Source organism: Pseudochaenichthys georgianus, chromosome 20 (assembly GCF_902827115.2).
Source record: "Pseudochaenichthys georgianus chromosome 20, fPseGeo1.2, whole genome shotgun sequence".
NCBI lineage: Eukaryota > Metazoa > Chordata > Actinopteri > Perciformes > Channichthyidae > Pseudochaenichthys > Pseudochaenichthys georgianus.
In genome coordinates this window covers 17849269-17990523 of record NC_047522.1, presented here as the reverse complement: position 1 = coordinate 17990523, position 141255 = coordinate 17849269, and the positions used below count along the sequence as shown (strand labels likewise).

Genomic DNA, 141255 nt, shown 5'->3' with positions numbered 1-141255 from the left:
AAATACTTGTTACTTGACTCCCCTGTAAAAACAGTGTTAACTAGTAAGACTTTGTGATGAGCTAGTATAAGCTGTAGCTTCATATTAACAGCATAGCTTCAGGGCTCTGTTCTTGGTCCCCTCCTCTTCTCTTTGTACACAAACTCGCTCGGATCTGTCATTAGCCCGCATGGTTTGTCATACCACTGCTACGCTGACGATACCCAATTAATTCTGTCCTTTCCCCGTTCAGAGACCCAGGTCGTCGCATGCATCTCTGCTTGTCTAGCTGACATCTCTCAGTGGATGTCTGCTCACCACCTCAAGCTCAACCTTGACAAGACTGAACTGCTTTTCCTTACGGGAAAAGATTGTCCCACTCTTGACCTGACTATCAACATCGGCACCTCTGTTGTTTCCCGACTCAGACTGCAAGGAATCTGGGCGTGATCCTAGATAACAACCTGTCCTTCACTGCAAACATCTCTGCAACAACCCGCTGCTGCAGATACACTCTTTACAACATCAGGAGGATACGTCCCCTCCTGACCCAGAAAGCGACACAACTTCTGGTCCAGGCTCTCGTCACCTCACGCCTAGACTACTGCAACTCCCTCCTGGCTGGTCTACCTGCATGTGCCATCCGACCTCTGCAGCTCATCCAGAATGCAGCGGCTCGTCTGGTCTTCAACCTTCCAAAATGTTCCCACACCATGCCGCTCCTCCGCTCACTTCACTGGCTTCCGGTAACTGCTAGAATCCACTTCAAGACAATGGCCCTTCCTACATCCAGGACATGGTTAAACCGTACACCCCAGCACGTGCACTCCGCTCTGCATCAGCCAAACGGCTCGCTGCACCCGCACTGCGAGAGGGACCCAAGTTCCCTTCAGCAAAAACATGTGGGTTTGCTATCCTGGCTTCAAAATGGTGGAATGAGCTCCCCATTGAAATCAGGACAGCAGAAAACGTACACATCTTCCGGTGCAGACTGAAAACTCATCTCTTTCGACTCCACTTCGAGCGATAGAATTACTAACAAAGAATTACTAACAAAGCACTTATATACTAATAAAGGACTGGCTTATCTAAAGCCAGTTGAGTAGCACTTGAAATGTTTTTGGCTCTATGAAACCTGATGTACTTTATGATTCTGCTTTCTTCAAGTTTGTATCTTCTTGGTCGAATGCACTTATTGTAAGTCGCTTTGGATAAAAGCGTCAGCTAAATGTAATGTAATAATTGCAGGCACTTTGTGAAATTGTATATATTTTATACAAGGTAGAGGTTGCCTAAGCCAGGGGTTCCCAAACTTTGCCATGCCAAGGACCCCCATAGCATTATCCTCTGGCGGGGACCCCCCTGTTGCAATTTTTTTTTAAATGAACAACTGCCTCCCGATGGAGCATGCAGTGTGTTACCACTACATTTGGGGCCTTCTGCCTGATCAAAGCTGTCACTCCGCTTTCTTTGCCTGTCATAGCCCCACTTCCCCATCTGAACACACACCCACACAACGAGACCAGTCAAGTCCGTTTGAGATGATGTACTCATCTAAAACTTGGAAAATGTCTCTTCATGTGGTCCTACCTTCCAGTGCTTTGCAAAATAATATTTCCTCAACAAAGTTGTCTTCTGAAATAAATCTGATGTATGGAAGCAATTCTGCGACATTTGCTACATCCATGCTCTCATCCAGCTGCAGAGCGAAACATTCACTATCTCTCACTTGCTCCAAAAGCTGAGCAGATTTTCACTCGCAGTAGCGGCAGCTCGATTCTGATTGGCTTGTAGGGCGGTAGTGAGATTCAAAAACAAAAAATATGAAAAGATTGGCATCAAGGGACACATAGATTTTCTAGATATGCAGTTATTAATAACATTAAAAAAATCAAACTTAAAAAAAAAAAAAAACCTGTTTCCCTCAAACTTTGAGTCGGGGCCCCCACTTTGAAAAACACTGGCGCTAAGCCATTCTTTTTTTGTGTGTGTGGTTGTCCAAAAGATGAATAATAAGCTGCACAAATGTACATTTTGTCTGGATGATGGATTTCCTCCCTGTGGCAGTTTGATTTTGAGTTTTGTTTGATTTTGTTGTAGGACAAATCGGCATTCAAAAAATATTTCTCAGATATTATATTTTTCTCTGAGGGACTCGAGATTACTTATTGAGGAAATAATGACAGTGTGATGATACAGGGAAAGGCTTTTCACAGGGTAATATCACAGGTATGCAGTGAGTGTGTGAGAAGGTCAAATTCCTCACGCACACATTCCTAAATCCATCCTGTGTTCAGTTTCTCCTGACTAACTTAGTCTTGTTTTTTTTTCAGGATCCAGCTGGTATCTTTGAGCTGGTGGAGCTGGTTGGAAATGGCACCTATGGGCAAGTCTACAAGGTAAGACTTTAAAATATAAACGGCAACCTGTGTGTAAAGCTTCTTTCTATGGAAAATGTACAACACAAGCTACAGTTTACACACAAAATATGTAATTTTATGCTACAATGAATAAAGCAGTTTTAGGTGAAAAAAACATTGTTTCTCCCAGCCGCTCGGCTACCGCTAACGTTAGCGCTTCGTGTAGCAGCTAAAGGCTAACATTAGCATAGCCTTTTTCTTTATTCTGCAGATAAAACCTCTGAGCTTTTGATACAAATCCTCCTTTTGTATTCTCCACCTGTGAATGCTTTCTAACATCGAGCAATGCACTCTCAATGTCTGCAGCCTGTTTTGTTTTTTTAGCAATGCAGTGGCCCATTTTAAACACTGAGTGTTTAAAATGTGCTATGCTTTCTAGTTTTCCATTGTTAGTTTACTTTTGGACACAATATCACAGCAACATACACATATAAAATGCATTCTCCACCTACAACAAACCCAAGACTTGTTTGTGTGGGGTTTAAGTGTATAAAATCAAGAATTAATTCAAAATTAATGGATATTTCATGAATAGTATTATTTGTCGCCACTTCATTCTCTTCTCCTTCTCCTATGACTCCAACATGAGCTCCTATGACTCCAACATGAGCTCAAAGAAATGTAATTTCTGTCTAAAACTGAAGTTACTACTGACTTTCTCCTTTGTCGGGCAGCAGAAGAAGCCCACGCAGACTGTAACAACACTGTGTGTGTGTGTGTGTGTGTGTGTGTGTGTGTGTGTGTGTGTGTGTACTTTGAAAGCAATTAACATCACACATGTCTGCTGATACACTAGGACAGGGGTGCCCACACTTTTTTGGCTGGTGAGCTACTTTTGAAATGACCAGCTAACCGAGGTCTACCAACCAAAAATAAAATCCCAAATGGCAAGAGTTGCTGCATAACACGTTTTATTTATACATGGGATAACTACAATAGGGCTGCAACAAACGAATTTCATAATCGATTAATCTATCAATTAATGAAACGATTAATCGACTATTCGGACTATTACTGTATGCCTTGCACAATTTCTCAAACGCTCTTATTTAGCCATCAACTTTTAGATTCAGCTTGAGGTTGTTTTAGGCATGTGGAAACTAACAATAAAGATGAATACTTGATTCAAAAATACATATATTATTAAATTAACTTAACAAATTGTGAACAAAATTAACATCGCTTTTTATTTAAATAAAATAAATAATATATATTTCACATAAAAAGAAACAACAATGTTTTAACAAATCGTATTAAATAATCTGATGACAGAACTGTAAACAGAATAGCTGAAACTTTAACAAAATAAAGAGTAACTCTGTTACCTCTAATCATTAACCCATGTTTGTATCATTGAGTTAACTCTGTGTGTTGCTGCTAGCATATAACACCTGACGTGGAAACGTTCCTCGTGGATGGGGCTACAGAGCTACTAGAAAGACAGTCGAACCCGGTGCATTCCTCCGTCTGAATGTGGTGCGCTTTTGCTAAATGTTTAGACAAATTGCTCCGCCCTTACATGCTAAACACTCTTGGCAAGGAGCATTGTCCACCTCAAGACAGGTAACATTTAACCACACCTTGGAGCGCTTCTCTCCGCAATCCCCGCTGTGTGTTGCTGCATGTAGCAGCCGCGTGTGTGTAAACTGCCCCGCCCCCTCGCACACAGACAGGGGAGAGAGACATCTCGTCTGGATTGGAAAGATCGAAAATACACCGACCATAGACGCATTTGTTTGTCTTTTTGCATGTTAGAAACGAGTTGGCGACACTAAGACTGCGAGATAATGTTTGTGTAGCAATAAATAATACATGACCTTTCTCAACTCGCTACTCGGAGGGAAGTCGCTGTCATATGCTTTGTGAACACTCCGATAATGCCTCTCCACGTTACCTTTCTTTGGCAGAGCGACACTTGCTTTACAAATAAGGCAAATAACCTTTGAATGTGACATCACAACAAAATATTCTTCCTCCCATTCAGGGTGGAAGTGGTATGTCTTTAGCTTCTTGCTCGGTCCCGCACTCATTTTGTTGTTTGTCTGCTGGATGTTCAGTATTGATCTGCTGTCTCAACAAGGGGAAATGATTGATAGAACAAAATGTGGTTCGATCCCAGAGCATGGTGGGTAAATTAAGACCTAAAATAATAATAACACACAGACTGATATAAATATCACTTCATAAGAAACAGCCCCTTATTTTGCTGCAGGAGTGGCAGATCAATATGTATCAATAAGTACACTTTACAGCTTCAATACATTTAACATTTCTGTAACAGAGAATGTGCGTTCTGCTCTGCAGCAGTTAACATTTGTCTGGAGAAAACAACACCCATCATAATCCCCCTACCTACTGTATGACACTATCTCCAGACAAAAACACACATGCACCAGGAAGAATGAGAGGAATGCAATGTGAAATGGGCCAGAACGTTACCTGGTAACACAAAATATAAAACAAACAACCAGTGGAAAGGAGAGACACTGTAGGATTTGCAATGGGGGGGAACAGGTGCTCAAATTTATAATATATAAATAATATATACATCTACATTCAGTAGGGGTGTATAATAGTGATATACTTAAGTTTTGCGTTATTGTGTTGAATTTTAACCCATAATTATATCTGTGTGGTTCACTGTGTGTTTACGTTTTTTAACTAATTAATGACTGTTTTTAAATGCCTTTGTCTTAATGTCTTTCATTTTTGTAAAGCACCTTGAATTGCCTTGTGTTGAAAGGTGCTATATAAATAAACTTGCCTTGCCTTGCCTAAATGTGTTAACCTTAGGAATCTTGCAACACATTTTAATTCCTCCAGTCTTTAGTGTAAGACTGTCAGTTCTGTAAGAACATTACATCATGAAAAATACATTTTAGTGCAGTACATTTTAACGCCGCTGTTATCCAGACATAATTTCAGCTGGAAACCTGTCATCTTTTTTTATCACAATTATTTCATTTGACCTCATGTCTCTCATTTCTTCCTGGATTGTGAATTAGTGTTTACAAAGAGGAGTTTATCCAATTTGTTCTATTGATTGAATCATCACGAGAATGCTATAGTAAGTTTGAGGTAAAAAGTAAAAACACCATATATTATGTACAGTAAAACTAATTAAACTGTGTCTTTGGTTCAGTCAGTGCAAGATGCATAATGCAATTAAAATGTTTGTTAAAATGGCCACCATTTTTTGACATTGTGTGGTGGTAATGAAATAATTTATGCTTCTGTATGCTGGAATAATGTAGTCATTTTTAGGTTTATTTAGCATATTTATCTAGTTTTTATCTGTTAAACTCTAAATGTGTTCCTGTGCTGGAGGCATTTAGGCGTTGTTTTTATAAAGTGTAGATCAGGTTTCACTGCTGGCAGATGTTCTGAGTCAGAGCCTTTTGTTTACTTAGGTCCAATTTGACTTCATCATTACTTTTCCTACCAAACCTGATTTCATTCTTCAAATGAAGTTAGATTTTTAACACAAAACTGCACGATATTTATCGTAAATAGTTTATCCAATTTTCTTTTACGCCAGTTGTGTGTTCATGGTTTTCCGTATACATCAACAATTACCAATAAAAGTACATAATCTCTAAAGGCATAAACAGAGTGTGAATAAGATGATTGTCTTTTTTGATTTATGAAAAAAAGTATATCAACTGAATGCAATAATGTAATCACACAAAGTTTGGACTTCGGACAAATGTAACATTTATTAAGGCTACACTTTTTACTAAAACGTTTTTAGTCTGGCTCAATTCTCTGTTGCTTTATCATACAATTGCCTATTTCAAATATAAGTTGTATAGAAATAACGTGTGAAACTGTTATTTTGTGCGTTTTTTCCACAATTTTCACACTGGTATTTTACACAATATATTTGGAAGTTGCTTCCGCCTCAATGATATATCAAAGAAATTACCCAGTTTTCTATAATTCTTGATACAACTTTGACACATTTGGAATTTGTGAATTTTTCCATTCATCCCAAGTATATGCTTTAATATTTCTAAAAATGTTTAGATGTTATACTCACTACTAAATATGTTGCAGGTTGCAATCCCATCTTTAAGATATAGTGAATAACTGACTTAGCTTAGCTTGTATTTTTTTTCTCCAAGTCTCATCTAAACTCATGCAACTTTTGCAGATCTAAACACTTTTTTATTAAAAAGCTTAGTATTTTTCAATTTTAAGTGACTTTCTTGCCAATTTAAAAAATACATTTAACGTTGATGCTTATTTTGCGTCATTTTTCAACAAGGATAATTGTCCATCAATAACAAAGTCTAACTTCTTTTGTAAGATTGTACATAGATATTCCCAAAAATGCACATTTGACACATTTTACAAATATGCTGCAATATGCATTATTCTATTTGATATATAAAATAACTGACCATGGTTTATATTAACTTAAAACAAACAGTATGTTTCTTCTGTTTCGGTCCTAATGTGTAGAGCAGGGATGGGCAAATGGCGGCCCGCGGGCCGCATGCGGCCCCCACCTCCTCTTTTTGCGGCCCTAAGATTAATTTATAAACAACGTAATTAATAAAAAAAAATGTAAAAAAAATATTATTATTTTTTTAACTTGTAGTACTGATACCGTCCACTAGACTCCTAGTTACGTCGCGAGCTGCGTAGATGATTTCAAATACCGCGAAATAATCTGTGACGCATTTGTGTGTATTGTGTATTGCTCACAAGAAACACCGGCTGTTGTTATGCCTGCTGTGACGTTAAGTTGCCTCTTGTAATTATGCCATTACAAGCTTAAAAGTTGTTTTTATCATCTGAATTTGGCGAAACAAGTTTAATATTCTTAAAACCAAGACTTTGTTTATTTGAAATCAGATGAAAACAAACTGTCACGGACCCTGCCATGTTATCTATGATTACTACGCTTTTCATTCATAATTTCAGCGGGAGGGAGGGGGAGTGGTGCTGAGAAACAGCAGTCTGACAGGTGTCTGTGTTGACATTCCCCTTATTGTGGAATAAGGGGAATGCAGAGACTGGCTACAAGTGTTTTAGGTTCAAGTTAGACAACTAATGTCTGGGTTAGTGTTCATAACTTCATGTGTATGTCATCTAATGGTTAATCTCAATACACACACATTTTCCGTGCTTTCCAATAGTTTAAAATAGTTGTATTCCACTGTTTAATAACCTGTTCAATACAAACATGCCACTTGTAAAAATGAAATAATATTTCTGTGAACTGATATTTGTTTTGTGAGCTTATTAGAGGATGTTCCCATTTTTTAGGTTCTGTTCCCTTTGATTGTAAAATGTCAATGAAGATGTCAGACTTAGTATATTTGTTAATAATTACATACAACACATGGAATTTGTGTGTGAGTGTTCCAAGTGAATCTGCGGCCCCCTGGTGGCCAGTACATCAATGATGTGGCCCCCACCACCATCAAAGTTGCCCATCCCTGGTGTAGAGGCTTGTGTTCAGGTGAAGAATGCAAGGCTTGTCTGAACGGGACCTGGGGAGTGTTTTTACGCCTCGGGCCGCCTCCTAAGGAATACTCTGTTGTTTTCTTTCTCCTGCCCTCCTCATCCTAGCCTAACAAGAAGTATTCAGATCATTTACTTAAGTTATAGTACTACTTCACTGTAAAAATACTCTAGTACAGGGAAAGTCCTGCATTGCAATTTTTTCTCAAGTAATTCGAAAATTATAGTTTTATTAAACATAAAAGTACCCAATGCAGAAAAATCTAAACAAATCGGAAAAAAACTGAAATTATTCAAAATAAATTGGAAAATGAGTTCAGTTTTTATAGATTTCGATAAATGATCTCTATCTGATAGTTAATGAATTGTCAAAGCTGTTATTGTGTTGGCTAATTACATTTATAATAAAAAAATATATTTTACAAACTTTTGTTTTTCTGCAAAAGTCTTATTTTGGAAATTAACTAAATCTCTGAGTGAGTAGTGAATAAACTGAACTGGGATTATAAGGCAGTGATCAAATCCTTTACTAAAAGAGTAAAATGTGCGCTTAATACCTCAGTAAATGTTCTTATATCACCTGCCACCTCCCTCTGTTCTCGCTCTGTCACTATCTTTATCTCCCCCTCCCTCCCTCTCTCGCTGTGTGTGTTTCTGTGTGTGTGTGATTCTGGTTTTAATACTCTACCATCATCTTTCACACACCGGGGTGCGTGTCACCTTTGGGAGATTGTTTGTCCGGCCGTCGGTGTCGCAGGAAGAGAGATATAAAAACAAAGAGCCGTATCTCCTCCGCTCATCCCTGCTGTTTTATGGGATCCTCTTTTATTGCTTCGTGGCGGTGCATCGCTGTCCTTTTTCCTGCAGGAACAGAAACACTTAACCTCAGGTCCAAGAAAGCAGCGTTACTGAGTTATCTGGACTGAGAATCCCCCCAAATCTGCAGCATTGTGGAAAGACTTGGCCCTGTTTGTATCTAGATATATCAATAAGCTTAGGAAAGAGTAAATAGGTATATTCTATAGCTTGCTTTAGTAATGGCACAAGGTTTAAACACAAGATACATTTCCAGTTTTCTACATTGTTGCTAGCTTTGACTGGTGCTTTATTTATTATGTCATCTTGTTGCATCCTCTTCTTCCCCAAAATTGTCCCTATGAACATATCCTAATAATCGCAGAATAGTAGTTAATGGAAAAAAGGCATACATTTGCATTTTCTTTTCTATTTTCTCTGGAAATTCAAATGTGCGATGCATTTGAAAGGAAAAATGGTTATAGAAATGAGCCATAATTAATGTTTTTGTGCTTCGTGTCATCAATTTTGTCATTCTACATATTTTACTGGTGTAAGAGTATAACGGCAGATTAACAGACACCTGATGGGAGCTTTGGATCAACAGTCCCCTCACAATTATCCTCTTCCAGCAAACTGCTGCTGCTGCAACATGACTGACAAAGAGAGAGAGGGGGAAGAGAGAGAGAGGGAGAAGAGAGAGGGGGAAGAGAGAAGGAGTAATTGATATAAAACTGGAAAACACAAAGATGAGAGACAGACAGAAAGATGTAAAAAAGAGACTTTCCGTACTCTGAGTCGGCTTCAGCCTGTCAGAAACATTCAGTGTCTGATGTAACACTGAGAAACCTGTTTGTGAGTGACCCAGAGTGTGAAATATCATGGCTTCTAATCCTAACACACTTGCACAAAAACGCACAGTGGCACCACTTTGCTTCTTCCAACCCCCCTCACTAACAACCTGCCAGCCCTGTTGCTAGGTTACAATAATGAGTGTGTGTGTGATGGGGTGTCGGTGAGGTGGATACATTTCCACTTTCTTGCTTTAACAGCTGTGATAGTGACTGTAGTTTGGAGGAGGAGAAGTTAGACTCTGTGCAGAGGTTTCAGATATTTTATATTTCTCAAGTGAAATGTGCGATGTTTCAGTCTAAAAATCGTTCAAGTTGAACATTCTGCAAAAGTAAAACATAAATATAATCACTTTTATTTTATCAGCATATTTCTGACTATGCTCTTTTTCTTTGTGTCTTTCAGGGTCGTCATGTCAAAACAGGTCAGCTTGCTGCCATAAAAGTCATGGACGTCACAGGAGTAAGTAACACACACACACACACACACACACACACACACACACACACACACACACACACACACACACACACACACACACACACACATGCAAACACACACACACACAAACTTGTATTATATCCGTACATGCCCACACGTGCTTTGGCATTTTGTCCTCACTTAACTCTCCTTGAGGGTCTCCCTTTTTTCCAGGTTTCTAATATTATCAATTCAGTTACACATAATTTGTATAAGCATTGTGTGTGTGTGTGTGTGTGTGTGTGTGTGTGTGTGTGTGTGTGTGTGTGTGTGTGTGTGTGTGTGTGTGTGTGTGTGTGTGTGTGTGTGTGTGTGTGTGTGTGTGTGTGTGTGTGTGTGTGTGTGTGTGTGTGTGTGTGTGTGTGTGTGTGTGTGTGTGTGTGTGTGTGTGTGTGTGTGTGTGTGTGTGTGTGGGTGGGTGTGGTGTGTGTGTGTGTGTGTGGTGTGTGTGTGTGTTAGGATGAGGAGGAGGAGATTAAAGCGGAGATCAACATGTTAAAGAAGTACAGCCACCACAGGAACATCGCCACCTACTATGGAGCGTTCGTCAAGAAAAACCCTCCAGGGATGGATGACCAGCTTTGGGTACGTAGGTGCATGTGTCTGACAATTAAAAATAGCAATAAAAAACACAATTTTTCACTTGTTAGTAAACTACTGTAAATAAAAAAGAAATATTGATGAATAGATCAATCTTACACAAAAACAGGACAAAATGTTTAAAAAGATGACAACAAAGAGGCTTTTGTTTTGAAATCTGCAGAAACTATTATAATAATCTGCTAATTAACATTGTTGTTTTTGTAGCTTGTGATGGAGTTCTGTGGCGCTGGTTCAATTACGGATTTGATCAAAAACACCAAAGGGAACTCTTTGAAGGAAGAGTGGATTGCCTACGTCTGCAGAGAGATCCTCAGGGTGAGAACTGACATTTAAAATTATTTTTTTGTTGCTGTTATCTTAAAGTGGACCTATCATGCTATATTTGAAAAATATATCGTAGGGCCATACCTATATAAAACATGTCTCTGAAGTTTTTTTTTCAAAATACCAAACAGATCATGCATTTTAGCCATGCCTCATTTCGCTCAATTTGCTCTTTTCCAGCCCTGTTTTTGCAAGGGCTGATTCTGTGGCAAATTAGCTGCAGCTGACCACGCCCCTGCAGGAGAGGGGAGCGTGCTCTGAGATCAGCTGCTGGGCTCTCAGAAGAAAAGAGAGGCTCCGTCCTCCGTGTATTATTCTTATATTATTATTAGGGCTGTCAAGTTAACGCGTTAATAACGCGTTAACGCAAAAAAAACTCGCTAACGCCACTAATTATTTTAACGCGATTAACGCATGTGTCTTTTTTTCCTCGGCCGCCCCGTAGTTCAGAGCGCATCGAGTTTAAAAATACCATCTACAAGCTGATGCTGACAGCCCCGCTCCTGCTGCCCGCTTGCGGCAGACCACACTTCCACGCTCACCGGCAGGCACCGACTGGCCATCGGGAAGACCGGGAGGGTGTGTGTATGTGTGGCCCGAGCGAGAGAGAGACCTTACGTGTATTGTTGTTGTTAGCATCTGGTGCTAGCTAGCTGCGCTAACGGATATAAGGAGCTGTTTAAATGAAAACAGAGGAGCGACATTTTGCCGACAACTGCGCCGAGCACTTGACTTTATGCAGGAAGCCAGACAGTGGGACATTGTACGAGAAGTCAGCACACTCAGCACGGATAGTGCGCGTAACATGATTGCAGCTTCCAGGCAGCTCCCGTTGAGTTGCACATAGCTCCAACGAACACACACACACACACACACACACACACACACACACACACACACACACACACACACACACACACACACACACACACACACACACACACACACACACACACACTTACTTTGTATTGTATTATTGAATGAGAGAGTTTCCAGGTTGAATTGAGGCGAATATTTGTAATGTTCAGAGGTTGTTGTGTTTAATATTCATGAGAATATTTGTCATTGTTCAAATGATAATAAACATTAGCATAAAGCATATTTGTCCACTCATATGTTGATAAGAGTATTAAAAACTTGAAAAATATTCCTCTAAGGTGCATTTAGAACAGATCAAAAATGTGCGATTAATTTGCGATTAATTGCGATTAACTATGGACAATCATGCGATTAATCGCGATTAAATATTTTAATCGACTGACAGCCCTAATTATTATATAGATTCGTTATTCGTTTATTTTAAAGCTCAATAAATAACAAAGAAGACCTTTGACCGGCAGTTTTCTAATTTTGTTTGGAAGATTTAAACTTTAAACATGTTGACCGTCGAAAAAAAATCTAACTGAAACTCTGCCGCACGGTCCCCTCGTTCCTTGGAAGAGGCGGATAGGTGGGTGTTTTTCATCTGCTGGTGGACTACCGGACAGAATTACAGCAGCAGGAGCAAACGCTTGCCTTGGGGAGGGAGAAAAAGAGCCAGAGCGTCCACAGTGGAGAATGAACAGAAGGGCAACCATGGCAACCATGCGCTGGAAGTCTTCTTCGCTGCTTTTGTGGCAGACTACAGCGCCACTTACAGGCCTGACATATGTACTACAGCGTCTCCAGCGCTTTCGAAGCGGTCTCTCATTCCCCTGATAGGTGGAGAGTTGCCCATATAGGCGGAGCACCCCTTTTCTGACGTCAGAAAAATCTGTATCAGCTCCGTTGCAGCCCCGTTTTTAGAGATTTGGGTATGGAGGAAAAGCGAGAGGGTTGTGTTTTCTGACACTTGGTGAGTTCCCTGACACACTGGGGACACATATTCATGTATAAAAGACGTACAAAATTGCATTTTGCATGATAGGTCCCCTTTAAGAAGTAAATGTTTAGTGGATCTATTTTGGTTGGGAAATATTAAAATATTTTCTTTTGGTGAAAAAGAATTACAAAGAGCCCAAGATGCCCAACATCTTACCTTGCAACAATCGATGAAATAAAATAACTAGTGAACTTTAACTTCTATTTTGTTATAGAGACATTTGATTTTTATTGTTTTTAAATTAGATTAATCTGCTTCATAACTTGAATATGGCTACTTTCTTTAGCTCAAATTTAAAGAACATGAAGCACACAGTACGGTCAAACATGATGATTAAACTCTGTGTTCTTCTGATACAAGGAATTTATTAATTTGTGTTTCTGTCTCCAGGGTCTGACCCACCTCCACCAGCACAAGGTCATCCACAGAGATATCAAAGGACAGAATGTGCTACTGACAGAAAACGCAGAGGTTAAACTAGGTGAGAAGAGACACACCTACATACATACATACATACATACATACATACATACCTACCTACCTACCTAAACACACACACACACACACACACACACACACACACACACACACACACACACACACACACACACACACACACACACACACACACACACACACACACACACACACACACACACACACACACACACACACACACACACACACACACAGTTTGTGGTTCAAAAAAGGCACTTTAGCAATTCACACTGTTTCTGTGTGTCTGTGTGTTTGTAGTGGACTTTGGTGTAAGTGCTCAGCTGGATCGCACGGTGGGTCGGAGGAACACATTTATTGGAACGCCATACTGGATGGCGCCTGAGGTCATTGCCTGTGACGAGAACCCTGAGGCCACATATGACTTCAAGGTAAAATTGATTTGTTTCACGTTTACCACCTATAACATTAAAGTGATGTCCACGTAAACAAATCAGATTTTGTATATGTAGAATCTTTTGGATGTAATTAAAAAAAAAATGTATGGTTGGTGGAACTATTTTGGTGCCAAACAATTGAAATCATAAGGGAACCCAGGATTGTTCCCTTCCGTGTTGTGCTTATATTTTAAGGGAATGGCTTTTCTAGTTAAAATTGAAGGACCATTATTTGTTTTTTATTATTTTATCTTTTATTTATTTCATTCTGAAACGGAGCAACTGTAATAAAGACCAACCCCCCCCGAGTTAACAAATATTCTGATCCTGTCAATTAAAAACGGATAATATTAACAATAATATAATGTAATGTCATCAGTAAGATCCACACTAGCAGTGGTAGGTGGAGGATTTCTGTGTCTGTATTTGTATCACTTAACAGGAACACTGACCAGTGGATTTAAATGATGATGTATGAAGTGGGTAACAGGTTTTTAGGATGTGAAAGTTTTTAGTTTTCTCTCTCTCTCTCTGCAGAGTGATCTGTGGTCTCTCGGTATCACAGCTATAGAGATGGCGGAGGGAGCACCGCGTAAGTGTGAAACTCACCAAACTATTACCACAGAGCACACTGTGTCCTGTTGTTAAAAGTCTAAATCTACCTCTTTTTTTATCCTCTTCTTCCTCTCATTTCTTGTTCTTTTGTTTCCTGTTGTTTCCTGTCTTCTTTTCTCATCTCCTCATTTTTGTTTCCTTTGTTACCTTTTTTCTTCATGTCTTTTCTTTTTCCGTTTCCATTCATTTTATCCTTCCCTTTCCTCTCTTCTTGCCTAATTTGTATCTGTTCTTATGTCCTTTCCTGTCTTTCCTTTCCCTTTCCTCCTTTCATTTTCTCTTACCCTATTTTGTCTCCTATGCTGTCACTCTTCTCTGCTTTCCATCCTCCTGTCTCATCCCGTCTCCTGTCCTTTTGTCCTAATTCTTCCCCTTCATTTTCTTTCATTTTCTCGTCCTTTTTTTTTTTACTGACTCTTCTTCTCTTCCTCAGCTCTGTGCGACATGCATCCAATGAGAGCGCTCTTCCTCATCCCCCGAAATCCTGCCCCCAGACTCAAGTCTAAGAAGTGGTGAGTCACTAAAACACACACACACACACACACACACACACACACACACACACACACACACACACACACACACACACACACACACACACACACACACACACACACACACACACACACACACACACACACACACACACACACACATTGCACCTTCTATCAGTTGATTGAAAAACACATTTGATTTAATTGCCTGTACAAGTAAAATTACCTGCTAATCAAACATTTTATTCCATCCATGTATATGCTGTTAATTAATAATAATAATTAAAAAAAATGATTTGATATTTGATATAATCTCTGTGTGTTCAGGTCGAAGAAGTTCCAGTCCTTTATCGACAGCTGCCTGATAAAGAGCCACAGTCAGAGGCCAAGCACGGAGCAGCTGCTCAAACACCCGTTCATCCGAGAGCTGCCCAACGAGAGGCAGGTCCGCATCCAGCTGAAGGACCACATCGACCGCACCAAGAAGAGGAGGGGGGAGAGAGGTGAGGAGGCTGCACTCACCCCACTGTCTCACCCTCACTGCTGCTGCAGGACACGAGCATGCTAACCTGAACTGTGTGTTTTTCCTGCAGATGAGACAGAGTACGAGTACAGTGGGAGTGAAGAGGAGGATGAAGAGAGGGACGTCGGAGAGCCTAGGTACTAACATTAAGTAACACTACTCCTCAAAGTACTATTCATACCTCTTGTTCTACTACTATCAAGTTCTTTGGGTATGGGCTTTTTCTAATGAGGACAGAGAACAGAGAATATTTCATGCCATATAAAAAAAATTATTTCCGTGTTTAAAACTCAAATTAAAAATAAAACATAAATATTTTCAGAAATGATTAGTTATTACATTTAAAATCATTGCCAATTATTTATTAAAGAAATTATGAACATATGTTTAAATACATTATTAAATGCATTATTTTAAATATACTGATACTGAGAAAATCAATTTAACTAAACTGGTGGATTACATAACCCAAATATAAACAATATAAATATAACTTAAAACACTGTGGCACTGCGTAAAAAATGCCATATGAACCAATTAGCGCTGTCAAATATCACATACAAGCTAAATGCTCACCTACATAAGTCTAACTTGATCTTGTTTTTAAAATTATATAAATAAATAAAAAAAATGCTGAAATATTTGATTTGATTTTTAATAAAACTTTGCATTCAAATGTAATGGAACACTCCCTTCTCCTGCAGTTCCATCATCAACATCCCTGGCGAGTCCACACTGCGGCGGGACTTCCTGCGCCTGCAGCTCGCCAACAAGGAGCGCTCGGAGCTGATCCGGCGGCAGCAGCTGGAGCAGCAGCAGAACGAGGAGCACAAGCGTCAACTATTGGCCGAAAGGCAGAAACGCATCGAGGAGCAGAAGGAGCAGAGGCGGCGGCTGGAGGAGGTAACGTCCATTGGTGCTCTCCGTAGAAGAGATCCAACTTCCTATATATCTTTTGCAATAAAAGTCTTGTAGTGGTTTGAGATGAGAGAATCAGAAGACAATAATATTTATGTCTAACTGTTATATGAAACCAACATTACTTGGAGAGACACAACTTGAATGCCTCATAATAGTACAGTTCTACTGTACATAGTAACCTGCATGAGCATATATTATTGGTTTATGGTGACAACTCCATAATGTGCAAAAAAGGCCTCATTGCTCAAGGCAGAGGATGTTTTCACCATTGAAAAACATCTCAGTTTGATTATTAAATGACTCGTTTCCATGCAAAACCTCCACACCTGTGATGTTAGCACCTCAGTATATCCAAATGCCAGAGAAACACACCTGATATGCTCACAAAAACACAGACACACACTCACACACTCTTCTCCACCTGCAGCAACAGCGTAGGGAGCGGGACATGAGGAAGCAGCAGGAGCGTGAGCAGAGGAGGAGGTACGAGGAGATGGAGCAGCTCCGGAGAGAGGAGGAGAGGAGGCACTCAGAGAGAGAACAGGTGGGGACACAAACACACACACACACACACACACACACACACACACACACACACACACACACAGACCACACACACACATACACAGAGGTTACATCACAGGTGTCATCCGGAGAGGCGGGGCTTCTCAACTCTACTTCTCACTTTTACTTCAAATTCTTCTTTCTTTTCCTTTTTTTGTTTATACTTTTGTTTGTTTTTTAAAATAGAACAAGTGAGGACTGGGACAATACAGTCAAACCAGTGAATAAGAAAATACAAATAAAAAGACAGATACAGTGCTCAATGTATATAAAAGATGTCCAACAATAAAAATAAGACATTGTTAAGATCCTAGACGTTTATAGCAATCCTTTTTTTCCCAATATTTATTCCCCTTCTCCTTTTGGATTCGGAGAGTAACGTTATTTTATCCATTGAGTGGAGAAAGCTGATTAGGTTAACTATAAGAGCAATGGAGGCAGAGTTCCTCTTTTGTAAACATTCGTTTTTTTACTTTCATTAATAATAACCCGAAAAAGTTATTTATCTCTTTTATTGAGACCTTAAGGGAATTTTCCAAGGTACAATAAGGTCAAAGATAATCAGATTTAAGGGGTTCAATCTATGAGAATAAATGTCTCACTCCTTTCTAAATACTCTGGTTATTAAGAAGAAAAACCTTAGACCGGTGGTAACTTAATGTCTTTTGTACAAAACTTCCACTGTGTGATAACCTTAGTGTTTGCTTGGTTTTTGGTCTGTGTTACAAGCAGTCATTTATCCATTTATCAGTAGCTCATCGTCCATTAATAACTGTGTCAATGAGTTAAAACGCTGCATGTAGTGCCTTTTTCAAACCATCAAATTAACAAAGCAAACATTTAAAAACATATTTATATTAAATTATTACCATTACACAGATATATTCCATATGGTTAATATCTATAACTTCTCAGTCGATCAATATTTCTTTTAGTTTTGAAAACTATTGCCATTTATTGATTACCAAAACAAAATACCGTTTTGGGTAGAGTCAAGTTTTCTCAATCAATTTGAAAACGTATAGATCAACATTCGATCTTATAATTAAAGAGAACGAAATGGAGGAAGATTTCAAATGTTACAGTAAAAGAGGGGAAGCTTTTTTAAAGACTGCATGACTAATAATGAACTTCTCCTGCAGTACAACGCTCCCTTTACGCTCTACCTTTTCAGGCATAGTTTTCAGGATTTCATGCTGATCTTTAACCGTACGCATGTCTCTGCTCCACTAATTACACCCCCTGCTGCTTCTCTCTTTATCCCTAAATCCCTACTTTCACACCTACTCAATAAATCTACTTTCCTCCTCTTTCTTCTTCTTCTTCTTCTTCTTCTTCTTCTTCTTCTTCTTCTTCTTCTTCTTCTTCTTCTTCTTCTTCTTCTTCTTCTTCTTCTTCTTCTTCTTCTTCTTCTTCTTCTTCTTCTTCTTCTCCTCCTGTTTCCTTCTCTGCTGATGTCACTGGTTGCCTGGGCTCCGATTTGCTTCCTGTCTGCCCTGGTGCTCTCTGATTGGCTGCGTTACTCTCTGCTCACGGCTGCTGATTGGTTAGGAGTATATCCGTAGGCAGCTGGAGGAAGAACAGAGGCAGCTGGAGATCCTGCAGCAGCAGCTCCTGCAAGAGCAGGCCTTACTGCTGGTAACACACACACACACACACACACACACACACACACACACACACACACACACACACACACACACACACACACACACACACACACACACACACACACACACACACACAGCTGGGGACTTTTAAGCAGGACACAAACACTTTTTTTAAAATCACATTTTTGCAATACTGTTAACACACATAATGAAACATGTAAAAAACTAAAATAGTTGATATAGGTATCTGGACTTAGAAGAAGTGGTGAGTGCCGGCTCCATGTTTGTTATTTACACACAAAAACTCTAAAAGGCAGATACTCGATGAATACTGAGATGAGACAGAATCAAATGTCAACTCCAGAAAAAAAGTTAACAAACATCAAATCAATAAAAACACACAGCGGAGGGAGTGTTTGTCGATTGCTGGCTTTTGTGAAATGACACTTTATTCAGCTTCATTCTTCACGATGATGTTTGCATCCTTTTTCCATTACGGAAAACAAGACAGCAGGGACAGTGTGCCGTTAGTCAGCAGTGTAATAACAACTCAGAGCCTTTATGGCAGTCATTTTTATTACATACCCAGTCATTTTTATTGGTCTGCTATAAATTAAATGGAGCCTTCTGTCATACCACAGTCTAAACCGTTTTGTTTCAGAATGTTTCCCGCAGTAATGGATTTTGCCATGGCTTTATCAATTATTTAATATTTAAAGGTAGTTACGTTTCTGCACCACTGAACAAATGATTGAAGTTGTGACAGTTGCTCCATTTTAGAATGAATGATAATAAATACAAATGAAAATAAAAGTAAGAATTTACAATAAAAAGATACAATTAAATAATGATCAAACATGGACGTTAAAGTAAAAATGTCCAATTAATGATGAAATAAAATGAAGCATAAAAATCATTTAAATAAATATAAGAAGTTAAAGTAAAAACGTGCACAAGACTTTAGTCACTCTGATGTAATGATACATGAGACGGTGTCCTGATATCTTTGGACTAGATACTGTAATATTAACCTTTAAGGGAAATGTGAAAGACATTCTAACTAATGTTTCTCAGGCAGTATTTAAGACGTAGTGTTTTATTTAAGACTTCTGAATTTGAGAATCCAGAAACCCCCCTTTAACCTCATCACTCTCCTCTCCTGTGTTTGCTTTGCAGGAGTACAAGAGGAAGCAGATCGAGGAGCAGCGTCAGGCGGAGCGCCTGCAGAGGCAGCTGCAGCAGGAGCGAGCGTACCTGGTGTCTCTGCAGCAGCAGCAGGAACCCCCCCGGCCCCCCCAGGACAAGAAGCAGCTATACCACTACAAAGACCAGGCCCCCGGCACCAACGACAAGCCGGCCTGGGCTACGGAGGTAAAATGCATGGCCCACACTCTCTGCAGTTATTTTACACTCTGGAAGCTTTACAGTCCTCAAAACGAGAAGTTCTAGAATAAGGAGTCATCTTTCTTGATCCCCATGTAATCAGAATCAGTTTTACACATACATCAATTTACAATATATAGAGTTTTAAAGATATTGTGTACATTCTAATCTGAATATACAAGGAAATATTCATAGTCGATTCATCAGAATCTTAACATTTTTTTGATGTCCACCATGTTCTTTAAACGTGTAATAAAAATACTTATAAATATCGAAGTTTATTAGAAGAATCCCAAATGAGTAGTCAATATTGTAAGCAATATTCTTTTTGTTCAAAGAGTGAGACTGCATGTTGACAAATGTATAAAATAACCCTTTCATCTCTTGAAGGCTGACATCTAAATGTGTGTGCAGAGACACTCAGGTGAACCTTTGCAAACATAAGACAGTTTGCGTGTAGGAACAAATGCACCCATTACACAATAGACAATAAATTAAAAATACACGTAAGTGCAAACAGCTCAGCCCCAATGACAAAGTCTGTGGTAAAACATTCATTAACACTATACACACCATGATGATTGCTGGAGGCCTGCGGAGCTCCCTGCAGGTTAACACCGTTTGTTGATGTCTTCTCGTTTGAGTTTTATTTCCTCAAGGTTTCATTCCTGCAGAGGATCTCTTCTGTGGCGATCCTTGAAATGAACTCTTTCTGACTTAAATGTTTTAGGTGCAACAATGGGACAATCATTTCTGTGCTGTGCTGCTTTTCCCACTGTTTTTGTGATGTGAATGCAGAGTCTCATTCCCAAAACAATGTTCATTATTAACGAGTGAGGCTACAGGCCTTTGACCATCAATAGCTATACATCTGTGAATGGCATCATCCTCACATGAAGCGCAGAAAATATAAAAGTAGCATTTTATGGGAATTTTGGAATGAAGCTCTCATTTGTTACATATATACAAATCCTCTTGCAGCTACTTTCTAATTGGCTACTTTATACAAAACATTTCTTATTTGGCTGTAAATTCGTTTTGACTTTCAAGCCATCTAGATGGTTATGTTCCACTAAGAGAAAAATGCTGCTGTATGTTTTTATACAGTAGCAATATATATATATTTCAAGTTGCAATCTTTATTGAGCCATAAATTAAAGACACTTCTTGGGAAATGTACTTCCACTGTGCACTGGAAGCAATATATTTTCCACATTAAAGTCAAAACAATTTCTAACGATTTTAAAGATGACGTTCAAAATGTAATACATCGGTTAAAACACTGGCCAGGTTTTTAACATTTAACTTTAGTTTTAACTTCAAAGATGTAATTATATTTGTCACCTGACCTTTATTAAATTAATTAAAGTGTAATAATGATGTGCAGGTTTTAAATTAAGACATGCTGTCATCTGATATGAACCTCCAGTATGGCTGCCAGAGGGCGTGATGCACACCTGAGTCCACGCTGTGTTTCATTTGTCCTTTGCACCCACCTTGCCCTCCAGGTGATGCGTCGAGCTCAGAGCAACTCCCCTCGCATCCCCCCCAAGAAGTACCACTCCTTCAGGGAGACGCGGAACGTCGACATGAACGACCTCCTCCGCCTCCCCGGTTTCAAACCCCGCCGCCGCAGACCCCCCTCCTACCCCGCTCACAACAGTCCTTCTAGGGGGAACATGCACATGCCTCAGATCCGAGTCACCTGCATCCCAGTGCCGGGGGCTCTGGGGCAGAGCCCCCGCGGCAGCCCCGACCGGGGCCCAGAGTCCAGGGGCCGCAGCCCCGGGCGCAGGGTCAGTGGGAGGAAGAGCATACTTTATCTTCTCCTCTTTAATCCTGCACACTCTCCAGGCTGACTCACTAATCTAACCCCGCCCCCCGCTGCTGGAATAATTTCCTCTTTAATCACATTTTCATTTCTCTTACCAGGTGGATTCACATGTATTAACTCTGGGCTGGCTGCAGAAGTTATAACGAGGACTTTTTTAATTTCACACCCCTTCCTCTCACTGTTTCTCACAGGGATCTTGTGATTAATTTCCTCTTTGGCTGGTGCTTCTTAAATTATAACTCACACCTCTTGCATAATAGTACTGAATCATATTACACTTTTTGAAAGTTGTGTAAGAATCTAGATACAACTTTATTTGAACCACTTTCAAATATGTTTACACCCAGGAATCCATAAACTAATTTGCTGACACTTGCTTTACTTCTTCTCTTTTAATGAAGTGTCATGTTGCCTCCTTCACACTGTAACGTTTAATCTACTTTCTAAAAACTCACTCTACATTTTACAGGTTACTGACACCCTAACCCTGTACCGTTGGATGTTTTCTAACTTTTATTAATGGAATGTTTTAAAGTTGATGGCTGCTGTTTTGTTGCATGTTCTGGTGTGGTAGGATACTATATCGAAATACAAAAGCTCAAACTAACAGCTTAATCTAAATGTTTTTGTCATGACCCTGATTCTCTTCAATTCAATGTTTTAGGAGTCTTTTGCATGTTTTTATAAATCCAATGTTCAGATTTCTGGTCCGGAAATGATTGCAATGAAGCACATATTTAATAAAAAATATATAATCTTTAAAATAATTCTAAAAATAGTCCATAATAAGTTGGTCCATAAAAAAAAAAGAAAACCAAACTTGTTTCGGCGTGAAAGTGGCGTGTAACCTCTTAGTTTGATGAAAGTATCCCTATTACATGAGGAAATGAAATGTTGAATAATGGCCGTTCAGGGCTTCCTTAGATCTATTCTGGTTTTTATATCCCTATAAATCAAAGTCCCCTCCCCAGAGTATGCGCACACATTTAGGCCTGCCCTCTGGTTAACTGATGTAGGGCAGCTAAATCAGTCTTTCTCCCTCAGGACACACACACACACACACACACACACACACACACACACACACACACACACACACACACACACACACCACACATACACACACCAGGATTTCCCTCTAAGGTCCAGACACAATTTTCCCCTTTAAAAACAGATGACCAGCATTCAGAAAAAAAACTTCTCACTCACACTAGAGAATTATAATATATTATTATAAAGATTTCATTTCATTTTGTTTCATTTTTCACTGCTGCTAGAAAAATGATGATGGTAACAGATAATTTTGTATCAGTAGATCCTTTCATTTCTAATATGAAAAGTGTGTGGCAGTAAATTGAATGAATACAAATATTATTTAAAAAATCTTGGAACAGAGCAGAACAAAATAATGTATAGTTAAAATCTTAGGAAAACCAAATGTTATTTTCAAATAAGTTATTTTGTTTATTGAGTTATAAAGCGTGAGTTTAACCATGTACACACACCTCACTGCATGCTGTGAGTGACTGTGGTGTGTGTGTGTGTGTTTGTGTGTTAGGTGGAGGAGCATTATAAGATGAACAGACAGACTTCTCCTGCATTGCAGCATAAGGTCGCTAACCGGATCTCTGACCCATCACTGCCCCCCCGCTCCGAGTCCTTCAGCAGTGGAGGCATCCAGCAGGCCCGCACCCCCCCAATGCACCGCTCCGTAGAACCACAGGTGTGTGTGCATCTACACCTTTGTGTGTGTGTGTGTGTGTGTGTGTGTGTGTGTGTGTGTGTGTGTGTGTGTGTGTGTGTGTGTGTGTGTGTGTGTGTGTGTGTGTGTGTGTGTGTGTGTGTGTGTGTGTGTGTGTGTGTGTGTGTGTGTGTGTGTGTGTGTGTGTGTGACACTAACCTACATCCCACATCCCTCAGGGTGCCATCACTCTTAGAGTCAGGAGTGTGAGTTTTTAGATTGTGACCATAAAACGTATTGATTGCTTCCGGTTAGGTGTGAGTTGCACTTTAATGCAAACACGTTGTGATGAGGAAACACCTGAGTCTACATTTTTTTTAACTCAACCAGAGAGTGTCTGCTGTGGTGATTCAAAGCGCCGCAGCTCTACTTTATGCAGATGATGCAGCCCGGTTTTGATAGTAAAGCTTGTGAGATAAAAGAAGTAGGAATGTCCAGTTTGGATTTGTCAAATAAAATATTGTACTCTATTGCGCAGGGTTTGAAATGTTGGGCCTCTGGGAAGAGTTGTGGAAACTCTTTTTTTCAACTGTTTTAGCTTTTCTCTAGACTTTACTAGCAGAAATAATGGGAAAACAATGCAAGTATATATATATATATATAGAAGCACATATTATACCCACTAACAACTACATTTATGATTAAAAGCAATGGTTCACAGGTAGATCCTAGGATACTTGGATTTGAAAGTAATCATCATTGCCTAATAAGAAATACTTTTCTGGTGATTTTCTTCACAGTTGAGTAGCATTAAAGCTAAAGGCAGCTTTTTTCTAACTCCAGAAGTAATCCAGACACATACATATCTTGGACCTAAACTGTGACTTCTAGTTGGCATCTAGATGTTTTTTTCTCCAGCTGGAGGTCAGAAGCTTGCGTTTTAAAGAGTTGTTAGATGAAAAGTTGTGTAAACCTGGCTGTTGTGAAGGCACCCTGAGGCTTGTGTTTCTCACCTTCCTCTCCTTCTTTCTCATCTTTCTCTCCTCCTGCTGCATCTCGATCACATTGATCCTGCTCAAACCCTGCCTGGTTCCTGCGTGTGTGTGTGTGTGTGTGTGTGTGTGTGTGTGTGTGTGCGCGCGCGCGCACGTGTTTGTGCGTGCAGATGGCCCATTTGGTGCAGGTGAAGAGCCACGGTCTGTCCGGGTCCCAGTCCCTGTACGACCCCCACGGCGTGTCCTCATCCTCGGCGTCGCCCTCCCCCTCCCGGCCTCCCATGCCCCGGCAGAACTCCGACCCCACCTCTGACACCCCTACCCCCCTGCCCCTTTCCCGCCTGGCACCCCCCCTCGACAAGCTGGACCGTAGTTCATGGCTGCGGCAGGACGACGATGTGCCCCCCAAGGTCTCTGCATGCCCCACCCGAGTGTTGTCTGAGTGTGTGTGTGTTTACTTTAGCTTTGTCTTAATTTTCTCTTCTTTTCTTCCTTTTTCCTAAGTTTCTGTTGGGAGTCTCTCCTGATATTTGTATGTTTGTTATAACATATGAAACATGATCTTATGGCATTAACATCAAAGGCCACAATGAATAATCCATTGTTTTGAGCAGTACATCGTTTACAATACACATTTAACACAGACGTAGAAAGTCCAGGGGCCCCTAAAGAGGCATTTTTACTTTGATTTAAATCCTTTAAAATGAGCAGGACACTGATGTATGTGTTTGCTTTCAGGCATGTTCTAAATCAAACCCAACAGCACAGATGTTGTAATAAAAGTAGATACAAATTTGTGTTGTAGGTGTGTAATGGAAACAGATGGAGGTTCTTAATTAAGGTGTGTGTTGTGTATTCAGGTTCCTCAGAGGACGACCTCCATCTCTCCTGCTTTAGTCAGAAAACACTCTCCTGGAAACGGACCAGGCCTCGGCCCCCGGGCTGGAGCCCACCTTATACGGGCCAGGTACATGCATACACACACCAGACACACACACACACCATGTACACATCACTTCAGGGGACATTACATTGACTTACATGCATTTCCTGGAGACTTATCCTAACCTTAACCATAACCAACACATGCCTAACCCTAACCCTTAACCTTACCCTTACTCTAAACCTAACCAAGTCTTCACCCTAAAATGAATGATTCCCCTCATGGGGACCTCCATTTTGTCCCCATAAGGGAGGCGAGTCCCCACACATGACTGTGTAAACAGATTTAGGTCCCCACAAGTATAGTAATGCTAGGCCACACACACACACACACACACACACCAAAATACACGAGTAAAACAAAAAATATTTTATTTAGTTTATCTCCCACAATGACATGCATTTGAAGCTTGTTTCATCATGCCATACACGAAACATAAATAAACAGTGTAGCAAATCTTTAAGGCATGTTTTGAACTTGCATCAGGGACACTCACACAAACTCACACACATGATGATGTCGGATTTTTTTCTGTATGAATGAGACGCCACTGTGTTTGTGTTGCCTTAGCAACCCCGACTTGCGGAGGACGGACATTTCCCTGGATACGCCGCTGAAGAAGACAAGCAGTGGCAGCTCCTCCAGCTCCAGCACCCCGAGCTCCCATGGGGGGTCCAACGAGAGAGGTGCACACAAACACACACACACGTTTGTGCTAAGGTTTCCACTTCCACTCAAAAATCCTCAGTTTCCCAAAAAGTCTTCACTCATCGATAAATATCCTCAAATTTCTCAAACATTTCCCTACATTTAAAAATGTTTTCTCACTTGGTCTAAGTCTAAGTCTTCACCTTCCTCAAAAACAAATGTATTTCCAAAATGTCCACACTCCATAAAACAAGTTTTGGTTTCTAAAATGTACTACATTTTTTTATATTTTTTTTTTGTTCAGGTAACCAAGCAGTTAAGACTGAGGGCTCAAGTCTTTCTTCTTCCCATGAGAACAAAGAGGACGGCAGAGAGACACGACCCAGCCGGCCTGCAGTGAGTACACACACACTCAAACACACTCCAAACACACTCAAACACACACACTGAACTAACCACGTTGCTGTCCAGTTTCACTCTCTTCCTCTCATTCTTTCCTTCCTCGCTCCTCAGAGCTATAAGAGAGCTGTAGACGAGGTTAGTGACATTTCTCCTCCTTCACCCTGTCTCTGCCTCACCCCTCCTTCCACACCTCTCAGTGAAATCTATCTCTCCTCCCCTTGCACTCACCTGTCCCTTCTTTGGACTCTTGCACAGCTCTGCAATCCTACAGAAGTTGTATTTTATGACTCACATCTTGTTTTTCCATCCCGTTACAAAGCATAACAAAAAACATCAGTCGCTGTTGCCTAGGGCTGTTTTCAGATGGACTGTATATCTAAAATACCACAATATCATTCAACAAAAGTATAACCTTAAATCAATGAATATTTTTAAAGCCACTCTTGTTTATATATATATATACAAGTCGCGTACACAGACAGATGTGTTAATCACACAATATGGCATGTTGAATATGACACCTATCAGTGTGAACGCCTAAACCACTATGTTTCTCTCTCTGATTAAATTATGCTCTTTGTGTTTTACTCTTGTATCAGAAATGAACATGTCATTGATGATTTCCTGTAGGAGTCATGTCTGCATCTCACCCCTTCCTGTTCACACATATCTGCTCTCATATTTCATTTCCAGTCACACTTTTTCTCTTTCTCTTTCTCCCATTCTCTCTTTCATCAGGAGGAGTTGGTAAGATAAACCCCCTCTCTATTCCTACACCACACTTCCTGCCACTTTACAACCTTTTTGTTTGCGGCTGAGGCTGAATTAAAAAGCCCTGAACTTTGACATTTAAGCCTAAGCTTTTTAGCGCTATCCTTCTGCTCGCCGCCCATCCCACTATAACCTCTCACACTCATGTGGCTAAAATGTAAAATAATCTCACTAAAAGCTTGTGCCACAAATAGTAAAACTCCCGTTCACTCTTTTCTCACCTGCTTGTTTCTTCCAAGCTGCCTCATTCTGAGATGTTAGTAGTACTCCGGCTTCCACAAATATACCTTTTAATTTCTTCTGCTAGTCTATCAAAATTGGAGTAGAAACACAATTAGCTTGAAGTTGCATTTAGCTTAATACAAATGGAAACCTTGGGAGCTGTTTTAACATTTAAAATATATATTTTTTTTTTTCATGTTCTTTTATTTAATTTTTTTAGAGGCAGCTTATTACTTCACTGTATTCTACAAGATCATGTTTATTCATTTTATTCGGTTAATCTTTCGAATTTAGCTTTTAGTAGTCATAACATGTATTGATTATAGATATTGCCATGTCGTATAATGAATTAAGCATATTAATCCAAGGCCTTGAAAAATATTTGCACCAACTTTAGGTCGACATTCAATTTTTTTTTTTAAACACAGCTAGATTCTTTCAAGTATTCCTTTCTTATTTTTTGCACATTTAAAGTTTCTGATATTTTCTAACTACTTATTCTTCATTCAGCAATAAAGCTGCAACCAATAATTTTTGGGTAGATGCATAAGTTGTCTAAGCTAAATGTTCAAAACGCATCGTTATAAGAAGTATTAATATATTTTTTTAAATAAAATATCTTAATACTTCTACTACCATTTCTGCAGTCAGGAGAAATACATCTGGGATATTTAGATTTTTCTTTCACATTTTGTGTTTTTCCTGCAGGACCTGACGGCTCTGGCCAAAGAGTTGCGGGAGCTTCGTCAGGGCGAGGAGACGAGCCGCCCCCCAGTCAAAGTGACCGACTACTCCTCCTCCAGCGAAGACTCCCACAGCAGCGAGGATGAGGAGGGGGAGGGGGAGGGGGGGGCGAGTGATGGGACTGTGGCCGTCAGCGACATACCGCGGATCATGTGAGTGATCCTGTTAAATATCCTACAGGAAATGATCCCTCACTGCCCTTGCAAACACTAAGATATAGTGTCCACTTCATATGGTACAATGGAGTCCTATCATAGATCGTTAAAAACCCTATAGCACAAGACTAGTTTTACCTGGGGATCTGTAGTCATTTTATAATAATGATTAGGAGTTTCCTTTCCCGGTCGAGAATTATGGAAGTTCAGCTCTTTGTTTTGGTTTAATAACCCGGAACCTTTTTGAATTGTATGGTTCACCATCACTGCTCTGGTTGGTCGCATTTAGTAATTGTGTCAGAACAAATAATTCATACCATCCTAATTAGCATGTCTTAGCAAATGTAAATCGTTTGAAACTAATACGAGTAATAACAATCAAGGTCTTATTTTGTCACTTTTTAAGAATTTGTGGGAACACTGATGACAAAATAACTATACTGAGTAAAAATGCATTTATGTTTGACTTGTGTCTTTCAGGCCAAATGCGGGTCAAGCTATGAACGAGGCCTTCAGCATGTTGGGAGGTCACAATGATGACTCGTATGGAAACAGCTCACAGGACGGCACCCTGATGATGAGAGAGGTGAGACCACCTTTGACCTCTCTGACTTCACAATAATAATAACTGGACCCTCCCTTTATCCTCTTATGCTCTGTATACACATTGTGTCTTCTTCTGGCAGAGGTGCTGGCTTCACAGCGTTTTGATTTAGATGTTCTATTTGTGCTCCTATCTATTTGTTTGACATTCAGTGTCCTCCCAGCTAATCTGCTCAGAGAAATTCGCTTTGACTTCTTTGTTATGATGGTGCCAGCGCTTTCTGACCTGTGCAGGACTCTGGTTTCTGTTTGTTAAATATACAAAGGGGCTCTTTCTTCTGGATTCAGTGCCCACCCGCCCCCTTCTCTAAAACCAAACACAGCCGCACACAGCAGGTTTTCGCCCCTCCTTCACCTGAGCTGTCAATCAAAGCCTGGCTGCACCCATCTCTCTCTGCAGAAACACGGCAGACGGAGGCGGAGCTCCGCCGTCAGCAATGGTTTCTCCGGCAACGCCAATCTTCCCGATTTGGTGCAGCAAAGCCACTCTCCCCTTGTCTCCCCTGGAGACGCACCCGGGGCCCAAGTAGGTGTAGCTGCACCCCACTTTCGGCCCAGATAACCCCAACCCCCCCACCTGACCCCCACCCACACCTGAGACCAGCACCCTGCCACCTGTTCACCCTGTCACACCTCCAATTGCTCCTTATCAGGGGGAAATTAGCCATTGCCACCAATCAAACGCCAAGAAACATAACGCTTGATTTTTGGCTTTTTAATGCACATGTCATACATCTTTGCAAAATAGATTTTTTTACTATTTTATTTTACTATTCCTAGGTACAAGTATGATCTTTTTGGTATGTAATGTTTTTGGTTTATATGTTTGCACCAATTTGGTTAACATTTCAACACATGACACCTTCAAATTATTGCAAATGTTTGATCAAAACCCAAATCAATTCATAAAATCAATTTTAAATTATGTCTTTTAATTAAAAAGCATAACCCAATATATGTGCAGTTTTACTACTAAAACAATGAATAAGGCATACATCATTTCATCAATCAATATATTTCACCACAGTAATATTGCAGCTTCTTTTTGTATCTTAGAGCAACAAGACTTTTCGGAACCGAGGCTCTTTGCATGATGATTAAAAATGATGTGGCACCTTTAATTTCCTGCCCTGCTCCATTTCAATCGCTGGCTCCAGTGATTGGGAAAAAAATGATTTATTTCCTCCCCTGCTCGTGTTTGCTCTGCTCGTTTTTATCCCACTTTCTTCCTCCCTCTCTCAGTTTTCCAGATTCAGAAAACGTCCTCCACCCTGAGTACATGATGCATGTATCTTACACTAAAACTTGAACACTTAAATATAAGTGAAATTTGAATAAAGTGGTGCAGGAATGTGGTATTTCTGTAGGCAAACGCTGAAGTAACAATAAGCTCTGTGGCAGAGAAACGTTTATGTTATTACACATTCTGTTCAGCAGGATAATCTCCACATAACACCTTGCCATTTTTTAAGTTAATAGTTAACGTTATGCTATAAATGAACTACAGCATGGTCTCATGACTTCACGTCACCACCGCTAAGCTAAAGGCGGCTAATGTTCGGCGTGATGAGGTTTAGTCATCTCATTTAGACACTTCGCTCTTTTTTTTAATTCCCCAGTGGGATATTTACTGATGTACACTGAACAAAAATATAAACGCAACACTTTTGTTTTTGCTCCCATTTTTCATGAGATGAACTCAAAGATCTAAAACATTTTCTATATACACAAAATAACCATTTCTCTCAAATATTGTTCACAAATCTGAAAAAATCTGTGATAGTGAGCACTTCTCCTTTGCCGAGATAATCCATCCCACCTCACAGGTGTGGCATATCAAGATGCTGATTAGACTGCATGATTATTGCACAGGTGTGCCTTAGGCTGGCCACAATAAAAGGCCACTCTGAAACGTGCAGTTTTTCTTTATTGGGGGGGGTCCGAAAACCAGTCAGTATCTGGTGTGAGGGTTAGGGTTATGGTAATGTTGTGAATCGAGTGGCCTGTGTTCGTCGTCCATAACATACGCCTGCCCATACCATAACCCCACCACCACCATGGGCCACTCGATTCAAAACATTACCCTAACCCTAACCCTACCCCTCACACCAGATACTGACTGGTTTTCAGACCCCCCCAATAAAGCAAAACTGCACGTTTCAGAGTGGCCTTTTATTGTGGCCAGCCTAAGGCACACCTGTGCAATAATCATGCTGTCTAATCATCATCTTGATATGCCACACCTGTGAGGTGGGATGGATTATCTCGGCAAAGGAGAAGTGCTCACTATCACAGATTTTTTCAGATTTGTGAACAATATTTGAGATAAATGGTTATTTTGTGTCTATAGAAAATGTTTTAGATCTTTGAGTTCATCTCATGAAAAATGGGAGCAAAAACAAAAGTGTTGCGTTTATATTTTTGTTCAGTGTATTTTGCGTCGTAGAACAAACAGTTAAAATCTCTTTAGCTTGTATTAATCACAACCTTTTACCAGGAACATAAAATGCTAAGTCACTTTCAGGTTTAGGACTCATTCCTGCACCACTCTATTACGAAGGATGAGGCCAAAAAGGGTTTTCATTATCGTGACAAATGAGAGAAAGAAAAGAGAAAGTGAAATCTTTCGCTGAACCAACTCTTTCATTTCAACAGCTACCTGCTTCATTAGCTTTCCCCAAAACTAACAAACCATCTGACAAACATGTCATTTACTTGATTCTTTATTTGTGTAATGTGCAGTACGGGATGGGAAGCAGCGGAGGATCCAAGTCTTCCTTCACTCCGTTCGTAGATCCGAGGGTTTACGGGACCTCACCGACTGACGACGACGATAACACTTCTGCCTCATGTATGTATTAATCACAGTGGTAGTTGGTGAAAATCAAGATGATATAACAGGTATTTTACCGGGATATTTACCGGAAGAAAACCTACAGTCTGCTTCACAAAAATGATATTTATTGCTTTAATCTCTCAAAATGATAATGTGCTGTTTTGTTGTGTTGCAGCGCTTTTTTCTGACGAGCTTATGAAGCAGGAGCAGGAGCAGGCGCGGCTCAATGAGGCCCGAAAGATCTCCGTGGTCAATGTTAACCCGACCAACATCCGGCCGCACAGCGACACGCCCGAGATCCGCAAATACAAGAAACGCTTCAACTCTGAGATCCTCTGTGCAGCTCTTTGGGGTGAGACAGAGGAATCCTATTTATTTATGTATTCATTTGTATGTTTGTTTGTTTGTACATTCAATGCATTTAATACAGACATAAAACATTTGACTTTTTTTTGTGCAGGAGTGAATCTGCTGGTGGGGACGGAGAATGGCCTGATGTTGCTGGATCGAAGCGGTCAAGGGAAAGTTTATAATCTGATTAATCGACGGCGGTTTCAACAGATGGACGTCCTGGAGGGACTCAACGTCCTTGTCACCATCTCAGGTGGGAAATTAATATCATATATGATGATTCTGGGTTATTATTATTATTATTATTATTATCACAAACATTGAAATTCATCTAGAGATTCATGGGGAGTAAAAACCTTAAATCGAGAAATTATCCAAAGCTGCATTCGTAGTGAAGTAAAAAGTACGATATTAACCTGTGACATGTTAAAGTTAAGTTAAAGCCTTTTATTGTCATTATACACAGAGTATAACGAGATTCAGAGTGCAACTCTGTCCCGGTTTCCAAAAATACAAACAAATACATAACACTAAAAAACACGGCAATGTAGAGTAGAAATACTGAAGTACAGTACTTTTAACTGAAATATACAAACCTGAATATTAATTCTCTGAACTGATTTCCTTTCCATACCAGGGAAGAAGAACAAGCTGCGAGTTTATTACCTGTCCTGGCTAAGGAACAGGATATTACACAATGACCCTGAAGTGGAAAAGAAACAAGGCTGGATCACTGTCGGGGAGCTGGAGGGCTGCGTGCACTACAAAGTCGGTAAGAAAACACACCTTAATGTATATTGTGAGGACAGTTGTGTATGGATGGGATAATTGCAACTCAAGCATATTTTTTAATGATTTGTGTATATATGGTTCTGCATATCTGACTGTTTTAATGCTTTCTTTCTGCAGTGAAATATGAGAGGATTAAGTTTTTGGTGATTGCTCTGAAGAACGCAGTGGAGATCTACGCCTGGGCGCCTAAACCTTACCACAAGTTTATGGCCTTCAAGGTTAGATGTGGGGTTAAACAGTTGGATACAAGTGGTAAAATACCTCTAACAAGACTAAAGTTGACCCTGTATGTTTGAATACAATGTCAATGTTGGGCAACTGGTGGTTTACTTTTTAAACCTTTTCAAATTAACTTATATTTGTTTTCTCTATGTTTATTGTGTTTAATAAATGTTTTCCTCTGCAGTCGTTCACTGAGCTGCAGCACCGCCCTCAGCTGGTGGACCTGACGGTGGAGGAGGGTCAGAGGTTAAAGGTCATCTATGGCTCCAGTGTCGGCTTCCACGTCATCGATGTGGACTCTGGAAGCCCCTATGACATCTACATCCCCTCACATGTTAGTGTGTGTGTGTGTGTGTGTGTGTGTGTGTGTGTGTGTGTGTGTGTGTGTGTGTGTGTGTGTGTGTGTGTGTGTGTGTGTGTGTGTGTGTGTGTGTGTGTGTGTGTGTGTGTGTGTGTGTGTGTGTGTGTGTGTGTGTGTGTGTGTGTGTGTGTGTGTGTGTGTGTGTGTGTGTGTGTGTGTGTGTGTGTGTGTGTGTGTGTGTGTGTGTGTGTGTACACACACATATCTAGACATTAATTGCATTTGATTGAATGTTTAAATGAGTGGTTCCTTTCTGGTTAAGTGAACGGATAAAAGTGTGAATGAAAGGATGGCTGCCTTCATGATTGAATGAATGAGTGAGTCAATAGATGAATTAATGGATAGAACAAGGATTGATTGGATACAGGGATTGCTGCCATAATGAGTGAATTAATTAATTAGTGGGTGAATAAATAATTAGTGATGATGGATAAAAGAGTGAATGGACAACTTACTAAATGAGTGAGTGAATTAATCAATAAGTGAATAAACAAAATAATAATGGACAGGAGAGAGATTGAATTAATGGACAGCTGACTTGGTGAGTGAGTGAATGAATATGTGAATAAATAAAGTAGTGAATGGATAAATGAGGGATTGAATGAATGGACAGCTGACTTAGTGAGTGATTGAATGAATGTATACCTGCTTTAATGACTCAATGAATGAGTGATGTTGTGGGATAGTTGGTGTCCTCCTCTAACCTCGGTCTGGTTACAGTAAGATACGGATGGGGGGAGGGGGGGTAAGGGAGAAGTAAACCGTAACCACGGCGACCGCCTTACAAGAATCACGCTCATGTCTGTTTCCATGGCGATTGCGTGGCTGCATATGGAGCGGGAGCCTATATTGTTGCAGCAGTTTCTCCCCATTCAGGGAGGGGACAGTGGGGGGGTTAGTGATCACAGCGGATCCTAATCCCCTGCCCCCCCCCCCCCCAAACTCCTCACCCCCCCCTCCTCGCAGATTCAGGGTCAGGTGACCCCACACGCCATCGTGGTGCTGCCCAAGACGGACGGCATGGAGATGCTGCTGTGCTACGAGGACGAGGGCGTCTACGTCAACACCTACGGACGCATCACCAAAGACGTGGTGCTGCAGTGGGGCGAGATGCCCACATCCGTCGGTACGTCAACCAATCAGCTCGTTTCTCCCTCAACCCCACTGACCTCTGACCTCTATGATCGGATCATCCTTTCACCCTCACTTCTACTATCTCCTCTTCCTCCTCCGTTCAAAGCAACACTCCTCTCTCTCCTCCTGCCTTCTGCTTTCCGCTAAAACAAGAAGATTGTAGTGTCACCTGTTTCATATCAAAGGGATACAACAGGCTTTTGGAAGGTTTAATAACTTTATTTGTTTACATGATGAGAACAAACAGTAGGAGCTAAAATCATCCATGTGAAACTGATGGTTCTGTTGCTTCATAATAAAATGTTCACAAAATATCAGTAGCTGACACATGAAGCACATACAAATATCAGTGGCTGACACATGAAGCACATACAAATATCAGTAGCTGACACATGAAGCACATACAAATATCAGTAGCTGACACATGAAGCACATACAAATATCAGTAGCTGACACATGAAGCACATACAAATATCAGTACTTTAGTATTTTAAAATTCAGACATTAAAATATGTGGGTTTTTTGTTGTTGTTGCACTAACATAAGACTGCATATAATCCAGATATTTAAGCAATTAAATGGAGAGGTCAAGCTGACCCTCTCGCAACAAAACAAAGTTAAGCTCACATAAATTGTAAAAATACAACTAAATATATTACAACCAGTAGCATACAAAATTGGCAAAAAAGCTTAACCATAGGTGGATAGAAATACACCAAAAAGGGGTGAAATAAGTGAAGAAGAATAAATAAATGTCATTAGTATCATGACATTTATAAATTCATGCAATATCAAATAGAAAAAAATAGTTATGTGTCACATCAGGATAATAAAACAAATCAAACCAGAGGTCTGGTGTCAATGTTGTCATTGCTTTACAGGTGAGTTTACCAAAAAATAACAACCCAAAAACTGATTGTATCTCTTTAATGTCGAGTGTTGGAAGTCCATTGACTGCATGAGCACACACACTTTTCCTTTAAACACTACTTTTTTAAATACCTGTTTTTCTAATGTGGGGAGAAATGATTGTGTGTTGTTGGTCTGTTCTCTTGTTCTGTATTAAATATTTCCAAAAAATCTTACATTCATCCCTGATTGCATGAGCTCCAAAAACAAGATATTTCTGTAATTCAGCAGAACCAATACATCTATTATTTGTACACACTCAGTCACACTTTGTCAAAACACATGGAGAGGAAACTCAAGCACATCAGGGATGGATCTTGGATTTTATGATCTGAGTCAAATCTTCAGTGTTTTCCCATTCAGCCTTTCTCAGTGTACAATATCCTGAATGATGATGATATTTGACTGTTGGCTCTGTATGTGGACATCATCTCTTGTTAACATGTTTGTGTGTATTTAATGTTAAACCAGAGTTTCTCACAGCCAAGTCCGGCCTCAGCCCCCTCCTCCCTTCAAAGACAATCATAAATACTGAATCGTCGTAACGTTTTCACTCGACAACGGCAAACAACTTTATTGCAAGAGGGGGAAAAAACCTTCCACTGGATGTTATCTCTGTGACAGAGGAAGGTGCTCATCATTGCCAGCTGGACCTTCTCTGCTGATGCTTTTCCATCACTTTGTAGCGCACACTTAAGTCGTTCGACCAGATTATTAGCATTTCACCTCCACCGAGTTTCTAATCTCATTGGCTCGAAACCTTCCCACTGTAATGTTTTATAGTAGAGCAGTTGTAAAAAAAGCTGAATTTGTCACTAATGCTGCAAATCTCAGACATCCTACATCAGTCAATGGTGCTCCAATAACTCATATATATCAACATCAGAGCTTTCTATCGTTTTAAATCGGTCAGAAACTGCTGCAATAATCTCCTCCCAGAGGTGAGGCGGAGGATGTGTGACTGGCTTGGATGTGAGACTGGTGCTGAGTCTTCTCCTGTCCAATCCCCCTCTGTGTGTTTGTGTTTGTGCGTGCGCATGTGTGTATGCGTGTGTGTGTCCTTGCAGCCTACATCCACTCCAACCAGATCATGGGCTGGGGAGAGAAGGCCATTGAGATCCGCTCCGTGGAGACGGGACACCTCGATGGAGTTTTCATGCACAAGCGAGCTCAGCGACTGAAGTTCCTATCGGAGAGGAACGACAAGGTGAGTCCTAAAAACACCTGCACGACCCGAAAAACATTTACAACTACCAGAGAAAACAGGCTCAACGTTATATATATATATGATATATTTGATCGTATCATACTGAGATTCTGTGTCTAGGCTAATAAAATAGAACCATTTAACGGATGGTACTTAAAATGAAGTGCTTTTTGAGCCGTCCTGTGGTTAAGACGGGTAATGTTTTTCTGTTTTTCTTTCAAGTAGGACTGAAACTGCAAGATTATTTCCGTTTTCAATTATTTTGTCAATAACTTTTTCTTGATTCATCAGTTAATGGTCTATAAGAATTTCAGAAAATAATTAGAAATAGGTGATTTGTCAGTCCAAAACCCAAAGGTGTATTTGTTTAATATGATATAGAAACAGAACAAAACAAGAAATCTAAAATTGCCCTTATGTTATTATAAAGGTGCTAATTTGCTAAAATGTTCTGATTCATTTTTCAAGACTTTTACAAAAGGAACTTTGGAAATCTCTTTGTATAACTCCATACATCAGAGGAACACTGTAAACAGCCATAAAGAAATGTTTTTTTGTTTTGTTTATTTTTCTAATCAATATTTAAGTAAATAAGCTGCATCATACTGTATTATTACCTCTCCTCCCTGCAGGTTTTCTTCGCCTCGGTGCGCTCTGGAGGAAGCAGCCAAGTCTTCTTCATGACCCTCAACAGAAGCTCCATGATGAATTGGTAACCTTCAACAACACGAGCCTCCTCTTCTTCACTCTGAACATCAGCCGACATCAGGAGGACAGTGTGTGTGTGTGTGTGTTTGTGTGTATGTGTGTGTGTACAATGTGTGTCTGGAGGAAATCAACGAGCTGCTGAAGGGACGAAATTGCAACTGGAGTAAACTCGCAGTAAAAACAGCATCCAACCTCTAGGTGGCGATGCAGGTCACTCCACACACTGACAGCGGCCTTCGCTGTGGACGTTTCCTCTCGAGGGTTTTTATTCCAGACTTTAAAGGACGATGACATCACGCCGAGTAGCCTTTGACTTCCTGGAGCAAATCTCTGTGTAGCACATTAATGATTCCTGACAGGGTGTTCACACTGCGAGCATGATTTCTTGCTTGTTGGTGAAGATGCAGGTGGGCTGAATTCAATCATACAGCTTTTACAGGGCTGGGTCATAGTAAGAAAAAAATCCTACTTTCTAAGGTAAACAGAAGAAGAAAACTTTCAAAATGACCAAAATAGCAGATGCAGCTGGTTTAAAAGTCACCAAAATCACTTTGCAGTACATCCGCACTAGGCTGGCTAAGGTTGTCCAAACTAAATTGTGTTTTCATCTCCAAAATAAATGTGTAAAAATCCATAAACTCTCACCAAATGTTGAGCTGTGGACAAGCAAGAATGAGTCGTTGGAAGACAACCTCAATCTGCCATTAGGGCTGCACCAAATATTAAGAAAATACAATAAACTTGTTGAATATATCACAAAAGATATTACTCACGATTGATAAACCGATATTAAAAATAACTGTCTTGTACATCTAAAATATTGACGGACAAATAAAAACATGTTTTGTCTCCCCTGAATATTGAGTGCTATCATTCATCATTTATCTGACATGCTTAAAACGGATAGGAATCAGGTATTTGGCAGATATAGAAGACTTCATTAGACTCATCTAACCTTTAAAAGACATTTGCCTTTCCCTAATTTGTGTTATATGACAAATAATCTTTACAACAACTTAAAAATGCTGATGTAAACACTCATTATTTCCCAGCTTTTTCCATCTAAGTGTGGATGTACGCTGAATCAGCCTTTTTATCATCATAAGACCAAATATTGAATTCAGATTTTATAGTATATGATGAAAAGTGATTACTGATCTTCATGGATGTTTTCTAGACTCACATCTTGTAGCAAAACCTCAAAGGGTGTTCTCTTCGCGCTGTCAGATGTTTTATGATAAAGCACATCACAATCCATAAAACCGGGAGAAGTGGAGCTATGTTTTTCCCCTGATCATTGCTCTCTGTCTGTAGGAAATGAAAGGACTTTATGATGGTGTTGCTCACAGTGTGAACACTCACTTTGAGTGCTGCTGCTGAAACACCTTCTGTCTCTTCCCCTTTATAAGAAAAATAATTACAAAAAAGCAGTGGAAAATGGGGGATTTTATACTTGTTGTTGAGGATGCACGGCTTCTTTGTCCTGGTGTATATCTGGCAGGGGAAGGAAGGTTGTAGATATTGTATTATTGCTGCAACAGCAACACAATAACTTCACATCATTTCTCACAAAAGGGACTTGGCGTAGAGTAGTTGCCAACTTCTGGAAGTTTTTTGTTTCTTCTTCCACCTTTTGTTCTGTCCCTGCTGTTTTGTGTACACTGTGTAAATACTCACTTTGATGTTAAGAACAGTTTTTGCAAAAGCAGGTGAGAATACACAAGAAAGAAAACAAGAAAGTTTCGCTTTTATTTCATACCTCTGTCAAATCTGTCCCATCAAGAGTGGACTTACACAAAAGATTTGTTTGGGTTGACACCTCAAGTTGACTCTTTTTCTGCGTAGTTCATCACTGTTTATTAAGTTGTGCATTTTGCATGGTGACAAACATATTTTACCTGTCGTTATTATAAATTGTAAGTTTAAGGCAATACACACTGTCAAAGCTGGACGCTGAGAGACAAACTTTCTACACTGAGCTGTACATTCAACGTTTTGAAACTTAGCTTTGTCTCTGTGCTTTTATCTCATGAGAAACAGTCAGATAAATCAAGATTGCAGACTGGATTATTATACATTTACCATCAAATGTATACTTTTTGTTGATGCTCACACTTAGAGCAGCTTATAAAGAGCGAGCAGGGCGGGCTCAGCATCACTTTTGAGGACATTTTCTACTTTTTACCCTTTGATGATTGTCTCTGTAAACGCTGATGTTTGTGGGATTGTGATCAGGCTGCGAGAGAGGAAAGATGTTCACCTTTTACTTGATATTTCTTTTGATTGTTCATTGATCTTAAAGGATGTTACAAGTTTTCCATGTGCAGGATGTTAGCATTAATCAGCCTGTGAATAAAGGTCAGGGTCCGTGTGAGAGACCATAGATAAAAAGATATATATATACTGTAAGAATTTTTGTTAAGGATGATATCTTACTGATCATTTTAGAGGAAGACAAAAAATAATAATGTTCACTAATGAAAGCTTAGTTGTCTTTCTACAGAATAGAAAACATAGCTATAAGAATTTCTAAAAAGAAAAAAATACAATGTTTTTATTGTGGTATTATTTGTATTTGTATTTCAATTTTTGTACGTATCAGGACTGAACGTATGTACGGCTGTCAGCCTGTGTGTGTGTGTGTGTGTGTGTGTGTGTGTGTGTGTGTGTGTGTGTGTGTGTGTGTGTGTGTGTGTGTGTGTGTGTGTGTGTGTGTGTGTGTGTGTGTGTGTGTGTGTGTGTGTGTGTGTGTGTGTGTGTGTGTGTGTGTGTGTGTGTGTGTGTGTGTGTGTGTGTGTAGATGAGCGTGTGTGTGTGTGTGTATGTGTAGATGAGCATGTGAGTGTACGTTTTCACCTTGTCTGAATCACTGGAATCAGTCAAAAAGACGACCTCAGTCTGGTAACACACATCTGTGATGTTGAAAAATCTACAATAAATGTCCTCTCCTTGTACAGCTACAACACCTGCTCCACTCTCTTTCTTTTTCAATTCATTTATAGACACATTTGTTGAGAAAGACATGTGCTACTAGCATGAAGTTGAACAAAGGGCCCTGGCAAAATTGTGTTTGCAGGTCCTTTTTTTGAATGTCATAACCAAATCCTCCAAAAAACATTAACGTTATATTTTACCCAATGTGATGATTCACCTCTTAAAGGACTTTGGATTCTTTCAATACCATACAATCTACATTTAACAAAGTGTTAAGTGTGCACTATTAATTACTTAGGACTGATGCATAGGCTGAAGAAAATAAATCTGCTCAAAGATTTGTGCTTGACCTCAGTGCCGAACCGAGTTCATCAACCGAAATACTTAATTAGATATTAATAAAGTAGCTTGAGTTAAAGCTGTACTTGCAGTTCTGTGGGGCTACACTTACGCTCACAGTGCTTTGATAATACACCTGTTGTGATTTTGCAATTCCAATATGATTCACAATCAATATTATGATTGAAAAATGCTTTATATTAGTCATTATGGTGTGATCTGTTCCAAACACAGATTATTAAATATTTAGAATAACGTGTAGGCTGAGACATCGATGCAGCACCACAATACTTATATCAGAATAGTTCAAGCACATATTTTTGGCTGTAACAAATAATAACAACAATGTTATTATTGCAAAAACCCATACGATTTGTATTTGTGTTTTGATGAATTGTGCATCCCTACAAAGAAAGGCCATGACTGAAAAGGTTCTGTCATTAGTTTTGTAAGACACGCCTTTTGCACCCTTGAAAAATAAAAAACAGTAGATGATGCCCCGTACTGTATTGTATGTAGGTTGCCAGGTTGGATTTCCTTCGACCTGGCATCCCTTTCTGCCAGGCTGCCACCGGAAAGCATACACCCCTCTCCCTCGCCTTCTACGGTACGGGTGCTGCAGTAAAGTTGGCCGCGCTTGCGCACTTTCGGTCCTCTTTTTCTAGGAAGGTAAGTGTGGCATGGCGCGTGTTTCTGCCTTTGGGGGGATACACGGGCGGCATAACGGTTTTTTAATTGAAGGAATAACGGGTTCGGAGACGCTGAAGTACCAATGTAATTGTTTGAGAAGCTGGCGATGTAGTTATTTGATGTCCCGGTAGATTGTCGGTCGCAGTCCGGGGTGTGGGTGTCCGTGCTCCAGCTAACGTTAACAGATTGAATCAAAGGGACATGAGGCCTTCGGCTGCGCTCTTCGTAGAAGACGCTTGTCATTCTCCACGCTAATGTCTACCTTTTTCCTAGTAGGGAAAATCAGAATCAGATGGCTATTTATCACCTTATGTTTCAATAAAATGTCGGGAACTAAAACACAACTGTCCGCATATCCGCTGCTTCCGACGGGGCGTCAATCTTTGCTTTATTTGGACGCAGCTGAATGGATAGCTAGCATGTTAGCATCCCATTAGCTGACAGCCGGAAAACGGTATTTGCTATTTGTGAAGCAGAAGCGCAAGTCAGTCGGTAAAAATACACCTCGACAGCAAAAAAATTGCCTAACCAGGCTTTGTTAATTTTGTAGATTGTGTTAAACCGAAATATACAATAATATTTGCAAATGGTGGCGTGTGGTGTTATTGTTAGTTGGCTTTTAAACGTTATTAGGCGCTGTTGCACTTGTTAACTCCAGGCCGTCTAACCTGCTTTACGCCAGCTCGTCTGTTAATGTCAGATTACTCAAATAACTCTCCCAATTCCCCTTTGGGAGACAGTGTTATTATTTTAAAACCACTGTGACTCATTGAGCTGATAGGCTGATGTTGTTGTGAAGTTCTGTATTGTCTGCTTACAAAAGTGCTAACGTGAGTATTTAAAGTGGCGAAGCCGCCTGGCCTCGTGTTGATGCGGGCTGTCATCCAAGTGTTTGTGTAGCTGTATTTTTAGTTGGACTTTTTTTGTTCAGAGTGGATTTAATTGAATCTTCGTAAAACATTGAGTGCTACTTTTGCCAAGATCTCGCGATATCTATTTACATGGCGGTGCTCGACCCGCCCAGTGGGACCTATGAGTGGGACCCTAGTAAAGTCAGAAACAGGGCAATTCATTTGTATTTACCCCAAAATAATTTACCCGAATTCAAACGAGGAACATCTTTTCGTTTGAGTATTTAGTGCAAAAACAGTCAGAATGCCTTAAAAAAATTTATGACACAATTATTCCCGTTTACAGAAGGCGGGTCTGGATTTGTGCTTTTACTCACATTTTTTATATATTATAACAAGTGAACCTTTCATTATGTCAGCTGTCATGTAAACAATTCAACTCTTTACACCCGATTTGGTATACGCTTCCAGGATAAATCCTGTCATTGCTATATTTCTGAGTTTGAATATTTTCTGATAGGCAGTGTGGTGATTTTTCTGTACGTATCTCTTACAGCACCGCTGACCCATCACCATGTCAGATCCCGATCTTGACTTCACAACTGGCGAGTCTGGCGCCTCCGCCACCTTCCCTATGCAGTGCTCTGCTCTGCGTAAGAACGGGTATGTGGTGCTGAAGGGACGCCCCTGCAAAATTGTCGAGATGTCCACCTCCAAGACCGGCAAGCACGGACATGCCAAGGTAAACTGATCCTTAAAGTATGGTAATGTAGCCCCTCAAAATGATGGCAGTAGTTTGGTATAAAAAACTCAAGCAGTTTCAAATAAGGGTTTGGCAGAGACCCGAGGCTCGGCATGGGCCTTCGGGCCTCTCACATTTCAGACCAGTCTGATCGAGCTGTGAGAAGTGTGGCTTTAGTTATGCAGTCTCCTTATCTTTTCCTTTTTATAAATACCAAGGTGCCCCTGCATGTACTTTGCCCTCCTGTGGGACTTGGGAGTTCACACTAAATGGAACATTTAAATAATTGCTGTACATATTCAAAGTTGCCATCACTTAATTGGGGATTAAAACTTGACACTGTTTATTGGTGCTTTTTGTTTTGAAATCAACAATGGAAAATGCTTCTGACCTTCTTTGGGTCTAGTCCTTGTCGTGTTATATTTCGCGCTATACTAAAGACATTCAATTTTGGCGTAATTTTTCCACATATGGTGCATTTGTATTTCTTTGTGCTTTCCTAAGCGTCATGTTTTGTCTTATAAAGCTAACACTGACAGGTCTCTGAAATATTTGACCTCACTTTGTAATAAACAATTACTTCCATAGGTTAACATGGTTGGTATCGACATCTTCACCAACAAGAAGCATGAAGATATGTGCCCATCCACCCACAACATGGATGTTCCCTCCATCAAGAGGATAGACTACCAGGTACTCAGGCAGTACATTTTTGCCGCCGAATATGAATATAGGTATATTTTTTTTCTTGTTGATACTATGTATGTTTAAGTAATTTTAAATATTGTTGATAGAACATTTTCCCTAACTCTAATATTGGCATTGGAAATTCCATCGTCCAATATGAACAAAAGGATTATGTAAATGCCACCGATGTTCCAAAAAAAAGACTATTATTCATGTAGCATAATCGAGAAGAATACTTTTGTTGTAAAACCTGACAATAATCACTCTTGCGCTACCATCTGAATTTATAGGACTAGACTTGTGTGCAACACCGGACAGAGTTTGTGTAATTTGCGGTTTGGTCGTCTCCTTTCCAGCTGATTAACATCAACGAAGGCTTCATGACCTTGATGAGCGACAGCGGGGATATCAGGGAGGACCTGCGTGTCCCTGAGAGCGAAATCGGCAAGGAAATCGAGACTAAGTTTGAAGCTGGTGATGAATTCATGGTAAGTCTCAAAGCTCTTGCAATAATTCACTGTGGCGAAAGGTCCCTTGTATACAGCCACCATGTTTTATCAGGTCGCACATGAGATTATTGTTTAAAGGCAGAATGCGACCACAGCAAGCTGCTGCAACAAAATCAGTTTGGTTGTTTTCTATTGAAAAATTGTTAGTAAAGCAGCCTTTTGAGTTCAACTTGTCATACCCTTTTTATTTATTCCTGTAGCTATTTTTAAAAGTGCTGCAATGGACATACTGAGCAGGATTTATATACAAAGAGAAAAGAGCCAGAATTATGATGCATTCAAACTCTATTAGGTAAAAATGTATATTGGGCAGAGTTCAATTATAATGTCATGTGTTTAAATGTAATGTTGTAAGATATAGTTTTTGGCTAGAAACCGGCTACCTTTTCAATATAACTATATATGGTGTGAACTAAGCCTACTGGGAACAAAGAACAAGGGGTTTTATTTTTTATTAATGCAAATGGTCATTCAAATTTTCTGAAGAAATGTTTTTATCCTTTCAGGAAAGGACAAATGCCACTGTCGTGGCTTCTTAATTAATAAATGCAGCTCTGTAATGAGCTGTGAGACCTCTCTGCACGAAGATGTTAAATTACTCTTGAGGGTCACAAGATACTCTTTGGTTCTGATGCAAGTCCTGGGTGGTATGCATTTTGAATTTTATCATCGTGAAGATGCCTGACACCTGAAACTGATGACGATATGGCAAATTCTCGGCATTGCTTGTCATAAATAGCATCTCATGAAGAAGCAGAAATCTGTCTGCCATGTGTTCTTATTCTTATCATGTTGACATGAATGCAGACAGGATTGTTGTCACTCCAGTGGAAAGTGTGAAGATCGAGCTGCGTCTGTAAAGTTTCAGATGATTGACTTAAACATGTTGTGTGCTCTGTGCAGGTCACTGTCATTTCTGCCATGGGGGAGGAATGTGCTGTCGCTACCAAGGTCCTGACCAGCAAATAGACTACAGACTTTGCTGCCCAGGCAACAAGCACCACCTACAACCAGTCTCTTGCATTCTCATTGGTTCTGTCACCAAAGCGTCGGCCTTCACAGACAACCTCAATCATTCTGTTATGATTTCTCTCCTCAATGCTTGATTTGATCTCCCCTTCTCCTTTCTCCTTTCCATTGCTGTTGGGAAGTTCCACTGCAGCTCGCTGCGTGGTCAGCCTGATCACTGAGGTTTTGTTTGGTAACTTTATATAAAACGACTTCAAAAATGATGATCAGTTGCTCATTCCTGCTTATTTTTGCTTTCAAGGTGTTTGTTTCGCCACTCACATTCCTGAATGTTTAAATAACAACGGGATTCAGCTTGTGTATGATTATTGAAGATGGCCTTTTAGAGGGGAGGGGATAGTTTTGAGTTGTTAAAGCAGTGGGAGGGAGGGTAGCCCCTTGTAGATGCTAAATTCGGGTTTAGGCCATCCCTTTAGCAGCCATCCTGCTTTCCAGCATGACCTCAGCTCTGGTTCCTGTGTGGATTGGGCCCAACCAAAGTCCTTTTCTCTCCTAAACGCTGGGATTGGTGATGGCAAGCACTTATGAGCACTTGAGGTCCACCTCAGCATGTCAAAGCTCTCAAAACCAAGAAAAGAGAAGTGTTTTTTTTCTCCCCAAGAACAGGAACAAACCAGTGATTTACCGTTGTGATGCCAGTCTCTTGTCTGCTTAAAAGTTGGAGGGGCGCTCACACCTCGTACACCGGGGCCCCGGCCACCCCCAATACAAAAGGAGTGTTATATTTAGTTTTGAGAGGCATGAGTGTGTAGCGTTGTGGGCCTCCGTCATGTGTGAAGCGGTTTGCAGTGAGGCGTGTTTCTTTTTGATGGACTCGATCGGGTTGGGCAGGGTGGTAGAGCTGCAAACCTTTTGTTCACTCGAGGCCCTTGTCACCTGACTGGAGATGGCAAAAATAAAACGATGAAACAAATGGACAAAAACTGCAAACTATTGTCTGGTTTTCTGTCTCATATCCCTTTCATGTAATTGTAAGTATTTAAATTGTAAAACTGTTAATAAATATAGAAAGTGGTGGACTAAGTGCTCAAATTCTAGCAAAGATAGTTAAATACATAAAAGTTGGACATTTTGTAGCTTATGTCCTTTTAAGTCCTGTCACTGTCATATTATGTTCCTATGCAACAATCATGGTACAATTCACAATATTTATAAAATATTTCTAAGAACAAAAAAAGGCTTGAATTCATCTTTAACCTTTTTCTTTTTTTTAATCTTTCTTTTTCTGGCTAATTATGTTTAGAAATAGGAATGTATGGAGATAGTCTCTAATGTGTACAAAATAAACATGCAAAAACTAACAATGGAAAAGCAACCAGACAAGATGATAATCAATACACAAGGCTTTCCATGTGTATATTACATTGTTTACATATCACAATATTCTTGCATTTGAGGATGTATAATCCAAAAAAGTTGAAGCACTCCCGCCTTTTAAAATGTATTTGAATTATTTTAAATTAATTTATCTAATCTTTTATAAACCCCAATTGTGTAAAAAGGCATAAAGCTTAACAAATATAATAAGCTACAATCAATGGGAGCTTTACGCACAAACACTTGTTTTGTTTGAGTTTGCATTAAAAAGTTCGTTAGAAAAAGGCAATTAAACCTGTTTGATTATAAACTTGAATGAAACTTCTGACTAGAAAAAACAATTCCATGATATGCACTCTATGGGTAATCATGGTTATTTTTCTTGTGTGCTGGAGTATCTTTTGTTGTGTATGCATTGGAAGTCATGGCTGCAGAGAAAAGGCATACCCTGCAGTGGCACCACGATGGAAAGAAGGATGCATGATCCGACCAGTTATGGTTTGTTTGACTCATCGCCGTAGGCATGTTATTTTTCGCCCTCTGCATGCTTGTTAATTCCATACAAATACAGCTGAAAGAAAAGGGCTGGTCTGAGAGTTCCGGGGCATTGTGGGTTAAAAACAGGTAGTGAATGATTTAACAGGCTCAGCTGGTTCATTATCAGGGTGTGTTTTTGAATGTCTTTAACCGTTGACCTGAATTTATCGCACAGACAGTTGCTGTACATCAGGCATAACCTCAAATCTATAGTGATTTGAAGACACAATTATGTGACATTTAAATGCAACTGTCAATGTTGGAGGTTAATTAAAATTAAACATGACATGACGAAACAATGACAGTTAGTTAAAAGATTATGTGAGGCTATCAGGCACGTCATGACTTGCTAATCGAGGCGTTTCCCCTTTTCCCAACTGTGCGTGTGAAAATGTGTATTTCTGCAGCGAAACTGGGGTGACTCAGAGCAGAGAATCTATCTAGAATTGTATCTATAGATACGGTGCTGGGGTGGCCATACTTGGTAAGGGCGTTCCTCGCTACGCTATCTACGTCACCTTTACGTCATGTCCGGTTCCCTCTTTTTCATCCTGTCTCTCAACATGGCGCCGGTAAGTCTTGGCTGTTGGTGCTGAACTTGCTTTTTAATGATGTATTCTTTGCATTTTCCCACTTATTCTGATCATAATATATTGAAACACAGTACAGCGTTAAGACTACACCCATTTTATAAACAGTCAGTTGTTATATAGTGAAGGAATCCAATGAACTAGCATTAGCTAGCATTAGCTCGTAGTAATCTTGACGTTTTCTGACACGTGTTCCATTCAATAGTCAGTGACAGGAAGGCAGTCTCCATAGAATAAATTATGCTTTATTTAATAGCCGGGGTTTTAGAACACTTTACTGGCGTTTGTTCAGTATATATGTAGTATAGGGTTCATTAGTCAGTTCGGCATAACCTTCATATTTGCAATGTTTCTCATAGATACAAACAGTAGAAATTAAAGTTATCAAGAGTTTTATAATCTCATATTTCCATAATAAATTACATTTTCTGTATAATGGGCTGATTGCTTGAAATCATTAATTATGTTTTTAGAAGTTGTGTTTTTTTTTTAGATATGGATTTATCCAGGCAAAAAAAATCCATCGACAGATTCCAAAGGGACTTCTGCTTGTTAAAAATAACCAAGAAAGAATGAATTTGTCTGCAAATACCTTTTTATATGGCTTACTGAGTTATATTTTTTAATGTTTTATATATTAACAGTAGCTATTTAAATAAAAATAATTTTATTTGAGATTAAAAAGTTTGCTAGCTAGACTATAAATGAGCATTTAATTACGAAATACTGAAATGAGAAAATTAGAGATTATAGGAGGATTACAAATATATATCAGTCCGATATTTGCTGCTGCTAACACATTACGTTTCTTAATGTTGCTGCTTTTTTTATTTACTTCTCACAGCTCAAACAGAAGAGACCTACTGCTGGCAGGAAGACCAAAAAGGGAGCTTCATGGAAGTTCACCTTGGACCTGACCCACCCTGTGGAGGATGGGATCCTGGACTCTGCAAACTTTGTAAGTCCAACCGCACTTTCTACACTCTTTAACAGAACATTCCTCTTGCATATTATTGATACAATGAGATCATAAAAGTGTTAGTAGAGTGATGTTTGCACGCAGTTAACAATGTGTCTGGACTAGGGCTGCCTTCCCTAGCGCCGCATATACTAGGGTTCTCTTCCCTAGTGCGTCAATGTGTTCTATCCAACAGGAAATCTTCCTTAAAGAGAGGATAAAGGTCAACGGAAAGACGGGGAACCTGGGCAACACAGTGCAGGTCGGCCGCATGAAGAACAAGATCAACGTCACGTCTGAGAAGCAGTTCTCCAAAAGGTGAGATGAGGTGTAATTAGGCTTGTTTTACTTAACAGAATAAGTTGCCTTCATTTAAAAAGTCTTAAAATGACCTTTTAAAATAAGCTGTAATTGGTTTTCAAATATCTTGAATAGATATGATAAAAGCCTTAAAAATCTGTTGCATTAATAAATCACAAGATGTTTGATAGTTTTTTTATTATGACTCGTACCAAATGCATCTCACATTGGTATATATATTTTTCTATATCTTCTAACTTTTTCACTGGACCAAAAAGATCCCATTTTAAGTCAGTTAACATTTGGCAATATTTTTAAATTGGTTTAACATTTTTTTCTGACTGCCTTTTTAAAAATGAAATCTAACTTTCCTAAAGCTGTAGTAACCCTGTTGCATGTGTACACAGTTTTACCATTAATGAGACTTTTAATTGTATTCCAGTACTAATTGACCCATCCTCTTCCCCACCAGGTATCTTAAGTACCTGACAAAGAAGTACCTGAAGAAGAACAACCTCCGTGATTGGCTGAGAGTCGTGGCATCCGATAAAGAGACGTACGAACTGCGCTACTTCCAGATCAGTCAGGACGACGAGGAGGAGTCAGAGGCAGACGAGTAAATGATTCTGTCAGGAGAATAAACGTGGAAAAATAACTGTTATTGTCCTGTTTTTATTTTTCAAATATTCTCTTCTCTACAAACCATAATGCATTACAGGTTTTTTGAAAGTCATTTTATTTTTGCATGTACATTTTTGCTTAACTCTGAGCAGTTTTATCCAACCTTTAGCATATTAATAAGGGTAGACTTGGATAAATGTCTCCTGTGAAACTGATGCACCACCATGTACCTGAAAATGGTCATGTAGCAGTTCACTCAATGCACACTAGGTGATGCTGCAGATACTTTTGTATACACCTTCATACCCAGAAATAAGAGACTGCTGCAGGCGCAGTTGGTGTATTAAAGTACCAATAAAGTCATGTTAAGACAAGATAAACGCTAGAATCATTGACTAAAAGCTGACTGTTCTTTGTTTGACAATCTCAATATCCATTATACAAATAAGAGCATCTGAATCTCACATTTGAGGTTGCTACTCCAAAACAAAAAAGGAGTGGATTAAACTAAAACTAAATATTTCAACATTTTTTCTGGGTTTGACAAGTTTGTAGTTGTTCCAATTTAATTTTACAATACAATTATGGATAAGTATCTTGTAATATCACTGAAATCCTAAGTATGTTTTGTAATAACAAAAGGCTACTGAAAAAACATTGGTCTTCCTCTGCATCTTCCTCCATCTCCGCACGTCCCTTTATGAATTGCGTCAGTCTGCAAAAGAAAACCTTTACTCCCTTAAACAGAAAAGGATCTTTTTGCTATATGTGTGTGTGAGTGTCTGGATTCACTCAAAGTAGCTCATCTGTTGTGTATAAAGCACGCAGCCTCAGGAATGCTTCCACCTTCAGCTGCTGGCGTCTCAAATATTCATATCAAGAGTTTCAGTTATTGGATTTGATATCATGCAGACGCTCAACAGTTTGCAGTTATACTCATACATTTTAAAATGTGCACATAATATAGGATTTAATGATGGGGAAATATTAAAAAAATACAATGGAGAGTTGCAGCCAAAACATTTTTGGCAACTGAATTGTATTTCAAATTATTAAAACTAAATTAAACTTAAAGTCAGGTTGCTATATATTTCGAGCTCAGGTTGAGATGGCTTCAGGGTTTTCTCCTAAGAACCCTCCTATAAAGCTGTGTGTGTGTGTGTGTGTGGACAATATCTGGTGTCGGGTTTCTTCTTTTTAACTCCATGTTACCATGTCTGCAGGTGAAATCTGACCCTGAGCATCGGATTACCAGCAGACCAAAATACATCCACAAAACGTTCAGTGTGCACATTTAATTTGGTATACAGTTTGGAAAATGTGGATGCTCTTTTGATATGTTAGACTGACAGGAGAATGACTGCAGCAGCAGCAGCAGTGTTCAAACGTGAGATTGTTTTGAAACATGTTGCACAGGCAAAGTGTGAAATACATTTCCACTTCCTTTAGATATACTGGAGTGGGCAAAAGAGATGACATTGCTGTTGAAAAGAGACTTTAACATATAAAATAACAACTTCATGAGAATAAAACTTTTAATTAACAACCAATACATAACAGTAGCAACACATCAAGACAGTTATTTAACCAAAGTAATGGTTAAATAGTCTCTCACCGTCTCTCACATAAGGATGTGTATTAGATTCAATAGGGTAATACTATTTATAGTATTATATATAAAACAATATGGAAATAAAAGTTCTGCAACAAAATAATTGCAATAAAACATATTTAATTGAATAGGAAAACCTCAATTTGTTTTATTTAAAGAATAACAACGTTTAAAAACTACAGATGTAAGATATTCCAAAAATATTTGTATCACACTGCACTTACTTCCGGATTGCCCCTACTAATACATACTATTCTATTAATGGTGTACTATAATATTGCCGTCATTGTATTCCTGTGAATAAACCATCACATGAGAGAAGGGTTTCTCCATGACAACTGAACTGAACAAACTCCACCATGCACGGATGAAGACATGGTTGAAAGCCCCAGAAGAAAAGCAAGTAAGTGGACTCTTGAGTTTTGTTTTATTAGCTGGATAATACGATTACAATTAAACTAAAAGCAACTCGTGCAGGATGTAAGATAACTTTTCATTACACACACACACACACCTGTTCAGTTCTCAGCTGTGCATACAAACAAAAAGTGAAGAAACACCATTTATGGCAGCTGCAGCACAAAGTTAACTCGCACAGCAGCTACACTAACCTCCCTCCTATGAATGAATGATGACACACAAACACACACACTGTCTCATTCAGGTGTTGAATAATGTATCACATGGTGTCAGGTCTGAAGGATTAACGCTGTCTTCTCATTTCCTACAGGTCTGCAGAGGAAGTGGACTCAAACCATTTTTCCAGAAAAACACACAAACAGTGAGTATTATCTTTCTGCACAGGTGGGCATCTTTAATCTGCATTTATGAATGTCTTTTTAACATTTCTATGCCACTGTCTGTGCTTTTATTTCTGTCTTAACCCATCCATGTTGATCGTGTGTTAAATTCAGTTTAGGTGTACATTTCAGATTAGTAGAAGTTTTTTCTGGTGTGTTTCAGTTCAGTTTCTGCTTCTTTAGTTCTTTAGTTTTCCATTGTGAAAGCAGATCCTTGGTGTTCATGAATGTTTCAGAGAGGGAGTCTCGCTCTGGTGAGTGATGAGAGCGGCTGATGCTATCCCAATCCCATCATTAGATATAGCTAAAGTTTAACAATCATTGCATTTTTATTAATTGAGATTTTCTCAATGCATTGGTGTTCTAAAAGAAAACAGGAGAGAAAAAAAATAAGTATTTGATCCCTTGCAGATTTGGTAAGTTTTCCCACTTACAAAGAAATTAGCAGTCTATCTTTTTTATGGTAGGTTTATTTTAACAGCGAGAGGAAGAATATCAAAAAGAAAATCCAGAAATTGACATTATATAAAAGATAAAAATGTATTTGCATTTAACTATGGGAAATAAGTATTTGATCCCCTTGTCTTGTACATGTCTTGTACTTGGTGGAGAAACCCTTGTTGGACAGCACAGAGGTCAGATGCTTCTTGTTGGTCACCAGGTTTGTGAACATCTCAGGAAGGATTGTGGTCCACTCCTCTCCGAAGATCCTCTCCAAATCCTTCAGGTTTTGAGGCTGATGCTTGGCATCTCGAAGCTCCAGCTCCCTCCACAGATTTTTCTTTCTTAATTTATTAATGTCTGGAGGCTGGTTGGGCCACTCCATCACCTAAATTACATTACATTACATTGCATTTAGCTGACGCTTTTATACAAAGCGACTTACAATAAGTGCGTTCGACCAACAAAATACAAACGTGAAGAAAACAGAATCATATCAGGTTTCATAGAGCAAAAACATTTCAAGTGCTACTCAACTGGCTTTAGGTAAGCCAGTCCTTTATTAGTATATAAGTGCTTTGTTAATAATTCTATCGCTCGAAGTGGAGTCGAAAGAGATGAGCTTTCAGTCTGCGCCGGAAGATGTGTAAGCCTTCTGCTGTCCTGATGTCAATGGGGAGCTCATTCCCAATTTTGGAGCCAGGATAGCAAACCCACGTGTTTTTGCTGATGGGAACTTGGGTCCCCCTCGCAGTGCGGGTGCAGCGAGCTGTTTGGCTGATGCAGAGCGGAGTGCACGTGCTGGGGTGTACGGTTTAACCATGTCCTGGATCTAGGAAGGGCCAGATCCATTCGCAGCATGGTACGCAAGTACCATTGTCTTGAAGTGGATTCTAGCAGTTACTGGAAGCCAGTGGAGGGAGCGGAGGAGCGGAGTGGTGTGGGAGAATTTAGGAAGGTTGAAGACCAGACGAGCAGCTGCATTCTGGATGAGCTGCAGACGTCGGATGGCACATGCAGGTAGACCAGCCAGGAGGGAGTTGCAGTAGTCTAGGCGTGAGATGACGAGAGCCTGGAGCAGAACCTGCGTCGCTTTCTGGGTCAGCTGGGGACGTATACTCCTAATGTTGTAAAGAGTGTATCTGCAGCAGCGGGTTGTAGCAGCTATGTTTGCAGTGAAGGACAGTTTGTTATCTAGGGTCACACCCAGATTCCTTGCAGTCTGAGTCGGGAAACAATAGAGGTGCCGATGTTGATAGTCAGGTCAAGAGTGGGACAATCTTTTCCCGGAAGGAAAAGCAGTTCAGTCTTGTCAAGGTTGAGCTTGAGGTGGTGAGCAGACATCCACTGAGAGATGTCTGCTAGACAAGCAGAGAAGCGTGCGACGACCTGGGTCTCTGAACGGGGAAAGGACAGAATTAATTGGGTGTCGTCAGCGTATCAGTGGTATGAAAAACCATGTGTGCTAATGACAGATCTGAGCGAGTTTGTGTACAGGGAGAAGAGGAGGGGACCAAGAACAGAGCCCTGAGGGACCCCTGTAGTTAATTGACAAGGGTCGGACTCCGACCCTCTCCAAGTAACCCTGTAGGTGCGGTCTTTGAGGTATGAGGTGAGGAGGGAAAGTGCAGAGCCTGAAACTCTAAGTTCTTGGAGAGTGCGAAGGAGGATCTGATGGTTCACCGTGTCGAATGCAGCAGACAGGTCCAAAAGGATGATGACAGAGGAGAGGGAGGCTGCTTTAGCCGTGTGCAGTTCCTCAGTGACAGCAAGGAGAGCAGTTTCTGTGGAGTGACCTGCCTTGAAACCAGACTGGTGCGGATCCAGAAGGTTGTTCTGATGGAGATAACAGGAGAGTTGTTTAAAGACAGCACGTTCAAGTGTTTTAGACAGGAACGGGAGGAGAGAGACAGGCCTGTAGTTTATAACATCAGACGGGTTGAGAGAGGGTTTCTTTAGGAGAGGGTTTACTCTTGCCTCCTTGAAACTGTTTGGAAAGTGGCCAGAAGTTAGAGAAGTGTTGATGAAATGGGTGAGAAACGGTAGAATATCAGGAGCGATAGTCTGAAGGAGGTCTGAGGGGATAGGGTCCAGAGGACAGGTGGTAGGGCGGGCAGAGGTAATTGTTTGTTTGTAGCCTTTATTTAACCAGGTGAAGCCCCTTGAGATCAAAAGATCTCTTTTTCAAGGGTGACCTGCAGGACATTAGTTACACATGTAACATAAAAACAACAGAACAACAATAAGGATGACATACAACATAATGTACAGGGTACAGTTTACAAAACTCTATTTAATGAGGGTAAGAACCTCACTTGGAGAGAGAGGGGAAAAGGAGGTCAGTGTGTGGGTGAAAGGGGGGTCTGGTGACCCAGCGGTGAGTAAACGTGAGTCAGAAAAAGAAGAGCGAATATCATCAACCTTTTTTTCAAAGTGGTTAACAAAGTCGCTTGACAGAAGGGAGGAGGGGGAAGGGGCTTTGGGGGGGTCCAAGAGGGTGGAGAAGATGGAAAATAGTTTTTTAGGATTGGAATAGGAAGATTGGATCTTATCTTGAAAGAAAGTGCTTTTTGCCTGAGAGATCGAAGCAGAGAAAGAAAAGAGGAGAGGAGAGCATGATAGGTTAGGAGGTTGTTATGGTGTTTGGATTTCCACCGTTTCCGCTCTGCTGCCCGAAGGATGGTTCTATTAGCACGCAGTGCATCATTTAGCCAGGGAGTAGGAGGGGACTGACGAGCCTGCCGAGATGTGAGAGGACAGAGAGAGTCCAGAGAGGATGAGAGAGTAGAGAGGAGAGTTTCTGCAGCAGAGTTTGGAGGCAGGAGTTGGAACGAGTCAGAGGAAGGGAGGGCTGAGAGCACCGATGAGGCAAAGGTAGAGGGGGAGAGGGAACGGAGGTTGCGGCGGACAGGTGCAGAATTAGAAGAGATTAGTTCGTTATGTTTGGAAAGGGGTAGAGAGAATGAAATGAAGAAGTGATCGGATGTGTGGAGTGGGTTTACAGAGAGGTTAGAAGTAGTGCAGTTCCTTGAGAATATGAGATCAAGGACATTGCCAGCTTTATGAGTTGGTGGGGATGGAGACAGTGAGAAAGCAAAGGCGGTTAAAAGAGATGTTAGTTCAGATATCTTCCCTGTCTGGAGGTTGAAGTCTCCGAGAAGTACAGCGGGAGGGCCAGTTTCAGGGATGTGTGAGAGGAGATTATCTAATTCCTCCAAGAAGTCCCCCAAGGCGCCTGGTGGACGGTAGAGAACAACAATGGTTAATTGTATAGGATGGGTTACTGTGACGGCATGGAATTCAAAGGTGGAAGGAGTGAAGTTAGGTAGCTTGAAGAGGAAAAAGCTCCATTTGGGAGAGAGCAGGAGACCAGTGCCACCTCCTCTGCCAGTGGGTCTGGGTGTATGGGAGAAGGAATATGCTGTGGAGAGAGCTGCTGGGGTGGATGTGTTGGATGGAGTAATCCAGGTCTCAGTGAGAGCAAGGAAATCCAGACTGCAGGGAAGTGTAGCCAGAGATGAAGTCAGCCTTAGGAACAGCTGACTGGCAGTTCCACAGGCCACATGAAACTAGATGTTGGATCTCAGTGGAGCATGTGGGATAGACGAGAGCAGGCCGGTTATATCGATTAGGAGATACACGGGGATAATTGAGTGATAATTGCGAGAAGACACATAAACAGGAATGGAGAAAATACACATGATTATAGCATGAGGGGGCAAAAAAACAAAATAAAACACCAGCGATACTTAGCTCAATCAAAGTAGGATTTGCCTCCCTCGTGACTCCCGCAGGACTCTAAATCTGCTTCTTCTTTAGCCACTCCTTTGTTGCCTTGGCCGTATGTTCAGGTTTATTTTCCTGCTGGAAGACCCCTCCAGGAACCATGTTCAGTGTGCTGGCTCGATGTTGGTTTCATCTGACTGCATCACCTTCTCCCAAGCCTTCTCTGAATCATTCAGATGTTTATTGTCAAACTTCAGACGGTTCGTACATGAGCCTTCTTGAGCGGGGGGGGCCTTGTGGGAGCTGCAGGATTTTGTCCATTATGGTGTAGTGTGTTACCAATAGTTTTCTTGGTGACAGTGGTCCCAGCTGCCTTGAGATCATTAACAAGTTCCTCCTGTGTAGTTGAATGTTTTGATCCACAGCATACGAGATGAATTAAAAGGGAAAAGGGACGGACAATTAGGTAGGATAGTAAGGGAATTGCTTGTTTATCGTTGTCGTTCATACTATTACTAAATCATTTGAATTGTTATTTTAACAGCGTCCATATCCCCCGTTTGGATGTGTTGCTCTTAAAGAAGAAGAAAGTGGGGACCCTGATGAGGAGACTCACAATGGGAGAGAAAGTATGATAGAGGGTGTGCCAAAGAAAAGGTAGAAGGAGCCACAAAGAAGATTAAACAGTAGAATCGAGTGAGGTGAGAATCGAGTGAGGTGAGAATCAGGTGCGGTGATGGCGGCGTGGCTGGGCCGCCTCTCTCTGGGCGACGCCTGGTTCAACATGTACTCCCGCCTGCTGAGGACCAAGCCGATGGGCTCCATGGCTCACGGCTCTGACGACCTCACCGAGCTCGGGGAGGGCTCGGGGATCGGGCTGGCTAAGGTCCTGACCACCGTGGACCTGGTGTCCCTCGGGGTGGGCAGCTGTGTCGGCACTGGGATGTACGTGGTCGCCGGGCTGGTAGCCAAGGCGATGGCCGGGCCCGGGGTCATCCTGTCGTTTATTATAGCGGCGATGGCCTCCATACTGTCAGGTGAGAATACATTGATGAGTCTCTTCCTCACAGTTCCAAAAACAAACGTAGTCCCACAGAGATTCGCCAAGTCTGAATTGAATCAGTAGAATCTGGTATCTAATCTAAGTTTAAAAGTTGTTTATTCTCATTGAGCATATTCGTCCTCAGGTGTGTGCTACGCAGAGTTTGGGGTCCGAGTCCCGAAGACCACGGGCTCGGCCTACACCTACAGCTACGTGACGGTCGGGGAGTTTGTGGCGTTTTTCATTGGCTGGAACTTAATCCTGGAGTATCTGATCGGCACGGCGGCGGGGGCGTCGGCTCTCAGCAGCATGTTCGACTCTCTGGCCAATCACACCATCAGTAACTACATGATAACACACCTGGGCACGCTCCGAGGACTCGGTCAGTACCAGTAGTAGCTTTTCTCTGGGCTCGAAAAAGAAATCAGACCTTTTTTGTGTAGCCATAAATTGTAAAAATCCTTATCAAAAGGTTAGTCCTGCACTAAAGATTTGACTTTTAAAAGTACAAAAGTATTGGCATCAACATGACCTTAAGGTAACAAAAGTAAAAGTACTTATGTGTTATGTGCCATTTTGGAATTATATTTAGGAAACTATTGGATTATGAATATTGATGCAATATTGGGTTCTTTTACCTTAATCAGAATACTTCATTTATTCTGGGGGGAATTTGGAGTAGAATGACAGTTAATACAAAACTACATTTTTTTTTAATAAAGGATCTACTTTCTGTTTGGTGTGTTGCTAAGGTCCCATGGGACTTTGGTGCCCCATGTGAGGCTCTGTTGTTCTGTAAAAAAATATGAACCTAGTCCATGACTTTGGTTAATGCCAGTGCAAAGTAAGAAACTGATTCAAACACCAAAAACTGTGCAAAAGGTATCTTAGTTACAACAGTTGTTGTCTTTATACAAACACCAACTTATTTCTCTTCATATCGATGTAATATGTTATTGTAAATACTGCTGTGTGTGTTCCTCAGGTAAGGGTGAGGACACGTACCCCGACCTGCTGGCCCTGTTTATCGCGCTCTTGGTCACCGTTATCATCGCTCTGGGTGTGCGTAATTCGGTGGGCTTCAACAACGTTCTGAACGTGGTCAACCTGGTGGTCTGGGTCTTCATGATCATCGCCGGACTCTTCTTCCTTTCAGCTAAAAACTGGGAGAGCGGAAACTTCCTGCCCTACGGCTGGTCAGGGGTGAGATACAATTGTGTAATGTATAATAGGTGTAGTGAAAAGAAAAAATGTAAAGTACAAATACCTCAAGTTGCCCTTTTTGGTATAAGTACTTCCACTCAAATAAAGGATCTGAAAGCGTATTCCTTAAATCCCATTCAAGATCCACAAAGTTCAGTTAATCTCTTATGGCTGATCAGGTGATGCAAGGTGCAGCGACATGTTTCTACGCCTTCATCGGATTCGACATCATTGCGACAACCGGAGAGGAGGCGAAAGACCCGAACACCTCGATCCCGTACGCCATCACCGCCTCGCTGGTCTCCTGCCTCACCGCATACGTGTCGGTCAGTATGCCATACAAGAAGAACACTAAATATCACTTTTATACTTGCTACAACATTAAAATCTGAAGTGAATTGAGTGCAAAGAGTTGATTTGACTAACTCCATTACTATTGACCTTTTTGACCTTTGCATGGGTAGAGCGGGACACACAGTCAAAATAGATGTTCTCGCATATATTGACCTCCTTCTGAACAGGTGAGTGTGATCCTGACGCTCATGGTTCCCTACGAGCTGATCGACAGCTCCGCTCCTCTCATGGAGATGTTTGCGGTGCACGGCTTCCTGTGGGGGAAGTACATCGTGGCGGTGGGCTCCATCGCCGGGCTCACGGTCTCTCTGCTGGGCTCTCTGTTCCCCATGCCAAGGGTCATCTACGCAATGTCCCAGGACGGCCTGCTGTTCAGGTGAGGCGGCAGCAAACTCTGTGTTCCCGGTGTGAGGGAACAGAAGGTGATGACATTGCGTTCGCCCTGCTTGGTCGTGCAAAGATGCTTTAGACATGCACAAATAACCTACTGATTTTAAATGGCTTTTTATTGTTTGCAAAAAAGGAGATCTTAAAAGTCTACACTTGTGCATGCTTTTCCACGCCCGTGCTACAATGCTTTGTTAACTTATAAACTAGCTAACTGTGTAATAATGTGTGTTTAGGTGCTTGTCTCATGTGTCTGTGCTCACACACACTCCGGTGGTGGCGTGCGTGGTGTCAGGGAGCCTCGCTGCGGTCCTCGCTCTGCTGGTGAGCCTGCGGGATCTGATCGAGATGATGTCCATCGGCACGCTGCTGGCCTACACTCTTGTGAGCGTGTGTGTGCTGTTGCTACGATACCAGCCAGACGAAAACACCGACACACACCAGTTCACCTCCGAGGACGACCTGAACAACGCAGAGGTCCCGACGAAAGACGACCACATGCTGATCGGAGACGGCGACGGGGCAGCTTCCTACCACACGGGAGGGACTGAAGGAGAGGGGGACGACTCTGATTTCCACACAGGCCGCGCCTCCCTGCTGAAAAGGATTCTGGGAGGTCACTACTACATCTTGAGACTGCGGTTGGGGATTCCCAGTGCGTCTGCAAGGCCCACCCCCGCCACGGGCCGTACAGTCACCCGCTGCACCCTCCTCTTCTTCATCACCTCCTTCCTCCTCTGGTCAACCGTCATATTCGGCGTTGAGCAGGGAGCCGGTGCTGCGGCGGTGTTTTCGGGCCTCATGGCTACACTGATGGCAGGGTCCTTGGTGAAGCTTTTAATAGTGATCATACAGCAGCCGGAGAGCGGGATGAAGCTGCCCTACATGGCGCCATGTGTGCCCTTCGTCCCCGCGGCGGCCATTTTGGCCAACAGCTACCTCATGCTAAAACTGTCTCCGCTCACCTGGGCTAGGTTCACCATCTGGTGCTTCATAGGTGAGAGAAAACAAGGCCAAATCCTCATGCCATATCTCTTTATATTTAAATCTGACATTATTTGATGGATGATGAAAGTATTCATCTTTAAATTTGCAGTTATTTGACAGACGATTGAGTAATTTATGTTTACCCGTCCTCAGGTCTGCTGATCTACGGATGTTACGGGGTGTGGCACAGCACTCTGGAGCTAAACGCCCGTGAGCAGCAGGCTCACGCCAGTTCCTACCAGCGCTACGATGACAACCTGGACGCCTTCTCTCCTGAGGAAATCCTCCCCCCCCAGGACCAGGAAGAGAGGCCCTACCAGGGCTGGTCCGCCCCCGAGGAGAGAGGGAACATCCAACAGGAGGACCAGGATGGAGAGCAGGAGCAGTATGAGGGGGATGGGGACGGATACCAGTCCAGCAGAGGAAAGACCAATCATGGCTTTAAGGAAGAGGACTGAGAACCCTGTGGTATCACTTTAAACTTTGAAAGTGCCGTCCACATGAGACACTGTTACTTTAATATTTTCTCTTCAGCTCAAAACCTGGTTTGGATAAGAGGATCAGAGGATACAAGGGAAACCTCCCATCACAGATGTTTCTTTGCAACGGCTGCAGTTAATTCTTATTTTTTCACAATTTTGTCCCACAAACGTCTATCCCGTTTCTTTCCTTAGTTTGCATGTTTGTGTGAGACTCAGTGGTGTTGCGGTGGTGTTGCAATTCAAAACTTCCCTGTAAGAGAAGCACAAGTGCTTTTTAACAGAACTACTTTAACCCAAGTTGCTCTTTTATTTTTTAGAAGCATTTTTGCTGAAGATAAGAATAATTTGTATGCAATTCAGTCTGGAAACATCTCATCACTCACATACATTGTTTTCAAGACCCAAGTTTAAAGAAAATAACTTGGTTTGGCTTTGTAGAGCTCCTTATATTCTCAGATATTTAAGCAGAACTGTTTCTAAAATCATTAGCAGCAAGTTAAGGAAAATATGGCCGCCATTCTCAAGCCTTCCTCTTCTCTTACCCCTTGTCTTGGTGAATTTTGATTCACCCAGAAAAACCCATTTAGGTCTGTCCTAGCAGTAAAAGAGTTACTATCACCAAAATAAATCGTTGACCATCAATCTAAAAAAAATAATTGTATGAATAACCCAAATTGCATTTCGTGAAGTCAAGGATTTTATTCATGATTTTCTTGTTTAAATGGCATCTCCGAACATATTTGCAGCGGCTTTCTGAAGCCTCAAAAAGTAACTTTTGTGTTCGTTTTGTGTTAGAGTGCTGAGTGAATGGTTTTAAAATTGAAAGAGTGTTTGCTTTATAACGTGCACTTCAAACTGATATTTGGGTTAATGTGTCTAAATGAGTTATGAGGAATAAATGTCTCATTTTGAGTGAAGTTATTTATTCAAAACTTTTATTGGGTGTAGCACCAGCCAACAATCTTACACTAGAGTTGATACATATTGATTATGCTGTTAAGATCAAGAAGCTAAAATTCAAATAAAGGTTATACAGTTCTTGGTACATGAATTAAAGGAGAACATGTAACAACAAATGAATTAAATTCTTTATACTTCAGGTGATATTTTCAAAATGTATTCATGCTATTTAAAGTATAAAAATCATTATGAAAGTCACAGATTCTTAAAATGTTAAACTTAAAAAAAATACCTTATCATTCAATGAAACTGCATTCTCAATGACACGAGAAAGGGGTCCTTTTTGCAAAAGATTGACCTATCAATCACAATGTAGCCCCGTCCTAAAGCATACTTTGCTTTGTCATCTATTTCACTCTGAATGTGTCCAACATGTACTACATTAACATCTTGCTGTATTGAAGAAGACTTAAAACTAAAGATTGAGACCATACATTTATCAGGAAGATCTTTACTTATGTAATAAATCAAGTCAGTAGTAGGGTCATTTTTTCATAGACTTCTGTACAATCAACCAGTGGATATTAGAGAGAACGCAGATCAGGACACTGTTGCATTGCGGCTTGAAACGTAAAATGAAATGTAATTCTGGAGAAAATACCTCTCTCTTGTAATGTCAGTGACAATGCAGTTTCATTAAATGGGAATGTAATAAAAAAGAAATTCAACCGATGAAAACATTCGCCAGTTAAACTTTTCCAAAAATTCTACCATAGACAACACATTTACCAATGACAAAAATGTGACAGATAACATTAAAAACAACATTTTTGGCTGACATTATTGGCTGATAAAACTTTAAAATCTGCGTATAGAATACAACAATTTGACCAATGTGATTATTTGTGCCCCAAAAGAAGTTTGGAAATAAACCCTGACATGCACACATATCAAATCTAAGTGTAAGAAAAGAAGATGCAGTCTTATGCTGATCAATTTTAGTGATCACACTCGTGCACTCTTGGCGTGGTTGGCGGGGGGGTCCAGCGGCGTGGCGGTGCCCCTCTGACGGGAGTAGTAGAAGCTGTTGTCGCGGCCGGGGGTCCCGGGGTCAGTGCCCTGGCAGCACAGGATGGTGATGCCCCCCAGGAGGCAGAGACCGGAGCCCACCCAGCCGGCATACAGAGCGAACCCGAACGACATCAAATGCTCCTCCTGGTGAGAGCCGATCGGGAACCACACCGTGGAGATGATGCCACACAAAGCTGGAAAAAAATGGTACGTTTATAAAGATAGAAGTGGATAGATTACAATTTATTTGGCCTAAAGAATGGAGGAGTTTCAGAGAGTTTCTTTTCCATGTGGTTGTAACAAAGTGTGTGTCTTTTCCCACAGGAAGTAGATGAACCCGGTCAGGATGAAGCCGTCTGACAGACCCTCTGCCTCCTTCCTCCTGCAACAGCTGGGAAACACCTGAATGCTGCATACCCTAACAAATTGTCCTCTTAAATCACTGTCTCCAAAAACCACTCCTACTGTATATTCCTACATTCCTCTAAAACAAAACTTTGTCCACTAGAATCGAAACTCTCGGTCCTTGAAATATTGACTGTCTTCTTAAATCAATACACCCAAAAGCCATAACTATATTCCTGTAAAACTCCATATACTGTCCTCTAAAATTGATGGTTTCCTAAACCAAAACTAATTTCTCTTGAAGACTGAAACTGTCCTCTAATAATCAAAATCAGTTTACTAAATGGTAAACTGTCTCCTTTAAACACAAATAAAGAGGTTTATCAACTAGTCAATTAACCAATTAACCAACAACTTATATATTCCAAGTGTGTGTGCATGCATGCGTGTGCGTGTGTGTGTGTGTGTGCGTGTGCGTGCGTGCGTGCGTGCGTGCGTGCTCTTACCCATGAGGATAAAGAGGACCCCCCCCACGCGGGCTCGCAGCTGCTTGACGGCGAAGTTGTCATTCTGCAGCCGGACGCAGGGCATGGACATGAGCACGAGCAGCATCGCGGGGAGGCCGAGCAGACATGCGCAGATCATCAGGGCACGAGACGTCTGCACGTAAGCTGAGAGAGAGAGGGGGGGGGGGGGGGGGGTGTTATGCACAAACTCGTAAAAAGATTGAATGAGGTTTAGAGAGTAACAGATTACATGTAACGGGATTGTGTAATCAGGATGCAAATAAAAGGTATTGATCCCTTAACGGTGCCTTTCAGCTGTATTTATCCAAAAGAGCCCACATCTAATTTAAAGAACCATTTACAGTTTAATACTTGGAGAATTATTGTAATTTAAAACTTGGGATAGCTAGGATTCTTTCATTCTTTTTCTTTTTAAATTGTATTATTATGCTATTTTTCTGATCTGATTTGTAAACAAAAATACTGTATGATTGAAATGTATGGTATTTATTTTATTTTCTCTTTATTTGCACTGTATTTTAAATTGATCATTTTTGGTATGGTAATCCATAAGTAACAGAAAGTAATCAGGTTACATTTCGATAAGATTAGGTTAATGACTTCATTTTTCTCACAGGTTAGTAAGGTAACGGAATACACCGACCCACAATTTAATTACAAAGATAAGGTAATAGTGATGTATACCGGGCAGGCTGAGCATCTGGCTGAGCGCCTGGCAGTGGTACAGCGCCGGGGAGATCGTGCACTCCGCCCACAGTCCCCGGGTACCGAGCTCGTCCATGCGGATGCAGGTAGCCAGGGCGTACTCGCAGGTCCGGACCCAGTCGTTGGTGGCCGTGGCGACGATGACCCCCACCCAGCCCGCACAGCTGGCCGCGCTGCCGGTCACCAGCCTGCACATGTGTGCCATGGAGCTACCGTGCGTAATTAGGCGCCGATTAGACACACTAAATCTTAAAAATCCGTATTCTTTTCAACAAATTTGTGTTTTAAATATAGTTTTTTCTCTCTCCTTGCAGATATATACTTTTAAAAGTCTAGTTTATTTTACAAAAGACTCAAAAACTCGACTCAAAACGTAGAAGTAAAAAGTACAATTTGTATCTTTTCTCTACTCTGCTCATAAAAAGATTAAACGTTCCCCAATATTGCTCCAAAAAAATGCAATTGATTTATCCAAATGAAAATGTAATTTCTTGAAAAAATAAGTATTTTAGATCAGAAACTTAAGAAGAAAATAATCCTGCTATGTCCCGTTAATGTGCCTGAGGCTGATCCGCAGAAAAATGCCTAATAAGAGTTATTATAGGGTGTGGTGAAATGCCTACCCTCACTCCACACTTTAAGCCAATCAGAGCTCATGTGAGATCCTAACCTAAACCAGATATGGAAAGATAGAAAAACAAAAACCTGAATTCATCAGAAGAGCAGACAGACCTGGAATATTTGGTACATATTTGAGGTTTTTGGATCTCCGGAAGGAACTTTGTGACATGAATTCATATTAGTTTATTTAACAAAGTACAGATTTCTCTTCATATATCACTTACCTGTCTCACTGTGGCCCTCTGTTGGTGTAAAACATCTTTCTTTCTATTCAAACAATAAGATAAAACAATCGTTTTGATTAATTATTCATTTATTAAATAATTTCAGGCATGATACCATAAAAATGTGATGATTAAAGACACCAGCCTCTACCCTGATAGTGACTTTTTTTTAATCCACAGACATGTTTTTGTCCAGAATATAGTGATATAAAACATTAAACTTTCATGAATCACTTACAAAGTCTACGTGTTATTATTATTATTATTATTTTTACACACACCGGTTATGTTAGCTACTGAATAGATTTGTCGTTGACGTCACATTCTAAAAAAACTAAATAGACAAATTTTATATATTAAATGTTCAAAATCCTTCATGAAATAGCTTCAAATTTACACTCTCCAGCGGCATGTAAAATATACACAAAGTTAGAAAAGTCTCTCGTGCTACAGCCCCAGAACGGATTGAATTTCTTCCGGACTTTTTTTCTGTTCCCTAAGGCCACACCTTGATTTATAATCTCATAAATTACCGTGAATCTCTTTTTGTGACTTTGTTCTGTCATCCTTGGTGTCAGCTTTTCATAAAAACTCTCCTTTCTCTTCACATTTAACTTCCTCCATTGCTTGATTTGTTGTCTGTTTTAGTCTCTCATTGGTTTTTCAGTGTGTTGATGTGAGCGCAGATCTTGAGTGCTGGTCCAAGTTTGATGTTCATGCTGGTCATCAGATGGTCCTCAGTGAGCAGCAGCAGAGCTTGGCCATCGATCTCCTGCAGCCGGAACGCCTCGGCCACGTCGCTGCAGCCTGAAACACGGAGAAAAAGATGAGATCGGTCATATTTAAAAACACATTTCCATCCTCAAACAGCTTATTCTGAACAAGGTGTTGATGTGTCTCTAAGCAAAACATTAATTGAAATCACATTTATTGCCCTATTATCTCTGGAAATTGCGCATATTCTTCATTGATTATACTGTACATTTCTTCAAATCCCCTGGTCAATCTACTTGCTTTTAGAGCTATGTTAATTGAAATGTAATTAATATTTTCAGCTCTCGAGGTGTTGGTGCTGCAGCCTGAAACACAAATAAATAAGCTGTAGCTTTCATTTTAAAACAGATATACTTTTTACAGTTTTGTAACACTGTGAAAATCTTAAAGCGTAAAGCACTGCATCTAACGATTATTTTCATTGTTGATTATTTTCTCAATCAGTTTGTGTTTCTTTAAGCCAAAAATTACGCCAGATATGTTCGGGTTATTGAAATTGTTTTGAAATGACCTAAACCTTCTCGATAAACTCTTCTATGTTTCTGAGCAGATACTTTAACACTTTTCACTCTTCAGATTTTCTTCCAGATGTTTCACAGTGGAGGATGAAAATATGCTGCCTCAGCCTGCGGTTGATTTCAGTATTTTGCGAAACACTTAATTGGATGAAGAACATGTCATCTGCTCATGATTAACGAGTGTAAATCAGACTGAATGACAGTGGAGTCATTTTATACTGTTTTATTTTGTGCAAATCAAACTGCCTTTTTCCCTTGAGGTCGCAGAGACAATTATTAAGAAGAATTGTTTGTTCTATAAACTTAAAAAATCCCGGTCACCCCAGAAAAAGGATCATACTTAGAGTTTGTCATGTTTAGACCGATTGTTACTCATGATGTACACTGAAAAAATATATAAATGCAACACTTTTGTTTTTGCTCCCATTTTTCATGAGATGAACTCAAAGATCTAAAACATTTTCTATATACACAAAATAACCATTTCTCTCAAATATTGTTCACAAATCTGAAAAAATCTGTGATAGTGAGCACTTCTCCTTTGCCGAGATAATCCATCCCACCTCACAGGTGTGGCATATCAAGATGCTGATTAGACAGCATGATTATTGCACAGGTGTGCCTTAGGCTGGCCACAATAAAAGGCCACTCTGAAACGTGCAGTTTTGCTTTATTGGGGGGGTCCGAAAACCAGTCAGTATCTGGTGTGACCACCATTTGCCTCACACAGTGCAACACATCTCCTTCGCATAGAGTTGATCAGGTTGTTGATTGTGGCCTGTGGAATGTTGGTCCACTCCTCTTCAATGGCTGCGAAGTTGCTGGATATTGGCAGGAACTGGAACACGCTGTCGTATACGCCGATCCAGAGCATCCCAAACATGCTCAATGGGTGACATGTCCGGTGAGTATGCTGGCCATGCAAGAACTGGGATGTTTTCAGCCTCCAGGAATTGTGTACAGATCCTTGCAACATGGGGCCGTGCATTATCATGCTGCAACATGAGGTGATGGTCGTGGATGAATGGCACAACAATGGGCCTCAGGATCTCGTCATGGTATCTCTGTGCATTCACAATGCCATCAATAAAATGCACCTGTGTTCGTCGTCCATAACATATGCTTGCCCATACCATAACCCCACCACCACCATGGGCCACTCGATTCACAACATTGACATCAGAAAACCGCTCACCCACACGACGCCACACACGCTGTCTGCCATCTGCCCTGAACAGATTCATCCGTGAAGAGAACACCTCTCCAACGTGCCAGACGCCATCGAATGTGAGCATTTGCCCACTCAAGTCGGTTACGACGACGAACCGGAGTCAGGTCGAGACCCCGATGAGGACGACGAGCATGCAGATGAGCTTCCCTGAGACGGTTTCTAACAGTTTGTGCAGAAATTCTTTGGTTATGCAAACCGATTGTTGCAGCAGCTCTCCGAGTGGCTGGTCTCAGGCGATCTTGGAGGTGAACATGCTAGATGTGGAGGTCCTGGGCTGGTGTGGTTACACGTGGTCTGCGGTTGTGAGGCCGGTTGGATGTATTGCCAAAGTCTCTGAAACGCCTTTGGAGACGGGTTATGGTAGAGAAATGAACATTCAATTCACAGGCAACAGCTCTGGTGGACATTCCTGCTGTCAGCATACCAATTGCACGCTCCCTCAAAACTTGCGACATCTGTGGCATTGTGCTGTGTGATAAAACTGAACATTTCAGAGTGGCCTTTTATTGTGGCCAGCCTAATGCACACCTGTGCAATAATCATGCTGTCTAATCAGCATCTTGATATGCCACACCTGTGAGGTGGGATGGATTATCTCGGCAAAGGAGAAGTGCTCACTATCACAGATTTTTTCAGATTTGTGAACAATATTTGAGAGAAATGGTTATTTTGTGTATATAGAAAATGTTTTAGATCTTTGAGTTCATCTCATGAAAAATGGGAGCAAAAACAAAAGTGTTGCATTTATATTTTTGTTCAGTGTAATTACATTTACAATTATAATTGTCTGATGTAAAGCCTTTATTTGAAGTGTACCTGGCAGTGTGTGTATGAAGGCGGTGACCTCCTCCACGCTCCACTGGGTGGGGCGGGGTCTGAAGGTGCTCGTTGGTTTGGGGGTGGGCGTGGTCAGCGGGGGGGCGGATGCCCTCCTCGCTCTCCTCGCCGCCCGCCGCTCCATCCTGGCCGTCATGGCGACAGCAGGATCTTCTTCCCCCTCATCATCTTCCTCTTCCTCTCCCCCTCCCTCCATTTCCTCCTCTTCTTCCCCCTCCTCCTCCTCCTCCTCCTCCTCCTCCTCTTCCTCCTCCTCATCTTCTTCTGCCTCCGTCGCCTTCTCCTTCCCCTCCTTCTCTCGCCGCCCGGCGCTCCACAGATCACGAGGCTGCAGAAGAATTGTGAGTTAATCTGTTATTATTTTAATACTTAAAGATCTTGCTAAAATGTAATTAAGTACATTTACTCAAGTAATGCTCTTTGATCCATGTGCTTTACTTGAGGTTTTCCTTCTCATGCCATTTGTTATACTTCTACTTCCTTTGAGAGGTAAATATTGTACTTTTACTTATCTGACAGCTCAAGTTACTTCAAATATTTTAGATTCATTCTACAAAAAATACTAAGAGTTTTTAAATGTGATGTTTTCTTACAAATGAATCTTGAGTAATGCACCTTATTTCAAATTAAAGTACTTGACATCCTTAGTAAAACAAATACAAAACATTTAAATACAAAAAAAGTAAAATATTAAGTTGTGTGATAAATTAAATGTCACAAAAGATAATATAAGAGAGACAGCCTGTCCAATCAGTAGACAACAAAACAATTGGCAACTATTTTATTAACTGTTTGGTCATTTTTCTAAATTGATGTTGTTGATTTTTCTTTTACTTATTTTAAAATATTTAAAAATATTTTTGATGTTTTGTCCTGAATAATACTTTGGATACGTTCTCTATACTTTATTTTTACTTATTATAATAATGTACTTTAATGACTTTCACTTAAAAGTGATTGTTTTCATGGTATTACTAATACTTTAACTGAAACATCTGAATATTTATTTCACCGCTGCAAAAAGTACAGAAGTATTAATGGCTAACTCAAAAGTAAAATAACTCAATCTTAAACCAAATAGTTTCAAAAGAGCCCTCAGAACTACAAATCCCATAAGACATTGAGGCTCTTTAATAACACCTGTGTGAGCACTTAGGTGTATTTTGGTGAAAACATTGAGGACTGAGAAGAGGATTATTACAGTTGAATATAAGACATGTGAGCAGCAGCAAAACGTGCTCAACATTAGGCTACATGCTATATGCTAGCATGTTGGTTAACAACCATAGTTCATAGTTCATTGCTAGCTCACAAGCTAAATGTTACTATGCTAACATGCTTGAGTTGTTTTGTAGTTTTGTGGTCTGCATCTTGTTGTGTTTTGTTAATCTGAATTACTTCTTTGAATAATGTTGAGATGATGACTTTTATCATTCTGGCGTAGTTATTTTTAATATTGACAACAGTTCTGGGATTTGTATCTTTTTATATTTGGGTTCTCTTTTTATTCCCCAAATATTTATCTGTCTTGTTAATATTATACTTTATTTTTCTCAAAGTTAGGAGTGAAGTCTCACTCTGGCAGCTCTGATTATTCTTTTTTATAAATGAACATATTTTACAGATTAATTGAACTAATACAAACTTTGCCACCTGAATAATCATCTCTTCATTTTATTTAAATTGTATTAAGTGTTCTTATTTTTCTTTAATTTGAGGACTGAAATAGATTATTTAGGGGGGCGCTAGATTATTTACAAGATAATGTCCTAAGAGTATAAGCAACCTATTTATTGAAAATATATAATCTTTTGAAAATCAATTCTGGTATTTTGCTGCACCCTAGTTCACTTATATGAGGTAAACTCGTAGTAATTTGTGTAGTAAGTGTTATTTTAAACTGGTGGTGAGTTCAGGGTCCCTACCAGTCTCAGTAAAAGAGGCTTCCCCGGGACGGACTCGGCCCTGTTCAGAGCGGGTCGGGGCCTTTCAGACCGGCTCCCTGCGCTCAGAGCCCGCAGACGCTTCGTCAGACGCACGTTAAACCTGAGGCAGAAATACAAATAGTTTTAATTCACACACACTGCATGTAACACCTGTGTGTGTTCTGCACCGACCACACACACCACATCCTGCCAGCGCAGCAACATCCCTGAACACACAGCTGCAGCTCAGAGACAGAGGTCACAGGCTGCATTAGCTACTCTCTCTTTGTGTTTCTGATTCTCACCCTCGTGCACAGGAAGTGGAGCAGAAGCGTTTGGACCGCATGAAGTTGTGTGCGTGGCCTCGCTTCCCGCAGAACTGGCAGTGCAGCACCGTCCTGTCCCTTTGTACCGGACCTGTGTGTGAGACAGAGTGTTTTATTTCAGAGGATTTAAGGCTGCACATGTCTTAAATATTCAGCAAAGAAGAATATGGAAGAAGAAAGACCACCTTATTTTTACTTTAGGTTAAAAAGAAGCCACAAATTCTCACTTCTGAGAATGTTTTGAAAATGTCCAATATAACTAAAATACTCTTATCAAGTGTTATTTTTTACATATCACATAAAAAGATTAATGGTCGACTATTTTTATTTCAAAGACATTAAATCTGCAGACAACAATTAATATTTAGTAGAAAGAGGATCAACTACTTTTTTTAACTTTAACAAACAGGGGTTTCATGTTATTGCTCCTTATATGTGCAGGGAGGGTTTCAGATCTTTTTTTATCACTGTGAGTTGTCTGTTTGAAATATTATTGTTGTTTAGGTGGATAATTCAAATAAGCCTGGTGGGGTTTCTGCCTCTTCCTGCAGTCTATTAGATTTATTATGTGTATTTAAAAATGTGCAAATAAACTAGATCTTCACATAAGGACTTACTCTTGTCGGGGTCCTCTGCGTCTCCCCCCACCTCCCCCTCTGACTCGATGCAGTGCTCAGCTGGTTTCTCTGTGTCCATCACAGGAAGTGCTGCGCTGCCGTTGGTCCCGTTCACTTCCTGTGGCGTGGAGACCCGCGCGGGAACCAGCAGGGACGAGCGGTTCACCTGCAGGAACAGAAAGGTGCTCAAACACACGCTAATGTGCAAGGTACACACTGTTTGTAATCCATTGTATATCATTCTGAAATGGGCAATTTTGCATAGTAAGGTCTTGTTCATTGGTAACTTTAGGTATATTTTGATGCCAATACATTTGCACTCAATTTTGAATACATTTTCTATTCACAGTGTGTGTGTATTTGTGCATACTGGAAAAGGTTGCAGGCCCTCCTGGATGACGAAGCCCTCCACCAGGTGAGTCAGCACCTGTCTCCCCTCAGGCCACGCCCCCTGTTCCCAGGGGCTACTCAGCGATTGGTCCAAGTTCTCCGACTCGTCTCCTGATTGGCCGAGGGGCTCCGTCTCCGTTTCTGGCGGCTGCGACTCGCCGTTTGATTTTACAACTTTTTCTGTCTCGGGCTGTGATTGGCTGAGGTCAGTAGGGAGGGCAGGCTGAGGGGGAAGGAGGGGAGGATGGGGTTCTCCAGAGGGGGAGATGAAGGGTGAGGACGGGGGAGACTGGGAGGAGAGGCTGGATAACGCTGGGAGAAGAACAAACAAATGTCAGAGTCAATAAGTTGTTAAATAAATTAATAAATAGTTCATCTTCAAAAGAACAAAAAAAACAAAAACATTTCGATCCAACTTTTTCCAATTATTTAACTGTCTTATTTTGTCAATCCAAAACAGGAAGATATGTAGTATATGACGCTTTGAATGACACAAAAAGACACTCAGTATAGCATTAGTAGGAACTCGGCCATCCTGTAAATACAAATTATAGTTTTTTTGGGGTGAAGCGTGCTCTGAGGTTTACAGATGGAGGTACCTGATTGGTTGTCAGACTGAGTGGACATGTCCTCACTGAAGTCCTCCTGACCGCCCGGCTGCAGAGACTCTGGAGCTGGACCCAGGACTGGTTTCTGTTCCTCGTCTTCAACAGGGTCAGTATCTAAGTTCTGGTCCTGATGGAGACTCTCAGACTGGTCCATGGCGCTCTCTCCTTCCTCCTCCATCTTTTTCCCCGCCTTCTGTCCATCACTTTGGCCTTCCTCTGTCACTTCCATGTGCTCTTCCACTCTGACTGTTTCCTCTTCCTCTTTCTTCTGACCAACGATGCTTTCTTCCCTCTCAGGAGGGAGCTTCTGTTTCTCTTTCCCTCTTTGGTCGTCTTTCTCCCCCCTCAGCTCCTCTCTGTCTCCCTCTCTCCCTCTTCCTCCTTCTCTCTGCTCATCTTCCTCCCTCCCCTCTCCTCTCCGGAGCAGAGTTTGTGTTTGAGGAGGGGAAGCCGGACTCAGGAGGGATGGAGGCGAGCTGTTTTTTGGCAACGAGGCGATCAGAGGACGAGGAAGAGGAAGGACGTGCTCGCCGTTCAACGTCCTCTTTGAATGGCTGGGCTTCTCCTGCAACTCCACAGTAGGAGGGGCTAACGCAGCGGGGGGGTACGTGCAAGGCTTGGTCTGGCGTCCCGAGGAGAGGGCGATGATCTGCAGCTGCCTCGCCGCAGACGGCGTGCGCTCAAAGTGAGAGGAAGCAGACGTGGTCCCGGGTAAGGAATTGTGCTGTGATTGGCTGAGCAGAGTCTGGGTTAACGGACAGCTCTTCAGTGCAGACAGTGGTGAGCGAGTGGGGGGGGCCTGGCAGACGGGGGCTGCAGCAATGGGTTGAAGGGTCGAGGTTTGACGAGAGGACACCACTCGGTGTCCGTTTGGAGAGTGGAGCCGGGGGCGCAGCGGAACGGCTCGCACGGGAGAGTACAGAGCTGAAGAATAAACAAAGAGAAAACATTAAAAAGAGAAACAAATACATTATATTCACAAGGCAAGTGCATACCAGAACAAAACTAACATTGCATATGGCTTATTGGTGAAATAAAGAGCTAACGGGAGTAAAAAGTATTAAGATAATTATGTAAACATACATATAATAAAATTGCACGTACATTTTTTTATCTATCCCTGACAGATAGAGATGTGAGAGAATTAGGAATTGATAAACAGTTGAAACACTGTTTTATTTGTTTTTACTCATAGGGACCTGAAGAGGGTCCCGTTATCTTTGCTAGAAATGAAAACATTTATTTTGCAGAATTTCTCTTTTTCAGATTGGTAGAGCAGAGAAATGATGTTATGATATTATGATGGAATGCACTAGTTTTACCAATGTAATCATAATGTAATAATTGACAGGTTAATGTAAATGCAGAGTTTTTTTCACTTTTAGTGTCTTTCTCTGCTGATGTTTAATATTTCCTCAGTAAATATAAATGAATATGTTATTCCTGAGATCCTCCTCTACTCTCACACCCAGGGTTATACTTAGTTGTCCTGCAGAGACGTACTTGGCGGGGGGACGGAGAGGTGACGGCTCGGCGTGTTGGGGGTCTCTGTGCTGCAAGACTGTGGTCGGGGCCTTAGGGGGGGGAAGATGGGAGCGTGAGGGCGAGAGAGGGGAGGCGGGGCGGAGCAGGGTGTCTTCAGGCGGAGTGAGGGAGGGATGGTGAGGACCCCGGGGGGAGGAGGCCTGAGGGTGAGACTCTGGAGCTACAGAGGGAAAGACAGAATAAAAAAACATCAGATCCCAAACACATCGTTTGACTTTCTGCTTTAATTTATCGTTAGTTTTAATCATTAGCATGTTTGGCTAACAGTAGAAAACCAGCGTTCCTTCTAACAACAGTAGTGTTTGGTCCTTGAGCTTAATGGGTAAAAATGTTTATTTACACTTATAACAATTTATAATTTACTGTTTAGAGACAACACAGTTGCTGGCTAGATACAACAAGATCCTTTGACTGAAATCTAACACCCAATGTTGTAAATATTATAAAGGAAGGTAAATGAGTAACTGTAATGTGTGCTACAGAATAGAAAAGCTTTACAGTCAGGCAACAAGGTCTAGCAGAGCTTAGCAAACAGAGGATACAAAATCGTACATGCACAAAGGTGAGATTTGCTCGGCTGCTCACCTGAGCGGAGGCGGGGTTAGAGTAAAGAGGGGAGGAGGAGGCGGGGGAGGAGGAGGAGGAAGAAGAAGAGGAGAGTGCAGGTCGCATAGCAGACGTAAGAATCAGCTGCACGAAAGAAACAAGAGAGTAAACAAGGGAGGAAATAGAAAAGAGGAGAGCAGGAATTAAAGCAGAGTCTAGAAGAATAAATATGGCGCTGTAGAAGAATAAACATGGGTGTGGGTCTCTACAAAAGCCATTTTAATTGAGCAGAAATGCTTTTTTTCATATCCGGATAGCAGAAATACCCCGCATAAAATTAGTTTGAAATGTAACATGAAATAAACTGTAGGAACCATGTTAATGTGAGATAGAAAACTGGGGAAATCACTACATATTTGAGAGTCTGAAAAAAGCCATTTCTGCATGACAATTACCTTAATAATGAATCTTTCTGAATCTGAATGCATTATCTCTATCTCCTACTATATCATACTGGGAGTCAAGTGTGTGTGTGTGTGTGTGTGTGTGTGTGTGTGTGTGTGTGTGTGTGTGTGTGTGTGTGTGTGTGTGTGTGTGTGTGTGTGTGTGTGTGTGTGTGTGTGTGTGTGTGTGTGTGTGTGTGTGTGTGTGTGTGTGCGTGCGTGCGTGCGCGCATGCGTGCGTCTATGTTTACCATCTGAGCTCTGAGCAGCACCTGGTCTTGTCCGCACCCTTTAAGACCTTTCCCCAGGAGCAGGGTCTGCTGGGATACCCTTTGCCGCACTGGGGAGGCGCTCTGATTGGCTCGTACAAGACCAGGTGTGCCCGCAGGGTGAACTTGTGATACCTGGAACAAAGGGAGGAGGGGGGAGGAGAGGGGAGAGAAAGAGCTTTGGAGTGAGAAGGTCTTGTTATATTTCCTAAAGCAAGATAGTTGTGTGTGTGTGTGTGTGTGTGTGTGTGTGTGTGTGTGTGTGTGTGTGTGTGTATAAAGGGTGGAAACCAAATGTAAAAGGATGTTTTAAGAAATGCAAAACTGACAACTTCAGCATTTTTGTTTGCAAAAAGTCGCTCTGTGTCATCTAAATTTGATTTCCACACTTATTAGTTAATATAATGGCAAAGTCCTTGCTGCCCTCGCCTTCCACGCACCTAAGATTGCATCTAAGCAAAGCAGGGCGGTTATATTTCCATAAACATTTTCATTACTTTCCTTTGCAGGGTATACATTTTGGAGGGTAGCAACTGGATTTATAACTTTTAATGTGTTACAAATGCAACATAACCAAATTAAAGATGTCGTGCCATGTTTTATTCACCAATATATTTATCCTCCACTTTTCTGCCTTTCATCAGGATTTAAGGGTCCTAATATGTGACTTGTCAATCACCATAAATGCAAGTATTCAAAAGAATCATCCTTTTAAATTTGTTAAACAAATTGCAACTTGACTAAGAGGCATTTTAGCCAAACGATCTTCCATTATATTTGTAGCCAACCAACATATTCTGCTTTCTTTCCTTCATCAGGAATTTAGCCTCCTACTAAAGAGTTCCCAAGTTGGTCATGTGACTATAGAAAAACATCAGCCTAAATATTATATTTTTTTGAAATTGTTGAGAAATAAAATCCTAGTTGAAACAAGAGAAATATAAAGGACAATAAAACACGATATTACAACTTTTTCTAAATGCTAATAATAATAAATGTTGGATAATATGGAGGTGTGTGTGTGTGTGTTACCTGTCTTCCAGGTGGACTGGCTGGTGTGTGAAAGGGTGTGATGGGTGTGGAGATGGGGGTGGGCCTTGTGTTCCCGTTGGTGAGGCTGGTGGAGGTCTTGGTTAAGAGGGTGGTGGAGGTAGAAGAAGAAGAAGAAGAAGAAGAAGAAGAAGAAGAGAGGAGGGAGGAGCTGGCTACAACAGGAGAGGAGAGGATGGTGGGAGATGTTTTGGAGGGGAGGATGGGGCGGGAGTAGGTGCGGAGGGCCGGTGTGGCGGTGGAGGTGAGTTTAGGAGGAGCAGGGATGAGGAGGTGGGGAGATGGAGGAGGAGCAGCCGCCCCCGCCGCCGCCGCCGCCTTCGGTATGTGTGCTGCAGAGACAGAGGGAGCAGGGGTGAGAGGGGGAGGAGGGGAGGAGGTGGTGGGAGTCACCGTGGGTGCAGAGGAGTCGAGGAGCATGGGGTTGGGGGTGAGGCGAGGGGGGGTGGGGGTCATAGGGGTGGAGGTGTCTGGCGTGGTCCCATTGGTGGACTCTCCGTATTCAGATTGGCTCCCACGAACCAGCTCCCTGTCCATCATTCAACACTCTGCAATACACACAGACACACACACACACACACACACACACACACACACACACACACACACACACACACACACACACACACACACACACACACACACACACACACACAAATATTACTCTATGTAAAAGTAATGGCCAAAATATTTCTATCCATTTCCTAATTAATTAATCAGCTAACTGCTTCAACTTTAGATTAATAATAGTTATAATTTATAATTTGTATATATTCTATAGTAGTATACAATTTATAATATAATAATAGTGATATAGATAATTACAAACAAAAACAATACAATCCAAAAGCAGAAACAATAAGTCATTTAATAAAAAGAAAAAAGGAGGTCAATATGTACAACTCGTATAAAAACCTTTTAAAATGTAATTGTCTTTCATAACTAATAAAAAAAGAAATTGTTATCATAATTATATCATCATATATATTAATACAATTACAATACTATTTATAATAATAATAATAATAATAATAATAACAAAGTCATAATGTAAATGTATACTAATATTAGCAAGTTTATATTTCCCTTTATAAAAACTAACAACAACAATCAAACTGGAAGAAAACGAGTTGTAAATTACAGACACGGGAGTTTTGGTACCCAGGTCCAGGGTCCCAGTGAAGCTCCAGGAGGCCCCCCTGCAGAATGAGGAGCCCCCTACTGTCACTACAGTGTACAATTAGGATGACTACAAGTGAAAGGGGGTGCGAAGTTGAATCAAAAGGGGGCTTCTGAAGTAAATGTGAGCTCAGTATGCAGCTTGATCTCGGCTAACAGCATCCCGCAGGCAGGTGCCTCTCAGCGGGCAGATGCAGACATCTGGCCCGCAGCCTGCTCACTCCCGCGGCCTGCAGAGTCACTTTATCCCGCAGAAAACACACGGAGAGTCACAGTTCACGGTGACAGATAGGCCAGAGAGCATACATGTGACTATCAAAAAAATAAAGATGGAGACAGGCCTTCACAGTGGAGAAGTCTCACGATAAAAACATTTGGGGAAATTGTCATGCGTAAAGCGCCTCGGTCACCTACCGCTGAAAATCGGCTTCGTCCTGCAGCTTATTCCCGGTGCTGTCCCCCCGAAAGTGCCCGCATGTTTATAAAGTCTGTTGCTGTTATCTGATGGGAAGCTCTTTGCTTTAGCAAGGGACGACAGGCTGAGAATGGGCGTGTGTGAGCAGCCTCACTTCCTCGTCTGACAGCAAAGTGCGCGTCACCCTCCGCCAGACAATACTCCCCCAGCCTCACCTCTGATTATCCACCCCGAGCCCCTGCAGAGAGGCAGAAAACACCAAGTTGCACTGCAAGCGAGGCCCGTTTATCATGTGCATGGGCTTGTGTGTGTGTGTGTGTGTGTGTGTGTGTGTGTGTGTGTGTGTGTGTGTGTGTGTGTGTGTGTGTGTGTGTGTGTGTGTGTGTGTGTGTGTGTGTGTGTGTGCGTGTGTGTCGCACTTTGATTAGGATTGCATCGGCTTCTCCCGCGGAGCAGTCCGTAAATTTAGCATCCAGAGGCGGTTGTGGAGCCCGCCGTTCTCCGGTAAACCACCACAGTCACACCTGCCGGGTCTGTGGTGGGAATGAGCCCGGCCTGGGGCCACCGTGTAGCGGCTGCGAAGGGCCTGTTTAGTCCGCTGCTGGAGAAATGCAATGCAAGGCAGATTTCACAAGGAGGCAGCGGCGAGACAGCACCACTCAGAGCTCAGGAGGACCAGAGCCTCAGAAACACCCTGCTGCAGGATATAGCCTATTCAGCCTACTTTCGCATGCACTGGAAGGGGAAACAATATAAAAATCATGCAATAATCGAATAGGCTACTGCGCAAAACAAAATGCATACTCAAACTAAATACAGTATACACACTGTTAAATTATTTTGCAGTCCCATATATTGCCTAATGTGTGGAGGTTTGTTTGGACCATGCACAAATCAATCACAAATCAAATGTGTTTCCCTATAGAGAGCTGTACGAATTGGGAACGAACCAATGTCATTCATAAACTCAAATTATCTTAAATGTATATACTTGCTGGATTCACTACAGCACAATTAGTGTAAAGAAAGAGTAAAAGCAATGAAAAAGGACATTACATATTAATCATGCAATGATGCATTACTGCACAAAACAAAAGACAACCTTTAATCAAAAATAATTATATGTATGATTGATACCATTATTTGTTTAGTTATATACATTGCCAACAATTTCTAATCAGTGTCATATAAAGTGAAATATAACTAATATTACGGTTTTATAATTTTCATTAATTGTATGTAATGGTAATTTATTCCGTTTGTACTGAAACAAAAAGAAAGAAAATACAAAGGCAATATATATATTTATTCATACGTTCTGCATTGTGTCATGTGATAATGTGCTCCTGTGACCTGTGTAGTGTCGCGCGCCAGGTATACTGATGTCCACAGACAGGACACTGACAAGAAAAACTGATTTAATACTGACGTCACTCGCTTTAATCTGCATTTACATCAACCTACACACATAGGCAGGAATACACAGGAAACCAGGCGCCAAGGCTTTCAAAATAAAACGCAGACTTGCAACTGGAGTGTTTTCAGCTAAAAGTTAAAAAGTAACAGAAAATAGGGCTGCACTACATTTTGTATGGTTGCTTTAACAATCTGCCTCTGTTTATGTGGCATGTCTACATTAAAAAGCCAGAACCATGGATGAAGTTGGCCATATTTGCTTTAGAATGAATTATTTAACACATTTTTGCTCATTCTTCTCTTTTTTATGCATCTAAAGCAAATGTTTTGATATCCGTGCTGGACTTCTGATATCTTAAACATATATTTACACTATTTTATTTGATCTTTTATTGGACATTTTACCGTAACCTTTAATGTTTGTTTAACTATCTTTATTTAATTTTTTGGAGGATGGGATAAATGAAGTAGGCTATTCTGATTCTGATGAGTACTACTTTGATGATCTGATTTAAGGATAATATTTGGATATAAATAGCAACTAAAACCAAAAGTACAGAAAATATATCTTTTGCCATACATCACTAACATTTATACTTTTATTTTTTTGTCATTTCTTTTTCATATTTGCTACATGGTTCGTTCTTTTATTTTGAAAGTGTGCACCAGAACTCTTACCTTGATCTCCCTGACTTCACACTTCAGTTGCTAGGGTGCAACAACAACCATAGCAACCGAACACCTGAGAGTTTAAAATGTAGGTTTTTGTGACTTTAATCGAAGAGATGGTATTTTAAAGATGCCGGTTGTATTACCTTGACATGAAAATGCAATCTATAAAAGTTATCAAGTCAAAACAAGTGGAGGCGACGAGTAAAAAACCAGAGAAGAGCAAAGCGGGGAAAGTACGCGCGTCGAGCTGCCAAAGGTGCCCGCAGAGGGAAAAGGGTGAGGGGGGCACCGTGGTGAGGGGACCTGCCCGCAAACCGAGCTGTGAGAGGAGGGGCAGATCCAGCTCCACCGCCCCCAGAACAGCAACAAAGTGGCCCAGAACTGACCCGGATTACCGGAGGAGGGGCAGCTCTGTTGACCCAAAATGCCGGGAGCTGATCGAGCAGCAGGGGGTCAGAGCCGAGAGCAAACATGTCAGTCACAGGTGAGCAGAGGAAAAAGACCTATTCAGATCCAAAACTCTGAAAATACCATGTGACGTGTCTGCTTTGGAAATTTGAATGCATAATGAAAAGACACATTTATTTTGTATTGGAAGCATCCCTTCAAAAAAAATCTGGACATAATGGGGGACTGCTTCGATTATTCATTGCACCAGTAATTATCTTTCAATCAGCTCATTGATAAATTGAGTAAACTGCTCTTGAATATATTGTAGGACAGAATAATTTACTACAAATCTTATTTTCTAAACTCTTTTTCAGAAGAAACAACATTTTGGAGGGTCCTGACCTCCAGTGATTTTGAGTGACTGCCAGTTAAATAAATAAAAAGGACTAGAACTTAGCTTTGTGATGCAAGAAACATATAAACATAATTATTGAAGTTTCAATTAGGAATTGTATTAATTAAAGACTTATTTCCAAACAATGTATCTCAAAAATAACTACCTATTTGACATGCTAATTACTTAGATTGAAAGCTTGCTTTTACATCAACAGCCACGTTTTTATTTTATATTTTAGTATAGATTCAGAAATGGGCTTCACATTATAGAATTCAGTATTTAGCAACGAAGAAAAAAGAGAACGGTCAGAAAATCTAGGCATAAGTATTATTTCTCTTTCTGATCTGTTTCAGTTTCAGTAACAAAGCTTTCACGGTCATCCCCCCGAACCCCAATAAGAGAAGAGAGATCCAGAGAAGTGAGTCTTTATGTTTAGGCGCTAAATCAGATTTATAAACTCTGTTTTATTGTCAGGTAAATATTAACGTGTGCTGTGATTGGTTGATCAGAGGCAGAGGCGGAGCTCGCCGCTTTGGAGGAGCTGAGGCTGAGCAGAGCAATGGCGTTTGTCTCCATCAGCCCCAGCACTGTGGGTGAGAGAAACGGATACATCTTATAATTAATAGGATTCATATGTTTATTTTTAGACTTTAATATTAATGTACAGGTGTGTGGAGAGTGGAAGAAGTAGCAATACCATGATCTGAAAAGACAGCATGTAAAGTAAATAAGTCCTGCATTAAAGTGTTCTTAAGTACAGATCAGCAAAATGTACGAATAGTAATAGTATACTCATTATGCAGATTAAAGTAAAACAAAAGTAAAAGTTCAAAAGTCCCAATTAAGAATCATACATTTTACAATATTATGATCTTTGATGCATTCATGTGTTCAGGTGGCTGTATGAGTCTGGAGGAAGTACGCTTGAAGCAGCAGCAGGAAATGATGCAAGCCAAGAGGAAGCACAAGCCGGTCAGATATTCTATAACTATTTACATTATTTTATTTGTTTTGGTATTATGTTTTTTAATAACACTCTAAAACACTCATTATTAACATACATTTTTAAACAATGCTACAATGACAAGAAAGATTCACATAAGTTATGTAATGATTACATCTTTAACTTTTTTCATGCTTTTAAAACAAGGTTAGCAAACTTTAAACACATCAAATGTACTCATTAATCTGTTTTTTATTTATGTACATAAGAATATTTGTTGGTACCTTCATCTGCAGTAATATATCATATTTAGTTTGTTGATAATATTTTGTAAGAATAATCTGAATCTGTGGAGTAACTATAATGCAGTAATGTATTCATATCCCCCTCTGAAATGTAGTAGAGTAGAAGTATAAAGTAAGCAAATGTATTCAGTTACTTACATTATGTAGTAGTAGTGATATTAGTGTAATTTAGTTCACACTAATAAACCTAGATAGTTAATAATGAGTATTTGCTTTGTTGTTTTTACAGATGATGAAGCAGCTGATGGAGCAAACAACCGTCCTGAAATCCTAAACTTAAGGTGTTGGATACAACAGATACAAATTAAACATTGAAATATAAATGTTAATTACAAAAGTATAGAATAACATCACCAATTTTTTGTACATGCATCGTACTACATATTTTGTATACAGTTGTTTAGTATGTCATGTGTTGTGTATTTTGTATATTAAAGGTATGTTATATACGAATCATACAGATGTAATAGTTTTAAAAGAAGCATAAATTCACACTTTTATTGTCTCAATTTACCCCATGACTATATCTTATTTTGCATTTTTCACAGCATGGCCATACACATTTGTTTGTTATTAATCATAAAGTAGTTATTGTATTTAATTATATAGTAAATGCATTGTTCTAAAATGAACCATTCCACAAACTTAGTACTTAAATAAGCATTCTAAGTACTATTACTATTGGTATTTATCAACTGTGTGCGTGCGTGTGTGTGTGTGTCATCCTTTTATTAACCAGCAGAGGGTGTTTGCTTCCTGTTTCAGAGGCAGTGAGGGGGTTTCCACATTACAGTATAATACTGAATATTTTATCAAAAATATAACTGACTTTAGTTTTTTTGTAACATATTGTTCCCTAAAGGAATAAGCTATTGTACAGGGATTATCCATACTATAATCACAATAGGCTTCAACATGTCATAGCAGTTAGATAAGGTCACTAAATCTCTTTGTTTTTATTGGGATGATGTTACATTTGCAAAATTTGCAATAACACATACTCATGCACAGATTAAAAAACATGGAGTTTGTCTCATGCATACATAATTAAAATGTCATATTAGGTGACCGAAACATTCAGTGAGCATGCGCAGGAGATATTGCAATATTTGTAGTTGAAGCAGCTGTAATTGTTTTGTGCAGCCAATGATTGTAGTCCAATACAGACGCCATTCTGTGACGCTGGTGTTGCGTTCAGGGAGCACTTATAAACTCCAACTTTTTATATCGAGCGTCTTATGAAAATATGAACACAAGTATGTAAATTATAATTTCAACAGTAGCTCCCGTTGCAACATTTTATTTTATAAGTTATTGGCAACTAAATATTTTATAATTATTAACCTGAAGCCATAAAATGGTTTTTTAAAAAGCACATTTTAAACGCAGCAGAAGGTATTATACAATTATTTGTTGTGTATATTATACAAAAAAAATGGTGGATCTTCAGGGAAAGACATACGCCTAATTAAAAGTACACATTTGTAACACTTTGTTTAGGATTTTTAAAACATATCAGGTTCGGATTAATATCTTAATTTGTATTCATACACATAAAATAATATATTTAATTTGTTTGTGAATCAGAGCTAAATCTGGATTTGGGTTATTGACAAGAAAGTTTTCACATGCCACGATTTGTCCTGGTATTGTGGTGCATTATAACAAACCCAAATGAAATAAAAAAAGATCAGTAGAAAAAACTGCCTTAATTCAAGAACCATTAAACGGAAAGTAAAATGTTTTCCAAGAAAAGGAAATATATTATAAAGTACATCTACTACACTACTGTATATTAAGTATACATGTTTTCCCATGAGGGGCACAATTGTTCATTCCTTTTTTAATAATAGCGACACAGCAACATTCAAAACTAGCTTTATATGTAGGTCTTCTACATTAAAAAGAGAAATACTCTTACTCTATAAAACATAAAACACAAGGCATTTTCTATTTGTTAGTTTTAATATCTCAATATTTTTTTTATTGTGATACAACATATACGTTTACCATGAAGTACTTATTATATATTATTTAATAATTATTGCACATTTTTATCTCAAAATTATTTGAAGCTGTAATGAAGCTTGAAACAAATAGAGTGTTCTTTTTAAAACCACTGCTCCCATTATATACTATCATTCTACATTGTAGACATGTATACATTCACACACTTTTTTATTTGCACTTTTTTTGTGGTTTTACATTTTACTTGTATACATTTATATATATATATATATATATATATATATATTGTTGTTATTGCTGCTTTTCATTTTTCTATTAGTATGATTATTTAGCAAATAGAGTTAATTCTGCAGAATGAGTACTTTTACTTTTGAGATTTTAAGATGATGCTAGTACTTGTGTGCTTTGACTATATATTATTTATGCAGCATTTACACACACACACACACACACACACACACACACACACACACACACACACAGTATTTCTACACTGTGTTTTTTCTACAGAATACTTATTCCACGGATCTGTAAAACATTTTCATTAACCCTGTTTATAACTGCACTTTTTAGTGTAACGGCCATGTTTCCGACTGTACGTGAATGCAGCATGATTCGGTGGCTGCTGAGCTGATCTTTGTGCGAACGAAGCAGAGCGGTCGCAGATAGCAACTGGCAGCAAACACATACAGAGACGGCGGAGGAGACAGCTTTTATCCCCGAAAAAACACACCTACAACGAAAATACAGTGACAGCGACTGCCTTAAAATGGTAAGAAGCCTCTTCAGGGAACGTAAGCCGGTGGCGCTATTTTTTTAATGACAATCAATTTAGCCAGGAGCTAGCTGGCTAATGCTAACTGTTTTCCTGACTCATTATTGAGCAGCCCGTGAAGCTAGGCTGCCATTTTACACCAACAACACAGGCAGATGGTCTTTCCTGACTACTGCGGTTTGCTCGGTAAAGGCCGAATGTATCTTCACTAAAGCCCCAACACTACACATGTGTCTAAACGAATCAAAAATGTGGTTAAAATTGAGATTGTATTTTAATTTAAAGCAGCACCAGGCAACCAAGCTAACGTCACCTACAAGCTAACTGGCTAATCGAGCCTGAGAAGCTAATGATAGTTAGCAGTATTGCGTAGCAATGTTTGTCTCCATTCGCAGCTCAGCGTTGGATAATCTCAACACACATTTAGAGAAGCAGTCGGTGTAAACCTTTATTGTTTTTTAATAGATGGTTACACAGTCATAATTTAGCTAAAGCTGCTACATTTCGTGATTTAAAGCGAGCAGATCGGCCCTCTTGAGGGAAGGGTAGTGATTTTGAACATGACACTGGGCTCACACACTCCTCGACTACCTGGAAAATACCTGGTCTGTGCCACTTCTAGGCCTGGAGATGTGAGGTTAATTAGAAGGGGAGAAAAGACACGTTTTTGATAAGACGCTGCATGATCAGGACCCCACTGCTGGTAAATACATGTTGGTTTCTGGCCATCTCTTTCTCTCTCATGTATAAAGGAGATAAAACACACATTTGGCAAACCTGGTTGTTAAATCTCTGTTCACATCAGTTACTTTTTTTGTTTGGGAAGTTTGTAAATACTTAACATTGTCATGGGAAGTCTACAATGAGTGAATCAAGTAATGTATGTCTTTTGTTGTTTTATAAGCCAGTTTTCAAGAATATTTTCCGTTTGACAGAGATGGAGTATTTCATACACTAGTACTGCAAGAAAGTTAGTAAATAAATATCTAATATATTCATACCAACATTGGCTAATATAAATGCTTTTATGGAAGATATACTGCCACACTTTAAGGAACACCTGAAAGAGCCATGTTTATTAAAATAGTTATTTCTACATCTGGAGATGTTAGAAAACAACCCTTGGATTTTGGTTTCTCTTTAATATTATAAGACTCTTGGGTTACTTATTGGCTATTTTCTTTATAGTTGGGAGTATTTCCCCCAATTTTAAGGACAAAGCAAACACTCACAGTTACCATGTGTTTGTTAACAATGTGATGGAGCCTTATTGTTTATCTTTGATTGTTTATGCATTTGTAGAGCTTTTAAAAACCTAAAGCTGGTCAATAATGTATTCTACACTTGTCCAGATGGTATAAGACATTTACATTTGCCATGTTCTTTTGAGTTGTAAGAAGTTAAAATCAGATTTTCCAGTAGTGTTGATATAAAGATATACATTTATAGAATAGGCTTAGTACAGACAAAGTCAGACTCAGAAATGCATAGTTAGGTTAGAGGATTAAAAGAAACATACTAATTGTATTATGTTTCAATGTGACTGTTATGAAAATGATTCTAGACCCTTGTGATATTGCCTACTCAAGCTGATGTAGCCTAATATTGATGTTGATAGATCCACCCATTTCTAGAGTTATACTGGACATTTAAAGAAAACTTGTGCAAGAAAACATTACATATTTTTCTCACTTGTCTTAACTGAAAGTAAACCTTCAGTGTGGAATTTGAATATTTTGTATTGGGTCAAAACATGAATCTTATTGATATTGTTACATGGGAAAAATCCAGCTTGGTACGTGTTTTATATTGAGCGATGAGGCTTAATTGTACATGTGTGGACACGTCTTCTCCCCTCAGAATCCACTGTTTGAGTGGGAGGATCTGTGTGTTTTTACAGCCCATAGGGTCGGTGTTTGTTGGTATTTACAGTAATGAAGACATCAGCTGTAGGGTGATCATTTTGCATATATACTATGAAAAACAGCTGCAAACTTGTCTATTCTTGCATACATGGATATTCATAGGCTTTTGCACATCTGCTCTATCATATCTTGTGAAATATTTCCTTTTTAAGGAGAGGCGTGAATATTCAGTCAATCTTTTATAGCATATAATAACCCAAAATACAGAATGCAATGCTAGTTGTTTTTGTTCTGGAAAGTTTAATTAATGTTGGTGCATACAAAGATTTATTGTCTTGCAACTTTGAAAAGATTGGTGCATTTTCATATTTAATGTGGTGGAGAAATATACTTTACCTTGAGATTTATTCTACAAAGAGCACATGTTGCAACCATTCAGCCTTTTGCAAGAGCTCACTCGACACATATCAAGTTTAGTAGTCGGATCCTTTCTTTGATGAACATAATGTATGACTGAAAAGGTTCTGCAATAGTGTTGAAATGGCTAGAGCTCTTTCTGAGCAGGACTATTCACTTGTTTATATAGAGATCAAAACATGAGGCTTTGCTCCTGAATTGTGAGATCTTCTGCTTCTTTCTGACTTTATTGTGAATTTATAGTGATTCAAAGAACTTTCACTGTTATCTGATATTTTAAAGACCAAACCATTAGCCGATCTATAGTTGCAGCCCTAATTATGTTGACTTGGCTTGCTCCATTCTGTAAACATTCTAAAAACAAAAATATGTTCAAATGAATATGATTTATGACTCAAGATTCACATTTCTTCTTAAAACTAACTAAAAATAAACAGAATAGTTGGAAATATTTTTTCCGACATTGTTCAGTGCTAACCCTTAATTGTTTTCCTAATTTAGATACATCTATTTAAGTATAAAGGAGAAAAATAAGTGTTGTATTGCTTCTCCTGCAGTACAATCAGTCTGCTTCTGAAGATTTAATGTCCTTTCAGCGATGATAAAGCCACCTCTTTTACCTGGCCTGACCCCCCCACTCTGTCCTCTGTGAAGTGACAGCGCTGAGGGCACTGATTGTAAAGTCAATCTAAAGGGCTGTGAGTATCTGCTGCTCTTCTGAATGCTGAGCAACACAAATCAAAAGCTGCTTATATTAAAGAAATGTCCTCTCGTGTTGCATCACCCGGCTCATGATCGGTTTGCTGACACTCTCTCACACCTGACCTTACAAGCTAAAGAAGGGCTCCTCGCTGTGATTGTTACACTTGGACGTTTTTAGTTTGGCTCACCCAAACCCAGATTTAAAGAAAGGAGATTTAGCTTTGTTATTGTTTGTGTTTTTAAATGTAGGGTATGAAGTTGTTGAGTCTGCTCTTGCTCGCTCTCTCTCACCATCGAGTTATTTTTACTGGTTATTTGTTTTTGGTGGTGTGTAAACAGTTACAGTTTAACGTGCTTTCGCCTTCATACAATGTAAGATATGCAAGCATTTTGACAGTGAAAGTGGTGTCCTCAGGGTGTGTGAGTCACACTTTTTAATGAACTTAATATTTAGTTTAATATCTTGTGGGAGCAGCTTGTTGCCACTATGGAAATGCCAATAACAGGTCCACTTTAAGTGAGCCTTAGCAATTGATGATGGTAAGTATCGTTGGTTGCCGCCTTCATTTTTCTGTATAAGTTCAAGTTGATTCATTCATATGGCTTGCTCTATCCGACCAACAGTCTTAAAGCACAAAAATGTAATATAGTATATATGACAAGAAAAAGCATCACGTCAGAGTGTGTAATGTGTAGAAACAGAATAGTTTTGAATTTGCCTAAATTGTTTCAGCTCTGACTCTTAATCGTTGTAGACTGACGGAGAACATAGATGTTGTATTGCTTCTCCTGGCCAAGTGACTCTGTCATACAAACGGACCATCTAGTCTGTCAACAACACTTGTTGGCAGACGCTTACAGGCCATTTGTTCCCTAAAAAGAACATGTTCCCCGAAACCAGACCTGACCTTTGCTGCTTTCTGCCCCTTGTGGAGCGGGAACGGACCAACTATGACACGGGGATTCCTGTTTCACAACAAACTTTTCTAGCAAGCTGTACTCGATGGCTGATTACAGGTCAGATCCTGAAGCAGGACATGTATATAATACCTTCTGCTGTGGGAATTTGAAATCGGATCCAAGTGCTGCTGTGAAGGGCACCTTTCCTCTGTGAATACGGAGCACAGAAAAACCAGCGCTCCACCCCTGTAGCAGTACGAGGTATACTAACTCGGTATTGTCTGCCCTAGTTACCATAGCAACTGCCAGAGCGCCTCAGGTAGATGGGGTTGCCTTTTTCTGAGTTTGGTGAGGATCTGATGAATGAGGCTGAAACAAGTTGGAAGTCTGGGCCCTGCACCTGTCACCATCCAAGTAGAGATGCACCAATTGCAATTGATGATGACCGGTTTTTCCTAAATTGGAATCTGCTGATTCTGATTTCGGCTTATTACGAGTTGTCTAATGAATTGGCGTATAACAATGTAATGTCCTCGGCATTACATTGTTATATATGTGCTGGAGACCGAGGCTGGGCGTGGAGAGGAGGACAGATTTAGGTGACTGATGAAGGCCCCATGATGTGCCTGGAGCTTACTGCTGTGTCATGGCTTTGCCTCGGCCTCACTGCCTCCCTTTATCATCCTGCCCATAGTGTACAGAACATGAACTGCAGAATGTGAATGAAAATATTTGACTGGGTAAACTGAAAGATGAAATGGGAACATATTTGTATTGTTGAAACAAAATGTTCCCAAAAATACTAGCCAACTATGTTTATCATGCAATTCATTTAGTGTCCAACAATGTCAAACGTTAACTCATTGCATATTTTTCAGTTATGATACTTATTTATATACTTACTTATTTATTGTTTCAGTAACATACTTAAAGTGGGGTAGGTAAGTTTGAGAAACCGGCTCGAGATACACTTTTTGTTATATTCCATGGAATGCTCTTAACATACCGATAGCAATGAATATCTTAAGTGCTTTGACAAAAAATCCATTAAAAAATGTCATCTGTAGAAGCCGTAGTACTATAAAAAGCACGACCAATCATTTTACCCGGGCCGGCTAAAATAACTGGATGGCCTACCTGCCTGTCAGCCTTCCATCTGTGCACAAACTTATCTCGTGCCCTCATTGGTCATGTGCGCGTTCGTGTGTGTTGGAGGATGGGCTCTGTAAGGAAGTGGCAGATTTGTTCCGGCTGTGTATTTTCAAATTCTAGCGCACTCGAGCTGGTTTCTCTAAAATTACCTACCCCACCTTTAACATCTTATAGTCACCTAACATCTGTTTTCATATTGAGGTTAAATAGTGAAAATAATCTGCTATGTTCTGCTTTGAATTTGGGGAAGAACACGGGTATGATAGAAAGACCAGAAATGAAGCTGTCAAGTTCTTCCTTATTTAAAATATTTCCATTTTGAACTGTTTGTGAGACAAACAAACAACTTGAATATGTCCCTTAAGGCAGGGGTTCCCAACCTTTATTGCCAAGGACCGGCAGATACATTAAAAAAAAAGTCGCGGTCCGGTTGTCAATTTGAACTGATTTTAATATTTACTCACCACCAGCAGGTAGCAACAGAGGCTAATTGTATGTAAAATCCTGAACAAATACTAGAACAATATGCATCCAAAACATATTAACAACGTTTAGAAAAGAAAAAAGTGTCATTTTTCGGAAAACCAAAAAACCGACGTTATTCAGTTTTTAAACCAACACGGAAAACAGATAAATCAACGTTTTGGTTTTGTTTACGATTTACAGATAATCCAGTGAATGCTGGGAAAACGAGGAGAAGGCGCATTATGAAGGAGATGTCCGGTCGCCAGGGTGTGTCTGTGTGTCTGTGACACTGGCATTTGTTTTCAGAAGATATTATGTTGGTGTCGTTCGTGCACGTCCGACAGCATTTAGCACTACATCGAGATTAAGATTAAACTAATTTATTTTGGGAACACCCGCATATAGGCTACTATGGAGTTAGCCAGATGTGTGTAAATTACTGTTCATGGTCATTTGAAAACAAATGCCGGTGTCGGACAGACACAAACACACAGAGCTGAGCAGAGTACACACACACACACACACACACACACACACACACACACACACACACACACACACACACACACACACACACACACACACACACACACACACACACCATGCGCCTTGGTGACTGGACATCTCCTTCATAAAACTAATAAAAGGGGGAGTAATCGAGCAGTTTGATGTGTATAGAGATGTGTGTGTGGTTGACACGTAGCAGCCTGCAGTCACTCTTAAACTGTTCTGATGAAGGTTAACACAGCGAAGGCGGTGCGTAAAAAGGCACCGCTCTCGGCGCTGCACTTCTCAGAGGTGGAGTATACATCCCGCTGCCTCCTGATGCTGCAGCCATTTCATGAAGTGAAGGAGGTTTTCCTTCTATAAAACAGCTATGGCAGCAGATACCGTGAGAGTCCCGGGCACGAATTCATAGATCAAGGCAGACTGGTTTACAGACTCTCCTGTTTTGCCAATCCGGTGCTTAAACAAATAGCTCTACACCCCTGTCCGACATGTCCTTAAAATGAAGTCTGAGTTTGAAATATATCTCAAATAATGTGTGCACTGCCATTTCCCCACATAAACATAACGGTCTGCAATTAAATGGTTGTCTCCTGTGCGTTCCTCTTCCTACTTGGCGCACCGGTAACTTTCTCGTGCGCTCGAGAGGCTGAGACCTGAGCCGCCGAATCCCTCGGAACATCATAAAAGCCATTTTCAACGGTTTTCTGGTGAAAGATTAACTAGGCTACTGGATGAAATAATATGACTGGTATAGGTGCAAAAATTAAACACTTTTTAAAAAAAACATTATGATAAATATTTTTATATATTTAGAATTCTGCAAATATTACGATAAACTCACAGCTATTTCGCGGCCCGGCAATAACACTTTCGCGTGTTGGGAACCCCTGCCTTAAGGCTTCAGGACATTTTGATGGTCCTTTCTTTCCATGTTATGGTCCATAAGAGATTGTTATTGAAAAGGCAGCCCTATTAAAATAATATTATTACATATTCTGTTAAGTAACTAATATAAATAAATATTGTAAATATATATATATATTCATCACAAACCCAGATTTGCTGACTCACTGAAGACCCTAACTTCAGTGTTTTGTCTTCCCATGTCCTTATAAGCAGCTGCAGATTTGTAGCTGCTGTCACTGAAGCTGCTCAGACGTCATGAGTTCACTCGGTGTCCGGCGTCAACAGGGACAGGAAGTAAACAGAGCCGGTCACTCAGCTTCCTCCCTGCCACTGACAGATTTCTGCACACGTCCGGAGACGGGCAGCGCTGCATGCCTGCTCTCTCTAAATATCTAAATATAGCAGTGCTGCCTACATGCACGCAGCCCTTTCTACACATGCGCACTCCCTTTGGTCGCTGATTCTGTTAGGCACTGTTGTAGAGAAACCTATTTTTTTAAACAACTTTTTTTTTTTTTAAGCCTCCAGTAGCGTAACATGCCATGTCATAACTCATATCAATAGTTTTATCAGTAATCTATCTTTCTGGTTTCTTTTTATTTTGCAGAGCTATCAAAACAATCAGCTTCCTCAAATGAAAGGCATCAGATGTCATTGTTATCATGCAAACTCTGGGGTTCATTTACCATCTCCTCTTGTCCTGGCTGTCGGGATGAAATTACAGCTTCAGGTCTGACAATTAGCCTTAATGATGCTGCCTCCTTGGACTTTCATTAGTGCCACTGTTAAACCAGCTGCTGCTACTCTTGTGATAGTAATGCAGGCATGGCCTGACCTAATATTCATTATGAGTAGGGGTAAAAGTTGATTCACAAATGCAAAAGATCTATTCTTGTACGTCAAGTTCTGAAAGAGGCTTTTGGACTAATGCTTAAACATTTTTGGCTTCTCGTGTCCAATAAGGAACCTTGTAGATGAGGGTGTCTTGGCACTGGAGTGGACTGGTGGAGGAAATGAGAAGTGGACTAATCCGTTATTAGCTGAGTTACGTCAGGGTCTGGTCAGAACCGTGTGTGAAGGGATCAGCGCCAGGTGTCAGCAGATGACCTTACAACTAACCTGTAACAGTACTGAGGAAACTGAGGATTCTTAAAAGATGGTTGCTTCTGGGATTTGAAATGAATCCTTATAGTTGCCAGCCTTCTTATCCTTTTTTATTTAGCCTCTTTACTGGCAATGGAGTGGTGCAGGAATGAGTCCTCTTCCCCGTAAATGAGTCGGCATTTCTTCCTGTCCCTCGCCTGGAAGTCAATGGTTTTTTGAACAGGTTTTTGGTTACAAGCCAGGAAAGAGAAAAAAAGACAGACTGGAGAGATTTTAAGTTTTAAAAAATACCTCAGTAAATACCACACTGACGAGTTTAGAAATGGCGGTTGTGAACAAATGTCTGAATGAGACGACTAAACGTCATAACGCCGAACATTAACCGCCTTCAGCTTAGCAGTGGTGACGTGAAGTGTTTCGACCGTCTGTAGAGTGCTTTTATGTGTAGATTATCAGGCTGAACAAAAAGTATCATAAAGGTGTGTTAGCAACAGATCTTATTTTCTGCAATAGTCCCTTGGCTTTTTGTAAAGGAAACCAGGGAGATGCTACCTTCTGCTTCAGTTTACAAAAATACGTCATCACTGCACCACTCTATAACACATCATAATCTCCTTTTTTTTTTTCTTTGCTTCAGGTCATCTGGTGAGGATTGCCCAAGCTTTTAGGTGGAGGAGTGGCAGACAGCGCCACCCAGGCGTGCAGAGTGGGACTGCATCCCGCCCCACAAAACGTCATCCAGCTTCCCGAAGCGCTGCCGCCCGATGGACCGCGCACTCTGAGAGCAGAGCGAGAGCCAGGACAGACACCAAGCAAGGAGCGGAGCGGGGGGAGAGGACAGGGAGGGCATTGTTCGCTAAGGAGAGCACACGGGCTCCACGATGTCGTCGAACAGGACCCAAAACCCCCACGGACTGAAACAGATAGGCCTGGACCAGATATGGGACGACCTGCGGGCGGGCATCCAGCAGGTTTACACACGGCAAAGCATGGCCAAGTCGCGCTACATGGAACTCTACACGTATCCTGCTGTGAGGATTATAGATTTCAATGTTGGATGATGGTAAATCCATCAAGTGCTCAAAGGAAAATAAATAAATTAGGGCTTGTAATTGGAAATGATGACCATGATTCAGGGGTTACAATAAGGTGATGTATTGCGATTTTGAGGGAAACTGTCACACTATAATGAACATATGCATAAAAGTACATGAAAAGAATTGCGATCCAACATCTAACAACTCGGATATAAATGATTATGAATACTGTTGATTAAAAATCAATACACTGTTTATAGTATCCCTAAAACATAATATCCCGTTACTAAAGGTTATCGAAATGTTCTTACACACATTCAATTAATTAGCGGCATTTTCGAAGCAATATTCACAGATTTTAACTTTCGGGATTTTTTTTTTTTTTTTGGATCTCAGAAAAAAGCAAGGATTTGAAAATATATATTTCAGCTGAAAACTGTTTTATACATTTTTTTGTCAAACTGATTGAGAAAAATTAACTGAACCGCATATATGTCTAATCTTTAATTACAAATAGAATATGGAGGGATGAAACCCTCTTTAATGGTCACATATGCAGAATACACAGTGAAATGTGTTCTCTGCATTTAACCCATCCTAGTACCAGGAGTCTAGTACTATTAGAGCAGTGGACAGCTATTGTACAGCGCCCAGGGCAGGAGGTGAACTGGGACCTCTCAAAGTAGCAGTCCACACTCCATATTTAGGTCTGGTCGGGGACTTGAACCGGCGACCCTACGGCTCACAGTCCAAGCCCCTACTGACTGAGCCACTGAATCATACATATCCTTAGTGATGACCATACTTACTCACTAGTTTATTTCCCTCATAGTTTATGAGCGTCCAACAGTGACACAAAAATTCACCAGTTTTGTTCAGTATCCACCCTGGCTGTGTGGCAAAGTGTATTTCATGGCAATGGCTTTCTTCCTTCTTCCTTCTGAAACTAAAACCTGCCCTAGTAATGAGTTTCTAAAAAAGAACCCCTCAGTCCTGAAAACAAGAAACAATACTTTGATTCATAATATCTACTTAATAACTGTTCACAAATTGTTGGTCAAAGGAAGTATTTATTCTAAATGTATTTGTTGTTATTTTCGAAAGGTGTGCACACTGTTCAAGTATTTCTGTAATGTACACAAAGAGAAGACACATTTTGTTGTATGACAAACTGCTCTTCTTGTTACGCACAGTTCCAGAACAGCAGGATGGGATCATTTCCCTGAAGTATGAAATGCACACATCTATCAAATAAATATAGATAAGTGTAATAATCTGTAATCACTCCTATCAGCAGAAGTAATGGGAATGATTTAAACTTTATACGAGCTACAATCTTCGAATGACATATTTGACTTTTCAAAGCTTTTTGGCCCATGTCTACATCACTGGTTAGCAATGACGGCAACCTTTGTTATAATATTAGAGTGAAGCAATAATCTTTTATGAGTTAGAGAATGCATAAACATTTTTTCCAGCTACCCTTTATTTTACGTAAAGAAAAAACTTGACATGCTGATTTGTTTGATTCAGCTTCAAAATGCGTTTGTACAGCAGGTTATTTACCTTCCACTAGTTCTTCGATTTTTCAGTCTAATGAAAACGTTTCAACTCAACAGAAACAAAATAAAACAACTATTTCAGTTAGTGTTTTCATTTCCACTCCAACAATCACTAACTGTGGTTTAATCAAAACAAACTTTAAAATCATAGATTTATTTGCGAAAATGTGGCCCCCCGCTTTTTCCGTTCCTGATTTCAGCTTTGGTGAGAATACCTTGGTCTATGATGTATATATTGTTTCTGTGTTTATTCCTTAACCCCTCCCTCAGACATGTATATAACTATTGTACCAGCGTGCACCAGTCCAGCCAGGGCCGGGGCTCCGTGCCTCCAGCCAAGCCCCCTAAAAAGTCCACCACCCCGGGCGGGGCTCAGTTTGTAGGCCTGGAGCTCTACAAGCGGCTCAAAGAGTTCCTGAAGAACTATCTGACCAGCCTGCTCAAGGTCAGTCCTCTCCACCGGGATTAAAACACATCCTGTATATGTTTCACCCTCTGCATTTCACTCATATTCTTCCCCTGTTTTATTCTGCTGCAGGATGGCGAGGATCTAATGGACGAGTGTGTGTTGAAGTTTTACACCCAGCAGTGGGAGGATTACCGTTTCTCCAGTAAAGTCCTCAACGGGATCTGCGCCTACCTCAACCGTCACTGGGTCAGACGAGAGTGTGACGAGGGACGCAAGGGCATCTACGAGATCTACTCGGTGCGTCTTAATATCTCTGTCAGTGTTCAGCCGATGCATGTACATTTATTAAAGTAGGACACTTGTGATATTTTTACTAGAGCATTCTATTTAATGTTTACTTTGATGCCATTTGAAAGCAAACGTTTTTTTTAATGCTGTCAAAATCGCGTTAACAGCGGTAATTAATTTTTGGAATTAATTGCGTTAAAATATTTAACGCATTTCACGCATGTGCAGAATGGCCCGCCCCATACATCCCACCAGTGGCAGCGCCAGGGTATGGCTGGGGTAGGCTACACCCATACCAAGAAATGGCTTAGCCCCACCATGAAAAATGATGTTAAAGTTAGCAAAATAAAGTCTGACAACTCGCGCGGAGTAAATTGCACAGACAGCAGTTGGTAAGATTGATTTCAGTAGCCACTTGTCTGGAAATACCGAAGACCAGAAACAGTTTTGAAAACTTTTGTCACGTAGTGATCGTCTTCTCAATAGAACATCTTTGATAATGTCTTCTGGCCAATCGGAATCAAGATAACGGCGTGGTGTTGTTGCAGGAAGTCCCGACAGAGAATACTTTTGCTGTAGTACAGGGGTGCACATAATTGGTACGCAGGTTATGTGCGTAATCTGAAATGCGTACCGTCACTTGTGTCACAAAACGCATTTGCGTACCGACGTACTTGTGAAGCTTTTCCAGAAGGCGGTTAGATCACCGGACGACAGAGTCGGTCTCCGTGGCACAGACAGGGCTGCTGGTAACGTCGGTCTGTACACCGGAATTGTGCCAAAACTACGCCAACCGGCTGCGGAGGGAGACCCCCCCCCCTTCACTGGAGAACTGCGCTAAAACAGCTGATCACAACGTTCACACTCTGTGGTCACGAAGTACCACATGATTAATCATGATTAATTAATTTTTAAGCTGTGATTAATCTGACTAAATTTTTTTTGTCGTTTGACAGCCCTAGTTTTTTTGTATGGATCACTAATTATATTCCATTGATATCATTTTAATGAATGAAGAACTCTTACTTGTTACGGAAAATCCCTACTACTACTTCAGCCTCTGTTCAGAGTAGAAGTTTAGTAAATACTCTTGGTGTGTTTTGATCCAAGCAGGTATTTCCAGCTTCTAATCAAAATTATTTAACATGCTTTTGGAAATAATTGTTTTTTATGTTTTTACAAAGCATGAACGATAGTGAAAACCACCCAAAATTGCTGTGCGTAAACTTTTTTTGGAGTAGTTTTCCTCTGCAGTAACCCTTAAACCTTTCCGGTTTCCCTTCCTTGGGGACATATGAGTAAATATTTCTGACTTGTCTATAAATGTCAAGTCATTCCTTAAGTACAGGGCTCGTAAAAGACTTTATACCTTCAAGGTAAGAATTAGGTCTCAGAATTAGGGCTGCTCAATTAATCGCTATTACGATTTTGGCTTGCAACGATTATGAAAACATTTGTTTTCAATAAATGGATGTTTTCAAAGTAAATGGATCATCTTTTTGAATAATCGTGATATCAATTATTGACCCAAATAATTGAGATTATGATTTTTGCCATAATCGAGAAGCCCTAATTTGAATGTACTCGTAGCCAGCATAATCATCTTTTCATCCAAGCATTGGCTTATGGGAGCATAAACTATGAAGGAGTTTATTTCTGGGTCTGATTACTGTGGATTAGTTTATGAATCTCTTGCCAATTATTCTGGACTATGTAAACATACCAAAAAGTTACTGTTTTCTGACGGGAATGGAAGATTAAATAAGAGTCTTGTGAATGCCTCTAGGCGCTGAGGAAAGATTTCAGCAAGATTTGAACTACACAAGGTGGTTGGACTGTAACAAACATTCAGCCCAAGTTCTTGATTTTGTTTATTTACTCTTTCTCTCTTTTCCTACACTGCTGTTCCCTCTCAGCTGGCACTTGTGACCTGGAGAGAATGTTTATTCCGACCTCTCAACAAACAGGTGTGTTACTTTTTGTTTTTGTGGGCGCGGGGTGAGAAATAACACTGCAAAGAAATGCAAACAGTTAACAATATTAAGTTTTGTCTGCCTTAATTTACCTGTAAAACTCTTAATTCCATTATTTTTGCCGCAAATAATGACCATGTGTCTGTTTACAGGTAACAAACGCTGTGCTGAAGCTGATTGAGCGGGAGCGGAATGGCGAGACCATTAACACCCGGCTGATCAGCGGGGTGGTTCAATCCTACGGTAGGTCAACAACACAGAGAACAACTCGAAGAGAAACAAACAGCTGTTCTTTGCAGGCTTTAGACAACAACGGCAGCCAAATACTCTTGAGGTCCATTAGTACACTCCTCTCTGGAAATATTACAAATATTTTCTTGGTATTGGCCCTTCAAGAGACAGAGATTTGGCATACATTACTAAGTTGAACTAAAGATATGATTAACGTCAAAGTCAAGCCTTACTTAACCACACTAAACCTTCACCAAAACAAACTATATTTACTCTTAACATACATAGTTTGTATGAAGTGTACAATATTTGTTGTTGTCTCATGTCGCTGAATTTAATCAAAGTTAATATGAACAGCTGGTCAAACAAACTGAAAGTTAAAAATACATAGATTTAAGTGGGTATAAAGGATCATCTGTAAACTTTCAAATGTTGCCTTTTTATGATCGCAATTTAAACGTGATGATATTGGCTTCTAATGTCTGGAAACATTTTATTCAGTAACCTTTTTAGGGCTTGAATGTTAATAAGATGACTGTTAAAACTTAAATGCTAAAATCTTAAATGATTTGTATATAATGCAGTATTATCTTTTAATTCTGCTTTCTCTAGTGGTCATGAATATATCTCCGTTGACAGTCATCAGTCAGTGGAGGACATTGGTATGAGTTTGATGTTAAGCCAACACTGTCTTAATGGGTCTAAAAAAACAACCTAAAAATACTTGACTTCATGTAGAATATGTGCAGGAATTAAGAAGTTATTCCAAGTAAAAATACCATGTATAGAAATTGAATAAGTTTGTTTGGCAAGCTAGTAGATCAGTCGAGGTGCAAGTATTTCGAAATGCAATAGTCTTTTATCAATAAAAACATTCAATTCTCCCTCTTGACAAATCTTAAAGTGACCATGACATTATGAGACACTGCCATTTTTAAAATTGAAAACTATTGCAGGTGTTATCCTGTGGTTCTCCTCACATTAACCCCTGCTCCTCCCCTGTGTTTCCCCCCTCGTCCCCCTGCAGTTGAGCTGGGTCTGAACGAGGAGGACGCCTTCGCCAAAGGCCCCACGCTGTCCGTGTACAAGGAGTACTTTGAGTGTCAGTTCCTCACGGACACAGAGCGTTTCTACACCCGCGAGAGCACCGAGTTCCTGCAGCAGAACCCTGTCACAGAGTACATGAAGAAGGTACACCACCTTTCACTTCCGATACACACTATTGTTATAAATATTTACACGTATTTAGCCTTTCACAGATAGAGTTGCATGTTTTGTTGCTTTTAAATCTTTGTGTAATCTGCATTTTAAACTGCTTATTTTATGGATTTTAAACTTTCTAACTAATAGAGAGCAGAAGGTCTCAATGGACGCCTCTCTGACTCTGTCATCACTTCCACAGGCTCGCCTCAAGGATGCGTTCTTTCGCCCCTACTTTTTATAATGTACACTGATAAATGCAGGAGCATGCAAGACAACAGCTACCTGGTTAAATTATCTGATGATACCGCCCTCTTGTCCCTCCTTAGCGGCTCAGAATCAGACCACGAGTGTGCTCTTACTGATTTGATTTCCTGGTGTGATGACAGTTTTCTGGATTTAAATGTCTCTAAAACCCAGGAACTGATAATTGATTTTAGACGTCACAAGGATGTTCCTAAGGAGTGAATCATACTAAGGCTGCACGATATTGAAAAAAACTGACATCGCGATTTCCCAGCTAATTGACGATACAAACCATTTTTACCAAAACAAAACACAAGTCTCATAAGAAGCATCTAAATGACCCATGAGCGAAAAATGCTAACGCACTTTGGCACAGAACTCAAGATAAAAGTACCCTTATTACTTATCGTAGCTGCACATACAAGATATCCGATTAAAGCTGAGGTTCCACAGATTAATTAGGTATAGTATCATCACTGAGTGATCCGAACTCGGACAGGGGAAGCAAACACAGACATCACAACACGTACCTTTACGTAGCTTCTAGGAGAGATGTATCACCGTAGCTGTCAATCTGATCAAAAGACGCGTTCAATGGCATTAAAACGAGAAAAACCGCGGCTGAATCGGTTAATCCATAGGTTTTTAACGTCTCTGTATAAAAAAATTATTTCATTTATAATCCATAATACCATTTTTATGTAAAAATCGCAGAGTAAAAGTTAGCTGCTAATGGTATCCACCAGAGTGGCTGCTGCTTCCGGTCTTGGCTATGTAGCAGTCCAGCGCAGTCTAACACACACACATTACCAAATAAGGAGTGAGTGACTCGTAGCCAAAACCGGACGCTGCATACACTCTGGTGGCTACCATAAGCAGCTAACTGTTGAGCTCCGATTTTTACATAAAAATGGAATTATGGATTATAAACAATTGCTTCAAAGCCACAGATACATTATCAACCTATGGATCAAGCGATTCAGCCTAGTTTTTTCTCGTTTTAATGCCATTGAACACGTCTTTTGATCAGATTGACAGCTACGGTGAGACGATCTCCCGTAAAAGCTCCGTAAAAGGTACGTGTTGTGATGTCTGTGTTTGCTTCCCCTGTTGCGAGATCGGATCGCTTAGATCCATCCATCCATCCATCCATCTTCTCCCGCTTATCCGTGGTCGGGTCGCGGGGGTAGCAGTTCCAGCAGAGAGCCCCAAACTTTCTTTTCCCTGGCGACATCAACCAGCTCTGACTGGGGGATCCCAAGGCGCTCCCAGGCCAGCGAAGAGATATAATCCCTCCACCTGGTCCTAGGTCTACCCCTTGGTCTCTTCCCAGCTGGACGTGCCTGGAACACCTCCCTAGGGAGCCGCCCAGGTGGCATCCTAACTAGGTGCCCGAACCACCTCAACTGGCTTCTTTCGACGCGAAGGAGGAGCGGCTCAACTCCGAGTCCCTCCCTGATGACCGAACTTCTCACCTTATCTCTAAGGGAGACACCAGCCACCCGGCGGAGGAAACCCATCTCGGCCGCTTTTATCCGCGATCTCGTTCTTTCGGTCATGACCCATCCTTCATGACCATAGGTGAGGGTAGGAACGAAAATGGCCTGGTAGACAGAGAGCTTTGCCTTCTGGCTCAGCTCCCTTTTCGTCACAACGGTGCGGTAAAGCGACTGCAGTACCGCTCCCGCTGCTCCGATTCTCCGGCCCATCTCACGCTCCATTGTTCCCTCACTCGAGAACAAGACCCCGAGATACTTGAACTCCTTCACTTGGGGTAAGGACTCATTCCCTACTTGGAGTGGACAGTCCATCGGTTTCCTGCTGAGAACCATGGCCTCAGATTTGGAGGTGCTGATCCTCATCCCAGCCGCTTCACACTCGGTTGCGAACCGATCCAGTGAGTGCTGAAGGTCGCAGACCGATGAAGCCATCAGAACCACATCATCTGCAAAAAGCAGTGGTGCAATCCTTAGTCCACCGAACTGCAGACCCCCCCCCCCACGACTACGCCTCGAAATCCGATCCATGTATATTACAAACAGGATTGGTGACAAAGCGCAGCCCTGGCGGAGGCCAACCCTCACCGGAAATGGGTCCGACTTACTGCCGAGGACCCGGACACAGCTCTCGCTTTGGGAGTACAGAGATTGGATGGCCCTGAGTAGAGACCCCCTCACCCCATACTCCCGCAGCACCTCCCACAGTAACTCCCTGGGAACCCGGTCATACGCCTTCTCCAAGTCTACAAAATACATGTAGACCGGATAAGCGTACTCCCAGGCCCCCTCCAGGATCCTTGCGAGAGTAAAAAGCTGATCCGTCGTTCCACGACCAGGACGGAATCCGCATTGTTCCTCCTCGCTTAGATACTATACTTAAAGGTCCCATGTCATGGCCATTTCCACTGATCATAATTCCATTGTTGAGGTCTACTAGAATAGATTTATACTGTGCAATTTTCCAAACTCACATTGGTTTCGCATACAGCATCTTTGTACAGTATGTGTATTCACTCTCTCCACTAAACGGCTCGTTGCAGCTCTTGCCCCCCCCTCCCTCCCTGTGAGCCCAGTGTGCTCCGATTGGTCGGGACTAGTCGGGACGTTGTGAATCGCGCTGAGCTCCGTGGAGGTGTGATTTCCTTGTTTAGCGATACACAGCGAAACACAGCCAAACTCACCCTGAGCACACACAAAGTCACAGCCGAAGTAAAAACAATAAGTGTGGCTTGATATTGAGAAGAAAAAGGTTGATAAACGCTGTGAGAATGGGTCTGCAGAGAGAATTTCGCCGCGATCCCAACTGTCTGTTATCAGCCTGCAGCCAGGGAGGAGAGATCAGCAGAGCTGCCTGCACTGAGTGTGTGTGAGGAAGTCCGTGGATTGGTCAATTTGGACCAATCAGCGGGGGCTTAATGTAACGGCTCCGCGGACGTAACGTAACGCCTCCACAGATTGGTCCATTTCGTTCCGGGTACGACATGACATCAGATGTCCCCGGAAGAATCAAATGGATGATGACGTTTCACCAACGAGGCGTTTTGGGGAGGTATTTTCTGTGTTACCCCCTAAACGCACCAGGAGCGTCTGCGCTGCGTTACGGCCGCGCCGCGGCGTTCGCAAAGATCGCGGCCACTCTGGTCAATGTGTGCTATTCCACCAGACGCGCCGCTCGAAGCGTCCCAGAAGCTCCTCGCCGCAAGGAATTTCTAAAATATAGGATTCATCCTATGCGGCGGGGCGCAGGCAGGAAGTGATGGAAATCACCTTGTCGTCTGCTTTGCTGGTTGAGGGGGTGCACCCAAAACCGGCTCCTTCTCCTCCCCCTCACCACCGTCTTTCAAGTAGGAGAATACATGCCAGCGTTCTCCTCCGGTTTACAGGCACTGTAAATTATATATATATATATATATATATATATATATATATATATATATATATATATATATATATATATATACAATAATTATGATGATGAATGCATATTTTTTTACCACTAAAATACAGCAACACATCTTTGATTCATGTCGTTTATAACTGGAATATTACAATTATTATTAACTGTCTGTAGTCTACAACACAACAACATAGGAAATAAAAACAATAAACACGATTTAAACAGACACAAACATAAACCATTTAACTACGTAGCCTACTACTTGTCGAAGTACAAATGTCCAGGAAATATTCCAAAATCAACAACAACTGCGAGGCTGCACACACGATGCTCCGCTTCCGCAACGTTTTGAAACGCGCCTGGTGTGTTAGGTCGCAGGAGGAGGTCGCAGCGTGGCGCAGCCGCAGCGCGGCGCAGACACTCCTGGTGTGTTTAGGGGGTTAGAGTTTTACTCGCTACAGGGTGTACTTTGAGGGTTTTGACTCTGCACACCGTTTACGTGCATAAAAACCTTCATAACACACAAGGGGACGGGTAATAACCGGAGAAGCATGACATGTGACCTTTAAATAATCTGTGGAGTCTCGGCTTTAATCGGATATATTGTATGTGCAGTTTCGATAAGTAGACACGTCCCTGCGGTGTGAATATCACGCATGCGCATATCGCGGTTATCGCCATGACATGGTATATCGTTCAGCCCTAAATCATACACAATGACAAGGTTGAAATTGTCGCATCATATAAATACTTGGGCACCATTTTCGATGACAACCTCAAATTTGATGTGAATACTGAGTACCCTGTAAGGTGTCCTTGGGTGTTTTGAAAGGCGACCCCCCAAAATAAATGTATTTTATTATTATTGTGAAGCGGGGTCAACAGAGAATGCACTTTCTTCACAAACTGAACTCTTTCTCTGTCAGGCCTTTCATTCTTTGTCGTTTTTACCAAGCATTCTTTGAGAGCCTTATTTGTTTTTCTTTTATCTGCTGGTTCCATAGCCTTACACTGAAAGACAGGAACAGCCTGAACAGCATTGTTAAAACCTGCTCGAAGATCATCGGCATGAAACGGAGAGACTTAAACTCCTTCTGTAACCAACAGATTCTGCGGAAAGCAGAGAGCATTCTGAACTCTCCAGGGGCCTCATTTATAAAGGGATATACGCTCAAAAAATGGCGTACGCCAGTTTCTACGCAATGTTTGCGATTTATAAAATACTAACTTGACGGGAAAACATGCGGTCCTCCACGCAAACTCTAACCCATGCGTTGAGCACAAAAACGGGAGATACGAGAAACTGCGATACCCTTGGCAGAAGGAAGAATGGAGAGAAATGTGTGGAATTAATACCATAAACAAAATGTTACCTCTCATTTATCATATATGAAGAATTCATTTTCAAACATTGATTAAAGCCAATCTTAAAATGATTTAACAAGCGCCTGTTTGAGACTCCTCAGTGCACACAAAAACATAACTTGGAGAAATAAATAAATACGGATATGTTATTTAAAATCACCTCGAATATGTTGTGTTAATGTTATGAAATGTTTTCTCATAAATGATGCGGTTTTGCATTTCTATAGGTTGTACGAGCATGGTTTTATATACTACCATGTTTAATCATGTTGTATGCCGTTTGCTAAGACTTGATAAGTCGCTCGTAACACACAGGAGGTATGGAAACTAAGAACACCATATGTGGTAAATTGTACAGCTAATATAACACAACACATTAGTTGTATTTCCTCTAACTGGTGGATATAGAGTTGCTGCGGGGGGGGGGGTTGAGACGCACAGGCTGCAGTGGAGACGCTGCGCACAGCTGATCGACAGCTGGGACACAAACCACCAAATACGAAAACATAATTCAGATACAGTCGTCATGACTCCACACCGGAGGGATTCCCCGATCATTTCTTAGTTTCTCATCAAGGGGGTGTCTCCTGTCCCCGGTACAAACACACTGCCTGAGGAAGGCTGTGTATTTTTTTTTGTTATGAACCTTTTTCGGACCACTTATTTATTTTGGTGGTGATCCGACCTCCATGCTGCTACTCTGGTTCAAACTGCATCCACCAAACAACATGATTTATCTCGACCTCCCCAAAATAACCAAAATCTTGCACGGTGTGAGATGTCTTTTTTAGCTGTTCTGTCGTCATTTCCTGCGATCTTCTTCATAAAGTCAGTCAAAATGAATGAATGAATGGGCGTTTCTTTGACTATTTATAGGCAAATATGGGCGTTACGTGAAGCCCGCAAAAGCTGCACCGCATTTCGAGTCGATTGTGATTTATAAAGGGAAACCGGCGTAGGAAGTGCTGTACGCACTTTCCTCGCCGGTACGCAATATTTGGTGAATCGGAAAATTTCTGTACCTATTTTTTGCATTTCTACTACGTAAGCAACCTTCCCACGTGAATCCTACGCACGGCGTTATAAATGAGGCCCCAGGTCATGAATTTCGTCTGGTGCCATCAGGGCGTAGATATGCTCTACCTGCTCTAAAGACTAATCGCTTAATCATTCATCCCTTCTGCACTCAAACTTTTAAATTCTTGAAAGGCTTTTAACTTGATTATTTATTTATTTATTTATTTATTAATTATTGTGATGCTATGAACTATTTATCGTGTAAATTGGAATGATCCACATCCAGGCTCCCGGGTGTATCTGTGTGTTTTCTTCCTGTATGCTCCTGCCTGTATACATGACATAAGCTGCTCATAACCAATTGCCCCTTGCAGGATTAATAAAGTTGTTGATTGATTTAATTTAAAATCTATAGTTTTTCAAGATCCACAAGCTTTGTTGTCCAATGTGTAGTTCAACATTATTAGCTTGTGGTACTTAAGAGTGTTTGTGTGTGTGTGCTCAGGCGGAGGCTCGTCTGCTGGAGGAGCAGCGGCGTGTGCAGGTGTATCTCCACGAGTCCACACAAGACGAGCTGGCCCGGAAGTGTGAGCAGGTCCTGATCGAGAAGCACCTGGAGATCTTCCACACCGAGTTCCAGAACCTGCTGGATGCCGACAAGAATGAAGGTAAACCTGCAATCTGAATTTCAATGAGTGTACATAGCTAATTCTGAAATAAGAAAGAAGTTTGTATTTAAAAGGTGTTTTTAAAAAGAAATCTAATTTCTCCTCTCAGACCTGGGCCGGATGTATAACCTGGTGTCCCGCATCACAGATGGCCTCGGAGAACTGAAGAAACTTCTGGAGACTCACATCCACAACCAGGGCCTGGCTGCCATCGAGAAGTGTGGAGAGGCCGCGCTCAACGTACGTAATATAATAGAGAAGAGCAGGACAACTCCAAATTTGAGAGGATGAAAACGTCAATTTTGCATGAATACTGATTAAGCTGTTATTAAAATGATTGCCTGATTATTTTCCAGAATAAGCTTTAAAGCTGGGGCAGTTACATAATGTTACAAATTAGGAAATGTACTTTAAAAAGTGCTTTTAGAGCCTTTTTAAAAGCACTTTAATGAGGCACCAAGAATAGAAATGAGCTTAGTATCTTTCTGTCTTTACCACACGGAACGGGGCCCGTTCTCACGAGAGGAACAATCAAACAATTATTAATCGTGTGAGGGTGTAAAAAGGCTGGCAAGTTTGCAAAAAAGCTGCAATGGAACTAAATATGTGTGCTTTCCTCCAGGACCCCAAAGTGTACGTGCAGACCACGCTGGACGTCCATAAGAAATACAACGCCTTGGTCATGTCTGCCTTCAACAACGACGCCGGCTTTGTGGCAGCGCTCGATAAGGTAGAGAAACTAAACATCTGCCCAAGGACAATTATCTGAGTTCTTCAGTATTGCTTTCTCATCATTTTCAGGTGTCATTCTAAATTGTAATTTCATTGCAATTGTTTTCACAGGCGTGTGGTCGCTTCATCAACAACAACGCCGTCACCAGGATGGCTCAGTCCTCCAGCAAGTCTCCAGAGCTGCTGGCCAGATACTGCGACTCTCTACTGAAGAAGAGGTGTGCGATCAGTCCTGTGTGCATCTGAATGGGATCCGACCAATCAATCACCGCTGATTGTTTATTAAGGATGTTGAGCAATGCAAATCAAGAAAAGAGAAAGTTAAAACAATCCAAGATAGAATAAGACTAGAAATACATGTGTGTTTTCTCTTTATACACCTATAAACTATAACCTGTTTCTGTTTTTACTCCAGCTCTAAAAATCCAGAGGAAGCAGAACTGGAGGACACCCTCAACCAAGTGGTGAGAAACTGTGATCTGTGTGTGTGTTTGCGTTCACACTAAAAAGAGAACTTAGTTCATGAGAACTTTTCCCCCCTTTTCAATCCCTGCTAGAGAGCGGGTACTTTCCTGGGGAGAAAAAAGTTCCAATTTCTGATTGGCTGGGCGAATTGCAAACCACGCCCTGTAAAACTGAAAAGTTTTGTGAAGCCGCCATTGTATTTGCTGGCATTAGCATTATTAGCATTAGCATTATCCCCGGGCACCAACGGAAAGAGAATAACTTAAGCAACACAAAAAAAAAAAAAACATGGGAGCGGTGGAGATGAGGAGGTTCTGGCGATTTACTCGGAAGGCTTCAGTAGAAGCTGCTGGGACTCCCAGCAGCTTCTACTGAAGCCAGTCCCCACCTCCGGTTACTTCCGGCCGAGGACTTCGGGTGGCAGTATACGGCGTGAAGTTGTTTGCGGCCTGCCAGTAAACCCAAAGCAGAAGAAGAACAAGTGAGGTCAGCGGCTTCATTTGCGTATTCTTCCCTCAGGGACTTATTCCGGTATGAACGCGATCTGCTCTTTTGTTCCATGGGGGAACTAAGTGCTGGGAACTAAGTACGGCAAAGTAGTTGGTGTGAAAGCGGCTCCAGTTACTCTCGTGGTAACTGTTGTAAAGAACGTTTTTTCTTTCTTAAGTTGTAGACACTGCTGTGAAAATATTTTTAGACTATAGCAGGGGTGGCCAACCCGCGGCTCTCGAGCCGCATGCGGCTCTTTGCCTAGTTTCATGCGGCTCTTCAGTTCATATTGAATTTTATGTGTGAGTTTGGGGGAGAGACACTGACTCCTGACTAGTGGTGCCGATACTTGAAAGGTATACCGCGATACCCTGCCGTTGAAAACGTTACGATTCCTCCGTTTCATTAGTATCGGTACTTTAAGAATGACGGCGGAAAGTACTTTTAATAAGCGCTCTGCTTCCACTCCCTGCACTGCAGCGTGCCTGCAGTCCCTCCCTCTCAAGCACGCTCAAGTGCCTCCCCGCTCTCGTGCACGCGCTAGCTGCCAGAGCATGTGAGAAAACGAGAAGCATGGCTGCAAGTGGGAGTGCAACTGCCGCTGCGCCTCGGCTTGTTGACAGAAAAGACGCCAGAAGCTAAATGTGGAAGTATTTTAGCGATATCTCTGACAGTGAGGGCAAGCCTACGGACACCACGAGGCCTGTCTGTAAGAAATGTATTAATTTTATTTAATGCGAATTTTTGTCATTTATTTTATTTATTGTTCTCATTGTTTAAAAGTTTGTGTTATGGTTCTGGTGTGAAATAAAGCACAATAATTACATTTAAGACTGTTTCCCTTTTTTTAAGAAAAGTATCGAAAAAGCATCGGAATCGCAATTCTTGACTTGGCATCGAAACCAAAATGTTGGTATCATGACAACACTACTCCTGACAGTTAAACCTGATATTTAGTAGGTCTGTTAAGTACCGAATGCTGATAATTCTGACGTAATTTGGCCGGTCAAAGTTGTTTGGGCTCGGATAAAACTGCTCCGTTACTTTCGTCCCGCGTTACTTTCGTCGCGGCTCTCCCTACGCGTGTATGTGTGGTGTCAGGTGTCAGTATGAGAGGATGACAGGCGTCTAATTTTGATGTGGCCCAAGAGCCAATCACAATAATACCTGCGATGCAGTGAACCAATCATCTTTGAGGGGGGGGGGGGGAAACCTATCGTTGATTAAACACTAGTGTTTAATCAACTCCAGTGTTTCCCCTGCCATTGTCTTGGAGGGGCGCTGTGCCCCGCCAACAGAGCCCCGCGCCCCCCTGAAATTCAAGGTATTTAAAAAATATATATAATTTTTTTTTAAATATATATATATATATATATATATATATATATATATATATATATATATATATATAGCACCAAATTGCAAATAATCTATAACTACTGTCACTTTTCACATTGAACATGTGCTCTTTTATTAAATAAACTAAACGCTTTCATTTGAACTTGTGAGTTTAGTGTTTTTGACCCTAAGAAACACTGATGCATTGATCAATAATCCACAGCTCCTCTCTCTGCTCCAGAGGATTTTAAAATATATATATATATCCCAATGCCACACAAATGCATCAGTTACGTGGTTGAAATCTTGTCTCCAGAAAACAACACTGAAACAAGCTGTATCAGTGACTGTGTGTTTGATGTGGCTCTTTGCAGTAACATAGAACAAATGTGGCTCTTAACCTCTGACTGGTTGGCCACCCCTGGACTATAGTATCTGAATTTTGTCTCCATTGTTTATCATTATCAAATTCATACCTTTTATTTTTAAAGTCATACAATTACATTTTTTCTGAAACACAATACATCATTTCACACTGTTTTAGTGCCCTTGTGAAATGCTTTTTTTTGCAGTTTGATTATGTGCAGCTGTCCAGGTTATCCATTTCTTAAACCTTTTTGTATGTTTTTGTCTTTCCTCTTTTCAGATGGTTGTGTTCAAGTACATCGAGGACAAAGATGTTTTCCAGAAGTTTTACGCTAAGATGCTGGCCAAACGTCTGGTCCACCAGAACAGCGCCAGCGACGACGCCGAGGCTAGCATGATCTCCAAACTCAAGGTGTGTGTGTACACAAAAACATCCACAGCAACCCTAAACCTCAGTTTCCCGAACACCTCACGCTGAATGTTTTTTCTTCTTTCTTCTCGTGCAGCAAGCATGCGGCTTCGAGTACACGTCCAAACTGCAGCGCATGTTCCAGGATATTGGAGTCAGTAAAGACCTGAACGAACAATTCAAGAAACACCTGACCAACTCTGAGCCTCTTGACTGTGAGTACACACAAAAAAACACTAGTATCTGACATCAATCATTACATTTATACATATTTCTAAATTCTGATTCGATCTTATACAGAGCTACTAAATGCAATGCCCATAAAACCTTTCTGAGTAGAAACTGAGTTTGTGTGTATATCTTGCAGTGGACTTCAGTATCCAGGTCCTCAGCTCTGGGTCTTGGCCTTTCCAGCAGTCCTGCACCTTCGCTCTGCCTTCCGAGGTAAAACCTGTTAAACTCAGAAAAAAACATTCACTATGCAGAAGAAGGTTTAATGAGGAAAACTAAATCCACAGCATGATTTACCTTTATTCTGTTCCTACTGTGGGATAAAAACCAGTGTGAAGTGTTTAGACCAGTGTGAAATGTGTTGACCTGCTGCACTAGTCACTAACGATTGTTGATAACAGCCTTCTTAGGCTGTGAGAAATCTAAGTCAGTTATAATATTTTAGCATTTAAAGTTCAGTCAGTGTTGTCTTTTGCAGTTAGGTTGGGTCCCTCCTTTGGCCGTAGACCTCCCTGTCTAACTCCACTTTTTTTCTCTCTCTCCGTTTAGCTGGAGCGAAGCTATCAGCGCTTCACTGCATTTTACGCCAGCAGACACAGCGGCAGGAAGCTCACCTGGCTCTACCACCTGTCCAAAGGAGAGCTGGTCACTAACTGCTTCAAGAACAGGTACGTGTTGCTGCTCAGCTTTAGGATATTTACATGTTGTTCTTTCTTATTCAACATGTTGAGCAGCTGTGAGGAGCCTGCACTTTGATTCTGTTTCATACTGAACCTGTTGTTGTTTGCAGGTACACACTGCAGGCCTCCACCTTCCAGATGGCCATCCTGCTGCAGTACAACACAGAGGACAGCTACACTGTGCAGCAGCTGACCGACAGCACGCAGATCAAAACTGTGAGTTTGGACACATTCTCACAAACGTATCCTTATACAACATGTATATAGATATTTTGAATAAGCAGAAGTATTCCTCCACTAACCGACTTTTCTTATTTTATTTCAGGACATTCTGGTTCAAGTTCTGCAGATTTTGTTAAAATCCAAGCTGCTTGTGAGTAAATAAACAGCTGATCCTGATTTTGATATTTTGTTTCATTGTTTGTTGTAAGATGTGTAGGGTTGCATTGGGAGGTGTGATTCAAATACGTTTGTGTTCATATCTGTGATGTGTGTGTGTGTCCTATAGGTGATGGAGGACGAGAACGCCAACGTGGACGAGGTTGAGTTCAAACCCGAGACCGTCATCAAACTCTTCCTGGGATACAAGAAGTGAGCAGAGACACACCAATCATATCTCCCCGCTGCTGAAGACATGTTAAATATATTTAATTTAATTTGCTCTCGCTCCACAGTAAAAAGCTGAGGGTCAACATCAACGTACCGATGAAGACGGAGCAGAAACAGGAGCAGGAGACGACCCACAAGAACATTGAAGAGGACCGGAAGCTCCTCATCCAGGTGACTGTTCACACATCTTATATTCACCTCACAGCCTTAGAAGAGAAAAACACTGAGACAAACATGAGAAATGTCTCAATCTGGTGGAAGATAGTACAGGGTTCCCGCGGGGTCTTAAAAAGTCTTACATTTGATAATCTGAATTTAAGGCCTTAAAAAGTCTTAATTATGATCAATAAAATAAGAAAGGTCTTAAATATGATTTAGAAGGTCTTAAAAATGATCGGATTTGAAAGGTACTTCTGTGTTGCGATCGCGTCTAAATGTGTTTTAGGGGAAATGTCCGGGCTGCAAAGTAACCAGTATGGTAATAGCCTTTCAGTTAGTGTTAATTTCGTCAGCTATTTTTTTATTTAGTTTTAGTCTTAGTCCTGTGTTAAATTTTCTTTTTAGTTTTAGTCATATTTAGTCACCTTCATCCTGTTTTTATTTAGTCAAGTTTTAGTCGACTAAAAGTCTGAGCATTTTAGTCTTATTTTAGTCAAAGAAAACTAATTATTTTAGTCTACTTTTTGTCAATGAAAACTGTTGAGTCTTTTTTAGTCATCAGATTATATAGAACATTTCAGTCAAACTAGTCTAGCCAAAACCAATAATTTGTCATTTTAGTATATATAAATAAATAAGATTATATCTTGTTCTTATTTGATGAAAAAAACAGGTTGAATGATTAAGAATGCAGCTTTGCAGAGAGTATCTGGTCAGGTTTGTGGTGTTTTTACCTGTGTTATGGCCACATTGCTTCCCCCTGATAAAACAATGCATTCGCTTTTTTTCTCCGCCTCATTGTAGCGAAAATGGGCCCAAATATCACATCGTTTCTTTCTCCCAAGCAGTGTGGCTTTAGACTTTTTCGTTGTCAGTAATTTTGACGGACAGGATCGTAACATTTCCGTCATAATCCATTATTACCCGTCGAGTGCACAATTTATCACTCACTCGCGCTGCCGGGGGGTATTCGGTTAACGCGAGTGCGACCACTGCTCCCAAGCCCTGTTGTTGCCATTTTATTTTTCTGTTAAATAAGGTTAGTTAGACCCGAGTCTTCCTGACAGTTCAGTGTGCTGCTGCCCGGTGTAATTCAAATGTACCGCCGCGCGCAGCACAGACACACAGCTGCTGCCCTGCCGCAGCACCGGAAATGGAACTGCTGGGAGAAAAACTGACTATCAGAGATGTAACGTTATCTTTGTTAATATTTCGTCTCCTCATTTTTCGTCAATGAAAGTAAAGAGATTTTTGCATAGTTTTTATTTAGTAAACTACATTTTCGTCTCATCACTTTTCGTCAACGATATTGCATGATGATACAGTTATTGTTACAGTTATTGTTTACTGCCGTCTCGTCATCGTCTCGTTTTCGTCATGGAAAAAAAGGTCGTTGACGAACATATTTCGTCATAGTTTTAGTCAACGAAATTAACACTACTTTCAGTTCCCCCCAACAATTTGTATTAAAATAAATCAACTAGTAACCTAGCAACCAAGCTTCAGCTAGCGGCAGTCAGAAATTAGGTATCTTCGAATCTACATACAAATAAATATGGGGAAGTGTAAGTTCAACTGTATTTGGTTGGAAAACATTGAATTTAGTGCTTGGTTGAAACCAGTGGAGGGGAACGTGTTGGAAGCCCGCTACACCTTTTACAAACAAAATTTGCTTTTGTTTTGCTAATGCAGCGTTAGCTAGTGCAGCAGCGTTAGCTAGTGCAGCAGCGTTAGCTAGTGCAGCAGCGTTAGCTAGTGCAGCAGCGTTAGCTAGTGCAGCAGCTTCCGCAACAACACCGGGGGACCTCCAGAGTTCCCGTTAGAATATTTTTCCGCCGGTCAACATGTCCGTTAAAGTTTAAATCTTCCGGACAACATTTGAATAGTGCCGGTCAAAGTCTTCTTTGTTATTTATTGAGCTTTAAAACAAATTGATATGATTCGATATTAAACAAACTAATTATAGTATTAACTATTCAAAAGTGTACAGTAATTTACAATAACACGGGAATAATAAACGGGGCGCTCTCTCCCTCTCCTGACAGCCCGTCAGTATCATGCAGCTCGCGGATCAGTAATGAGTGACCCGACAGTAAAAATAAAACTATCTATAACTAGTTTAGGTAGTTTGAGAGGTAATTAAAATAGCTACGTGTGATATTCTAACCTGGTGTGTGTGTGTGTGTGTGTGTGTGTGTGTGTGTGTGTGTGTGTGTGTGTGTGTGTGTGTGTGTGTGTGTGTGTGTGTGTGTGTGTGTGTGTGTGTGTGTGTGTGTGTGTGTGTGTGGCCCCGCTCACCGCTGCATGTGATTATGCAGAGCTGCATGTCGACTGATCTCTCTCTCCCGTCAGACTTTACTCACGTTTATCTCCATATCGATCAGATCTAGCTAATGATAGGACTACCTGCTTATTAAAAGACACCTCAACAATAAGCGTTGCTATGCAACCGGGTGAGGCCGCAAAGTATCGCGCAGCATTATGCATTTGTTTACATGCCCACCGGAACCCCGAGGCATTACCAACAGATCAACGCACAATCAACCCATACAGGACATCTCTTTCTCCACATTAAGTGTTAGACATTAGAATTGACTATTCTTGTCTGTCACATACTCTTTTGTCTGTCACATAAGTGGCGCAAGTTGCGCAAATTATTTTGACCGGACACTTTGACCAGAGAGATTTAGATTTGCCGGTCTTCACCATATTTTACCGGTCATAGTCTGGTAATTACCGGCTAACGGGAACTCTGCTCCGGGCGACGTTTGAGTCTACGTCAACCCTAAAAGCGGAGGTGCTGTGGCTAAACACCAATCATACAACAGCATGAAGACACTGACTATAGCTCTTGACACACACACAAACACACACACACACACACACCCCATGTATACATCACTTCAGGGGACATTACATTGACTAACCCCTAGTTTCCACTGGGTCCATCTGCGGCGCGTTACGGGCGCGTTGCGGCTGCGCCGCGGCGTCCGCAAGGATCGAGGCCACTCTAGTCAATGGGTGCTATTCCACCAGACGCGCCGCATTACGGCTCAGAAGCGTCTCGCCGCTGGGCTCCGCTCGAAATAGGATTGAAGTCTATTTTTCGGCGCGACGCAGCCGTAAGATAATGTCGGGTAGGAAGTGGAACGGTGACAGCATTCGGCCCACCCCCCAAAACCGGTTCCTTCTCCTCCCCCCATCCCTCCTAGTCTTTCCAGTAGGAGAATAAAGGCCAGCGTTCTCCTTCGGTTTACAGGCACTGTGTAAATTATATAGAATAATTATGATGATGAATGCATTTTATTTACTACTAAAATACAGCAACACATCTTTGATTCATGTTGTTTTTAACTGGACTATTACAATTATTATTAATTATGTCTGTAGTCTACAACACAACAAAATAGGAAATAACAACAATAAACACGATTTAAACAGACACAAAAATAAACCATTTAACTACGTAGCCTACTTACTTTCTTGTAGAAGTACAAATGTCCAGGAAATATGCCCAAATCAACAAGAACTGCGAGCCGGCATGCACGATGCTCCGCGTCCGTAATGCTTCTGAAACGCTCGTGAAACGTGCCCGGTAGGATATGACGCCGGAGGAGGCCGGACCAGCCGCAACCCCTAGTTTCCACCGGGTCCGTCTGCGGCGCGGCGTCCGCAAGGATCGCAGCCACTCTAGTTACGGCTCAGAAGCGTCTCGCCGCTGGGCTCCGCTCGAAATAGGATTGAAGTCTATTTTTCGACGCAACGCAGCCGTAATGTCGGGCAGGAAGTGGAACCGTGACAGCATCCGGCCCACCCCCCAAATAAACTAATTTGCAGACCCCCCTTCACATCACTACATCATCTCCACAAATATGCCCAAATCAACAAGAACTGCGAGCCGGCATGCACGACGCTCCGCTTCTGAAACGCTCGTGAAACGCGCCCGGTAGGGTATGACGCCGGAGGACCAAAACCGCGGCGCAGCCGTAACGCCGCAGACGGACCCGGTGGAAACTAGGGGTTACATGCATTTCCTGGAGACTTATCCTAACCAACACATTCCTAACCCTTACCCTAAACCTAACCAAGTCTTCACCCTAAAATGAATGATTCCCCTCATGGGGACCTCCAATTTGTCCCCATAAGGGAGGCGAGTCCCCACACGTGACTGTGTAAACAGATTTAGGTCCCCACAAGTATAGTAATGCTAGGCCACACACACACACACACACACACACACACACAGTTCTGTGTACTGTTATGTTCAGTCATCGTTCTTATGTTGAACATGAATACATTTACTTTGTAAGTAATTATGGGACGTATTTCTTCTTTCATAGCAATTTTCATTCGTATTTTCTTGCCTTGAAATAGGTCTTAAATTCTATTCAAAGTTGTCTTAAAAAGTCTTAAATTTGAGTTGGTGAAACCTGCAGGAACCCTGTAGTAAAAGAAGTACAAATGTAAAGCCAGGGCTCGAGGTGTAAAGCCTCATATATCCAAAAGCAGGATTCAACGTGCTTTGTGCATAGTGTTTTAAATGCATCTTTATTTCTCCTGAGAGATATAATTGTAACATTTATTAAAGAAGAACAGAGCAATCCTGATTTTTCTTTGCAATAACGAATGTGTGTTTTCAGGCGGCCATAGTGCGGATCATGAAGATGAGGAAGGTCCTGAAGCACCAGCAGCTTCTGGCTGAAGTCCTGAATCAGCTGTCGTCTCGATTCAAACCCAGAGTCCCAGTCATCAAGGTAACACATGAATAGGAATGTTATATAGCTCTCGGGTTTTAATGTTCTCATCTCTTCACACGGTTGTTTCACTCTTGGACACATGCACTGCAGCTTTTTGTTTGTGTTGATTTCATTTTATTGTGTTTTGTCAGAAATGCATCGACATCCTGATCGAAAAGGAGTACCTGGAGAGAGTGGACGGAGAGAAGGACACATACAGCTACCTGGCCTGAACGCCCCTTCCCCGCCGGCTCTCCTCAGTTTTATTTGTTATCTTCTTCATTTCTTTTTTTTAATTTTATGTCTGAGTAATAAAGTGAGGATCCCTCTGACCGGCGGCCATGTTGTAAGTGTGTCGCCGACAACAAACATCCAACCCGAGGGGGGAGGAGGGTGAGGACTTTTTCCTGAACCCCTCCTGTTGAGGGCGGGAAACCCCGTCTACACTCTCGCCTGTCCCGTCCCATGCATAGGACTCAAACACACACTTCCTTCTTGTCATATTGTAAATAACAACACAGACTCTAAGAGGAAAAAACAAAAAAACCCTGCTCCCTTCTTTACATAGCGCAAACATAATGAATTAGCCAATCAGAGGAGAGCCGCATCCAAAGGTTTCTGCATGCTACTGCCTACCTGCACCACAGTGACCACGAAAAAGATTAAAAAGTAAAAATAAAAGTCGAGTCACTGGGCAGTTTCCCGTACGACGACGCTGACGCCGGTCCTGTAATTTAAAGTGTGCGACTGAACCGGAGGAGGAGTGGTGAGTGTCGGCCGCCATGACGCTTCTTCACCTGCTGAAGGTGTTTTTGGTTTGAGGTCGGTCGGGTTCATGCAGGAGGCCTGTTTCATTACTGACGGTGGACATTTGTATAGTGTGGTTCATTTTCTAAATGTGTGATAAATAAAAATAAGGAAAGATTTCTCTAAATGTTCTCCTGAGAGTCTGTTTACACCTCACTCGCCTGTTTGAATGGATTTCTGTTTTCTTCACTGGGTTTTTATTGGTCTACTTCATGTTATGTAATATAAAAACATTAAAGAAACATAATATGAAGCTATATTAATACCACTGGTGGAATGTAACAAGATAAAATGTTGATGTACTTTTTGTAGAATAATGCTACTTTTAATCTTCTGGAAAATCGTAAATGTTGAAGCAAGGGTTCTAGATGTAAAGCCTGATTATAAAAGAACACATAATATCCTCTTGTGATGTCAAAGAATGTAGTTTCTGTGTAGAAATATTTGAGTCTTTATTTTGGGTACACACTTTATTATAGAACTGATATAGGAGCTGAAGTTGATCTTCAGGATTGCAACTCTACTCCATCAGATTTCAAAGGGAAATATTGCACTTTTACTCTACATTTATTTGTCGTTAATTTTGTACACAAAACATTGTTCTTCCAATTGCCATGCATGGAGACACAGAGTTCTGTAAGCCAATGGCTGTTAAGTGGAGGAGGGGCTTTGTCGGGCTGTCAGCCAATGGCTGTTTAGAAGGAGCTGAGCTTAGCTCAGTAAACTTGGCGACCCTTTCCCTTGCTTGCTGTGTCCGCAGAATATCATGCATTGAGGAAACTGGCCTGTTATTCAGCTTTTGTGTGTATTTTTCTGTACAAACTGATGCTTTTTATCATTAAATATTAAATCGGGGCTGCCCGGCACGAGATGAACAGCTGATACATTTGCTGCTGCTCTTACTGGAGCTTTCAGCAGAATGAGGTGTCAGGTTTTTTTTACATTTAACACAATAAATGAGACACTGTACCTTCACGTGTCTGTAAACTAAACACAGCCACCAATGCATTTGACTTGTTTTCCTATTGGAATAACATGCACATGACAACTGACACCACCATTGCAAGAGAACTAAATAATTGTTGGTTAATTCTGTCAAACCCATTTTTAGTTTTTAGTTTTATTCCGTTGACACAATCGAGAACAAAGAAAACCTGTCCACATGTCCCCGCTTGGCCCGGTGCAGCTTTGAAGTCTGATTTGCTAGCACCGTGATACCAACCCGACCAAACACGTGCTTCCATACTGCGAAGCCCCAACATCGGCTGCTGTGATTGGCCCGCTCGTTTGGCGCCTCTTAAATGTGCTGCAGCCGTAGTGGGCGGTGAATGCAAGACGGGGAGCCGTTTGAACCGTCGCTGTGCCGAGGCGGAAACATTGAAATTGGACAAATTGTGTATAGTGAGGGTGAGATGAAATGGTGTTATATATATCTACAAACACTGTGCCTTTTATGAAGCCTGGTTTAGAGTACTGTAACGTCTGCTTTTATTCTGTTTGCCGACTCTAAAGCCGTAAAGCCGGCAAAATGTTTCGCTCCTTCTCTGAGCTAACTGCTAGTTAGCTGCCGAGCTAACAGCTAGCCGGATAACAGGCAGCTAATACCCAAGACAAAAGACGACTTTCCCCCGTCACTTATATCCAGAATCACTCTGTTGAATGAGGACTGAACCTCCTGTTCAGGTAAGAGGAGCTGTCAGTGTTGCCGTCTCTTATTTACAGCGCCTTTGTTGCGATGGTCTGCTCTCGATGCTTTGTTGGAGGTCTCAATCTTTGTTAACTAACTGTTAGCTACCTCGCCGGTGCCACATTTGGTATCTCCGTCAAAATATATTCCCCTTGTAAATAAACTTGTTTTAAAGAGTAAACTGTATCTTCAATATGAGATTAGGATAAAACTGTTTATTTTCCAAGTAAACAGCAGGGACTTAAAACTTGACACCGGGTATTTATCGTAAGCTTGAATGTGTTATTTGTTGCTAGCTCTGGTTGATGCTTTTCTTATACAAATGCTTTTTTGTGTGTAACCATTAACTGCCTTCTAGACACGTGTCATGTATATTCAGGTAATGAGGAGAGCATCGATCTGTTTGAAGGGTCATTTTGAAACTAGGGTGCCATTTATATATTTATAAAAAAAAGTGATTAATACTTTATATATTAATATCGGACTAGGATGTGTCATTTGAGGGATTTTCACACATTGGGTGCTCTCTCTGATCCATAAATTAGCCTGTGTTTGTTTATCTACAGGCCTTATTGGTAGTGATGAAAGTACTTGGATACCTTGCTTAACTATGGTGTAGAAATACCATAGACTGACGAATTTCCATCAGAAGTAAAAGTCCTGACTCTAAATGCTGCTAAAGTAAACTTAGAAACACCATCGTCTCCAAATACATAGGGACAGACAAAACAATCTATTTCAAAATCCTACTTAAGTAAAAGTAGAAACATAGGCAAACATCCTCCTCATCACAAGTCATGAATTTAAAAGGCTACAAAGGTAAAAGTAGAAATATTAAAGTCTATAGAAATACTCCACTCGCAAGTAGAAGTCCTGATTCAGTAAAAGTAAAAAATGTTATTGTCCAAAAGTAGCCTACTGCATCACAAGTCAAAAATGATACCAAAGTAAAAAATACTATAGTATCAAAATATTATGTTTTTTTTCTTGTACCGTTTGGTAAAACTCCTTGATACAAATGTGGATTTGGTCATATTAGGTTATATAAATACAATTTAAGTTATTTTAAATACTTCAAGATGGGTACATTATTACAAAATTCTACTAAAGTAGAAATATGAAGTCTAAAAGTACTCCTGTCACTAGTGAAGGTCCTTATTAAAATTCTATTTCAGCAAAAGTGAGAATTTCCTAGTGTCATAATCCGTTACAAGAAAATATCCTGATTTTGAGACATTTGTTTGTGGTGCTGCTAGGTTATTCTGGGATGTGGTTCTATTCGGTCCACACGTTTTATATCAGTGAGGGTAGACTAGATAGACATCATTTTGGTTGGTTTGGTACAATGTGTTCTGCCAGTGCAGTTTGCCATATCTATTACAATCTGACACATCTCTTACCAGCATGTCTCCATGACACTAAATGAAAGAGCTTGATCTCAATAGATCTTGTTGCTACACCTAGACAGGTGGCTTTTGTAATTTGAACACTAAGAAGGGCTAGGAAAAACCCTGTCACCTGTATTTGAATACGAAAATGTTGCCCCATGAAGAAGAACTGAGTGGAAGCTGCTTTTATTTTAATTTTGAGGGAAGTTCCACATATCTAAATCACAGCCCAGTTTTCTTTCACTTCCAAAAGAAAATACAATGAAATGCAATGGAAGTACAGTCTCTGCAGTAGTGAAACAGTCTACAAATGCCTCACATTTATGGAAAATGTAATTTGTAAGAGATTAAGTCTAATCTAATGGCCTGGGACAACAGCTGGAAATTAGCAATGTTGGCTAAAACTGCCCCATTTACTTTTTTTGTGACAGTTGATCAATGGGGACTGTCCAAGACACTATAAACTAAACTAAACACACAATATGAACAAAATGTAAAAGATTCAGCCAACTTTTAATTGAACTGATTTTTCGGTTTTCTTTAGCTAAATAACATATGTGGGCATATACAGTTTATTTTTCTCTTGGAATAACTTCTCTATCCTCTTTTTCTAACATTTAAAACAATAAGAGTATTTTATTTGTTCCTCTAAATTAGCTCTGATATGGTGTTTGGTATTAACAATTAGGGAGAAATCTGGCTGCCATTGTTAAGTTTTAAGCCAATTTCGGGGCCGATCGCCGGAATCAGTATCGGCTGATCCGATCGAGTGGGCGGGGCCTAAATGGAAGATTTAAACATCACTTTAAATCTTCCATTTAAAGTGATGTTTAAACTCAGTTAATGGGGCTCATTCACTGGAGCTTCCACAAACAACAATCAACTTAATTATTACATTGAAATGATGTACATTATTCAAGTTTACATTCACTTTGGATAATAACACGGGAGAAATTAGCGGAAGCGCTCTCTTTTCCTCTCTCCCCCCTCTCTCCCCCCCTCTCTCTCTCCTGACAGCCTGTCAGTATCTCATGCAGCTCACTGATCTAGTAATGAGTGACCCGACAGTGAAGAATAAATATATTTATAATAACTAGTTTAGCTTGTTCCAGAGGTACAAGCTAAACCGGTCCGCCCGCCGGCCCGGTCCGGCGGGCGGAGCTGCAGGATTTCTGCTTCACACACACACGTTGCATACCGCTATTTTACATTACATTGCATTTAGCTGACGCTTTTATCCAAACGACTTACAATAAGTACGTTCGACCAGGAAGACACGACCTTGAGGAAAACAGAATCATATAAGTAAATCAGGTTTCATAGAGCCAATCAGTTCAAGTGCTACTCAACTGGCTTTAGATAAGCCAGTCCTTTATTAGTATATAAGTGCTCTGTTAGCAGTTCTTTGTTAGTCATTCTATCGCTCGAAGTGGAGTCGAAAGAGATGAGTTTTCAGTCTGCGCCGGAAGGTGTGTAAGCTTTCTGCCGTCCTGATGTCAATGGGGAGCTCATTCCACCATTTAGGAGCCAGGATAGCAAACCCACGTGTTTTTGCTGATGGGAACTTGGGTCCCCCTCGCAGTGAGGGTGCAGCGAGTCGTTTGGCTGATGCAGAGCGAAGTGCACGCGCTGGGGTGTACGGTTTAACCATGTCCTGGATGTAGGAAGGGCCAGATCCATTCGCAGCATGGTACGCAAGTACCAGTGTCTTGAAGTGGATTCTAGCAGTTACTGGAAGCCAGTGAAGGGAGCGGAGGAGTGTTGTGGGAAAATTTAGGAAGGTTGAAGACCAGACGAGCCGCTGCATTCTGGATGAGCTGCAGAGGTCGGATGGCACATGCAGGTAGACCAGCCAGGAGGGAGTTGCAGTAGTCTAGGCGTGAGATGACGAGAGCCTGGACCAGAACCTGCGTCGCTTTCTGGGTCAGCTGGGGACGTATCTTCCTGATGTTGAAAAGCGTGTATCTGCAGCAGCGGGTTGTAGCAGCGATGTTTGCAGTGAAGGACAGGTTGTTATCTAGGATCACACCCAGATTCCTTGAGAATTAGTTGGGTGTCGTCAGCGTAGCAGTGGTATGAAAAACCATGCGGGCTAATGACAGATCCGAGCGAGTTTGTGTACAGGGAGAAGAGGAGGGGACCAAGAACAGAGCCCTGAGGGACCCCTGTAGTTAATTGACAAGGGTCGGACTCGGACCCTCTCCAAGTTACCCTGTAGGTGCGGTCTTTGAGGTATGAGGTGAGGAGGGAAAGTGCAGAGCCTGATACTCCAAGTTCTTGGAGAGTGCGAAGGAGGATCTGATGGTTCACCGTGTCGAATGCAGCAGACAGGTCCAACAGGATGATGACAGAGGAGAGGGAGGCTGCTTTAGCAGTGTGCAGTTCCTCAGTGACAGCAATGAGGGCAGTTTCTGTGGAGTGACCTGCCTTGAAACCAGACTGGTGCGGATCCAGAAGGTTGTTCTGATGGAGATAACAGGAGAGTTGTTTAAAGACAGCGCGTTCAAGTGTTTTAGACAGGAACGGGAGGAGAGAGACAGGCCTGTAGTTTATAACATCAGACGGGTTGAGAGTGGGTTTCTTCAGGAGAGGGTTTACTCTTGCCTCCTTGAGACTGTTTGGAAAGTGACCAGAAGTTAGAGAAGTGTTGATGAAATGGGCGAGAAACGGTAGAATATCAGGAGCGATAGTCTGAAGGAGGTTTGAAGGGATAGGGTCCAGAGGACAGGTGGTAGGGCGGGCAGAGGTAACGAGGGTAAGAACCTCACTTGGCGAGAGAGGGGAAAAAGTAGTTAGTGTGCCGGTTGACCGTCGGTGATCCAGCGGTGAGTAAAGGTGAGTCAGAAAAAGACAAGCAAATATCGTCAACCTTTTTTTCAAAGTAGTTAACAAAGTCGCTTGACAGAAGGGAGGAGGGGGGAGGACAGTATAGTGCCATTTATTTAAATTTGATTGTTGACAGTTGCTAATTCCGTTTTAACCCATAAGGACCCAACGTGACACGGGTGTCACATGAACTTTAAACGTTCTGGAAAGTTCCGTGTACAGCTTTAGCCTTTATTTGATCTCTTGAAGTCCCTAACGGAGCCTACACACCGCGGCGTGCGTTGGCAGTGGGCGTGTCTTGAGCTTGGGGAGTCAACGCGACCAACAACCAATCACATTAATGTCCCGCCCCGGACATACAAAGCAAAGCATTCATGCTACATCCATGCTGGCTAAATATACTGTCTATGCTTGCTAGCTGTCCATTCAAACGAAGTACACTGGATATAAACTCCCCAAACAGGCGAAAACCTACCAGTTTCACCCACTGTCTCGGCCACCTCCCCCCATGTCTGGCTCCTCCGGTTTGTATCCCTGTATGTAAAGAGGGACTGGTCATGGGGTACCGGGTGATTCCCTACCGCCACGATAATATTCTCCTCCATTTTTTGACATATGGGAAATAACTGCGGTCTGGCTCTCCCAGCATACACGCGGTTTGATTGGCTAGCGCTTGTACTGTCAGATTTGCATACGCAGGATTTGATTGGCTGACGCCTCCGTCGAGGCGGCAAAAGTAGAACATTGCTCTACTTTTGCAGCGAGCACCGCGAGAGAAGCTACGCTTTGCTCCCACAATGCAGTTCGGTGAATCGTGACGTCACCCCATTCAAAGTGAATGGGCAGAAGCGTTGAAGCGGCAACGCACGCCGCCGTGTGTAGGGGCCGTAAGTGACACACCCTGAACAGTCTGGTGGTGATTTTTGTTCCCGTAACAACATGTCCATGTGCCGGACTAACACATGTGACAGAACTAGCTACATTTCAAAAGCTTTTTGTTGTTGCTAAAGGTAAAATTCAAGCCATTTAAGAATTAAAATGCTTACATAACATGTCCTTTATTACATTCAACCTGTTGTGGAAACATTTCTTGATCAAATTGATATGAAACAAATGAGACAAACATCGCTGTGACAATGGTGTCACATCGGGACTTTAACCCTAAACGTTCACAGTAAACCCAAAGTGACATATATGCACAATTAGAAATATTATTATGATCTGCTCAGTTAATTTAGCTGATTCAATTATATTTAGTTAATATATTCTTTATTCTACAATTCAAAGAATGTTCAAACTAATTGAAACCAAAAAATCATCCTCATTAATTAAGTTATAAATAAAAGTTATTTTACCATTAAACCCCAATGTGACATGTCACATTTCAGATATTTGACCCTAGGGGGGGTTACTTGTCAGAAATGTGTTCTAGGTGGTCTATTTAGTCTAAATGATGTTCCCCTTAATTTTCCCAAAAGTAGAAATGGGTCTGGATTCTTATGGGTTAATTGACCTATGGCTTAAATAAGTTGTAAATAAAGTGTATGTGGCTTTTCCTTAATGGTTGCTGGTATGGTGTTCCATATTTGTACATAAGACAAGCATTTTCATGTTTCTTGTAAAAGCGATGTGTGAAAAACAGAAACTTGAATCTTCCTTGCACCCGCACTGCAGGTTAAAGATGGTGCTGACAGGGAAGCGCTCGGAGAAAGGCCCGGCATGCTGGAAGAGAAGAGTGAAGTCAGAGTACATGAGGCTGCGGCAGCTCAAGCGCTTCCGACGAGCCGACGAGGTCAAGGTTCGTCCACACACACTCACACCTTCATACACTGCACATTTTCAGGGACTTCAGCAATATAGTCAACTAGTTCAATATCCAATGTAGAGCCATGGAGTTGAAGTCACTGTTTTTACTGTAAAATGTTTCATGAAATGATGGCATATGTTAGCAGGTGGCTGACACTTTTTGTCTTCAATTCAGTTAATTTGAATGTCTTTCACCTCTTCCAGAGCATGTTCAACACCAACCGTCAGAAAATCCTGGATCGCACTAAAGTTTTGAATCAGGAGTGGGAGACCAGGCGAATCCAACCAGTGCACATCATGACGTCCGTTGGCTCTTTGAGAGGCACCCGGGAGGTCGGTGGATTCACACCATCCTCAGTACTCTAGTAGACAAAAGGTTTATCCACAAACGGTGGAATGAACCTAACGCCTCTGAAGGTTTGAGGTGTAAATCTTCTCTCTGATTCTCTGTGCAGTGCACGGTGGACAGCGGCTTCTCGGAATTCCCTCGGCAGGTCATCCCCCTGAAGACCCTCAACGCCGTGGCCTCAGTCCCTGTGATGTACTCCTGGTCCCCCCTGCAGCAGAACTTCATGGTCTGCATGTAGTGGAAAATGTTGTGCCTAGTTGTAGAAGTGAAACATGACAGCAGTGATTGGTCAGCGCTCTGTGCGTGTCAGGGTTCCCTTGGTCAAATATTATGTGTTTTATTATTGAGCTTGAAAATAATTGATAGGAAGGCTATATAAAGATTGACACCATCAAGGCATGTAGATTTAGGTTTTATTGAAAAGTCAGTTTTTTCAAATAAATGAAGCAAAGAAATAAGAATGAATATTACGTAATATTCTGCGATGACAAACACAAAGAATATTAAGGCTTAAGACCTATATATTCTCATAAAATAAAAAAGTTAAAAAAACAAAACTTTTCTAATTTGCTTTTCTATAGTGCGTTAAATAAAAGATGATACTCGAATAAATTAAAAGATAACTCATTATCTGACTCATTTCATTTTGGGTCACTCTTCACTTGTTCCTGGTCAAAGTATGTGAATCCCGGGTGTGTGTGACATGTTTGTTTTCTTAAGGTGGAGGATGAGACGGTGCTCCATAACATCCCCTACATGGGAGACGAGATCCTGGACCAGGACGGGACTTTCATAGAAGAACTCATCAAGAACTACGACGGCAAAGTCCACGGAGACAGAGGTGAGGGCAAGGGGGCGTGAACAATGCATGCTGCTGCACTAAATGTTACTGTGGGAACATTTTATTGACAGTTTAAGGAACAAAATAGCTTTTTAGCACACACACAGAAGTAGACATCCAGCTTAGAACAAGCAGTTGGACAAAGTTAACGATTTAGCTTTAAATATATACACAAAGGCTTCTGGAAGTAAAAGATTGAAGACATTTAAAGCTTACAGTGGGGCAAAAAAGTATTTAGTCAGCCACCAATTGTGCAAGTTCTCCCACTTAAAAAGATGAGAGGCCTTTAATTTTCGTCCTAGGTATACTTCAACTATGAGAGACAGAACGAGAAGGGAAAAAAATCCAGAAAATCACATTGTCTGATTTTTAAAGAATTTATTTGCAAATTATGGTGGAAAATAAGATAACAAAAGTTCATCTCAATACTTTGTTATATACCCTTTGTTGGCAATGACAGAGGTCAAACGTTTTCTGTAAGTCTTCACAAGGTTTTCACACACTGTTGCTGGTATGTTGGCCCATTCCTCCATGCAGATCTCCTCTAGAGCAGTGATGTTTTGGGGCTGTCGCTGGGCAACACGGACTTTCAATCCCTCCAAAGATTTTCTATGGGGTTGAGATCTGGAGACTGGCTAGGCCACTCCAGGACCTTGAAATGCTTCTTACGAAGCCACTCCTTCGTTGCCCGGGCGGTGTGTTTGGGATCATTGTCATACTGAAAGACCCAGCCACGTTTCATCTTCAATGCCCTTGCGGATGGAAGGAGGTTGTCACTCAAAATGTCACGATACATCCATTCATTCTTTCCTTTACACGGATCAGTCGTCCTGGTCCCTCTGCAGAAAAACAGCCCCAAAGCATGATGTTTCCACCCCCATGTTTCACAGTAGGTATGGTGTTCTTTGGATGCAACTCAGCATTCTTTCTCCTCCAAACACGTCTAGTTGAATTTTTACCAAAAAGTTCTATTTTGGTTTCATCTGACCATATGACATTCTCCCAATCCTCTTCTGGATCATCTAAATGCTCTCTAGCAAACTTCAGACGGGCCTGGACATGTACTGGCTTAAGCAGGGGGACACGTCTGGCACTGCAGGATTTGAGTCCCTGGCGGCGTAGTGTGTTACTGATGGTAGCCTTTGTTACTTTGGTCCCAGCTCTCTGCAGGTCATTGACTCGGTCCCCCCGTGTGGTTCTGAGATTTTTGCTCACCGTTCTTGTGATCATTTTGACCCCACGGGGTGAGATGTTGCTTGGAGCCCCAGATCGAGGGAGATTATCAGTGGTCTTGTATGTCTTCCATTTTCTAATAATTGCTCCCACAGTTGATTTCTTCACACCAAGCTGCTTACCTATTGCAGATTCAGTCTTCCCAGCCCGGTGCAGGTCTACAATTTTGTTTCTGGTGTCCTTTGACAGCTCTTTGGTCTTGGCCATAGTGGAGTTTGGAGTGTGACTGTTTGAGGTTGTGGACAGGTGTCTTTTATACTGATAACGAGTTCAAACAGGTGCCATTAATACAGTTAACGAGTGGAGGACAGAGGAGGCTCTTAAAGAAGAAGTTACAGGTCTGTGAGAGCCAGAAATCTTGTTTGTTTGTAGGTGACCAAATACTTATTTTACCGAGGAATTTACTAATTAATTAATTAAAAATCCTACAATGTGATTTCCTGGATTCTTTCCCCCCATTCTGTCTCTCATAGTTGAAGTGTACCTCGGATGAAAATTACAGGCCTCATCTTTTTAAGTGGGAGAATTTGCACAATTGGTGGCTGACTAAATACTTTTTTGCCCCACTGTATCTGACAACTAAACTCTGCCCAGCAGTTTCTAAATCTATAAGAGCATGTGAAAAATCTGTAAACCTCAAAATGCCTGCGGTGCAAATAGTAGTAGTTTGACTTTTCCCTGTGACATCCAAACGCATACTTTCCTGCTGAAAAGACATTGTTGTGTTTGGCAGAGTGCGGCTTCATCAATGATGAGATATTCGTGGAGTTGGTCAGCGCTCTCTCGCAGTACAGTGACAACGAGGACGATGAAGAGGAGGAGCAGGACTTCAAGGTGGAGAAGGTAGAGAAGGTGGAGCTGTGTGACAGCAAGGAACATCCAGAGGACCCGCGCAAAGACGCACTCATCAACAATGACAGTAAGTCCCTCACTGAGGGGCTATTGCAACTGCAATATGATTCACTCTTTGTAGGGATTGATCCATTTTTGATTAATAATTCTCATTATCAATGTTACATTAAATTGATTATGCTGTGATTTAATTTTTCTCCCCCAAACAAATCTGTTTTGCAAGGTCTATAGAATACAATTAGTAGGCAATTAATATCTGTGCAGCTCTACTATACTTTGTTAGCCTTTAAAAATGTAAATAAATTCTGTCCCACTTTTAATTAACATTTAAGAAAGAGACGGACCTAAATCTAATTGAAGTCCTGCAACAGGGAAATGTATGGATATAACTTAATAAAGGAATGTAAACATGCTTATTTACTGACAACAGATGTATTTCTTCACGGTTAAGAAATAAAATGACGTGCTGTTTTTTTTTAACACTTACAATGTTTTATTTCTCCTTAAACGCCTTTTTTTTTATAGTGAAACCACTCATTTGGTAAGTGACATTTAACAGGGGTTTTGTGAGTTTTGTTCCCTGATGGAAATGTTACGTCTCCAGGCCGAAGCAGTAGTGACGGCAGCAAGAAGTTTCCCTCTGACAAGATCTTTGAAGCCATCTCCTCCATGTTCCCTGACAAAGGCTCCACTGAGGAGCTCAAAGAGAAGTGAGTGGTTGTGGTTGTGGTTGTGGTTGTGTGTGGTTGTGGTTGTGGTTGTGGTTGTGTGTGTGTGTGTGTGTGTGTGTGTGTGTGTGTGTGTGTGTGTGTGTGTGTGTGTGTGTGTGTGTGTGTGTGTGTGTGTGTGTGTGTGTGTGTGTGTGTGTGTGTGTGTGTGTGTGTGTGAATAACAGGAACACGATGATTTTGTACTGTAACAATATGTGCTTCTCAGGATTTTAGAAACTTATAAATATGCACACACATTACTCAAATATAATCAAATAAGTACACATCCAAGGCAGAACAAATAAGTAACAGCATTATACGTGTAAATTAATCTAGAAAAAAAGAATTGGCAGCCAGTAGCACATGGTAAGTTTAAATTGCAGTTATTTAACAACAGTGTACACATCATTTGCAACATAACATCCAGTGTGAATATACAACGATTCCTCTGAGAAAGATTCTTCCTTTGGAAAATGTATTTCAGTCAGCTTGCAGCTTTGATTTCTGTGTGTGTGTCAGGTACAAGGAGCTGACGGAGCAACAGCTGCCCGGAGCGTTGCCTCCTGAGTGCACGCCTAACATCGACGGTCCCAACGCTCGCTCTGTGCAGCGCGAGCAGAGTCTTCACTCCTTCCACACGCTGTTCTGCAGACGCTGCTTCAAATACGACTGCTTCCTCCACCGTCAGTACATACACACAACACTCCTCAGAAATAACATGGAGCGATTGATCCATTTGAATGATAATGACTTTAAATATAAGGTATAATGATGCATTGATACAATAAGCTGGATTGTTTTAAGCCAAATTATTATCTATTCAGTTTTTTTCTATGTCCTTTAGCTTTCCATGCAACTCCAAACACGTATAAGCGCAAGAACCTGGAGAACCTGGTGGATAGTAAGCCTTGCGTCATGGACTGCTACATGTACCTGGTACAGGTGAGTCGCTCTTAGCACATCTCAAACCATGCTAAAATATCAGAGGTACTTAATTCCAACCATGTGTAACTCTTTTAATAATATAATATAAAACTACTTTATTAATGACCTTTTTTGCACTTATTTATTGTATATTATACTATACTTTTTAGAACATACTATAATTTCTTTTTTACTATCTTCATCCATCTTTATAATATGGTGAGGCATGCAACTGCATTCATAGTAGGAGTCTTATCTCAGAACAAAATAACATGGATTTATTTGGGAATATTTCAAACGCTTTCTTAATCTCACGCTGAACGGAATACATTTGATATTTGAAACTGAAGTATTACCTGATGAAATATTATGTCCTGCTGTGATCTCTCAGGATGGGTTAGTGAGGGAGTACCCGGCCGGAGTGGTTTCAGATCAGGTCAAGACGCCCTCCAAACGCTCCGTGGGTCGTCGCCGCGGACGACTCCCAAACGGCCGGCCCAGCACCCCCTCCGTCTCCTCGGAAACCAAAGACACAGACAGCGACCGGGAGGGCAGCAAGGAAGACGAGCGAGACAACGAACAGGACAACCATCAGGACAACGAGCAGGAAATGGAGCAAGAAAATGGGGGAGAAAATGATAAAGACGACGATGACAAGAAGGATGAAAACACCAGCAGCTCAGGTACTCACTCGTAACATTAAGCTGCCATTAAAGTTGATGTCCTTGTTAGCAAAAACATCTATGTCCATTTCTAGGAAAACCATGGTCCGTCTTTTTTTTCTTAAAGGCTACATTCCTAATTTCTACAGGTTCTCTTTAATGTAAATAAACATCACGGAATCTCTGAAACGAATCATTATTTTACTAAATAATTAAAATACAACTGAATATGTTGTAATATACATTTTAATGTACCCTTGTAGTACAATGTGCACATTTTTACTTAAATATTTCATTTTATATTTTGCACATTTTCACTTTGACTCGTCTTTATATATCATTTTTATTTTATAAAGCACTCTCAAAGTTCCCTTGCAGAGTTAAAACGTAGTCCCTGGTTTTGTTTCTTGGAAGGTTCTTTGTGCCCCATGGAAGTGGATAAGCTCTTTTTGCTTTGTGCGTGTGCGTGTGTGTGTGTGTGTGTGTGTGTGTGTGTGTATAGAGGGTAACTCACGGTGTCAGACTCCAGTGAAGATGAAGCTGAGTGTGGAGGCTGAAGCTGTGGACTGGAGTGGAGCAGAAGCTTCTCTCTTTAGGGTTCTCATCGGGACTTACTACGACAACTTCTGCGCCATTGCACGGCTCATCGGCACGAAGACCTGCAGACAGGTGAGCCCCCGTTGACGTCTAGTTTACCATTTACTCACAGCTGGGGGGAAATTTATCAGAAAGAAAATACTTTTGTCACCTGACAAACTGACCTCGTTATATCGTTTTATCTTTGAACTTAAGTGTGTAGGGGAAAGTTCCTGATGAACTTGTGTTCGCCTTCCTTTGTTCCTGCAGGTTTATGAGTTCAGGGTCAAGGAATCGAGCATCATTGCACGCGCTCCTGCTGAAGACGAGGACACGCCCCCGCGGAAGAAGAAGAGGAAACACAGACTTTGGGCCACTCACTGCAGGAAGATCCAGCTGAAGAAAGGTCAGAGGTCACTGCAGCACTTTACGAAAGGAAAATGGGAAAAGTTTCTATCTAGAAAAGAACCCAAACATGTTGTTTAACTATTGGTTCTTTCACAGGTTTGGATTAAAAGTGTGAATAATATAAATATAATACTAACGTATATAGAATCAATAGTATTTTTTTTTTATGTCTTGTCCTTGTATGTTTCTTTGTAAAGCGACCTTGAGGTTATGAAAGGCGCTATATAAATTCATATTATTATTATTATTAGCAGTTGTATCAGATTCAATAAGAATATCTCATTCTGAAATGAATGAGGCTTGAACCTCAGAGGATCACACATTTCTGAACTAAATGTTATCAGACTATCCAAGTCAAAGTTTGGCAAACACATTTCTAAATGTATACAGTACATGTGAAATGATTTTAAGAAGATCACGGTGAAAGAAATGGATAAATGAGTGTGTTAAGCCTAGATGAATCTCTGATTTTGATGTGTTGTAGCACAATATTTAACCTCTGCATCTCTACAGATGGCTCATCCAATCACGTGTATAACTACCAGCCATGTGACCACCCGCGGCAGCCCTGCGACTCCTCCTGTCCCTGCGTCACCGCTCAAAACTTCTGCGAGAAGTTCTGCCAGTGCAGCTCTGAGTGTAAGCGCACACACACTCTCATTCCTCAACTATATCCCTGCAGAAAGGTAATGGTAAGCTTTGCTCGTTACGTATGCAGGTCAGAACCGTTTCCCAGGCTGTCGGTGCAAAGCTCAGTGCAACACCAAGCAGTGCCCCTGTTACCTGGCGGTGAGAGAGTGTGACCCCGACCTGTGTCTGACGTGCGGCGCTGCAGATCATTGGGACAGCAAGAACGTGTCCTGCAAGAACTGCTCCATCCAGAGAGGCGCCAAGAAGGTCTTTATTTATTCACTGCACACCTTTATTAACACTTGAACATGGGATGATATGAGCACAACCCACTGCGTTCAGTAGCAAAATATCCTAATTGTACTCTGCAGTTGAAAAGTTTGGAAACAGCGAATGTTTATCTTTTTTTCCTTTTTTTTTAATAATTATTTTAACCAAGATAAAAAACGAATTCCAACAAATGTATTTTTTGTCTCTAGATTTTTCCAAAAAGACCCCGTTTCAATGTTATTCCTACAAAATAAAAACCTTTGCAGAGAGACTTTCTACAACCTAAAAGCACTTACCACCTGTTGTAGATGTAGACGTTTCAGACATCGGACTGAAGCTGTTATGATAAATAATAAACCTTTTTAAAAACCAGTTTTTTGTATTTTGTGATGTTCCTCTGTCTCTCAGCATCTGCTGCTGGCCCCCTCAGACGTGGCCGGGTGGGGCATCTTCATCAAAGAGCCGGTCCAGAAGAATGAGTTCATCTCCGAATACTGTGGAGAGGTAGGACAAATGTCTGTGTACAAAAGTATTTCTGCTGCAATGCCATGCACACCTTTTTTGAAGAAAAAATCCACTTTTTTGTATACCTCTTGGATCTGCGAGATGTATTTAAATGTTGTGGGGAAATGTATTTGCAGATTATCTCTCAGGACGAAGCAGACCGCAGAGGCAAGGTCTACGATAAATACATGTGCAGCTTCCTCTTCAACCTCAACAACGGTAAACACACTTACAGATTGAGAAACTGACCGTGTCCCTCAAACGCAGATGCCCAATACTGTTTTCATTTCTCTGCAGACTTTGTTGTTGATGCCACAAGGAAAGGCAACAAGATACGCTTTGCCAACCATTCTGTCAACCCCAACTGCTATGCAAAAGGTGAGAAGAGCTGCCACTACAAATGAAAGCATGCATTATAAACTCAGGTGGAGCTGCGCTAACATGTGTGTGTCCTCTGCAGTGATGATGGTGAATGGGGATCACAGGATTGGAATCTTTGCTAAGAGAGCCATCCAGACTGGAGAGGAACTTTTCTTTGACTACAGGTCAGTAACACCTAGAGTCTGATTGTCTTTTTTATTAAAAGCTCCTAATAATATTTCAGTGTCCAGCCCCCTCTGAGTCAGTGTTAATTAAACACAGGCCATATCAATAACATATTTTATAGCATGAATGTACGGATACAATTTAAGATCTGATAAATAATCTCAATTAATAATTTCCTCAATGAAATGCCAAAATTCTAATGTATGTGATGTTGCAAATATCTCATTTGAGAAACGACAGACACTAATATCAAATGAGTTGCTGATGAAATCTTGTTTAGAGATGTTGGCCTCTGCTTGAATCAGACCACATTTTGTCCAAAGAATAAAAATATTGAAACTAAAATATCTCTTTTTAAGCGGACCCTTCCTGCACCACTTTATTTCCAATGATTTCAATAACACAAGGTTTCAAACCTGAGCAACTGTTGGGTCAGAGCTACCCCGTTGCTCCTGATAATCTGAGTGAACCGACTCGCTCAGACGTCCTGATCTGTGTGTGTGTGTGTGTGTGTGTGTGTGTGTGTGTGTGTGTGTGTGTGTGTGTGTGTGTGTGTGTGTGTGTGGCAGGTACAGCCAGGCGGACGCTCTGAAGTACGTCGGAATCGAGCGGGAGCTAGAGATGGCCTAACGGAAGCTCTACCTCCCGAGGATCGCCAACACAAAGGCCTTACACTCAAACACAACACCCCTTCCATTCAGGAAACCAGGACGACTAGATGCTAGACAGCTTCAGGCAAACTGGGAATATTTGAAGCAGAATTTTTATGCAGTTTTTTTTGCCACAAAAAAGGCTTTCATATATTTTTTGCTTCTTGTGATTTTTCAACAAATCTTCCTCTTCTGTGGAGACCGGCTTTATGAATCTTCCCTGAGCTGGAGCTCGTCTACGAACTGACTCTCATTTGTCGTTTTTTGTAATCTGAACTGTAAATGTTCTACAGTGCGAAACCCTATGCCGCCTGTTTGAAACGGGTTCATTCGTTTTAGCTTCAGGGACCAAACACATCCACCAGCCGCTTTCACACCACGGCCTGGACTCGTTTTGCGATTTTTAGTTTCAGTGTTTTTATACGGTGTGAATTACCGGATCACTGTCTGTAAATCAGGAGGCCTTTGCTAAGTCTCACCAGATCAATACAGATTTCTAGGGCTGCACAGACATGTTTTCATTGTGATAACCTCTAAATCACTCGATGCCGACGTACTTCAGAGCGTCCGCCTGGCTGTATCAAAGTCATGCCAAACATTGACTGGCTCTCCGTTGTATATTAACTGAATATACAGGAGTTTTGACAGTTGGTTGGACAAAATATTGCATTTCAAACATTTATCAATAATGGAAACATGTACTTGTTGCAGCCCTAGGTTTAGTTAGTCGACAATTGTTGACTTGTGTTTATATTTAGTAAGAACAGTTTGGTATGAGACGTGATGAAGAGTATATCTTCTACTGATTTCTTTGTTTGGTTTTTAATATTTGAAACGGCTGATGCAAAAACTGGATAAAAAGCTGATGGAGAATAAGTGCTGGATATATACGAAAGTATATATCCAGCACTAATTCTTAAATTAGTTTTAGCGGCATCTTTTATAATTGAAATGCCTCCAGTTTGATCATTCGATGTTTCTGTTAAACACCAGCCAATGTGACCTTGTCTCAGATATCTTTCTGAGGGTGGGTTGATTTTCAACAGCTTGAAAGTGGCCTCCAGGTTTCTGTTACCAAATGCTTTGTGATGCTGCATTCAGGTGCTAACGTGAAAACACAAAACCAGCACTACTTGACCACGAAACTCAACCCACCAGAGAAACACTTTGAACCTTTCTGTCTGTACTTTAAGCTTCATGTCGTGTGCATGTGCTGCTCTCCTCTGAGCCGCACTGCTTTTTTCTTTCTTTCAAACTCAACCAAAACACACGGTTACTGATGAAGGTTTTTATTCATTGTTTTTGTCATCTCTCATTATTGAAGATTATTGAAGTTTCCCAGCAGCACCGTGCTCTACTCAAGAACTCGGTCCAGTTTGTTTTCTACATCTCCTTGTTTGGTTCGATTCAGGTTGTTTTCAGTCCACAGACTTCACCGTAGTGAGCTAGATCTGTCTGTAGAACATGTAGGAAACATTCCTGACTTTTGACATCCTTTTGACATCCTGCTAAAAAGCAGTATTTCCTGGCAGCAAAATAAATAATAGTCATCATGGCTCAATATTATTCTTTATTTTTAAGATCTGTTAGTATCTGCAAGCAACCAATGGACCAAAACTAAAATAAGTTACATTTCTAATAATGTAAGACGGTAAATATCCACCTTTTGATAAGGTCTGTAAGATTTTCCATTTTGTATTTAAGTAAACAACTAAAGGCTAGTAATCATTAGTAAAATTGATGCCAGTTAATTTTCTGTTAATTATTTCTTATAACAAACACGATAATGATGAGATCTTGAGTTTCGAGTAGAGCACAGTGACGGGAAAATTCTCACTTGTTTAAAGTGTTTGTAGATGTTTGACCCTGCGCTGTGCCTTGAGTCCTAAACTCACCAGTCTACAGTCCTATCAATCAGCCAGTCTGATGAATTACTTTCTGCATGATGAAGAGAAAACAGGACCTCTGACTGTACTGCCTCCATGTGATGTCCAATCACTATAAATATATTTTCTCTTGTTAAATAAGCCTTTTTACCAACGTGCAAACAATCACACTTTGACTGTCTTTTTTCTGATGTGAATACTGGTGCTTAAAAGAAAACCAGACTGCCCAGCGTCTGGCCCACGTGAAGCAAAACCAGCCTCCTCTTCCTCCCTTTCCTACTTTACACCTGTAGTTTATAACAATCTCTAAGGAGACAGACAGAGGGACGTCTCGTGGTGCTCTCGTGTCTGGAGGTGACTATCAGGACTCTGAAACCTGGTGCTCTTTGGCTTCCAAACAGTCAAATCCGGGAATTGTTCCAGGTGGAGATTTTCCACATCTTTTTTTTCACATTATTGTGCGTTAAAATTGTGAATACGATGTTCTGACTACAACCATGTGACCCGAAAGTGTGAATATTTCAAATGGAAATGTTTAGGAACCCTTAAGTCTTTTTTATAACATCACAAACCATTTCCTGGTGATCCCAGTGTTACTACGTTCTTCAGTGTGGATGCATTTAATTGGGCTGCGAAAGCATTTAAAGACCATATTAACTAAGATTATCCAAAAACAAAGCCCACAGCAGCTGCTTTCATCCAGAGGAATCAGTTTGATTACAAACCAGCCACTTTTAAACATGTTGTACATGTTTAAAAGTGGCTGGTTTGTGTGAGACTGAACACACAACGTTTCTACATGTGTCTGAAAGCGTTAATGTTGGCCAAAGGCTGGTTAAAGGTCTCTATGATATTCTTAAAATGGTCAAAATAAGTGTTACCCAGCCCTTGTTATGGTCGAACCTGCAGGTTATTTAACACCGTTAGTCTGCGTTAACTTTTCTCTTTTCTTCTTGTCAAACCAGGACCACTTTTTTCCTCCGATGACACAGGTGCTGAATTTGTAATGTTTACAGGGATTTTGTTGTTCAAAGTGATGCAGATTAAAATATTATAAATGTTTGTTTTGTGTCTTTTTGAATTTACACTAACAAAACCTCTATTTTAACAGGACTGATGAGAAACGGCTCTGGAAAAAGTTCTAGTATAGTATGTCATGAAAATATAATTTTTTTTATTTATAATTGAGAAAATAAGTCATAGTATATCAATAAAATGCTTATTTTTTTTATTTTTTTAAGCAAATCACAGTATAGTGAAAACATTATTCAATAAAATAAGAAAAACAGTCAGTCAAGTGTTACAATGTTGTAATCTGTTTGTGTTAAAATAACTGTTAAAACATTTGTATGCTATTGTTTTAAATCCAGTCATTAAAAGCACTCATTTAACCTGTGAAAAGGCTCTGGTTTCAGGTGAGGGCAAATTGCAAGCTGGGAGGACTGTCCGTGACAGCTGTCGCCAACTGAGTCATCAAGCCAGGAGTCCTTAAAAAACAGCTTTTTTAACGTGGCAGATGAAGGCTTCGGAGTCTTGTAGGAGTGTGACTAGGCTGAGTGCAGGTGAATCAAACATTGACTGAGTTAAGTATATTTGTGCTTTTTTTCCCTCATCATTCAGATATGTGTACTCTCTGTTTCCGTCACTTGTCCTCCTTTCTAACATCCCTAGAACCGGCCCGCTGCTGGAGCTTCTGTGACATTACCATCCAGAAGGAGCTATCATCTGACTAACTACTTCTGCTGATTGATCTGGTCTCTCAGCCCCCCCCCCCCCCTCTCCTAAATATGTCCCGCTTATGGCTCCCAACTCTGCCGCAGACACTCCTCTCCAACCGGTCTTTTCTGAATTATGCGCATCCTCCCAATTTTGGCAGGTTCTCCCTGGGTGACCTCCCCACCTATCAATCTCTCCTCTGCTCTCTCATATTTTATTTCTGCATCTAAAAGCACTTTCTTTCAATCGTTCTTATCAGACTCCACACAATTCTTCATCACCACTTCTCAGCTTCAGATCAACCCAAGCTGTTCGCAGAGATAGGGGTCAGCGTCACAAAGAAACGTAATCATTTCTGAACTAGCTTTGTCTCCTTTCTTCATCACTGTCAATCACAAAACCAGCTTTGTCGCTTCTGTTTTGCTTCTCTTCCGCGCTCTCCCTCTCAGAATCAGTCAGCACCTTTTTCTCAAACAGTTTGTCCACAAGACTTTTGAGTAGAGGTTTTGATGTCCTCTCGATGAAGTCGCTCCATATGTCCCGTAGCCTCTTATGAGCAGAACGTTCCAGAGAGCTCTGTCCACAGGACCTTTTCACTCCAGAGGAGAGACACACTCGTCTTTCCCAGACACTGAGGGAGGCTTTGGAATTTCTCAAGAACAGCTCAATATGTTTCATCCTTGATTCTAAAGTCACCTGGAAAGATGGGTGGTAGTTGTCATAGTCGTCACAGTAAAACTCTGCATCTGGTGGTTGAACTCGAACTGAGTCGTCCTCTGGACGAGTGGACAGAGTGTACTCCTGCTGTGGGCACAGTTTACAGTGGGGGGGGGGTTTCTATGTAGGTCTCTTCTCCAACTATCTTCTTCCTTTTGCGCTTCACATCCTTGATCAAGACGTTACTGGGTAGCAGCAGCACATTTAAGATGGATGTGGGATCAGGATCAGCTGGGGGCCTGTAGAACAGCAGAACCTGCGCTCGGACCGGGTCAGGTGGCGAGTCTTCATCCTTAACGTTCCCAAAACCAGAAAACCCAGTGATGTTTATAATAACATGAGTTTCTGTTACCTTGTGAGGGCGGATAAACTCAATGCTCTCATCTTTCACATGAGCAACGGACAAGAAGCGACAGGCTCCTGTGGAGCGGATCTCACAGTGAGGGAGGTGCAGCTGACACACTGACTGTGGCACACATTTGATGTCAAACAGGGGTCCTGCAGGCTTCTTGTGATGCTGGGCCAGAAGCCTCCTGTTCCAAGGGACGATCCTGTAAAGCAGCTCCCCCTCTCCCTCCATGTGAAACACCAGGCCGGTCAGCCTGCACTGGTACAGGCCGGGGCAGGAGCTCTGGAACCTGTAGGTCTCCTCTTCATCAGCAGTGATCGCAGGTGTAAACCATAGCAGCTCTTTAGCAGCAGAGCAGGCAAACTTTGAGCTCGGGTTAAGGGCTTTGCTATTTGACTCTGTGAAGGCATGCTGTGAGAGCGAGAGAGGCAGCTGGACACTCTGCTGCTCCGAGATCGATCTGTGGGGGGTACAAGGTGAGAAGGGGCTGGCAGGGTGTTTGGGAATAAGTACGTTACAGCTATGGGGGCCTCCACCTGAGCGACACGGTCTGCTGACAGCTCACTGTTAGACTGAACGGAAAAATGAAGTCTATATTGTGTTCCACTTCCTTCTGTGCAGATATTTGTGTCATGGAGGACTGTGGCACTGCCTTGTGCATCTACAGGTGGGGCTATGGACTCACAGGAGGTGTGTTTGAACCTAAAGTCTGGCCTTGAGGGCATGGGGTGAGACACAGTCATTGCCTCTGCAAAATTACAATCATCATGCCAGTCAGAAAGAGAATCAGCTGTAACAGATGAATTCCTTAAGACATCACTCACTTGTGGCTCACTTTCAGGATGCACAGTAAAATTAAGTGCATCTCCTCTTTTGCTTATTTGAGGGTACTCATTTGAGTTCTTGCGTTTTTGACCTATCAGTGACCCATAATATTCATATGGAATTCTGGAGCCACCGCGGATTATAGGAATATAATCTTCCTGAGAATAACGACGATTTGGAACACTGTCTGAGGAAGAGCTGGAACTATTTCTGCAGATTCTGGACAGAGCTCTCCTGATGCTTCTGGCTACTCTGCTGAAGAATGATCCTTCTCTTTCAGCTCTGTTTTCTGGAGCTGATGACATTTTGCTTTATTCACAAGAGTCTCTCACAGAGTTGGTGCAGCTGTATGATCAACCTTCCTCCTGTGTCTTCTGTCCAGATTTGATTCAGTTTTTTAGTCCCAACTGAACCTCACATATCTTTTTGATGCCTCTTAAAAATATGTTATAATCCTCCTTTATTTTGCACATGTGTTTGTCCGGCTCTGTATCCTGAAATTCAATTACAAAAGTTAAGTTATTTAACAGAAATATAATCTATACAGACCTTTTAACCCCAAATAATAACATAGTTTACCATTATATAGTATTTTGCTCAAATTTAAAATCAGATCAAACGTTTAAAATACTGGCTGTGTAAGTTGTGATTTAAAGTTTGAAATGAAGTTGGTTTCATAAACCAGGAAGACTAACTTCTCTTCTCATAACAGGATGTCGCAAGTGTTTCTTTCAACCTTTACTTTTCAGCACATCATTTATTCACCTTCTCCAATAACAATACACAAAAGACTGTAAAAAAAAAACATACATCAGATCAATTATATAAAGTCCAATTGAAACAATAAATACTATAACAGCCTGAGAGTCAGTTCAAAACAAAAAGATGAGGAAGCTTGAAAACGTATTACACAATGTTACTTTCCAAAAAAAGGAACTAACGCCTAGCCTGATGGGGTTCAAAATCAACCAGTAAGAAAACGATAATAAAAATAAGAATATATATTAAATAAAGTATTCCTGTACAAACAAAAGTCATGTATTCAAAATGTTACTCTGAATATGCAAAGATTTGATGAAATACCCGAGTAAACTCCAAGTACCATAAGAATGTAAGTAGAGTTCTTAATGTACTGAGTTACTTCCACCACTATTAAACAGTATCATTTCATAAAAGATTATAAACAATATATATTAACACAACACAGGGTTTTCCTGCCCACCGAGCCTTACCTTAAGTATGTGAATAATAGTCCCTAGATAAATGCACTTCAAATAATCTTATTTTCTCCCAAATACATGTCTAATAATAAGTTTGAGGTATTTATGCTGTTAAATATGATGATCAGTTTAGCTCAGACTTACCAGCGTGATGCAAACGAAGGAATACGACCTATAAACTATAAAGAAATCAAATGTCAGTTGTTGGGTGAGTCAGTTCCTTTTTTGGGGGTTTATATTTTATCGAAGTTAGTTATTTTCCTATTTTGATCCTATAAAAGACAAACAAACAGAAAGCGGCAGCCTAATGCTGTAGGTTTTGTATATAGGGCATTTCCGTCCATGTTACACGCGTTATCTTAGAGTGCAATTCATTTGCGGCGGTTTCAAAGGTCATAGGATGTGAAACAAGAAGTAGAACTGTTCATAAATCTAAATCAAACAGATGTATCTTTGTGAAAGTCATTATTAAATAAATCGATATCTATGATAACACTTCTTTTCTTTTTTGATCAAAAGCATGATTTGTTTGTAGCATTTTGTAAATAAAAGCCAATAAGCTATTTAAACACAACACATAGACCTCTGAATTGGATATTACACGTGCACAATTAACATCACACCAAGTTCTACGCAAGTTGATATGTTTAAATGATTATTTTCATTGTATTTTATTGCACATTTATGTGTTAACTTATGTTTCTATTTTATTTGATATTTTATTTGTTTACGTTTGTTTACGACTCAGTTCGAGTTCAACCACCAGAGGCAGAGTTTTACTGTGACGACTATGACAACTACCACCCATCGTTCCAGGTGACTCTGGAAACAAGGATGAAACATATTGAGCTGTTCTTGAGAAACATGGT

At 41.0% G+C, this 141255-nt stretch overlaps 9 protein-coding genes across 18 annotated transcripts in view; 7 read left to right on the top strand and 2 right to left on the bottom strand.

Moving 5' to 3' along the window:
• Positions 1-40270, top strand: part of tnikb (TRAF2 and NCK interacting kinase b) — a 50460-nt gene extending 10190 nt beyond the window's left edge. The window contains exons 2-34 of one of the 6 annotated variants that reach the window (XM_071206952.1): positions 2313-2378; positions 9924-9980; positions 10458-10583; positions 10806-10916; positions 13177-13267; positions 13543-13673; positions 14217-14271; positions 14728-14806; positions 15116-15291; positions 15382-15448; positions 16016-16214; positions 16660-16776; positions 18348-18434; positions 19583-19777; positions 21298-21585; positions 23182-23346; positions 24470-24709; positions 25160-25266; positions 25813-25928; positions 26195-26286; positions 26404-26427; positions 27994-28181; positions 28665-28770; positions 29188-29313; positions 31530-31638; positions 31799-31975; positions 32084-32227; positions 32612-32746; positions 32884-32984; positions 33173-33322; positions 34316-34475; positions 36460-36599; positions 37232-40270. In XM_071206952.1, coding sequence (XP_071063053.1) covers positions 2313-2378; positions 9924-9980; positions 10458-10583; positions 10806-10916; positions 13177-13267; positions 13543-13673; positions 14217-14271; positions 14728-14806; positions 15116-15291; positions 15382-15448; positions 16016-16214; positions 16660-16776; positions 18348-18434; positions 19583-19777; positions 21298-21585; positions 23182-23346; positions 24470-24709; positions 25160-25266; positions 25813-25928; positions 26195-26286; positions 26404-26427; positions 27994-28181; positions 28665-28770; positions 29188-29313; positions 31530-31638; positions 31799-31975; positions 32084-32227; positions 32612-32746; positions 32884-32984; positions 33173-33322; positions 34316-34475; positions 36460-36599; positions 37232-37315 — 4209 coding nt within the window. In that variant the 3' untranslated portion in view covers positions 37316-40270. The remainder of the gene's footprint in view (positions 1-2312; positions 2379-9923; positions 9981-10457; positions 10584-10805; positions 10917-13176; positions 13268-13542; positions 13674-14216; positions 14272-14727; positions 14807-15115; positions 15292-15381; positions 15449-16015; positions 16215-16659; positions 16777-18347; positions 18435-19582; positions 19778-21297; positions 21586-23181; positions 23347-24469; positions 24710-25159; positions 25267-25812; positions 25929-26194; positions 26287-26403; positions 26428-27993; positions 28182-28664; positions 28771-29187; positions 29314-31529; positions 31639-31798; positions 31976-32083; positions 32228-32611; positions 32747-32883; positions 32985-33172; positions 33323-34315; positions 34476-36459; positions 36600-37231) is intronic. The other 5 variants (XM_071206953.1, XM_071206954.1, XM_071206955.1 and 2 more) reach the window with 5 other exon arrangements.
• Positions 40271-41143: 873 nt separating this feature from the next.
• On the top strand, positions 41144-46018 carry eif5a (eukaryotic translation initiation factor 5A). Of its 3 annotated transcripts, XR_011645089.1 has the most exons (6): positions 41144-41249; positions 42678-42863; positions 43452-43556; positions 43907-44038; positions 44566-44706; positions 44963-46018. XR_011645089.1 is itself a non-coding variant. In XM_034108670.2 (5 exons), the coding sequence occupies exons 2-5, from the start codon at positions 42696-42698 to the stop codon at positions 45026-45028; spliced, it is 471 nt and encodes a 156-aa protein (XP_033964561.1). In that variant the 5' UTR covers positions 41146-41249; positions 42678-42695; the 3' UTR covers positions 45029-46018. The 3 variants fall into 3 exon arrangements, 2 of the variants coding, with proteins under 2 accessions (XP_033964561.1, XP_033964560.1); XM_034108670.2 differs by lacking the exon at positions 44566-44706 and having other exon boundaries at positions 41146-41249; XM_034108669.1 differs by lacking the exons at positions 41144-41249; positions 44566-44706 and adding an exon at positions 41258-41354.
• A 1390-nt stretch (positions 46019-47408) lies between these two features.
• rpl22l1 (ribosomal protein L22-like 1) lies at positions 47409-49445 on the top strand. 2 transcript variants are annotated; one of them, XM_034108778.2, is made up of 4 exons: positions 47409-47514; positions 48377-48490; positions 48687-48808; positions 49263-49445. In XM_034108778.2, exons 1-4 carry the CDS (start codon positions 47470-47472, stop codon positions 49408-49410), a joined length of 429 nt encoding a protein of 142 aa, XP_033964669.1. In that variant the 5' UTR covers positions 47409-47469; the 3' UTR covers positions 49411-49445. The 2 variants fall into 2 exon arrangements, with proteins under 2 accessions (XP_033964669.1, XP_033964670.1); XM_034108779.2 differs by lacking the exon at positions 47409-47514 and having other exon boundaries at positions 48382-48490; positions 48617-48808.
• A 7281-nt stretch (positions 49446-56726) lies between these two features.
• On the top strand, positions 56727-60421 carry slc7a14b (solute carrier family 7 member 14b). Its single transcript, XM_034109193.1, has 7 exons — positions 56727-57027; positions 57178-57414; positions 58018-58235; positions 58415-58561; positions 58757-58965; positions 59213-59973; positions 60117-60421. Exons 1-7 carry the CDS (start codon positions 56727-56729, stop codon positions 60419-60421), a joined length of 2178 nt encoding a protein of 725 aa, XP_033965084.1.
• Positions 60422-61389: 968 nt separating this feature from the next.
• Positions 61390-64882, bottom strand: cldn11b (claudin 11b). The gene is made up of 4 exons (XM_034108613.1): positions 64839-64882; positions 63973-64202; positions 63268-63432; positions 61390-62610 (listed from the first exon to the last, which is right to left on the bottom strand). The coding sequence occupies exons 2-4, from the start codon at positions 64196-64198 to the stop codon at positions 62351-62353; spliced, it is 651 nt and encodes a 216-aa protein (XP_033964504.1). The 5' UTR covers positions 64199-64202; positions 64839-64882; the 3' UTR covers positions 61390-62350.
• Positions 64883-64909: 27 nt separating this feature from the next.
• On the bottom strand, positions 64910-78132 carry LOC117465658 (polyhomeotic-like protein 3). 2 transcript variants are annotated; one of them, XM_034108612.1, is made up of 13 exons: positions 77931-78132; positions 77511-77749; positions 75900-76465; positions 74850-75002; positions 74195-74299; positions 73568-73769; positions 72056-72988; positions 71437-71768; positions 71067-71232; positions 70429-70540; positions 70124-70244; positions 68178-68526; positions 64910-65645 (listed from the first exon to the last, which is right to left on the bottom strand). In XM_034108612.1, the coding sequence occupies exons 3-13, from the start codon at positions 76455-76457 to the stop codon at positions 65491-65493; spliced, it is 3186 nt and encodes a 1061-aa protein (XP_033964503.1). In that variant the 5' UTR covers positions 76458-76465; positions 77511-77749; positions 77931-78132; the 3' UTR covers positions 64910-65490. The 2 variants fall into 2 exon arrangements, with proteins under 2 accessions (XP_033964503.1, XP_071062986.1); XM_071206885.1 differs by lacking the exon at positions 74195-74299.
• A 1515-nt stretch (positions 78133-79647) lies between these two features.
• LOC117465940 (epithelial-stromal interaction protein 1) lies at positions 79648-82088 on the top strand. The gene is made up of 5 exons (XM_034109051.1): positions 79648-80083; positions 80740-80804; positions 80896-80979; positions 81282-81358; positions 81864-82088. The coding sequence occupies exons 1-5, from the start codon at positions 79749-79751 to the stop codon at positions 81906-81908; spliced, it is 606 nt and encodes a 201-aa protein (XP_033964942.1). The 5' UTR covers positions 79648-79748; the 3' UTR covers positions 81909-82088.
• Positions 82089-84208: 2120 nt separating this feature from the next.
• On the top strand, positions 84209-116938 carry LOC117465640 (cullin-1). Its single transcript, XM_034108576.2, has 22 exons — positions 84209-84374; positions 93036-93419; positions 95268-95442; positions 95536-95703; positions 97611-97661; positions 97820-97910; positions 98926-99089; positions 105628-105790; positions 105900-106030; positions 106413-106520; positions 106634-106740; positions 106938-106986; positions 109461-109592; positions 109687-109804; positions 109957-110033; positions 110370-110488; positions 110611-110716; positions 110826-110873; positions 111009-111091; positions 111175-111280; positions 115909-116022; positions 116157-116938. Exons 2-22 carry the CDS (start codon positions 93280-93282, stop codon positions 116235-116237), a joined length of 2331 nt encoding a protein of 776 aa, XP_033964467.1. The 5' UTR covers positions 84209-84374; positions 93036-93279; the 3' UTR covers positions 116238-116938.
• Positions 116939-118130: 1192 nt separating this feature from the next.
• Positions 118131-136621, top strand: ezh2 (enhancer of zeste 2 polycomb repressive complex 2 subunit). The gene is made up of 19 exons (XM_034108564.1): positions 118131-118218; positions 124387-124510; positions 124723-124851; positions 124974-125093; positions 125588-125708; positions 127675-127860; positions 128398-128503; positions 129023-129186; positions 129348-129445; positions 129819-130110; positions 130592-130758; positions 130936-131071; positions 131587-131712; positions 131792-131970; positions 132382-132477; positions 132615-132696; positions 132775-132855; positions 132938-133022; positions 133593-136621. The coding sequence occupies exons 2-19, from the start codon at positions 124394-124396 to the stop codon at positions 133651-133653; spliced, it is 2346 nt and encodes a 781-aa protein (XP_033964455.1). The 5' UTR covers positions 118131-118218; positions 124387-124393; the 3' UTR covers positions 133654-136621.
• The last annotated feature ends 4634 nt before the right edge of the window (positions 136622-141255 follow it).

What these genes read in the sequence shown, in the direction of transcription:
- eif5a (XM_034108670.2), top strand. Translation starts at nt 42,696, where the DNA reads ATGTCAGATCCCGATCTTGACTTCACAACTGGCGAGTCTGGCGCCTCC. An exon ending in GCAAGCACGGACATGCCAAG is followed by an intron (nt 42,864 to 43,451) that starts GTAAACTGATCC and finishes TTACTTCCATAG; the next exon opens with GTTAACATGGTTGGTATCGA. An exon ending in TCAAGAGGATAGACTACCAG is followed by an intron (nt 43,557 to 43,906) that starts GTACTCAGGCAG and finishes TCTCCTTTCCAG; the next exon opens with CTGATTAACATCAACGAAGG.
- rpl22l1 (XM_034108778.2), top strand. Translation starts at nt 47,470, where the DNA reads ATGTCCGGTTCCCTCTTTTTCATCCTGTCTCTCAACATGGCGCCG. An exon ending in TCCTGGACTCTGCAAACTTT is followed by an intron (nt 48,491 to 48,686) that starts GTAAGTCCAACC and finishes TCTATCCAACAG; the next exon opens with GAAATCTTCCTTAAAGAGAG. An exon ending in GAGAAGCAGTTCTCCAAAAG is followed by an intron (nt 48,809 to 49,262) that starts GTGAGATGAGGT and finishes CTTCCCCACCAG; the next exon opens with GTATCTTAAGTACCTGACAA.
- slc7a14b (XM_034109193.1), top strand. Translation starts at nt 56,727, where the DNA reads ATGGCGGCGTGGCTGGGCCGCCTCTCTCTGGGCGACGCCTGGTTCAAC. An exon ending in GGGCACGCTCCGAGGACTCG is followed by an intron (nt 57,415 to 58,017) that starts GTCAGTACCAGT and finishes TGTGTTCCTCAG; the next exon opens with GTAAGGGTGAGGACACGTAC. An exon ending in CAGGACGGCCTGCTGTTCAG is followed by an intron (nt 58,966 to 59,212) that starts GTGAGGCGGCAG and finishes ATGTGTGTTTAG; the next exon opens with GTGCTTGTCTCATGTGTCTG.
- cldn11b (XM_034108613.1), bottom strand. Translation starts at nt 64,198, where the DNA reads ATGGCACACATGTGCAGGCTGGTGACCGGCAGCGCGGCCAGCTGTGCG. An exon ending in CCAGATGCTCAGCCTGCCCG is followed by an intron (nt 63,433 to 63,972) that starts GTATACATCACT and finishes TCTCTCTCTCAG; the next exon opens with CTTACGTGCAGACGTCTCGT. An exon ending in GGTCCTCTTTATCCTCATGG is followed by an intron (nt 62,611 to 63,267) that starts GTAAGAGCACGC and finishes ATTTTTTTCCAG; the next exon opens with CTTTGTGTGGCATCATCTCC.
- LOC117465658 (XM_034108612.1), bottom strand. Translation starts at nt 76,457, where the DNA reads ATGATGGACAGGGAGCTGGTTCGTGGGAGCCAATCTGAATACGGAGAG. An exon ending in CCAGTCCACCTGGAAGACAG is followed by an intron (nt 75,003 to 75,899) that starts GTAACACACACA and finishes CCTTTGTTCCAG; the next exon opens with GTATCACAAGTTCACCCTGC. An exon ending in CTTCATACACACACTGCCAG is followed by an intron (nt 65,646 to 68,177) that starts GTACACTTCAAA and finishes TCCGTGTTTCAG; the next exon opens with GCTGCAGCGACGTGGCCGAG.
- LOC117465940 (XM_034109051.1), top strand. Translation starts at nt 79,749, where the DNA reads ATGAAAATGCAATCTATAAAAGTTATCAAGTCAAAACAAGTGGAGGCG. An exon ending in GAGAAGAGAGATCCAGAGAA is followed by an intron (nt 80,805 to 80,895) that starts GTGAGTCTTTAT and finishes TTGGTTGATCAG; the next exon opens with AGGCAGAGGCGGAGCTCGCC. An exon ending in CATCAGCCCCAGCACTGTGG is followed by an intron (nt 80,980 to 81,281) that starts GTGAGAGAAACG and finishes TCATGTGTTCAG; the next exon opens with GTGGCTGTATGAGTCTGGAG.
- LOC117465640 (XM_034108576.2), top strand. Translation starts at nt 93,280, where the DNA reads ATGTCGTCGAACAGGACCCAAAACCCCCACGGACTGAAACAGATAGGC. An exon ending in TTGTGGCAGCGCTCGATAAG is followed by an intron (nt 106,521 to 106,633) that starts GTAGAGAAACTA and finishes TTGTTTTCACAG; the next exon opens with GCGTGTGGTCGCTTCATCAA. An exon ending in GCATGATCTCCAAACTCAAG is followed by an intron (nt 109,593 to 109,686) that starts GTGTGTGTGTAC and finishes CTTCTCGTGCAG; the next exon opens with CAAGCATGCGGCTTCGAGTA.
- ezh2 (XM_034108564.1), top strand. Translation starts at nt 124,394, where the DNA reads ATGGTGCTGACAGGGAAGCGCTCGGAGAAAGGCCCGGCATGCTGGAAG. An exon ending in CTTTGAGAGGCACCCGGGAG is followed by an intron (nt 124,852 to 124,973) that starts GTCGGTGGATTC and finishes TTCTCTGTGCAG; the next exon opens with TGCACGGTGGACAGCGGCTT. An exon ending in CCTCTTCAACCTCAACAACG is followed by an intron (nt 132,697 to 132,774) that starts GTAAACACACTT and finishes ATTTCTCTGCAG; the next exon opens with ACTTTGTTGTTGATGCCACA.